Source organism: Salvelinus namaycush, chromosome 2 (assembly GCF_016432855.1).
Source record: "Salvelinus namaycush isolate Seneca chromosome 2, SaNama_1.0, whole genome shotgun sequence".
Taxonomy (NCBI): domain Eukaryota; kingdom Metazoa; phylum Chordata; class Actinopteri; order Salmoniformes; family Salmonidae; genus Salvelinus; species Salvelinus namaycush.
In genome coordinates, this window is record NC_052308.1 from 34,867,221 (window position 1) to 35,011,399 (window position 144,179).

The window sequence follows — 144,179 nt, forward strand, 5'->3', positions numbered from 1 at the left end:
TTGAATTGGTACATGCAAAGATACATTTAGGACCAGGATAGGGAATCAGTCGTAAAAAGTGATATTGTGTATGTATGTATTAGTGCTACTTAAGCCAAAGCCATGTAAAAGTCAATGTGACAGTTTGTTTGATTTTTGTATGAAAGCTTGGATTAAAATGTGTCATTAGTTGAACCATTTCCTGAGTGTCATAATAATTGCATGTAAATGTTGTTTATTTTTCTACCACAAGGTGTAGCTGTTGGATAAGTAATGTTTTTTTTTGTTTTTTTTTGCATTTCTTCATTCTTACTCTGTTAATGAGTGCTACAGTATTATCTTTGATATTATTCATATCTGAAAGATGTAAGCAGTCAATGAATTAAAAAAACATTCTACTCCATAATTTGGCCTATAAGTGTTGACTTGTGGCATCAACAAAACTTAAGTCCCACTAGCTGGTGTAGTGCTTGTCGGACTACAGTACATCACAGCAGCGATATTTTCTTGCAACATTGTGAGAAAGTTGGTTATTAATTGCCTGTATCAGAGACACCAACGTTTTGGTTTAATATGCTGCAAAATCAAAGAAGATCAGATATGCAGATTTTCTGGAAGTGTGAAATATGGTCTATTGAAGATACTATTCTGTTAAAATGCTCATAACGTCTGAGTTGAAACACTTGTTGCAGTTCATAAATTCATAAATCGTTTTACTTTCTGTTAAACTTCAATCAAACACGTTCTGTGTTAGCCTGGGTACCAGTTTGTTTCTGCCTTGCCAATTCCTTGTGGAATTCTCATGCCAAACTAAAATTGTTTGCCAATGAGGGAGTTTGATTATGTACACCTGGCAATTGCCCGTGAAGTGAACGGGCAAAATCGGTGAGGGAGGAGTGCCTTTCTCAAATCGAACAGTAATCTGTGCAGCTTGGTCATGTTTTCAACAAGGCATCATGATGCATCGTTTAGAAACATACATCTCGCCCTTAAAATATGTTTGAATTTTCAAACCAGTTTTCATTGTGAAGGCAGATGAAGCGTTTTTATCAAAATCAATCACTTTTGCATGTGAAAACATAGAATCCTACGTATGTGCCTCTGTAAGGTCCCTCAGTCAAGTACTGAATTTCACACAGATTCAACTACAAAGAACAGGGAGCTTTTTGAAAGCCTCAAAGAAAAGCAGTGATTAGTAGATGGGTAACAACAAATCATGTGCTTAACCTACGTCACTTTTGTGTTGTTGACAGAACGGGGCACCCGGTTCCAAATCGAATGCAACGAACGCTAACCTCGAGTGAATCGGGGCATTCATCGAATTCCCTCTATGACAGTAATGGATTAGGCAAAAGCTCAAACCGTTCTGGGACCAGGCTAGTTCTGTCTTTTGAGAAAATAATTGGCAGTGTTTTGTGTACTTTTATGCCTGTAGGGAAGTGGCCCCCAATACCTACCCCCATGACATGTTACAAACAAGAAAATAACATCTAGGCTTTTGTCATTATTTTGCTGATTATGTTGGTTATTATTGAAACCGAAAGATACCCATTTTACATTTCTATGATATCTGATCAAATTTGGATATTCATAAATTGATCAGCATCACAGGAATTGGATTAACAAAATGCATTCAGTTTGTTAAGTTTACTTACTGCTTGCTTTGCTTTACCATTTAACCAAGGTATTTCTGGGGAGGAGGTACTTGCGCTGAGGTAGTTGACCCTATGTAGCCAATATCTGGAGATGCAGCCAGCCCTGCAGCAGCCTGTGACTAAAACTAGCCTGTCACTAAAACCAATGCTATCGCCATCTACTTTCTAAATTAAAAGCTGAAATGTTTTGAGTTAAAGTATTCAACCCCTTTGTTATGGCAAGCCTAAATCATTTCAGGAGTAAACATTTGCTTAACATATCACAAAGTTATATGGACTCACTGTGTGAAATAATCGAGGTTGACATTTTTAAATGACTACGCCTTCCTCTGTCCTCCATACATACAACCTCTGTAAGGTCCCTTAGTCAAGTATTGAATTTCACACAGATTCAACTACAAAGACCAGGGAGCTTTTTGAAAGCCTCAAAGAAAAGCAGTGATTAGTAGATGGGTAACAACAACAAATCAGACATTGAATATATCTTTAAGCATGGTCAAATTAATAATTATGATGTGGATGATGTATTAAACCACACAGACACATCAAAGATGCAGTCGCCCTGAACTGAGCTGCAGGACAGGAAGGAAACTGCTTATGGATGTCAACATGAGGCCATTGGTGAATTTAAAACAGCTACAGAGTTCAATGGCTGTGAGAGGAGAAAACGGAGGATGGATCAACAACATTGTAGTGACTCTACAATGACCTAAATGACAGAGTGAAAAGAATAGAAATATACAGGAAATATTCCAAAACATGCATATGTATGCAACAAGGCACTAAAGTAAGACTGCAAAGGAATATACTTTTTGGCCTAAATACAAAGCCTTATGTTTGGGGCAAATCCAACACAACGCATCACTAAGTAACTGCCTCCTTATTTTCAAGCATAGTGGTGGCTGCATCATGGTACTGTATGGGTATGCTTGACATCAACAAAGACGGGAGGTTTTAGGATAAAAAAAGAAAACAGGAGGGAGCTAAGCACAGACAAAATCCTAGACGAAAACCTGCTTCAGTCTGCTTTACACCAGACACTGGGAGGGGAAATCACCTTTCAGCAGGATAATAACCTACAACACAAAGCCAAATCTACACCGGAGTTGCTACCAAAAAAATAATTTAAAAAAAATAAAAAATATTCCTCTTTCACAGAGAATTTTGTGTAGATTGTTGACAAAAATGACAAATACATTTTAATCCCAATTTGTAACAATAAAATGTGAAGTAATCAACGGGGGTGTAGACTTTCTATAGCCACTGTATATTATAGGCTACAGTAGGCTACTAAATCAAGAAAAGATTAGTCTCCTCTTTTCAGCAGTAGGTGTTTGCTTTCCAAACTATGTTTTTCTTGCGATTGTATTTTGAAGTCAGTATCATTGTAAAGTTTATTTAGTAGCCTACTATGTACACACACACACACACACACACACACACACACACACACACACACACACACACACACACACACACACACACACACACACACACACACACACACACACACACACACACAAACAATTCGGAAAGTATTCAGACCCCTTGACTTTTTCCACATTTAGTTACGTTACAGGCTTATTCTAAAATGGATTACATTGTTGTTATTCCTCAATCTACACACAATACCCCATAATGACAAAGGAAAAAGTTTTTTTAAACATTTTTGCAAATGTATTACAAATATAAAACTGAAATCACCTTAGTATCACATAAGTATTCAGACCCTTTACTCAGTACTTTGTTGAAGCACCTTTTGCAGCGATTACAGCCTCAAGTCTTCTTGGGTATGACGCTACAAGCTTGGCACACCTGGGCTCCCGAGTGGCGCAGCGGTCTAAGGCACTGCATCTCAGTGCTTGAGGCGTTACTACAGACACCCTGGTTTGATTCCAGGCTGTATCGCAACAGGCTGTGATTGGGAGTCCCATAGGTCGGCGCACAATTGGCCCAGCGTCGTCCGGGTTTGGCCAGTGTAGGCCGTCATTGTAAATAAGAATTTGTTCTTAACTGACTTGCCTAGTTAAATAAAGGTTACATATGCAAAAATAAAACACCTGTATTTGGGGAGTTTCTCCCATTCTTCTCTGCATTCAAGCTCTGTCAGGTTGGATGGGGAGTGTTGCTGCACAGCTATTTTCAGGTCTCTCCAGAGATGTTCGATCAGGTTCAAGTCCGGGACACTCAAGGACATTCAAAGACTTGTACTGAAGCCACTCCTGCATTGTCTTGGCTGTGTGCTTAGGGTTGTTGTCCTGTTGGAAGGTGAACTTCGCCCCAGTCTGAGGTCCTGAGCTCTCTGGAACAGGTTTTCATCAAGGATCTCTATACTTTGCTCCATTCATCTTTGCCTCGGTTCTGACAAGTCTCCCAGTCCCTGCCGTTGAAAACATCCCCACAGCATGATGCTGCCACCACCATGCTTCACTGTAGGGATGGTGCCAGGTTTCCTCCAGATGTGATGCTTGGCATTCAGGCCGCAAAGAGTTGAATCTTGGTTTCATCAGACCACAGAATCTTGTTTCTCATGGTATGAGAGTCTTTAGGTGCCTTTTGGAAAACTCAGAGCGGGCTGTCGTGCCTTTTGCTGAGGAGTGGCTTCCGTCTGGCCACACTACCATAAAGGCCTGATTGGTGGAGTGCTGCAGAGATGGTTGTCCTTCTGAAAGGTTCTCCCAGCTCCACAGAGGAACTCTAGAGCTCTGTCAGAGTGACCATCGGGTTCTTGGTCACCTCCCTGATCAAGGCCCTTCTCCCCTGATTGCTCAGTTTGGCCAGGCGGCCAGCTCTAGCAAGATTCATGGTGGTTCCAAACTTCTTCCATTTAAGGATGATGGAGGCCACTGTGTTCTTGGGGTCCTTCAATGCTGCAGAATTTGTTTTGTACCCTTCCCCAGATCTGTGCCTCGACACAATCCTGTCTCAGAGCTCTATGGACAATTCATTCAACCTCATGGCTTAGTTTTTGCTCTGACATGCACTGTCAACTGTGGAACCTTATATAGACAGGTGTGTGCCTTTCCAAATCCAATCAATTGAATTTACCACAGGTACACTCCAATCAAGTTGAAGAAACATCAAGGATGATCAATGGAAACAGGATGCACCTGAGCTCAAATTCGAGTCTCATAACAAAGGGCCTGAATACTTATGTAAATAAAGTATTTCTGTTTTTATTTTTAATAAATTAGCTAAAAAAAAACAAACATGTTGTGTGAAGATTGATAAGGACATTTTTTTCCAATCCATTTTAGAATAAGGCTGTAACGTAACAAAATGTTTTTAAAAAGTCAAGGGGTTTGAATACTTTCAAAAGACACTGTATGCATGTGTGTGTGTGTGTGTGTGTGTGTGTGTGTGTGTGTGTGTGTGTGTGTGTGTGTGTGTGTGTGTGTGTGTGTGTGTGTGTGTGTGTGTGTGTGTGTGTGTGTGTGTATGTATATATATATATATTTATCGACGTGTCCAAACTTTTGACTGGTACTGTGTATATATACATATGGCATACTTTTCCAACAGTCTTGAAGGAGTTCCCACATATGCTGAGCACTTGTTGGCTGCTATTCCTTCACTCTACGGTCCAACTCATCCCAAACCATCTCAATTGGGTTGAGGTCGGTTGATTGTGGAGGCCAAGTCATCTGATGCAGCATTAAATCACACGCCTTCTTCGTCAAATAGCCCTTACACAGCCTGGAGGTGTGTTGGGTCATTGTCCTTTTGAAAAACAAATGATAGTCCCACTAAGCACCAACCAGATGGGATGGTGTATCGCTGCAGAATGCTGTGGCAGCCATGCTGGTTAAGTGTGCCTTGAATTAATAAATCACTGACAGTGTCACCAGCAAATCACCGTCAGACCTCCTCCTCCATGCTTCACGGTGGGAACTACACATGCGGAGACCATCCATTCACCTACTCTGCGTCTCACAAAGACACAGTGGTTGGAACCAAAAATCTCAAATTCAGACCAAAGGACAGATTTACACCGGTCTAATGTTCATTGCTCGTGTTTCTTGGCCCAAGCAAGTCTCTTCTTCTTATTGGTATCCTTTCGAAGTGGTTTATTTGCAGCGATTCGACCATGAAGGCCTGATTCACAAAGTCTCCTCTGAACAGTTGAGGTTGAGATGTGTCTGTTACTGGAACTCTGTGAAGCATTTATTTGGGCTGCAATTTCTGAGGCTGGTAACCTCTAATGAACATATCATCTGCAGCAGAACTAACTCTAGGTCTTCCTGTGGCGGTCCTCATGAGAGCCAGTTTCATCATAGGGCTTGATGGTTTTTGCGACTGCACTTGAAGAAACTTTCAAAGTTCTTGACATTTTCCGGATTGACTGACCTTCATGTCTTAAAGTAATGATGGACTGTCATTTCTCTTTACTTATTTGAGCTGTTCTTGCCATAATATGGACCTGGTCTTTTACCAAATAGGGCTATATTCTGTATTCCACCCCTACCTTGTCACAACACAACTGATTGCCTCAAAATGCATTAAGAAGGACAGAAATTCACAAATTAACTTTTAACAAGGCCCACCTGTTAATTGAAACGCATTCCAGGTGACTACCTCATGAAGCTGGTTGAGAGAATGCCAAGCATGTGCAATGCTGTCATCAAGGCAAAGGGTGGCTACTTTGAAGAATCTCAAATATAAAATATATTTTGATTTGTTTAAAGCTCTTTTGGTTACTACATGATTCCATATGTGTTATTTCTTAGTTTTGATTTCTTCACTATTATTCTACAATGAAGAAAATAGTAAAACAAAGAAAAATCCTGGAATGAGTAGGTGTGTCCAAACTTTTGACTGGTACTATATATATATATATATATATATATATATATATATATATATATATATATATATATATATATATATTTATGTTATATATATAGGGCACATTTGTAAAAGAGACCTAGGTTTCAGTATGCGTTCCCTGTTAAAATAAAGGTGAAATCAAATAAAATACAATCTTTTTGTACGTGTTGTAACCGATTTGAAACGCTATTAGCGCGCACCACCGCGCACCACATCCGTTACACTCACCCCCCTTTCGACCTCCTCCTTTTCCCGCAGCAACCAGTGATCGGGTCAACAGCATTTAGGATCACCACTTTATTTTAAGAATGTGAAATGTCAGAATAATAGAAGAGAGAATGATTTATTTCAGCTTTTATTTCTTTCATCACATTCCCAGTGGGTCAGAAGTTTACATACACTCAATTAGTATTTGGTAGCATTGCCTTTCAATTGTTTAACTTGGGTCAAACGTTTTGGTAGCCTTCCACAAGCTTCCACAATAAGTTGGGTGAATTTTGGCCCATTCCTCCTGACAGAGCTGGTGTAACTGAATCAGGTTTGTAGGCCTCTTTGCTCGCACATGTTTTTTCAGTTCGGCCCACCAATTTTCCATGGAATTGAGGTCAGGGCTTTGTGATGGCCACTCCAATACCTTGACATTGTTGTTCTTAAGCCATTTTGCCACAACTTTGGAAGTATGCTTGGGGTCATTGTCCATTTGGAAGAGCATTTGCGACAAAGCTTTAACTTCTGACTGATGTCTTGAGATGTTGCTTCAATATAGCCACATCATTTTCCCTTCCTCATGACGGCATTTATTTTGTGAAGTGCACCAGTCCCTCCTGCAGCAAAGCACCCCCACAACATGATGCTGCCACCCCTGTGCTTCACGGTTGGGATGGTGTTCTTCGGCTTGCAAGCATCCCCCTTTTTCCTCCAAACATAACGATGGTCATTATGGACAAACTGTTTTATTTTTGTTTCATCAGACCAGAGGACATTTCTCCAAAAAGTACGATCTTTGTCCCCATGTGCAGTTGCAAACCGTAGTCTGGCTTTTTTATGGCAGTTTTAGAGCAGTTGATTCTTCCTTGCTGAGTGGCCTCTCAGGTTATGTTGATATAGGACTCGTTTTACTGTGGATATAGATACTTTTGTACCTGTTTCCTCCAGCACTTCACAAGGTCCTTTGCTGTGTTCTGAGATTGATTTGCACTTTTCTCACCAAAGTACGTTCATCTCTAGGAGACAGAACACGTCTTCTTCCTGAGCAGTATGACGGCTGCGTGGTCCCATGGTGTTTATACTTGCGTACTATTGTTTGTACAGATGAACGTGGTACCTTCAGGCGTTTGGAAATTGCTCCCAAGAATGAACCAGACTTGTGGAGGTCTACAATTGTTTTTCTGAGGTCTTGGCTGATTTCTTTTGATTTTCCCATGATATCAAGCAGAGGCACTGAGTTTGAAGGATGGCCTTGAAATACATCCACAGGTACACCTCCAATTGACTCAATGATGTCAATTAGCCTATCAGAAGCTTCTAAAGCCATGACATCATTTTCTGGAATTTTCCAAGCTGTTTAAATGCACTGTCAATTTAGTGTATGTAAACTTCTGACCTACTGAAATTGTGATACAGTGAATTATAAGTGAAATAATCTGTCTGTAAACAATTGTTGGAAAAAGTACTTGTGTCATGCACAAAGTAGATGTCCTAACAGACTTGCCAAAACAATAGTTTGTTCAGAAGAAATTTGTGGAGTGTTCAAAAACAAGTTGTAATGACTCCAACCTAAGTGTATGTAAACTTCCGACTTCATCTGTACCAGTTCATTGTCCTTAATGGCATTCACGTACAGTAAATCCACATGCGGTCACCCTTTGGCTGCTCCAATCCTAGTTAAGCCATGTGTCCAACCACACAGGCCTCCTCTCATACTGCCATGACAAGGCAGGCGTTTGATGACTAACAACAATATATAGGTCAAGTCTAAGATCTCAACTAGACCACTGTCTCGCCACCACTGAGATACAACACACAAGTGACTAATAGTTAGTAAGTTGGTTATATGCACATCCCAAACTTTAACAACAGTGCTTTGCCAAAAATGCAGTACAGATTTGTGGTGCAGCTTGAATTAAACAACAGCATATGCTGTGGGTGAGCTTCCTTTCATTATGCAAAATGACTAATAGGAAGAAAACAATGCGACAGAATGAATTATGACTTCCTGTATATGTGTGCTAACAGGGATGACCAAAGCACAGTCAGAGGGAGGACGGAGGCTGTTGCAAGTTTATACGATGACAGTAACTTATTAAACTACACTCCCACACTTACTGGTCAGAGACTGCAGAAGGAAACCAAACTTGAACGTCAACAAGTGACGTTTTATTTGTTTTACAGGTCACTGACTTTTGTAAGCTCACCATATTATCCATTTGTAATGTGTAATCGCTTAACTATGGTTGCAAAATTCCAGGAAGCTTCAATAAATTCCCATATTTTATAATCAGGAGCGAATAAGCATGAAATTCGGTAGCCTCCATCCAGGATTTCTGAAAAACCACAGAACTGATTGAAAGTTCCCGGATATTGCAACCCTACTCTTAACATAATAAGACATATTGTAAGGATAGTCACTGGCCTCTCACAACAAGCAGTAATATATCCATATGTTGTGAAACTATTGAATTGATTAGAGACTATTTGAGCAGTTTGGTTTAAATAGCCTCTTCAAGTATAGAATGAACTCAGCATCATCTATTAACAATTGTTTTGACTTGTTTGTTTTAATTTGTGATGTAAAGAGACACCCAGACGTTTGTTCTGCACACTGAACTCAATGATGCACAGATGTGGTGACGTTGGTTTTACAAGGATGTAAATTGGCCAAGACAGTTTCCTGGAAACAACAAGGTTATTCCAGCTGTCAAAAGAGAGAGGGAGGAAGAAGGAGGCCGAGAGAGAAACAGGGTGGAGAGAGAGCGAATAGAGAGAGAAAGACAGACGTTGTAAGGAATCGAACACGAATGAAGAAAGATAAACGAAGGGATGAAAAGAAAAACGGAGTGAGAGAGGGGGCAGACAGCAGAGAGAAATAAAGTAGGTTTATGATGTTAAAGACAACAAACTCAGCGTGTGACCAGACCATATGTTATATCCCTCCTACTCTATAAAACCAGGGACTCATTCCAACATAAATTAACTTTGGAGAACATCACTTGGGGAATCTGTAGATAATCTCTGAGTTTGCTCTTCTGTTATGAAGTCAGAGCCAAAGTCAACCTCTGTGATAATAAATGGAAACAAAGGATACATCTAGGGATAGTTGGCTGAGAGGAGAGAGATAGGGCACCCAGTCAGACAGAACCATGCAGGTGTCTGAGTGACATGGCGAGATGCCAGACTGACATTTTCTGACAGAGCACATTCTTCCCACCCTCCCGACACAAATAAGATGGTCTTCACACTTACTAGACTTTTCGCAAAATTACCCTCGACTACACATATACTGCACATGTAAACAGAATTGTCTCGTTGAGCCAACACTCTTACAATAAAAAATGTAATAGCAAAGCAATGTGTTTGAAACAGCAGAAATTTACAGACACTTTCCTTATTTTTTAGACTAGTTTTATTGAGTTTTTACAGCCTGTTACAAAAAATGATTGCTGTAGCTTTAAATCTCAAGAGTTTTTTTGCTTGACTGCAATGAGCCACCACTGAGGTACAGGCAAGAAGCAACTCCCTAGGGAATGATCAAACGTTTTCAGTGGCAATTTGTTTAAACGTCATATAATGACTTCCATGATATAGATAAAATGAAGCCTGGTTTGTTCGAAGTTAACTTTTCTACAGTAGCTTGTGTAACTTTAATACCTTTGCTAATCAAGGGCGTAACTTTGTGTTGCATATTGGGCGGATCCGGGTCAATGGGTTCTAGGGTTGTTTCTGGTGAATTTTTAAGGGAAAATACATCCAAAACTTTCCTGATAATTTGGTCAATCACAGGAGGTTGGTGGCACCTTAATTGGGGAGGACGGGCTCGTGGTAATGGCTGGAGCGGAATAGGTGGAATGGTATCAAATACATCAAACACGTGGTTTCCATGTGTTTGATGCCATTCCATTCGCTTCATTCCATGAGCTGTCCTCCCCTCACCAGCCTCCACTGTGGTCAATATATCCCAACCACAACTGAAATACAATAATTTCAGTATTACTTTAAACTGTTGGTCTAACTCTATGAGTTCAGAAAGTAACCATGCTTGGTTAGTCAGTTCTGGGGTGCGTTCAGTTCGATTGCACGTTTGCTACGATGCATAATGGGTTGTACACTGCGTATATTCACTGTCTTTATCATTGGATCAGTACTACTGGAATTTTTGGGGGGAGGAAATAATTTCCTCCTCCAGGCTAGATAGAGGTCATATTGTACAAATTGTGTCTCTCCTTTTCATAGGCCTAGATTAGATGGTTGTATGCAAGACAAGGTCATTTTTACTGATCTGTTTGTCAGTGTCAGCAGAGTAGGCTACTAATTTGTGTTGTATTAAAAAATATGTTGCTTATGTCTCCAGTCATATAAAGTGTAGTAGAATTGCATGACATGTGTTTATAAAAGGCCACATTTTTCCCATGCAAAGAAAGGAGAAGACACGTCTCTGATTAGGCTTACTCTATCTCGCTACACACTCAGGCAAGAATTGTTCAGAACTCTCTGTTTTGCTAACAGTGATTGAGTTATATTATTATCTTAAATTATGACTATGCAATTTACTCATCACATTAGCCTATCTTACATTAGTCTGCAAATGCGATGATAAGTGCATGCAATTTTATGGTGAAAAAAATAGCTTCCCCAAACTTGAAACTAATGCACCGCCTATGGATGTCAGCATTTAAAGTCAGCCTTGTTGTGACTTGATAGTGGGTATTATGCATCTTTTTCACGTTTCTCTGTATGCGCCATTCCACATGTAAATTAGTTAATTTACTATATGGTGAGGTTGAGTAGTGGTTGACATTGTATATGCCATTCTACAGACCTTCAAACCTAATATTGTGGCGATAATTAATGGCTGGGGTCATTTTTGTTTGTTTTTGCTGTTCTCCAAATAGCTGTTTAAAGTTTTTTAATTGTGTAGAAATGCAGTAAATGAGCTTCAACTTCCAAAGAATTCCTTGGAGCAACACACCCCACTTTGCCACACCCTAGGCTTAGCTGAACAGACAGACAGACAGACAGACAGACAGACAGACAGACAGACAGACAGACAGACAGACAGACAGACAGACAGACAGACAGACAGACAGACAGACAGAGAAAGACAGACAGACAGAGAGAGACAGACAGAGAAAGACAGACAGACAGACAGACAGAGAAAGACAGACAGACAGACAGACAGACAGACAGACAGACAGACAGACAGACAGACAGACAGACAGACAGACAGACAGACAGACAGACAGACAGACAGACAGACAGACAGACAGACAGACAGACAGACAGACAGAGAAAGACAAGGGGGGCACCTCAGATACCTTGCTCTTGTATGGTATATAAATCCAAACCAGATTATTGGCCAGTCAATCATGTTACAACCTGATCCACATTCCATCTCACCCTCTGCTTCACAAATTGCTTATCATCAGTTAATAATGCTAAAAGGGTAATACCTTCTTAGTAACACTGTTTTGCGTGTACTCTATATCAAATAGAGGTCCAACATTCTTTCTGGTTCACCTGGATTTTCACTTGATAAGTATCTGTCCTTCTGGAATTCTTTAGAGACTCAAGGAGTATGTTTTGCTGGAAAATCCCATTGGCAGACATCCATATTCCCTTCAAACTGCTATAATATAGGGAAGGGAAGGGAAAGGGGATACCTAGTCAGTTGAATGCATTCAACCAAAATGTGTCTTCCGCCTTTAACCCAACCCCTCTGAATTCTGTTCAATGCAGAATCTTTAGCTGTGACCCTGTGCTCAATCTTTCTCTCCCCCGAAGCTTACTAGACCTGGGATGAGTCAGAGAGAGCAGGGGAATACTACAAACATGACCTTACTAATCGAATGACCTTACTTCATTTACAAGCACTGTAAGTAAACAGAACCTTAAGGTTCTGAGAAAAAGTCATTCGATTTACGTTTTTTTCTCAGGAAGTGTACAGGGATTTCCAGGCTGTGGACGTTTACTCACACGGCATGATACACTTACATTACCACTGGTATGAATCAGTGAGAGAGAACTTATACTTATAAAGATACAGGACTGGAAAGATCAAACTGAGGAAAATATAGCAAAAGAGAGTCTAAGACACCTGAGGAATACCACTGTGACAATATTGCATCTAATTCAAAGTCAAATATTTACTTCATCCAGTGTCTTAGGCTGAGCCCCAGAAATAATAACTGGAAATTGTCAGTCGCCCATGAACAATAAACACTAGCTCAGGCATATGACAGTACAGACTTAAGAAGGAAACCTTTGCAGTATGTGGTTTGAGGTTTTGGCAGAGTCTGTGGTACAGTCTGTGTTGCACTACCCAGAAATTGTGCTGGCAGAACAAAATCATTATTATATTTATCAGATACCAGAACACTTGACCAGAAATCTGCACAATTTTGCACATGCTGTTTTTTATTTTTTATACCTGGATGATTTGGGGCAATATGGTTGTGGACCCATTCCTCTAACTTCTACACTTCAATGGCTGTTGCAAACTAAGCTCCAGACAAAACATTCACCATCAAACACCTTCACCATGAATCTAACTTTGTTGTCAGGCTCAATTGCTTGGGAGAGCCAGATGGTGGATGAGATTACTCCAAATTTTTATGGAAAGGAGTAGCTGTGCTGCTTGCATGACACCACGTATTCACATCACACAAAAAAATATTCCCAGTGAAGACTGGACCATGCCAAAACCACACAAAGCCTCCTCTCCGCCCCCAGAGTGTATACGCTGTCTGCACCTTGAAAGGCTGATGACAGTGATTTAGAAGAGGTATGTGTTAAAGTGGACCTTAATGATGGCTGACAACTGCACAATCCCAGCCAGACCCATTATACCTGTGCCACCCCATAAATCCACTGGCACCATTGGTCTTCTATTACAGCATGGCACATGACAATAAAGCAGACTGGCATGCCACTTCCCATCCCCACAAGCATTGTTTTCACACCTCTGTCTTGTCCTGAGGATGCATTTATTGTAGCTGGGGATTTTAACAAGGCTAATCTGAAAACAAGGCTCCCTAAATTTTATCAGCATATTGAATGCGTGACCCGGGCTGGCAAAATTCTGGATCATTGCTACTCTAACTTCCGCGACGCATACAAAGCCCTCCCTTTCCCTCTTTTCGGCAAATCTGACCACAACTCCATTTTGTCACTCCCAGCCAATAGACAGAAACTAAAACAGGAAACGCCCGTGCTCAGGTCTGTTCAACACTGGCCCGACCAGTCTGATTCTACGCTTCAAGATTTCTTCGATCACGTGGACTGGGATATGTTCCAGATAGCATCGGACAACAACATTGATCTATGCGCTGATTTGGTGAGCGAGTTTATGAGCAAGTGCATCGGTGATGTTGTACCCATGGTGACTATTAAAATCTTCCCCAACCAGAAACCGTGGATTGATGGCAGCATTCACGCAAAACTGAAAGCGCGAACCACTGCTTTTAATCATGGCAAGGTGACCGGAAACATGACTGAAGACAAACAGTGTAGCTATTCCCTCCGCAATAAAACAAGCTAAGCATCAGTAAAGAGACAAAGTAGAATCACAATTCAACGGCTCAGACACGAGACGTATGTGGCAGGGTCTACAGACAATCACGGATTACAAAAAGAGAACCAGCCACGTCGCGGACATCGACATCTTGCTCCCAGACAAACTAAACAACTTCTTTGCTCGCTTTGAGGACAATACAGTGCCACTGACACGGCCCGCTAACAAACACTGCAAACACGGGTGGCCGTATTGTGGGTGTTTCAGGAATAAGGTGTACATTTGACCTCCATTATCTAGGATATGACAATGGTAAATAAATCTCTCAATTTTTGCTAATTTTTTGTGCGGTCTTGCAGGCCTTCTCATGCAGCTGCAACTGCAAGTGCATTTGTAAATCATGACCCATCTTGAGTTGGGCTCTGGGATGGTGCAATTGTTGAGAAAGTGAGCTTATGGCTGTGTGGGGGTAAGGGCTGAGTGTGTGTGGGTGTATGTGTGTATCCCACAACTGTTGCGAAGGAAGAAGTAAAAGATGTTAGGGACAATAGAGGATGATCCACAGATATATATAATACAAATCGAGGTGAGGGCAATGGAAATGCATATGGTAATTGATCTTCTTCAATTCGGTAAATGGCACTGTATGCTCTTTTCAAAGAATGGATCCCAGTCGGTTCAGGGCTATGGGATACAGGGGGTCGAGGGTGGTCTACCGGGCATTGGGATGACAAGCCATCTCGAGATGAGGCCTTTTAGCGGGTGGAATAGTAGGGACCAATTGGAGGTTTACTTAGTAGAAATGCAAATATCATGGTACAACTATATAGACACTCAATCATTATGTTACTTTTTAATAGTACGTTTACAAAAATATATTCTGATTAAAAGAATGAAAGGTGTGTCTCATTATGGTAAGTGGTGAAATAAGTATAGCCAGTTACAATTGTAATGGCTTAGCAGATAATAAGAAAAGACGATCAGTATTTACCTGGCTAAAAGAGAAGGATTATAATATCTACTGTTTACAGGAAACCCATTCGACAGTTTTAGATGAAGTTTTGTGGAAAAAGAACTGGGGGGGCGAAATATATTTCTCCCATGGGCAAAGAAATTCAAAAGGGGTGATGGTTTTAATTAATAATAACTTTGATCCAAATGTGCAACTTGTCCAAACAGATCCTCAAGGTAGATGGATTATTTTAAATATGTTATTGGACAATAAACATATATGGCTTATTAACCTATACGGTCCGAATAATGATGATCCAAGCTTCTTTGACAATATATATAAGAATGTATCAACTCTACAAGCAACACTAGACTCTATTATTATAGTGGGAGATTTTAATACGGTCTTAAATACCTCTATGGACCGGAAAGGAAATCACACTACAAACTATCACCCTCAGGCACTTAAGGAAATCAGGAATGTCATGGATATATTGGAATTAGTGGATATATGGAGACTTAAATACCCTGACCTAGTGAGATATACATGGCGGAGGCTTAATCAAGCTAGTCGCCTTGACTACTTTCTTATATCATTCTCTCTGGCACCAAAAGTTAAAAAGTGTTTGATAGGGGACAGAATGCGGTCGGACCATCACATAATTGGCATATATATTACTCTTACAGAATTTCCACGTGGGCGAGGATATTGGAAATTTAATCAAAGCCTACTAGATGATAAATTGTTTAGAACTAGGACAGAAGAATTTATAACTGACTTTTTTAGACATAACATAGGTACAGCAGATCCCCATATTGTATGGGACACTTTTAAGTGTGGCTTTAGAGGCCATGCAATTCAGTACTCATCTATAAAACAAAAGCAATTCCGATCAAAAGAGTCCATATTAACAAAGGAAATTGAAGGACTAACAGTACAGTTAGATAACAATAAAAACGGTACCATAGAGGCACAGAATAAGTTAGAGGAAAAACAAAAAGAAATGGAGGAACTTATTCAAGAAAGATCCAGTGTAATATATTACAAAAATAAAGCGAACTGGATGGAATATGGGGAAAAATGCACCAAATTCTTTTTCAATCTTCAATATAGAAATGCTACCAAAAAAAACGTATTAAAACTTGTTACAAATGATGGAGTCACGCATGATTCACCAAATGATATTTTGAAAGAGGAAGTAAAGTACTTTAAGAATATATTTTCGTTTCAGGCTCCTCCATCTCCACTAACTGAAACTAATTGTATGGATTTTTTCCCTAATAATAATGTAAAATTAACATCTGTACAGAAAGACTCATGTGAAGGCCTAATTACAGAGGAGGAACTACTTGATGCAATTGGGGCCTTTAAGGATGGGAAAACTCCAGGACTGGATGGCATACCAGTGGAAGTATACAAACATTTTTTGATATACTCAAAGGACCATTATTAGCTTGTTTTAACCACTCCTATATAAATGATAGATTATCAGACACGCAACAAGAAGGTGTGATATCATTATTACTGAAACAGGACCCAAGTGGTATATATAAAGATCCAGTCCATTTAAAAATTGGAGACCTCTTACACTTCAGTGTTGTGATGCAAAAATCCTAGCAAAATGCTTGGCGCATAGAATAAAAAAAAGTTTTGTCAGATATTATTCATCCTAATCAGACAGGTTTTTTACATGGACGATACATTGGAGATAATATAAGGCAAGTACTGGAAACAATAGAACACTATGAAATATCGGGGACACCAGGCCTGGTTTTCATAGCTGATTTTGAAAAGGCTTTGATAAAGTACGACTGGAGTTTATATATAAATGCCTAGAATATTTCAATTTTGGGGAATCTCTTATAAAATGGGTAAAAATTATGTATAGTAACCCTAGGTGTAAAATAGTAAATAATGGCTACATCTCAGAAAGTTTTAAACTATCTAGAGGAGTAAAACAAGGTTGTCCACTATCGGCATATCTATTTATTATTGCCATCGAAATGTTAGCTGTTAAAATTAGATCAAACATTAATATTAAGGGATTAGAAATCCAGGGCCTAAAAACTAAGGTGTCATTGTACGCTGATGATTCATGTTTTCTTTTAAAACCACAACTAGAATCTCTCCACGGCCTCTTAGAGGATCTAGATATATTTGCTATCCTCTCTGGATTAAAACCAAATTATGATAAATGTACCATATTACGTATTGGATCACTAAAAAATACACATTTTACATTGCCATGTAGTTTACCAATTAAATGGTCTGACGGTGATGTGGACATACTCGGTATACAAATCCCAAAAGAAAGAAATGATCTCACTCCAATAAATTTTTATAGAAAGTTAGCAAAAATAGATAAGATCTTGCTACCATGGAAAGGAAAATACCTGTCTATTTGTGGGAAAATCACCCTGATTAACTCTTTAATCATATCACAGTTTACCTATTTGCTTATGGTTTTGCCTACACCTAGTGACCTGCTTTTTAAATTATATGAACAAAAAAATATTCAATTTTATTTGGAACGGCAAGCCAGATAAAATTAAAAGGGCCTATTTATATAACGAATATGAATTCGGAGGGCAGAAATTATTAAATATTAAAGCATTAGACCTCTCACTAAAGGCATCAGTCATACAAAAGTTATACTTAAATCCAAACTGGTTCTCTAGTAGATTGGTACGAATGTCTCATCCTATGTTCAAGAAGGGCCTTTTTCCCTTTATTCAGATTACACCTGCTCACTTTCGGTTGCTTGAAAAGGAAATAATCTCCAAAATATCTTTATTTTTTAAGCAAGCCTTAGAAAGTTGGTTGCAATTTCAGTTTAATCCACCTGAAAGGACGGAACAAATAGTACAACAAATCTTGTGGTTAAATTCAAATATAGTAATTGATAAAAAAACTGTATTTATCGAAGAAATGTTTAAAAAAGGTATAATTTTTGTGAATGATATCATAAATAGGACTGGTGGAGTAATGTCACACATGCAGCTAACGCAGACATATGGAAATGTCTGCTCTACCCAAAATTACAACCAATTAATTGCAGCATTACCACAAAAATGGAAGAGGCAGGTGGAAGGGGATAAAAGTAAGGAACTTGTATGTCGGCCTTATATTAAAGAACATAAATGGTTAAAGAAAAGTGTGATAAATAAAAACATATACCAATTTCATTAAGGACCAAAAAACTTACAGCTGTGCCATATAAATTGCAAAATAGTTGGGAAGAGATTTTCGATGTACCCATTCCATGGCACAATGGTGTATGAATTGATACGCAAAACAACGCCGGATTCAAAACTTCGAATTTTTCAATTTAAATTATTGTACAAAATTCTTGCAACTAATAGAATGTTATATATATGGGGATACAATCTTCCCAGCTCTGTAGATTCTGCTGTGAGGAGGCAGAGTCATTAGACCATTTATTTTGGTATTGTCCGCATGTAGCTCGTTTTTGGTCACAGGTCCAGGAATGGTTGAAGAATTGCAACATTTGCGTAGAACTAACGCTACAGATAGCAATACTGGGGGATTTGAAAAGCCATAGTCAATCAATCAATAATATAATAATTATTTTAGCAAAAATGTTTATTTTTAATTTACAATCCGTGGAAGCTATGAGAATAGGAAGATTCAAATCTTTTGTGAAGCATCACAGCACAGTTGAAAAATATATGGCAAATAAAAATCCGAAATGGATGATGTTGGAAGATAGATGGGAAAGGTTGAGTGGAGCTGAAGGGTGGGACTAATAACAAGATAAACAATGTAGGGCATACGGGATCTGTGAAATGTGTATAGGTGCGGAGCTATTGTGAAATAGCACAGTTACAAGTGGAAATCAAACTGGATGGACAACAGAAATAGAGGAAGGACTAAGAACAAACAAGAGAGAACTATTATAAAGTAGACTGTGTCTGTAAAATGTGTATAAGATGTATAAATTGAAGGTAAAAACAGAAATGTTTATCAGTTTACTCCAATTGGGGGATCGGTGGTAGGGTTTGCGGGGAATAATAATAAAGGTATACTCTTTAAAAAAGTATATGTCTATGTAGGTATGTGTATGTATATATGTGTATATGTATGCATACGTGAATGGATATATATATTTACCCAAAAAAATATGGGGGATTGGAAATGATGCAGACAATTACATTGGAAGCAACATTCTTTCCGCAATATTAAGCTGATCCACCCCCCCAAAAAAAAAAAAAAAAAAAAAAAAAGAAAGTGGTCAGGTGAAGCAGATGCTAAGCTACAGGACTGCACAGACTGGAATATGTTCCGGGATTCTTCTGATGGCATTGAGGCGTACACCACATCAGTCATTGGCTTCATCAATAAGTGCATCGATGACGTTGTCCCCACAGTGACCGTACATACCCCAACCAGAATCCATGGATTACAGGCAACATCCGCACTGAGCTAAAGGGTAGAGCTGCCACTTTCAAGGAGCGGGACTCTAACTTGGAAGCCAGTAAGAACTCCCGCTATGCCCTCCGACGAACCATCAAACAGGCAAAGCGTCAATACATGACTAAGATCGACTCGTACTACACCGGCTCCGACGCTCGTCGGATGTGGCAGGGCTTGCAAACTATTACAGACTACAAAGGGAAGCACAGCCACTCGCTGCCCAGTGACACAAACCTATCAGACGAGCTAAATTACTTCTATGTTCGCTTCGAGACAAGTAACACTGAAACATGCATGAGCGCACCAGCCGTTCCAGGCGATTGTGTGATCATGCTTTCCTTAGCCAATGTGAGTAAGACCTTTAAACAGATCAACATTCACAAGGCAGCAGGGCCAGACGGATTACCAGGACGTGTGCTCCGAGCATGCGCTGACCAACTGGCAAGTGTCTTCACTGACATTTTCAACCTGTCCCTGACTGAGTCTGTAAAACCAACATGTTTCAAGCAGAACACCATAGTCCCTGTGCCCAATAACATTAAGGTAACCTGCCTAAACGACTACCGACCCGTAGCACTCACGTCTGTAGCCATGAAGTGCTTTGAAAGGTTGGTCATGGCTCACATCAACACCATTATCCCAGAACCCCAAGACCCACTCCAATTTGCGTACCGCCCCAACAGATCCACATATGATGCAATCTCTATTGCACTCAACACTGCCTTTTCCCACCGGGACAAAAGGAACACCTATTTGAGAATGCTATTCATTGACTACAGCTCAGCATCCAACACCATAGTGCCCTCAAAGCTCATCACTAAGCTAAGGACCCTGGGACTTAACACCTTCCTCTGCGACTGGATCCTGGACTACCTGATGAGCCGACCACCGGTGATAAGGGTAGGGAACAACACATCTGCCACGCTGATCCTCAACACGGGGGCCCCTCAGGGGTGCGTGCTCAGTCCCCTCCTGTACTCCCTGTTCACTCATGACTGCATGGCCAGGCATGACTCCAACACCATCAAGTTTGCAGACGACACAACAGTGGTAGGCCTGATCACCGATAACGATGAGGCAGCCTATAGGGAGGAGGTCAGAGACCTGGTCGTGTGGTGCCAGGACAACAACCTCTCCCTCAACGTGATCAAGACAAATGAGATTGTGGACTACAGGAAAAGGAGGACCGAGCACGCCCCCATTCTCATCGACGGGGCTGTAGTAGAACAGGTTGAGAGCTTCAAGTTCCTTGGTGTCCACATCACCAACAAACTATCATGGTATAAACACACTAAGACAGTCGTGAAGAGGGCTCGACAAAACCTATTCTCCCTCAGGAGACTGAAAAGATTTGGCATGGGTCCTCAGATCCTCAAAAGGTCCTACAGCTGCACAATCGAGAGCATCCTGACTGGTTGCATCACCTGCCGGGTATGGTAACTGCTCGGCCACCAACCGCAAGGCACTACAGAGGGTAGTGCGAAAGGCCCAGTACATCACTGGGGCCAAGCTTCCTGCCATCCAGGGACTCCATATCAGGCAGTGTCAGAGGAAGGCCCTAAAAAGACTCCAGCCACCCGAGTCATAGACTGTTCTTTCTGCTACCGCATGGCACGCGGTACCGGAGCACCAAGTCTTGGTCCAAAAGGCTTCTTAACAGCTTCTACCCCCAAGCCATAAGACTCCTGAACAGCTAATCAAGGGCTACCCAGACCCCTCTTTTACACTGCTGCTACTCTCTGTTTATAGTCTATGCATAGTCACTTTAACTCTATCTACGTGTACATATAACCTCAATTACCTCAACTAACCGGTGCCCCAGCACATTGACTCTGTACCAGAACCACCTGTATATAGCTTTGCTTGTTCTGTTACTGCTGCTGTTTAATTATTTGTTTATTTCTATTTTTACTTACAGTGAGGGGGGGGAAGTATTTGATCCCCTGCTGATTATGTACGTTTGCCCACTGACAAAGAAATGATCAGTCTATAATTTTAATGATAGGTTTATTTGAACAGTGAGAGACAGAATAACAACAAAAAAATCCAGAAAACGCATGTCAAAAATGTTAAAAATTGATTTTCATTTTAATGAGGGAAATGAGTATTTGACCCCCTTTCAATCAGAAAGATTTCAGGCTCCCAGGTGTCTTTTATACAGGTAACGAGCTGAGATTAGGAGCACACTTGAAGGGAGTGCTCCTAATCTCAGCTTGTTACCTGTATAAAAGACACCTGTCCACAGAAGCAATCAATCAATCAGATTCCAAACTTTCCACCATGGCCAAGACCAAAGAGCTCTCCAAGGATGTCAGGGACAAGATTGTAGACCTACACAAGGCTGGAATGGGCTACAAGACCATCGCCAAGCAGCTTGGTGAGAAGGTGACAACAGTTGGTGCGATTATTCACAAATGGAAGAAACACAAAAGAACTGTCAATCTCCCTCGGCCTGGGGCTCCATGCAAGATCTCACCTCGTGGAGTTGCAATGATCATGAGAACGGTGAGGAATCAGCCCAGAACTACACGGGAGGATCTTGTCAATGATTTCAAGGCAGCTGGGACCATAGTCACCAAGAAAACAATTGGTAACACACTACGCCGTGAAGGACTGAAATCCTGCAGCACCCGCAAGGTCCCCCTGCTCAAGAAAGCACATATACATGCCCGTCTGAAGTTTGCCAATGAACATCTGAATGATTCAGAGGACAACTGGGTGAAAGTGTTGTGGTCAGATGAGACCAAAATGGAGCTCTTTGGCATCAACTCAACTCGCCGTGTTTGGAGGAGGAGGAATGCTGCCTATGACCTCAAGAACACCATCCACACCGTCAAACATGGAGGTGGAAACATTATGCTTTGGGGGTGTTTTTCTGCTAAGGGGACAGGACAACTTCACCGCATCAAAGGACGATGGACGGGGCCATGTACCGTCAAATCTTGGGTGAGAACCTTCTTCCCTCAGCCAGGGCATTGAAAATGGGTCGTGGATGGGTATTCCAGCATGACAATGACCCAAAACACATGGCCAAGGCAACAAAGGAGTGGCTCAAGAAGAAGCACATTATGGTCCTGGAGTGGCCTAGCCAGTCTCCAGCCCTTAATCCCATAGAGAATCTGTGGAGGGAGCTGAAGGTTCGAGTTGCCAAACGTCAGCCTCGAAACCATAATGACTTGGAGAAAATCTGCAAAGAGGAGTGGGACAAAATCCCTCCTGAGATGTGTGCAAACCTGGTGGCCAACTACAAGAAACGTCCGACCTCTGTGATTGCCAACAAGGGTTTTGCCACCAAGTACTAAGTCATGTTTTGCAGAGGGGTCAAATACTTATTTCCCTCATTAAAATACAAATCAATTTATAACATTTTTGACATGCATTTTTCTGGATTTTTTTTGTTATTCTGTCTCTCACTGTTCAAATAAACCTACCATTAAAATTATAGACTGATCATTTCTTTGTCAGTGGGCAAACATACAAAATCAGCAGGGGATCAAATACTTTTTCCCCTCACTAACTTTAAAAAAAAAGCGTTGTTGGTTAAGGGCTCGTATGTAAGCATTTCACTAAGGTCTAGACCTGTTGTATTCGGCACATGTGACAAATTTGATTTGTTCCACTGTTGCAAACTAAAACTAAGTGAGTTGACAGTGCCCATCAGTCCCCCTATATATGATGCCTTATTGTATGGTTTGATTCTCTTTTGCAGTCCAACCTTTCCCTAAAGGTGACCAAGTCCTCAACTTCTCTGATGCTGAGCAGCTGGTGGATGATGCTAAGCTAAAGTAAGAGAACCGGTCAACATTCTGACCACAATTAATTTCCAGTTTCCCTGAGTTAAAATTTAGAGCTCCTCCTCTCCTCGTCATTCTAATCAGTTTCTCTGTTTCGTTACCCAGGGAGAGCAGAGATGAGGTACTGGAGCATGGTGAGTTACTCAAACATAACTTGCACACTACTGACACATAAAAGGAGTCTATCTAAGAAGGTGCTTCATTGATCAAATTCAAAGCACCTGAATGCATGTTCCTTAATGCATGTTGGTTGGCTTAGAAGTCTGTCATCTCTTCTCCTCTTCCTCATTCTCTCTCCTGCTGCCCTTCCTCATTCTGTCCCCACTTTCAGAGCTGATGATATCTGACCGCCATCAGAAGAAGGAGATAAGACAGCTGGAGCAGGAGCTACCACGCTGGCAGGTCCTGGTGGACAGCATCACAGGTGTGAGAGTGTGTGAGAGTGTGTGTGTGTAAGAAGCCAGTCTTGCAGGGGGTTTATGTTGTTGTGTTCTCAGGTATGAACTCTCCAGACTTTGACAACCAGACGCTGGCAGCTCTGAGAGGCCGGATGGTTCGCTACCTTATGAGGTCACGAGAGGTGAGCAGCTAATTTCAGATTGAATTAACTGAATTTACAGTACAGTACCAAATTATATTAGGACCATAGTAAGATGACTGTGGAGCAAGTTCATTATATGGAAATGTATGCTTATGAAATGTGAAAATATGAAAATGTTTTATATATATTTTATGAAGCTAATCTGACTTCCTCTAGATCACCCTGGGCAGAGCCACCAAGGACAAGCAAATAGATGTGGATCTGTCTCTGGAAGGACCTGCCTGGAAGATCTCCAGGAAACAAGGTTTCAGCACCCTTATCAGCACCATGACATGGACCTCATTTAACATATGGACCTCATTTCAGTCACAGCCAATGGTAGTGCACTAAATAGGGAATAGGATGCCATTTTGGATGCAACCCATATCTGCATTACCTGGGTCTGATGCTGAAGAACCTGTATCTGGGCTCTAGAGGGCAGTGCTTGCCCTGTCCTCACTTAACCATAGTGAAATTAGACCCTGTTGAAATGACTGTTTTCTGATAAACGTCTATCATATAGTAATATTATGGCCCCATATCAGGACTTGATCTCGTTTTTCATTGTGTGTTTGTAACTGTTTATAACTGTCTATGTCTAATGTACAGGGATCATTAAACTGAAGAACAACGGGACTTCTTCATAGCCAACGAGGGCCGCAGGCCCATCTACATAGACGGCAGACCAGTCCTGTCGGGCAACAAGTGGAAACTCAACAACAACTCTGTAGTGGAGGTTTGTGGAAATTTCTGTAAGACTTAAATGGCAGGATGTATTATACGGTAGCTGGTGCAAGAAGAGTGACATGGAAGAAACATTTTTAAGGGGCTTAATTTTTTTAATGAACAACAGACTACATAGTTGAGATTGAATTCTGTCTGCCTGTCATGCTTTTTACTTCACAATACCTGATCTATAACAACCACCTCTACTAATACATGAATGTCACAACAAGTCATTTGTCTCTCCAGATTGCAGGTCTTCGTTTGTGTTTCTGATTAACCAGGAGCTGATCTCACTCATCAAGGCAGAAGCAGCTAAGATGAATCAGCAGTGAGAGAGCAAGGCCAAGATAGCTGCTTTTAGCAACACTGGTGTATTGGCACACAAGCATTGCTGGGAATTGGTTTGCAAAAACTGAATAGTCCGCAGGCCAGAAGTTAATAAAATTATATTTCAACTTATTCTGCCGGTGGTCTTGACGGTTGGTCCTTATAGCGAGGGGAATTTGAGACAAAATATCGAAGTATGTGGAAAGTCTGTTAAATAATACCTTTAGATAATTTGTCTCAAGTTCCCCCAGTTAAAAAGACCCACCGGCAGTTAGTTGAAATGGAATTTTATTTAACTTCTTTCTCTGTTGCGGAAAGACTGATACATGTTTGATAGTGTCTTGATGCTGTATTGTTTGTCCTTCATGTTCTAATACTTCAATGTTACCCCTTGTGTTTTTTTGTAATAATAAAAAATAAAAAAATCTTGCTCCCCCCTGCCTGTTCGGTTTTTTAGCAACCCAATTCCCAGCAATGCTAGTGTGTCAGTGCACCAGCGTTGCTAAAAGCAGTTAAGGGTAAGACACATGCCTGTGTCCACTGCCCAGCCAGCTCCTTCATACAGAGCAACGTACGGTGGCCAATGGACACGACCAGGAGACTAATGAACACCACCAAGGAGCCTAGTAGACGAGGACCACATGAAGGACTACAGATTTGAAGGAAAGTAACCCGGAACCCCTTTAGTCATGGTTATACAGTAGAGTAAGAGCACGACACACACACTCTGAGAATGATTGTGGTCTTTGGCTACATCACATACCTTTCCGCTGCTGGACATTTTAGGGTGAATCTCATCTCAAAGAACCTAAATGATACTTTCCTTGTAACTACAGGACCGTAACACCAGTTTAGTCTTGTTTTAAAGTTTAAATTGGGATTCATATCAGGAGGTTCCACAGTGCCTTTTAAGACAATGGATTTGTTTTAAAACTGTGTTTCCTTTTAGTTCATACAGATAGGTTTAGGTTGAATTGGTACATGCAAAGATACATTTAGGACCAGGATAGGGAATCAGTCGTAAAAAGTGATATTGTGTATGTATGTATTAGTGCTACTTAAGCCAAAGCCATGTAAAAGTCAATGTGACAGTTTGTTTGATTTTTGTATGAAAGCTTGGATTAAAATGTGTCATTAGTTGAACCATTTCCTGAGTGTCATAATAATTGCATGTAAATGTTGTTTATTTTTCTACCACAAGGTGTAGCTGTTGGATAAGTAATGTTTTTTTTGTTTTTTTTGCATTTCTTCATTCTTACTCTGTTAATGAGTGCTACAGTATTATCTTTGATATTATTCATATCTGAAAGATGTAAGCAGTCAATGAATTAAAAAAACATTCTACTCCATAATTTGGCCTATAAGTGTTGACTTGTGGCATCAACAAAACTTAAGTCCCACTAGCTGGTGTAGTGCTTGTCGGACTACAGTACATCACAGCAGCGATATTTTCTTGCAACATTGTGAGAAAGTTGGTTATTAATTGCCTGTATCAGAGACACCAACGTTTTGGTTTAATATGCTGCAAAATCAAAGAAGATCAGATATGCAGATTTTCTGGAAGTGTGAAATATGGTCTATTGAAGATACTATTCTGTTAAAATGCTCATAACGTCTGAGTTGAAACACTTGTTGCAGTTCATAAATTCATAAATCGTTTTACTTTCTGTTAAACTTCAATCAAACACGTTCTGTGTTAGCCTGGGTACCAGTTTGTTTCTGCCTTGCCAATTCCTTGTGGAATTCTCATGCCAAACTAAAATTGTTTGCCAATGAGGGAGTTTGATTATGTACACCTGGCAATTGCCCGTGAAGTGAACGGGCAAAATCGGTGAGGGAGGAGTGCCTTTCTCAAATCGAACAGTAATCTGTGCAGCTTGGTCATGTTTTCAACAAGGCATCATGATGCATCGTTTAGAAACATACATCTCGCCCTTAAAATATGTTTGAATTTTCAAACCAGTTTTCATTGTGAAGGCAGATGAAGCGTTTTTATCAAAATCAATCACTTTTGCATGTGAAAACATAGAATCCTACGTATGTGCCTCTGTAAGGTCCCTCAGTCAAGTACTGAATTTCACACAGATTCAACTACAAAGAACAGGGAGCTTTTTGAAAGCCTCAAAGAAAAGCAGTGATTAGTAGATGGGTAACAACAAATCATGTGCTTAACCTACGTCACTTTTGTGTTGTTGACAGAACGGGGCACCCGGTTCCAAATCGAATGCAACGAACGCTAACCTCGAGTGAATCGGGGCATTCATCGAATTCCCTCTATGACAGTAATGGATTAGGCAAAAGCTCAAACCGTTCTGGGACCAGGCTAGTTCTGTCTTTTGAGAAAATAATTGGCAGTGTTTTGTGTACTTTTATGCCTGTAGGGAAGTGGCCCCCAATACCTACCCCCATGACATGTTACAAACAAGAAAATAACATCTAGGCTTTTGTCATTATTTTGCTGATTATGTTGGTTATTATTGAAACCGAAAGATACCCATTTTACATTTCTATGATATCTGATCAAATTTGGATATTCATAAATTGATCAGCATCACAGGAATTGGATTAACAAAATGCATTCAGTTTGTTAAGTTTACTTACTGCTTGCTTTGCTTTACCATTTAACCAAGGTATTTCTGGGGAGGAGGTACTTGCGCTGAGGTAGTTGACCCTATGTAGCCAATATCTGGAGATGCAGCCAGCCCTGCAGCAGCCTGTGACTAAAACTAGCCTGTCACTAAAACCAATGCTATCGCCATCTACTTTCTAAATTAAAAGCTGAAATGTTTTGAGTTAAAGTATTCAACCCCTTTGTTATGGCAAGCCTAAATCATTTCAGGAGTAAACATTTGCTTAACATATCACAAAGTTATATGGACTCACTGTGTGAAATAATCGAGGTTGACATTTTTAAATGACTACGCCTTCCTCTGTCCTCCATACATACAACCTCTGTAAGGTCCCTTAGTCAAGTATTGAATTTCACACAGATTCAACTACAAAGACCAGGGAGCTTTTTGAAAGCCTCAAAGAAAAGCAGTGATTAGTAGATGGGTAACAACAACAAATCAGACATTGAATATATCTTTAAGCATGGTCAAATTAATAATTATGATGTGGATGATGTATTAAACCACACAGACACATCAAAGATGCAGTCGCCCTGAACTGAGCTGCAGGACAGGAAGGAAACTGCTTATGGATGTCAACATGAGGCCATTGGTGAATTTAAAACAGCTACAGAGTTCAATGGCTGTGAGAGGAGAAAACGGAGGATGGATCAACAACATTGTAGTGACTCTACAATGACCTAAATGACAGAGTGAAAAGAATAGAAATATACAGGAAATATTCCAAAACATGCATATGTATGCAACAAGGCACTAAAGTAAGACTGCAAAGGAATATACTTTTTGGCCTAAATACAAAGCCTTATGTTTGGGGCAAATCCAACACAACGCATCACTAAGTAACTGCCTCCTTATTTTCAAGCATAGTGGTGGCTGCATCATGGTACTGTATGGGTATGCTTGACATCAACAAAGACGGGAGGTTTTAGGATAAAAAAAGAAAACAGGAGGGAGCTAAGCACAGACAAAATCCTAGACGAAAACCTGCTTCAGTCTGCTTTACACCAGACACTGGGAGGGGAAATCACCTTTCAGCAGGATAATAACCTACAACACAAAGCCAAATCTACACCGGAGTTGCTACCAAAAAAATAATTTTAAAAAAAATAAAAAATATTCCTCTTTCACAGAGAATTTTGTGTAGATTGTTGACAAAAATGACAAATACATTTTAATCCCAATTTGTAACAATAAAATGTGAAGTAATCAACGGGGGTGTAGACTTTCTATAGCCACTGTATATTATAGGCTACAGTAGGCTACTAAATCAAGAAAAGATTAGTCTCCTCTTTTCAGCAGTAGGTGTTTGCTTTCCAAACTATGTTTTTCTTGCGATTGTATTTTGAAGTCAGTATCATTGTAAAGTTTATTTAGTAGCCTACTATGTACACACACACACACACACACACACACACACACACACACACACACACACACACACACACACACACACACACACACACACACACACACACACACACACACACACACAAACAATTCGGAAAGTATTCAGACCCCTTGACTTTTTCCACATTTAGTTACGTTACAGGCTTATTCTAAAATGGATTACATTGTTGTTATTCCTCAATCTACACACAATACCCCATAATGACAAAGGAAAAAGTTTTTTTAAACATTTTTGCAAATGTATTACAAATATAAAACTGAAATCACCTTAGTATCACATAAGTATTCAGACCCTTTACTCAGTACTTTGTTGAAGCACCTTTTGCAGCGATTACAGCCTCAAGTCTTCTTGGGTATGACGCTACAAGCTTGGCACACCTGGGCTCCCGAGTGGCGCAGCGGTCTAAGGCACTGCATCTCAGTGCTTGAGGCGTTACTACAGACACCCTGGTTTGATTCCAGGCTGTATCGCAACAGGCTGTGATTGGGAGTCCCATAGGTCGGCGCACAATTGGCCCAGCGTCGTCCGGGTTTGGCCAGTGTAGGCCGTCATTGTAAATAAGAATTTGTTCTTAACTGACTTGCCTAGTTAAATAAAGGTTACATATGCAAAAATAAAACACCTGTATTTGGGGAGTTTCTCCCATTCTTCTCTGCATTCAAGCTCTGTCAGGTTGGATGGGGAGTGTTGCTGCACAGCTATTTTCAGGTCTCTCCAGAGATGTTCGATCAGGTTCAAGTCCGGGACACTCAAGGACATTCAAAGACTTGTACTGAAGCCACTCCTGCATTGTCTTGGCTGTGTGCTTAGGGTTGTTGTCCTGTTGGAAGGTGAACTTCGCCCCAGTCTGAGGTCCTGAGCTCTCTGGAACAGGTTTTCATCAAGGATCTCTATACTTTGCTCCATTCATCTTTGCCTCGGTTCTGACAAGTCTCCCAGTCCCTGCCGTTGAAAACATCCCCACAGCATGATGCTGCCACCACCATGCTTCACTGTAGGGATGGTGCCAGGTTTCCTCCAGATGTGATGCTTGGCATTCAGGCCGCAAAGAGTTGAATCTTGGTTTCATCAGACCACAGAATCTTGTTTCTCATGGTATGAGAGTCTTTAGGTGCCTTTTGGAAAACTCAGAGCGGGCTGTCGTGCCTTTTGCTGAGGAGTGGCTTCCGTCTGGCCACACTACCATAAAGGCCTGATTGGTGGAGTGCTGCAGAGATGGTTGTCCTTCTGAAAGGTTCTCCCAGCTCCACAGAGGAACTCTAGAGCTCTGTCAGAGTGACCATCGGGTTCTTGGTCACCTCCCTGATCAAGGCCCTTCTCCCCTGATTGCTCAGTTTGGCCAGGCGGCCAGCTCTAGCAAGATTCATGGTGGTTCCAAACTTCTTCCATTTAAGGATGATGGAGGCCACTGTGTTCTTGGGGTCCTTCAATGCTGCAGAATTTGTTTTGTACCCTTCCCCAGATCTGTGCCTCGACACAATCCTGTCTCAGGTCTCTATGGACAATTCATTCAACCTCATGGCTTAGTTTTTGCTCTGACATGCACTGTCAACTGTGGAACCTTATATAGACAGGTGTGTGCCTTTCCAAATCCAATCAATTGAATTTACCACAGGTACACTCCAATCAAGTTGAAGAAACATCAAGGATGATCAATGGAAACAGGATGCACCTGAGCTCAAATTCGAGTCTCATAACAAAGGGCCTGAATACTTATGTAAATAAAGTATTTCTGTTTTTATTTTTAATAAATTAGCTAAAAAAAACAAACATGTTGTGTGAAGATTGATAAGGACATTTTTTTCCAATCCATTTTAGAATAAGGCTGTAACGTAACAAAATGTTTTTAAAAAGTCAAGGGGTTTGAATACTTTCAAAAGACACTGTATGCATGTGTGTGTGTGTGTGTGTGTGTGTGTGTGTGTGTGTGTGTGTGTGTGTGTGTGTGTGTGTGTGTGTGTGTGTGTGTGTGTGTGTGTGTGTGTGTGTGTGTGTGTGTGTATGTATATATATATATATTTATCGACGTGTCCAAACTTTTGACTGGTACTGTGTATATATACATATGGCATACTTTTCCAACAGTCTTGAAGGAGTTCCCACATATGCTGAGCACTTGTTGGCTGCTATTCCTTCACTCTACGGTCCAACTCATCCCAAACCATCTCAATTGGGTTGAGGTCGGTTGATTGTGGAGGCCAAGTCATCTGATGCAGCATTAAATCACACGCCTTCTTCGTCAAATAGCCCTTACACAGCCTGGAGGTGTGTTGGGTCATTGTCCTTTTGAAAAACAAATGATAGTCCCACTAAGCACCAACCAGATGGGATGGTGTATCGCTGCAGAATGCTGTGGCAGCCATGCTGGTTAAGTGTGCCTTGAATTAATAAATCACTGACAGTGTCACCAGCAAATCACCGTCAGACCTCCTCCTCCATGCTTCACGGTGGGAACTACACATGCGGAGACCATCCATTCACCTACTCTGCGTCTCACAAAGACACAGTGGTTGGAACCAAAAATCTCAAATTCAGACCAAAGGACAGATTTACACCGGTCTAATGTTCATTGCTCGTGTTTCTTGGCCCAAGCAAGTCTCTTCTTCTTATTGGTATCCTTTCGAAGTGGTTTATTTGCAGCGATTCGACCATGAAGGCCTGATTCACAAAGTCTCCTCTGAACAGTTGAGGTTGAGATGTGTCTGTTACTGGAACTCTGTGAAGCATTTATTTGGGCTGCAATTTCTGAGGCTGGTAACTCTAATGAACATATCATCTGCAGCAGAACTAACTCTAGGTCTTCCTGTGGCGGTCCTCATGAGAGCCAGTTTCATCATAGGGCTTGATGGTTTTTGCGACTGCACTTGAAGAAACTTTCAAAGTTCTTGACATTTTCCGGATTGACTGACCTTCATGTCTTAAAGTAATGATGGACTGTCATTTCTCTTTACTTATTTGAGCTGTTCTTGCCATAATATGGACCTGGTCTTTTACCAAATAGGGCTATATTCTGTATTCCACCCCTACCTTGTCACAACACAACTGATTGCCTCAAATGCATTAAGAAGGACAGAAATTCCACAAATTAACTTTTAACAAGGCCCACCTGTTAATTGAAACGCATTCCAGGTGACTACCTCATGAAGCTGGTTGAGAGAATGCCAAGCATGTGCAATGCTGTCATCAAGGCAAAGGGTGGCTACTTTGAAGAATCTCAAATATAAAATATATTTTGATTTGTTTAAAGCTCTTTTGGTTACTACATGATTCCATATGTGTTATTTCTTAGTTTTGATTTCTTCACTATTATTCTACAATGAAGAAAATAGTAAAAACAAAGAAAAATCCTGGAATGAGTAGGTGTGTCCAAACTTTTGACTGGTACTATATATATATATATATATATATATATATATATATATATATATATATATATATATATATATATTTATGTTATATATATAGGGCACATTTGTAAAAGAGACCTAGGTTTCAGTATGCGTTCCCTGTTAAAATAAAGGTGAAATCAAATAAAATACAAATCTTTTTTGTACGTGTTGTAACCGATTGAAACGCTATTAGCGCGCACCACCGCGCACCACATCCGTTACACTCACCCCCCTTTCGACCTCCTCCTTTTCCCGCAGCAACCAGTGATCCGGGTCAACAGCATTTAGGATCACCACTTTATTTTAAGAATGTGAAATGTCAGAATAATAGAAGAGAGAATGATTTATTTCAGCTTTTATTTCTTTCATCACATTCCCAGTGGGTCAGAAGTTTACATACACTCAATTAGTATTTGGTAGCATTGCCTTTCAATTGTTTAACTTGGGTCAAACGTTTTGGGTAGCCTTCCACAAGCTTCCCACAATAAGTTGGGTGAATTTTGGCCCATTCCTCCTGACAGAGCTGGTGTAACTGAATCAGGTTTGTAGGCCTCTTTGCTCGCACATGTTTTTTCAGTTCGGCCCACCAATTTTCCATGGAATTGAGGTCAGGGCTTTGTGATGGCCACTCCAATACCTTGACATTGTTGTTCTTAAGCCATTTTGCCACAACTTTGGAAGTATGCTTGGGGTCATTGTCCATTTGGAAGAGCCATTTGCGACAAAGCTTTAACTTCTGACTGATGTCTTGAGATGTTGCTTCAATATAGCCACATCATTTTCCCTTCCTCATGACGGCATTTATTTTGTGAAGTGCACCAGTCCCTCCTGCAGCAAAGCACCCCCACAACATGATGCTGCCACCCCTGTGCTTCACGGTTGGGATGGTGTTCTTCGGCTTGCAAGCATCCCCCTTTTTCCTCCAAACATAACGATGGTCATTATGGACAAACTGTTTTATTTTTGTTTCATCAGACCAGAGGACATTTCTCCAAAAAGTACGATCTTTGTCCCCATGTGCAGTTGCAAACCGTAGTCTGGCTTTTTTATGGCAGTTTTAGAGCAGTTGATTCTTCCTTGCTGAGTGGCCTCTCAGGTTATGTTGATATAGGACTCGTTTTACTGTGGATATAGATACTTTTGTACCTGTTTCCTCCAGCACTTCACAAGGTCCTTTGCTGTGTTCTGAGATTGATTTGCACTTTTCTCACCAAAGTACGTTCATCTCTAGGAGACAGAACACGTCTTCTTCCTGAGCAGTATGACGGCTGCGTGGTCCCATGGTGTTTATACTTGCGTACTATTGTTTGTACAGATGAACGTGGTACCTTCAGGTTTGGAAATTGCTCCCAAGAATGAACCAGACTTGTGGAGGTCTACAATTGTTTTTCTGAGGTCTTGGCTGATTTCTTTTGATTTTCCCATGATATCAAGCAGAGGCACTGAGTTTGAAGGATGGCCTTGAAATACATCCACAGGTACACCTCCAATTGACTCAATGATGTCAATTAGCCTATCAGAAGCTTCTAAAGCCATGACATCATTTTCTGGAATTTTCCAAGCTGTTTAAATGCACTGTCAATTTAGTGTATGTAAACTTCTGACCTACTGAAATTGTGATACAGTGAATTATAAGTGAAATAATCTGTCTGTAAACAATTGTTGGAAAAAGTACTTGTGTCATGCACAAAGTAGATGTCCTAACAGACTTGCCAAAACAATAGTTTGTTCAGAAGAAATTTGTGGAGTGGTTCAAAAACAAGTTGTAATGACTCCAACCTAAGTGTATGTAAACTTCCGACTTCATCTGTACCAGTTCATTGTCCTTAATGGCATTCACGTACAGTAAATCCACATGCGGTCACCCTTTGGCTGCTCCAATCCTAGTTAAGCCATGTGTCCAACCACACAGGCCTCCTCTCATACTGCCATGACAAGGCAGGCGTTTGATGACTAACAACAATATATAGGTCAAGTCTAAGATCTCAACTAGACCACTGTCTCGCCACCACTGAGATACAAACACACAAGTGACTAATAGTTAGTAAGTTGGTTATATGCACATCCCAAACTTTAACAACAGTGCTTTGCCAAAAATGCAGTACAGATTTGTGGTGCAGCTTGAATTAAACAACAGCATATGCTGTGGGTGAGCTTCCTTTCATTATGCAAAATGACTAATAGGAAGAAAACAATGCGACAGAATGAATTATGACTTCCTGTATATGTGTGCTAACAGGGATGACCAAAGCACAGTCAGAGGGAGGACGGAGGCTGTTGCAAGTTTATACGATGAACAGTAACTTATTAAACTACACTCCCACACTTACTGGTCAGAGACTGCAGAAGGAAACCAAACTTGAACGTCAACAAGTGACGTTTTATTTGTTTTACAGGTCACTGACTTTTGTAAGCTCACCATATTATCCATTTGTAATGTGTAATCGCTTAACTATGGTTGCAAAATTCCAGGAAGCTTCAATAAATTCCCATATTTTATAATCAGGAGCGAATAAGCATGAAATTCGGTAGCCTCCATCCAGGATTTCTGAAAAACCACAGAACTGATTGAAAGTTCCCGGGATATTGCAACCCTACTCTTAACATAATAAGACATATTGTAAGGATAGTCACTGGCCTCTCACAACAAGCAGTAATATATCCATATGTTGTGAAACTATTGAATTGATTAGAGACTATTTGAGCAGTTTGGTTTAAATAGCCTCTTCAAGTATAGAATGAACTCAGCATCATCTATTAACAATTGTTTTGACTTGTTTGTTTTAATTTGTGATGTAAAGAGACACCCCAGACGTTTGTTCTGCACACTGAACTCAATGATGCACAGATGTGGTGACGTTGGTTTTACAAGGATGTAAATTGGCCAAGACAGTTTCCTGGAAACAACAAGGTTATTCCAGCTGTCAAAAGAGAGAGGGAGGAAGAAGGAGGCCGAGAGAGAAACAGGGTGGAGAGAGAGCGAAATAGAGAGAGAAAGACAGACGTTGTAAGGAATCGAACACGAATGAAGAAAGATAAACGAAGGGATGAAAAGAAAAACGGAGTGAGAGAGGGGGCAGACAGCAGAGAGAAATAAAGTAGGTTTATGATGTTAAAGACAACAAACTCAGCGTGTGACCAGACCATATGTTATATCCCTCCTACTCTATAAAACCAGGGACTCATTCCAACATAAATTAACTTTGGAGAACATCACTTGGGGAATCTGTAGATAATCTCTGAGTTTGCTCTTCTGTTATGAAGTCAGAGCCAAAGTCAACCTCTGTGATAATAAATGGAAACAAAGGATACATCTAGGGATAGTTGGCTGAGAGGAGAGAGATAGGGCACCCAGTCAGACAGAACCATGCAGGTGTCTGAGTGACATGGCGAGATGCCAGACTGACATTTTCTGACAGAGCACATTCTTCCCACCCTCCCGACACAAATAAGATGGTCTTCACACTTACTAGACTTTTCGCAAAATTACCCTCGACTACACATATACTGCACATGTAAACAGAATTGTCTCGTTGAGCCAACACTCTTACAATAAAAAATGTAATAGCAAAGCAATGTGTTTGAAACAGCAGAAATTTACAGACACTTTCCTTATTTTTTAGACTAGTTTTATTGAGTTTTTACAGCCTGTTACAAAAAATGATTGCTGTAGCTTTAAATCTCAAGAGTTTTTTTGCTTGACTGCAATGAGCCACCACTGAGGTACAGGCAAGAAGCAACTCCCTAGGGAATGATCAACGTTTTCAGTGGCAATTTGTTTAAACGTCATATAATGACTTCCATGATATAGATAAAATGAAGCCTGGTTTGTTCGAAGTTAACTTTTCTACAGTAGCTTGTGTAACTTTAATACCTTTGCTAATCAAGGGCGTAACTTTGTGTTGCATATTGGGCGGATCCGGGTCAATGGGTTCTAGGGTTGTTTCTGGTGAATTTTTAAGGGAAAATACATCCAAAACTTTCCTGATAATTTGGTCAATCACAGGAGGTTGGTGGCACCTTAATTGGGGAGGACGGGCTCGTGGTAATGGCTGGAGCGGAATAGGTGGAATGGTATCAAATACATCAAACACGTGGTTTCCATGTGTTTGATGCCATTCCATTCGCTTCATTCCATGAGCTGTCCTCCCCTCACCAGCCTCCACTGTGGTCAATATATCCCAACCACAACTGAAATACAATAATTTCAGTATTACTTTAAACTGTTGGTCTAACTCTATGAGTTCAGAAAGTAACCATGCTTGGTTAGTCAGTTCTGGGGTGCGTTCAGTTCGATTGCACGTTTGCTACGATGCATAATGGGTTGTACACTGCGTATATTCACTGTCTTTATCATTGGATCAGTACTACTGGAATTTTTGGGGGGAGGAAATAATTTCCTCCTCCAGGCTAGATAGAGGTCATATTGTACAAATTGTGTCTCTCCTTTTCATAGGCCTAGATTAGATGGTTGTATGCAAGACAAGGTCATTTTTACTGATCTGTTTGTCAGTGTCAGCAGAGTAGGCTACTAATTTGTGTTGTATTAAAAAATATGTTGCTTATGTCTCCAGTCATATAAAGTGTAGTAGAATTGCATGACATGTGTTTATAAAAGGCCACATTTTTCCCATGCAAAGAAAGGAGAAGACACGTCTCTGATTAGGCTTACTCTATCTCGCTACACACTCAGGCAAGAATTGTTCAGAACTCTCTGTTTTGCTAACAGTGATTGAGTTATATTATTATCTTAAATTATGACTATGCAATTTACTCATCACATTAGCCTATCTTACATTAGTCTGCAAATGCGATGATAAGTGCATGCAATTTTATGGTGAAAAAAATAGCTTCCCCAAACTTGAAACTAATGCACCGCCTATGGATGTCAGCATTTAAAGTCAGCCTTGTTGTGACTTGATAGTGGGTATTATGCATCTTTTTCACGTTTCTCTGTATGCGCCATTCCACATGTAAATTAGTTAATTTACTATATGGTGAGGTTGAGTAGTGGTTGACATTGTATATGCCATTCTACAGACCTTCAAACCTAATATTGTGGCGATAATTAATGGCTGGGGTCATTTTTGTTTGTTTTTGCTGTTCTCCAAATAGCTGTTTAAAGTTTTTTAATTGTGTAGAAATGCAGTAAATGAGCTTCAACTTCCAAAGAATTCCTTGGAGCAACACACCCCACTTTGCCACACCCTAGGCTTAGCTGAACAGACAGACAGACAGACAGACAGACAGACAGACAGACAGACAGACAGACAGACAGACAGACAGACAGACAGACAGACAGAGAACGACAGACAGACAGACAGACAGAGAAAGACAGACAGAGAAAGACAGACAGACAGACAGACAGACAGACAGACAGACAGACAGACAGACAGACAGACAGACAGACAGACAGACAGACAGACAGACAGACAGACAGACAGACAGACAGACAGACAGACAGACAGACAGACAGACAGACAGACAGACAGACAGACAGACAGACAGACAGACAGACAGACAGACAGACAGACAGACAGACAGACAGACAGACAGACAGAGAAAGACAAGGGGGGCACCTCAGATACCTTGCTCTTGTATGGTATATAAATCCAAACCAGATTATTGGCCAGTCAATCATGTTACAACCTGATCCACATTCCATCTCACCCTCTGCTTCACAAATTGCTTATCATCAGTTAATAATGCTAAAAGGGTAATACCTTCTTAGTAACACTGTTTTGCGTGTACTCTATATCAAATAGAGGTCCAACATTCTTTCTGGTTCACCTGGATTTTCACTTGATAAGTATCTGTCCTTCTGGAATTCTTTAGAGACTCAAGGAGTATGTTTTGCTGGAAAATCCCATTGGCAGACATCCATATTCCCTTCAAACTGCTATAATATAGGGAAGGGAAGGGAAAGGGGATACCTAGTCAGTTGAATGCATTCAACCAAAATGTGTCTTCCGCCTTTAACCCAACCCCTCTGAATTCTGTTCAATGCAGAATCTTTAGCTGTGACCCTGTGCTCAATCTTTCTCTCCCCCGAAGCTTACTAGACCTGGGATGAGTCAGAGAGAGCAGGGGAATACTACAAACATGACCTTACTAATCGAATGACCTTACTTCATTTACAAGCACTGTAAGTAAACAGAACCTTAAGGTTCTGAGAAAAAGTCATTCGATTTACGTTTTTTTCTCAGGAAGTGTACAGGGATTTCCAGGCTGTGGACGTTTACTCACACGGCATGATACACTTACATTACCACTGGTATGAATCAGTGAGAGAGAACTTATACTTATAAAGATACAGGACTGGAAAGATCAAACTGAGGAAAATATAGCAAAAGAGAGTCTAAGACACCTGAGGAATACCACTGTGACAATATTGCATCTAATTCAAAGTCAAATATTTACTTCATCCAGTGTCTTAGGCTGAGCCCCAGAAATAATAACTGGAAATTGTCAGTCGCCCATGAACAATAAACACTAGCTCAGGCATATGACAGTACAGACTTAAGAAGGAAACCTTTGCAGTATGTGGTTTGAGGTTTTGGCAGAGTCTGTGGTACAGTCTGTGTTGCACTACCCAGAAATTGTGCTGGCAGAACAAAATCATTATTATATTTATCAGATACCAGAACACTTGACCAGAAATCTGCACAATTTTGCACATGCTGTTTTTTATTTTTTATACCTGGATGATTTGGGGCAATATGGTTGTGGACCCATTCCTCTAACTTCTACACTTCAATGGCTGTTGCAAACTAAGCTCCAGACAAAACATTCACCATCAAACACCTTCACCATGAATCTAACTTTGTTGTCAGGCTCAATTGCTTGGGAGAGCCAGATGGTGGATGAGATTACTCCAAATTTTTATGGAAAGGAGTAGCTGTGCTGCTTGCATGACACCACGTATTCACATCACACAAAAAAATATTCCCAGTGAAGACTGGACCATGCCAAAACCACACAAAGCCTCCTCTCCGCCCCCAGAGTGTATACGCTGTCTGCACCTTGAAAGGCTGATGACAGTGATTTAGAAGAGGTATGTGTTAAAGTGGACCTTAATGATGGCTGACAACTGCACAATCCCAGCCAGACCCATTATACCTGTGCCACCCCATAAATCCACTGGCACCATTGGTCTTCTATTACAGCATGGCACATGACAATAAAGCAGACTGGCATGCCACTTCCCATCCCCACAAGCATTGTTTTCACACCTCTGTCTTGTCCTGAGGATGCATTTATTGTAGCTGGGGATTTTAACAAGGCTAATCTGAAAACAAGGCTCCCTAAATTTTATCAGCATATTGAATGCGTGACCCGGGCTGGCAAAATTCTGGATCATTGCTACTCTAACTTCCGCGACGCATACAAAGCCCTCCCTTTCCCTCTTTTCGGCAAATCTGACCACAACTCCATTTTGTCACTCCCAGCCAATAGACAGAAACTAAAACAGGAAACGCCCGTGCTCAGGTCTGTTCAACACTGGCCCGACCAGTCTGATTCTACGCTTCAAGATTTCTTCGATCACGTGGACTGGGATATGTTCCAGATAGCATCGGACAACAACATTGATCTATGCGCTGATTTGGTGAGCGAGTTTATGAGCAAGTGCATCGGTGATGTTGTACCCATGGTGACTATTAAAATCTTCCCCAACCAGAAACCGTGGATTGATGGCAGCATTCACGCAAAACTGAAAGCGCGAACCACTGCTTTTAATCATGGCAAGGTGACCGGAAACATGACTGAAGACAAACAGTGTAGCTATTCCCTCCGCAATAAAACAAGCTAAGCATCAGTAAAGAGACAAAGTAGAATCACAATTCAACGGCTCAGACACGAGACGTATGTGGCAGGGTCTACAGACAATCACGGATTACAAAAAGAGAACCAGCCACGTCGCGGACATCGACATCTTGCTCCCAGACAAACTAAACAACTTCTTTGCTCGCTTTGAGGACAATACAGTGCCACTGACACGGCCCGCTAACAAACACTGTGGGGTCTCCTTCACCGCAGCCAACGTGAGTAAAACATTTAAACGTGTTATCCCTCGCAAGGCTGGGGGCTAAGACGGCATCCCTAGCCGCGTCCTCACAGCATGCGCAGACCAGCTGGCTGGTGTGTTTACGGACATATTCAATCAATCCCTATCCCAGTCTGTTGTTCCCACATGCTTCAAGAGGGCCATCATTGTTCCTGTTCCCAAGAAAGCTAAGGCAACTGAGCTAAACGACTAATCGCCCCGTAGCACTCACTTCCGTCATCATGAAGTGCTTTGAGAGACTAGTCAAGGATCATATCACCTCCACCCTACCTGACACCCTAGACCCACTCCAATTTGCTTACCGCCCCAATAGGTCCACAGACGACGCAATCGCAATCACACTGCACACTGCCCTAACCCATCTGGACAAGAGGAATACCTATGTAAGAATGCTGTTCATCGATTACAGCTCAGCATTTAACACCCTAGTACCCTCCAAACTCGTCATTAAGCTTGAGACCCTGGACTTTCTGACGGACTGCCCCCAGGTGGTGAGGGTAGGAAACAACATCCCCACCCCGCTGATCCCCAACACTGGGGCCCCACAAGGGTGCATTCTCAGCCCTCTCCTGTACTCCCTGTTCACCCATGACTGCGTGGCCATGCACCCCTCCAACTCAATCATCAAGTTTGCAGACAACACTACAGTGGTAGGCTTGATTACCAACAATGACGAGACAGCCTACAGGGAGGAGGTGAGGGCCCTCGGAGTGTGGTGTCAGGAAAATAACCTCACACTCAACGTCAACAAAACAAAGGAGATGATTGTGGACTTCAGGAAACAGCAGAGGGACAGCAGTGGAGAAGGTGGAAAGTTCCTTGGCATACACATCACGGGCAAACTGAAATAGTCCACCCACACAGACAGCGTGGTGAAGAAGGCGCAACAGCGCCTCTTCAACCTCAGGAGGCTGAAGAAATTTGGCTTGTCACCAAAAGCACTATAAACTTTTAAAGATGCACAATCGAGAGCATCCCGTCGGGCTGTATCACCGCCTGGTACTGCAACTGCTCCGCCCACAACCGTAAGGCTCTCCAGAGGGTAGTGAGGTCTGCGCAACGCATCACCGGGGGCAAACTATCTGTCCTCCAGGACACCTACACCACCCGATGTCACAGGTAGGCCAAAAAGATAATCAAGGACAACAACCACCCGAGCCACTGCCTGTTCACCCTGTTATCATCCAGAAGGCGAGCTTAGTACAGGTGCAAAAGACTAAATATAGTTTACATGTTGTCAACAATCTATTCTAAGCCAACCCCGTCTGTTTTTCCCCATAGTTGCGCACAAGTCGGTTTTTTTGCTAAACAACCAACCCGTCTATAGCTTTAATGATCAGAAAAGAGGAAGCAAAGACTAAGATATAAACCACTGAGGTTTCCCTACAAACAGCTGTGGAATGTTATCATGATTTGGTTGCTGAAATTGTACTTACTGTACATGCACACTGCACATACTCAAGAAGAATGAGTTCAAGTTCAAGTTCAGACTCTTTTTCTTGGAAAGCCTGCAGGCTGACCAAACGAATACATTGTGAATGTATCTCTTTGTTAAGCTGCAGAACTGATTTCTGAAATGCCAATCTGAGTACGTCCTTGAAAAGTGTGTGAGGTTTTGAACATTATTGTGGCATGCCCTCATAATGTTGACAAGTTGGAGGAGGATGTAAAGCTACACAAAAAAAGATATCCAAAGCTGTCAATTCAGAATGATAAACTAACTAAGACTATGGTTTTCCACTTATTGTATATCAGCAGCATGTTAATGGTATTCTCACACTCTGGCTTCAAACCAGTGCACTGCATTTCTGTCCCTGAGATAGTTCTGTGGTTTGGTCATTAGTATCTATTGGCACCTTGTTGCATGCTGAGGAATGTGCAGCTGTGCAGTGAAACTATGGTGTGTACTTCACTTCAGCATTTCTCCAGTGTCTCTTTAAGCCCTCAGGACCCCAGGACTGTGTAAAAAATCAATGCAGGAAAACATTGACCATGACCTTACTAACATAAATGTATATATGTAATGTATATACTGTATTTTATACCATCTACTGCATCTTGCCTATGTCACTCTGTCATTGCTCATCCATACATTTATATGTATATATTCTTATTCCATTCCTTTACTTAGATTTGTGTGTATTAGGAAGTTGTTGTGGAATTGTTAGATTACATGTTAGATATTGCTGCACTGTCAGAACTAGAAGCACAACCATTTCGCTACAATGGCAATAACATCTGCTAACCATATGCATGTGACCAATACAATTTGATTTGATAAATGTATCAAACCTTATAACACAAAATATAAGCAGTTATGATGGCTAATGGAAAACGTACTACCCTTGCAGAGGTCAAATGATTAGACTTGAATACGGGCTTGCTTGCACAGCCACTTGAAAGGAGCACTTTAATGTGGTCTAAAAAGGCCATATTATATTACCCCATATAGGCTACTTCTCTTCAAGACATAATATCACATTGAGCCTATATAACATTTAGGGTGAATTCGTAATAAGTGGGCACTTTTTGCATTTTCGTCTTCTGTAACCTCTTTCGACATCTATCCAACATACAGTGCATTTGGAAAGTATTCAGACCCTTTGACTTTTTCCACATTTTGTTACGTTACAGCATTATTCAAAAAATAAAATCCCTCACGAATCTACACATAATACTCCATAATGACAAAGAAAAAACATAAGAATTAACATAAGAAAAACAAATTTTTGCAAATGTATTAAAAATAAAAAACATAAGAATTCAGACCCTTTACTCCCTTTACTTTGTTGAAGCACCTTCGGCAGCGATTACAGCCTTGAGTTTTTTGGGGTATGATGCTACAAGTTTGTCAAAGCTGTATTTGGGGAGTTTCTCCCATTCTTCTCTGCAGATCCTCTCAAACTCTGTCAGGTTGGATGGGTAATGTTGCTGCACAGCTATTTTCAGGTCTCTCCAGAGATGTTCGATCGGGTTCAAGTCCGGGCTCTGGCTGGGCCACTCAAGGACATTCAGAGACTTGTCCCGAAGCCATACCTGCATTGTCTTAGCTGTGTGCTTAGGCTCGTTGTCCTGTTGGAAGGTGAACCTTCCAAAAGGTCCTGAGCACTCTGGACCAGGTTTTCATCAAAGGTCTCTCTGTACTTTGCACCGTTCATCTTTCCCTCAATCCTGACTCCTCTCCCAGTCCCTGCCGCTGAAAAACATCCCCACAGCATGATGCTTCCACCACCATGATTCACCGTAGGGATGGTATTGGCCCGGTGATGAGCGGTGCCTGGTTTCCTCCAGATGTGATGCTTAGCATTCAGGCCACAGAGTGCTTGGTTTAATCAGAACAGAGAATCTTGTTTTCATGATCTGAGAGTCCTATAGGTGTCTTTTGGCAAACTCCAAGCTATTACTCAAACTACCCTGCTGCGCTTTCGGTTAGGCTGAGGGAACATGCTGCCAACACATTAGTGTTGCACTATCCAGAAAATGGCTTAACTTTGTCTTTATCTTCCACACCCTCTCGCTGCCCTGGCCTGTGAAAGGACAGAGAACAGTGTGTGCCAACTCTGACATACCCTTGTGGTGACATAATAATCACAATATTGCTATAACTACCACACATACACAAGGGGAAGAGAAGCAAGGAGATGCATTTCAGGTACCAAGCCTAGATACATTGTGTGAGTTTTGATGTTGTTTTAACCATTGTGGGGTCGAATCTTGTTTCTCATGGTCTGAGAGTCCTATAGGTGTCTTTTGGCAAACTCCAAGAGGGCTGTCATGTGCCTTTTACTGAGGAGTGGGTTCCGTCTGGCCACTCTACCATAAAGGCCTGATTGGTGGAGTGCTGCAGAGATGGTTGTCCTTATGGAAGGTTCTCCCATCTCCACAGTGGAACTTTGGAGCTCTGTCAGAGTGACCTTCAGGTTCTTGGTCACCTCACTGACCAAAGCCCTTCTTCCCCGATTGCTCAGTTTGGCCAGGCGGCCAGATCTAGGAAGAGTCTTGGTGGTTCCAAACTTCTTCCATTTAACAATGATGGAGGCCAATGTGTTCTTGGGGACCTTCAATGCTACAGAAATGTTTTGTTACCCTTCCCCAGATCTGTGCCTCGACACAATCCTGTCTCAGAGCTCTACAGGCAATTCCTTTGACCTCATGGCTTGTTTATGCTCTGTTATGTACTCTCAACTGTGGGACCTTATATAGACAGGTGTGTGCCTTTCCAAATCATGTACAATCAATTGAATTTACCACAGGTGGACTCCAATCAAGTTGTAGAAACATCTGAAGGATGATCAATGGAAACAGGATGCACCTGAGCTAAATTTTGAATCTCATAGCAAAGGGTCTGAATACTTATGTAAATAAGGTATTTCAGTTTTTTTATTTTTTTATATACATTTGCAAAAATGTCTAAAAAACGTTTTTTGCTATGTCCTTATGGGGTATTGTTTGTAGATTAATGATTTAAACATTTTTTTAAATCAATTTTAGAATAAGAATGTAACGTAACAAAATGGGGAAAAGTGAAGGGGTCTGAATACTTTCCGAATGCACTGCCAAAATGATACATTTATGAAATCCTCAAGGTGTTTTCTAATCACACAAAAAAACTTATGTTGATATCATATTCACAGGAGGCTTGACACACCCATTTGTGTACACTAAGTCAAAACCATATCTTCAGTTCGCATTTGGTAGACTGGGACAGCAGGTTAGATAAACTGGGACACCATTATTGTAGTCATAATTGTTTCCCAATGACAATTACATTTTGTGTGATTAAGAAACATCTGAGGATATCAGAAATGTATCATGTGTTGGGCAATTATGTTGGATAGATGTCTGAAGAGGTCACAGAAGAGGGAAATGCAAAAAGTGTCCCAGTACAGGCGTCCCTAATGTAAACTGGATCTCTTCCCTCCATTGGAAAAGCCTATTAGAGTATCCCACTTTAGCTCCATGCTGTCTTACTTTAGCTATGGTTGGTAAAGCAACAACAAAAAAGAAGACAATTACAACACTTAAAGATGCTACACATTCATCTTGTTGTTGTTGAATTTTTACATTGTTATTTCAGATAATGTCCATAATATATCTGCAGTAATAGTGGAATGATAGTGTTTCACAGTATTACTTACCCGCCAGTGTTGTGATTGGCTGTGATATTCGCCTATTAATTTCTCCCACTGGGCCGGCTTCTTTTGTCAAAATAGGAAAGCTATTTGGTTGTATTATCTAGTGGAAACCAGGGATGTAGAAATCGCTCTTTCATTTCTTGGTTGCTAAAATTCTACACTGTTCGATCAATTTCATTTTATGTGAGAAAACAATCACTGAAAAGTGTGTAGGGAATCATTGTACGATCTAAATCACTGTGAAATATATTTTTAATAACAAAAAATATAGTTCTTACAGCTGCTTGAAGCTGGTGGACCAAAACTGAAAGTAAATGGCTCAAGTGTATTTGTTTTGAATGTAGCCTATTGCTGTTGCAATTCACCTAGCTTCCACATAGTGGAGAAATTCTATTTGTAGCACCTTTAAACATAATATTACATCACAATTTGGCACAGTGCACACAATTTTATAACCTTTATATCAAAACAGAAAAAAAGCTATGTCACTGATCTCACCGTGTGCGCTTGCTCTGCCCTCCTCTATGATGTCACACCAATAAAGTGATGGGATTTTGATAATGTGGTTTCTCTGCAAGGGTAATAATAGGTTAGATGTTCTCTTGTCAGACCAATAAATAAACACGTCAGGATTAAGCTGTCACAGTTTATATAATGTCCCACTCTTTCCCGAATTCACCCTATTCATTATTGTATATTCAAAGTCTTGGAATGTGCTTGATAGGCCTAAGCCACCATCATCACATACGGCAAGGTTATATTTTAACCACCACACACTGACACCTGGCTGACACAGTTGGTTGGGCTTGGGAAACTGTATTATGGAAAAGCTTTGCTTAGCGACCAATTGTGCAGTGTTACAACTTCTTTATGCCAATGACGTGGTAAAATGTGCCTGCCTACCTGTGAGCACTGTTGGGAAAAAGGTCCAGTGCTAACAGGAACCCTTGCGATTTCCCTACCCCATTTAAGTAGACATTTAAAATGGCTAAGGCAAGGGTTAAGGTTAGGGTAAGAGTAGGGGTTAAGGTTGGGGTTGTCGGTAGTTACATCCCAATGATTCCGGGTAGCACTGACTGTGTCAGGAATCCATGTGCAACGTTGCGATTTTCTCTCGTGCATTGACGTTTGAAGCGCGTAGTTACGGTGGGAAATAGCCCAGTAGGCTGAAGTCTCCCGCCAATGTGTGTTATTCATGAGACGGAGGAGGCACGTGGTGTGTGGGAGTTGGAGAGCTTCGGAAAATGGTCGACCACTGAATTTTACTGTTTCAAAGTGAAACCATTTCGCCGTTGCTTCAGGCTCATTCCTCAGAGATGGATCATCACAGTGGGTCAGGGCTGACTCACTCCGCACTTGAGTTATAAAGCCTCCAGAACATACGGAAGAAAACCAGTAGAGTAAAGTTTTGGGAGAGTAACAGATAACGATGAACGAGAAACATTTTTTTTCCCCTAAATAATGATTAATAAGTATATATATTTTTACAAGTAATTAAGACAAGAGCGTCCTGCAAAGTGTGTTACGGACTTCATATTTGCTTGATTTTCGTAACGGTTACTGCAGTTTTTCCAGCATAGAAGTTTTGCGAAATGGGTTACCTTCTGCAGCTGACAGTGCTCATGGTGCTAGTGCTGTGCGTAATGACCGGAGTGATGGACAGGAGGATGGAGGCAACTGAAGCAACGGTAGGAATTTTCCAACTTTTTGAACTATTATCTATCTTCATTCTTTGAATTACATTGCAACTTCTGAATACTCAGCATTATTGTGGATGTTCACACTCATAATACAAACTTGATCAGAAATGCCTATGAACTGGACCATCCATATAGGCATATGTGATGAAAAGGGACATATGTGTAACCTATCATATGGCTTTCAGTCTTTCTGGTTGTCTGCAACTTAACCAGCATTGTTTCTCGTGTGGCTGTTGTCCTGCACAATGTAAGAGGTGAAAAGGATCACTTTGAAACTTCTAAAGTAACCCTTGTATCCTTACTGTGGTTATTGTGTTACCAGGCATACCTGAAGAAGTATGGCTATCTGCACACCCCGCTGGATCCTCAGAACAAGGGCATCCAGACAGAAGATATCATTGAGGCCCTCAGGTAAAGTAGATCCTCAGCAACACAACCTTCAGTCTATGAACACAACAACAACTTACATGTGTGATTCCTCTTCCCCAACAAACCTGAACAAGCAAAACATCGGAACATACTTACTCTAAATGTCCCTTTGTGAATACAGATCCAAACACAGCTCTATTCTATAGCTTTTTGTAAGTCACATTGACACATGCACCACAATCAATGCAGTTCTTTAGCATAACATTTCCCATTGGCAGGAACTGTTTCCTTGCCTTACATTTACAGTATGCACATGCTGCATCTGCTATTGGAGATTTCAGTCCTTCCTTTCCCCAGGGTTTTCCAGAGAGTGACAGGCCTGCCTGTCAATGGAGTGATTGACAAGGCCACCCTAGAGATGATGAGACAGCCTCGCTGTGGTATAGAGGACACCTTCAACCAGAAAACCCTAAAATACAGAGTGCTGGGTGAGTGTGGAGAGGATATTGTATGTGGGGGTGGGATGAACCAGTGTTTCCCAGATGGTGGGTTGGGACATAAAACTTAATAAGAATAATCTTCACCTACACAATGTGGTTTCTCGTCTAGACCTGTGTTTATGGTAAATGCATGTTTTTTCTTCTTTAGGTTACTGGCGCAAGAGAAACCTGACCTGGCGAATTTACAACTACACTCCAGACATGCCAAAGAGTGAGACAAAGAGGGCGATCCGCTCTGCCTTTAAGTACTGGAGCAACGTGGCTCCCCTGAGCTTCCGCGAGGTTGAGTATGGACGAGCCGACATCAGGATTTCATTCCATGCGAAAGATGCCACTTGTGCCGTGCCTTTTGATGGACGGGGTGAGTGTGCCTATGGGTCGGATACAGTTGGGTTGGAGTTACTGTAGTTTTAGGACCGGGATTAATGCTGATCTTAGCTAGATCCACATTATAACATGCTTGACATTTTAAAGGTGAATTCTAATTGAGCTGACATCTGCAGTGTTTACCTTAAATGCAATCTCCACGAACGCTGTCACATTGTTGCCTTTAAAAGCTGGGTTGTCTACAAGCGCGATCAGATTGAATCTCGGCCTAACACACACGCACACACACACACACACACACACACCAAACATACAGTAGTTAAGTACCCCAGGTTTCACTGCTGATACTTATTAATTCCCATTGAAATATAGCGTAATTTTAAAAAACAAACATTTATTTCGTAGGTCACGTGCTGGCCCATGCTGAACCCCCAGAGTCAGGCATTGTTCATTTTGACGAGGATGAGTTTTGGACAGAGGGCAAGTTCTATGGCATTAACCTGCGTATCATCGCTGCCCATGAGATAGGCCACGCCTTGGGCTTGGGCCACTCCCAGTACAGAAGTGCTCTCATGGCCCCTCTCTACACCGGTTACCGTAACAACTTCCGTCTGCATTTTGATGACGTGAAAGGCATCCAGGCTATGTATGGTGAGTAGAGCCTGGGTTGGTCTGGTACCAATGTTTTTGGACTTTTTCACTTGCAAAACACAATACACCCTTATCAGAAAGCTATATATTACACGTCACCGGTAATGCTCTCATCCTCCCTCAAATCCTTTGTCCAATAATTTGTTTTAGGTAAACGTGATACAAGTGTTACAATTGAGCCCACGGTGGCACTCCCCACATACAGCCCCCCTGGTGCTGAGGGAGACATCCCAGACCCCTGCACTGCCAAGCTGGATGCCATCATGCTGGGTAAGCTGTCTGCACACAATACTGACCAGCGATATACAGTCAAGTGGTGATGCTCACTGTAGTGTACATGTCTCCCTTGGAAGCTGTTATTTCTGCCTCACAAATTTTAGCCTTACACTATTCAAGATTGTAGCAATATTTTTTACTCTGATAGATTTAACTAACCACATTTTTGCTCTCTGCAATGGAATTGAGGCTACAATGGAATTTGACTTGTTGAGATTGGACCTTCAGTGTTCTATTTCATGCTCTTCCTTATTAGGTCCATGGAGGAAGACATTTGCCTTCAGTGGTGATTATGTGTGGACGGTGTCTGACATGGGACACAATGCACCCATGAAGATTGACCGGCTGTGGACGGGACTGCCTGGGAACCTGAACGCAGCCGTTTACTCTCAGAGAACAAACAAGACATACTTTTTTAAAGGTGTAATATTTTCTCTAACTTTAAAATGTATTGTGTTTTTGACAAACAAATTAGGTAAAGTGAGATGATTTTAAAGATAGACTGATAGTATGAACTGTGTAATACTTGACAAGTGATTGATTGACAGTGATCCGGCCCAGAATGTGTGAATGTGTTACTTTTAATCTCTCCTCATTTCAGCCTACTCACCAAAACTGTTTCTGACCACAGGTGATAAAGTGTGGAGATATACCAGTTTTCTCCTGGACTACGGGTACCCCAAAGAGCTCAAACGCCTCCCACCTAATATTGATGCCGCTTTGTACTTAGAGAAGAATAAGAAGCTGGTCTTTTTCAAGGTAACCGAACACAAGACAGCACAATTATATCAATACTTTTTGACCAGTAAACTAAAAATTGTTACAAATGACATCTGAGCATTATGGATTCAGTAAGTTGTTATAGTAGATTAATGACAACAAAAATTGAAGCAGTAGCATTTTTACCCACTTGAATATGATGAATATGCCAAATACCCAGCATGAAAAACTCTTTGTACTAATCATCTTTGTCCTCTGTTGTTCATCTCCTCAGGGTACAGGGTACTGGCAGTGGGATGAGCTGCGCCACAGTAACCTCAACGTGTACCCTAAACCCCTCTCTAATCTCTTCACTGGGGTGCCCTACAACCCTGATGCTGCCTTTACCTGGACCAACGGAAACATCTTCTTCTTCAAGGGAGACAAGTACTGGCGTGTGAACAGTCTACTGAGTGTAGACAAAGGCTACCCGCTCAGCATGAGTGAACGCTGGATGCGCTGCTAGGAGCTAGACACTAGAGGGCAGCAGACACCATAAACCTCAATACGTTGCTGGTGAGATGTGTTCACAATTAACCATTCAAGGAACCACACAACAACAACAACCACAACCACTCTGTGATAACATTGTGTTCACACTGTGAAACCAATATAATAACACATTTCCATGTACCAGTACATGTTATCAGTCAAGGTACATAAAACTGAAATGTTATGTCAAACGAATTCTTCAAAACGTGAGATAGAATCTTTATCAACGTAAGTAGTGGCAAAGCCATTTGAAGTAAGACATACGTGCTTATATAAGGTTGAGTATTGAGTGTCATATCGTTATGGCCTACTAGTTCTCTGTTTCCATGTAACACAGGCAGGACCTCAGCCCAAACGTGTTAGACTAAGTTCTGAGGGAGTGTGTGGAGAGGCTGTTTGTTATGCTCTCTGGGGGCCTTCCAGGGGGGCCCTTCCTATCCCTCACAACAGATGTGGATGGGATTATTCAGTTGTTGTTTGCCCTCTTTTCAGTATGTGTACTGATTTCAATGGTGTTCACCCAGCACTTTGAAACTTCTTGTTTTCTTTTGACGTTTGGCTTGTGGACGGGTCTGAAAAAGTATTTGAGTTTTTTATCACCATGTTATGCGTTTATAGGGCTAGAGTATGGATATTTGATCACTTCCCACATAAAGAGAAGCCTAATATCATTGGTGTTGCGTCAGACTTCCAAGGTCAACACCAGCTTTCACATCATGTCTACATTTTATAACTGGCTTATAATTGTGTACTGATGTTTCTGTTGAACCTCATGTTTATTGATGTTTTTATAGTCATGTGACTCCTACAAGCTAAAGGGAATTCACATTTCATAGTGTGTAGGCTTACAGTACCATTTGTAAATGTTTATATATGTGTGCAGCGATTTTTATTTTGCTGTTAATTCATCCAAGATGTAGTTGTACAAATGAGTAATGACAGTCAACAATAAAACCATTTCAACAGTCCTTGTTTCCTTTATGATGTGCACGGAGTATAAAAGGCATTAGGAACACCTGCTCTTTCCATGACATAGACTTACCAGGTGAAAGCTATGATCCCTTGATGTCACTTGTTAAATGCCAGACAGCTAAAATAAGGATTTTTAAGCCTTGAGACAAATGAGACATGGATTGTGTATGTGTGCCATTCAAAGGGTGAATGGGCAAGACAAATTATTTAAGTACCTTTAGAAGGGGTACGGTAGTAGGTGCCAGGTGCACCGGTTTGTGTCAAGAACTGCAACGCTTCTGGATTTCCCGTGTGTATCAAGAATGGTCCACCACCCAAAGGACATCCAGCCATCTTGACACAACTGTGGGAATCATTGGGAGTCAACATGGGCCAGCATCCCTGTGGAACGCTTTTGACACCTTGTTGAGTCCATGCCCTGACGAATTGAGGCTGTTCTGAGGGCAAAAGGGGGGGGGGGGGGCAGCTTTCATGCATGATACTTGAGGGCTGATAAAGTTTTGGAGCTGCCACAGCAACACCACTGCTTAAACCCCCCCCCCCCCCTGTTGTTGCCTTTGAGACCCTCTGTGTTTCTGATTCTAAGGGTGAATTTGGCAGCGGATGTTGCTAGGTGACCATGAGGAAAATATACAGAGCCATTTATTATCCTCAGAGGAATGACTCAAACAGCTTTTGTTTTTAAACTAATTTAATGGTTTATCTTTTACATTTCCTATTGACAATTCTGTACAGATTCAGAATAGTTAAGAGTACTGAGTCAGAGTACTATCCCTCTAAAATTCTAAAATAACAGTAAATGACCATTTTCAAAAAACACAGATAATTCTTTAGTAAACTAGAATTTGGCAAATGTGTACTCTAATTTTATCATAGCATAGTCCTTCAACGTTATTAATCATATAAATTACTGAATACAGGTACTGCACAGGTAAAACTGCCCATAAGTTGTCATGAAACAAGCTACTGCTCCAAAATAAATGACATAATGAGTGTGGTTTGAAACATTGTATATATAGTATTGCAGTATTGCTACCTCTGAAAAAGGCACTGTAATTCCTATGAAAAAAAAACTTACATTTCACTTGTAACAGTTGCCAATGTAATAATCTTCAATGTATTTAGGCACAAAATGGCTGCCGTGTATCTCTCTGGACCTGAATCCTCTACACCCAACTATACAGGCAGTTACTTACAAAAAGGGACAAGTAAACATCAACACACACCATAACATTACAAACGCACACACACTCGCACAGACAACAAACACAGATCAGAGAAATGTGTCTTGACTTGTCCTCTTCTTTGTCCAGTCACAGTGCATCCTCAACAACAGCTGCTCTCCTATTCTTTGAGGAAGTCAGGTGACCAGAAGTTACATGCCACTGGTTACTTTCAAGTCATTAAATCACAGATAACTCCAATTGTAAAAGTTGATATTACTCGAGGAGGTAGCTCTCGTGCTATTCATAGCCATTTCCATCCCCATTATTGGTTCCTGAACAGCAAAAATAGTCTGTTTTCATCAGTCAAGTGATTTTTCCCATATATAATCAATCAATCATAATGGCACCAAAAAAAGTATATGACCTAAGAAGTCAGATGAGATTATTTATGCTCCCTCCCTCCCTCCCTCCCTCCCTCCCTCCCTCCCTCTTCAGTGGCCTTCCAACTTTTCACATGGACCTCCCACGCTCAGAGCAGACAACACAGGGAGAGGCCACACAGGCACAGTCTATTGACACAGAGTGGTTACAGCACAAACAGGAGGCCAAACGTCCCTCCCAACAGCTCTCAGGGAACAGCTCACAGACAGAGGAACCATTCCATCACTCTCAAGTCGGCCATTCCAAACGTCCAACAATGATAGGCTGAGTTACACTGGAGTTGTGCTAGGAACTATTAGTGCATTGATCTTCACTTGGACAGCATTCAAGGCCCTATTCCAGCTCAATGGAAGGTAGATTCACTATTCAATAGACTCGAACATTGCCTAAATAAGAGCCGAGGCCCTAAAATAGCAGTCTGTAGGGGAGGAGGACTGTGGAGGAGGGACAAGAAACAAGTGGTTGGTCTCCTGCTTGTCCCTCAGTGCATCAGACCCTGATGACTGGTGTAGTGGCGGTGAGGGGCACGGTGGAGCCAGTCTCGTAGTCAAAGTCAATCATGGTGTGGTTGGCAGTGCCCAGGCTGCTGAGCGAGTTGCCTGTGCCCATCTGTCTGTCCCTCAGACTCTGCAGGTAACTCTGAGAGAAGGAATACAGGAGAGAGGGGGAGGAGAGAGGGAACATAATCAGAATCAACCTAGGAATGGGTTCTACACATTGGAATTAAAATACAATAGTAGTGTGTGTGTGTGTGTGTGTGTGTGTGTGTGTGTGTGTGTGTGTGTGTGTGTGTGTGTGTGTGTGTGTGTGTGTGTGTATCCCACAAGCATAGTAAATCAAGGAACATTTCTCAGGTCCCCACGAAGACAAAGGCTATTTTAGGCTTAGGAGTTAGGGTTAGAATTAGGGTTAGAATAAGGTTTATAATAAGGGTGAGGGGTTAAGGATCATGTTTAGGCTTAGGGTTAAAGTTAGGGCGTTAAGGTTAGGGTTAATTAAGTTTAGGGTTAGGGAAAATAGGACTTTGAATGGAAATACATTTTAGGTCCACACAAGGATAGTAAAACATATGCTGTGTGTTTCTATGTGTGTGTGTGTGTGTTTCTATGTGTGTGTGTGGGACTGACCGGTGCCAGCAGGTCTCCTGCGTAGCGTTTGATGGGGGTAGGCTTGCGACGGTAAGTGCCCTCTTGTCCACCGCTCTGCTGCCGCTTCTTGGCATCTTTCTGCCTGATCCGCATCAACTGGACCCGCTTCTGCCTCCTGCTGATGATGACTGAGAGGAGAAAGAGAGAGGGAAAGGGAGAGGTAGAGAGAGACAGGAGAGAGCAAGAGAGGGAGAAAGAGAGGGACGTGTTAACTCACAGTAATTTCTTAGTAATTTGGCAGAGCACATGAGAAATTCTTATTCACCCAAAATGTAATATAAACCCTGTTTTATTTTAAATGTCATAAGAATGTTCTCTAAAACCATGAAACCCTTGTAGCAGTTAATAGAACCCATACTCCATATTGAGATAAACAGATGCATCATACTCTACAAAAGGTGTCCTCTACCTCTCATTCTTTCCACAGAGATCCTATAAATCAGCTTCTATATGGAATTCTATGATGCTTACCCTCAGTGTGTGAAAAGCCTTCAGCCGTCAGCTTCCACTGCACCAGCACCCCCATAAAGCTGAGTGTCGGCCAGATTCCCAGGATCACCCAGCTGTACCAGCAGAGCGGCGGCGGTGGCGAAAGTCTCAGGCACTCGTACACGTGGCTGGCAAGCGCCAGCATCTCCACAAAGTAGTCGGCGCACACCGTCATGATGGCTGCCCCGAACACGGACGTAGACAATACGGTGAAGAGCTTCTGCCACTGCAGGGTGAGCACGGCGAACAGCATGCCCGTGCCCAGCAGTGCCCCCAGGGGCACCCAGACGGTGGTGGGGGTGTAGAACTGGTGGGTGACCAGAAGGGCGGCGAGGGCGAGCAGCAGGCCCAGAAGGAGGCCTGTCATGAAGAGGCCCACGGAGCGCACCAGCATGGTGACCAGGCCACACAGCAGGCCGATGCCCAGGCCAATACCCGCCGAGGCCTCCACGCTCAGTTGGGTGTCCAGCACCCGCTCCTTGTGGCACAGCAGAAAGATGATGACTGAGCCAAACATCAGGCCCGACAGGAACATGACAGCTTTGAAGCAGCGGTAGCCTGTGAGAGGAAAGGAGAGAGTGGAGAGAGAATAGTGAGGGAGAGAGGAGAAGGGTAGAGAGGTGAATAGAGGTGGAAGAAAAAAACTATTTTTTTTATATTTCAGTCTTCTGTGATGTATATAAAGTGTAATATTGGGATGCAAACTTAAAATGTAATACACTTCAGCTCTATATCTGACATGGTACAGGTTTCTTCTTTTTTAAGCCCATTTTTTAAAACTAGGCAAGTCAGTTAAGAACAAATTCTTATTTACAATGATGGCCTACCGGGGAACAGTGGGTTAACTGCCTTGTTCAGGGGCAGAACGACAGATTTTTACCTTATCAGCTCGAGGAGTCGATGGTTACTGGCTCAACGCTCTAATCACTAGGCTACCTGCCACCCCATAACCATGTGTGTGAGGTGTATACTTTTGTTTCAAAGTAGATTTGTTTAAGACTACCAAGAAACACTCTGTGTGACCAAGAATTAGCCCACTGCAGTTAAAGGTTTTAATTCACTTCAATGGGAAAGATTAAACAGCTTGAGAAATCTAACTAACGGTAAGGAAATATGCAGGTGATAAATTAGGACATTAAGTTAAAGTTCAATTGCTGAGGCTAGGACACAGCAACAACTATCCAACTGTATAAATGAGAGAATATCAACTGTAAGCAATGTAATTCCGTATAAATGACCCTACAATTAAAACTAATAAGAGAGGTGGTGGTGTTGAGGCTAATTGGGGTGATGATGGGGGATTTGGTGAGAAAAATGACGCCCACCCATAGATTGTGGCGGCTGCTTGGCTGAGGGTGGAGCCCTCTCTCTCTGGGTAATGGTTCTCATCTGGGTGTGAGGGATTGCTCAGTGTGATTAACACACACTACACCATCACATTAGTCTGGGAAATGCTGTCATTAGGTACCAAATGGCCAGATGTCTTTCATTTCTCTCTAATCAGTTACGTACCAATTTGAAAGACAAAATGGGGGGTTTTGCCTTGAGGAATGATGACATGTGGAGGTGATGCATGATTAGCAATGTTGTCAGTGCGGGACTGTATTAAAGACTTTACCGAAACATACAGAACAATAGACACATGACACAGTATGTCTGGATAGAAAGTACATGTTCCCTGTATCATGCAGCCCACATCATGTCATTTTCTAGTGTACCTTGGGGAACATTGGTATAAGGTAACCTAGGGACATGATGTTTGGTTGTACATTTTCTATATAACACATTAACAGACATATGATACGTCTGATTACACATTCCCATGCTCTGTCATTTTGGTTCTGTCCCATATGGCACCCTATTCCCTACATAGTGCACTACTTTCGATCAGAGTCCTTTGTCAAAAGTTGTGCAATATATAGGGAATAGTGTGCCATGTGGGATGCAGACCGTGTTATTGAAGTTTAAGTGTACTCGTTGACGTGACGTTATTGAGGTATGCCTTGACGCCGTGGTGACCTTACCGAAGAAGCAGTAGATGATGCCGAACAGGCAGCACATGGAGCAGATGACGGTAGGGATGACCTCATACTGCCTCTCGATCTCCAGGCTGCAGGCATCCACCTCGGCCAAGCCCTCTCCCACAGACCCATTAGGGTCTGTCATCCTGGGGCTCCAACAGACCAACCAGACCACCAAGGAGACAAGGAGGAGGTGGGGGTTAAAGGTTGGGACTGGAGGATGAGGAGTGGTGCTGTTATCTGGAGTCCATCAGAACAGCTTGTGTGCCTGTAAAATGAAAGAGAAAATTCGGATTAAATCATACACTATATATACACAAAAGTATGTGGGCACACCTTCAAATTAGTGGATTCGGCTATTTCAGACACACCCGTTGCTGACAGGTGTATAAAATCAAGCACACAGCCACACAATCTCCATAGACAAACATTAGCAGTAGAATGTCCTTACTGAAGACCTCAGTGACTTTCAACGTGGCAACGTCATAGGATGCCACCTTTCCAACAAGTCAGTTCGTCAAATTTCTGCCCTGATAGAGCTGCCCTGGTCAACTGTAAGTGCTGTTATTGTGAAGTGGAGACATCTAGGAGCAACAACAGCTCAGCTGTGAAGTGGTAGGCCACACAAGCTTACAGAAAAGGACCACCAAGTCCTGAAGAACGTAGCGCGTAAAAATCTTCTGTCCTCGGTTGCAACACTCACTACCGAGTTCCAAACTGCTCCTGGAAGCAAAGTCAGCACAATAACTGTTTGTCGGGAGCTTCATGGAATGGGTTTCCATGGCCAAGCAGCTACACACAAGCCTAAGATCACCATGCGTCTGCTGGAGTGGTGTAAAGCTTTCCGCCATTGGACTCTGGAGCATAGAAATGCGTTTTCTGGAGTGATGAATCACGCTTCACCATCTTGCAATCCGACGGACGAATCTGGGTTTGGTGGATGCCAGGAGAACGCTACCTGTCCCAATGCATAATGCCAACTGTAAAGTTTGGTGGAGGAGGAATAATGGTCTGGGATTGTGGTTCATGGTTCGGGCTAGGCCCCTTAGTTCCAGTGAAGGGAAATCTTAATGCTACAGCATACAATGATATTCAAGATGATTCCGTGCTTCCAAATTTGTGGCAACAGTTTGGGGAAGGCCCTTTCCTGTTTCAGAATGACAATGCCCCTGGGCACAAGGTGATGTCCACACAGGTATCAAGATCAGTGCGGAAGAACACCTTTGGGATGAATTGGAATGCCGGCTGTGAGCCAGGCCTAATCCCCCAACATCAGTGCTCAACCTCACTAATGCTCTTGTGGCTGAATGGAAGCAAGTCCCCGCAGCAGTGTTCCAACATCTAGTGGAAAGCCTTCTCAGAAGAGTGGAGGCTGTTATAGCAGCAAAGGGGGGACCAACTCCATACAAATGGCCATGATTTTGGAATGAGATGTTCGACAAGCAGGTGTCCATATACTTTTGGCCATGTAGTGTAGATCATCACAGAGCATCACAATGCGTTAAAGTGACCGCTACTTCTTTGTTAGGACTAGAGAAAGAGAAACGGCAAAGAGAACAGAGCAGACCTCTCAACGTAACTTTGCAAACCTACAAATACCGCCTTAGAAGACCTTACCCACAAAACAGAGATTATAGTGGTTAGTTGCAGCGGGACTCCATTCATGCTGAACGACTCAAAAGTTTAACATGTTGCATGTGGAGCACTCCAGAACCCCCCTTCTCCTCACCCCCACTTCAGACCGCTGTTCTTCGAGGCTTCAGGAGAAGTGTGAAATCTGCCGGCCAACTGTGACTTCTCCCTGGTGACTATGCATTTGGGGCCTGCCAGACACTCTGCTAGCCTCCCATGATAACACACAGTACTGTATACCACCACACATACACCATGTTGCCATGACTACAGTCTGGTTGAATCACATAAACATGAACAGCCAAATACTCCAGGGACTTCCTTTAGTACCTTGCTGAACCCCCCCCCCCCAAAAGTACCAAATTAAATACATCAGTAATGACTATCGGCACATCTTATAGAATAGCTTTTTGCAGAGTACCGGCATTGCTGTGTGTTTGTCTGATCTACTGCATGTAATTATGACAATTCTAATCTACATAGCAGCAGATGTCCAGTGTCCACTCAAGTTTGGCATCTATTTAACACCATCCAATTTAGCATACACTTGACCCATTTTCTGTGAGCATATTCAGCACTGATATCATATCAGCACCAAATACCCACTCAAGTTTAATGGGGTCGACGTTGTTTACATTGTTTATCTACAACTCTCCTAAATTGGGCTTGAGGTGTCAGTGTCATACATTTAAACTAGGCTATGTAGTAAAAATGTCTGGGTGAAAGTAAATTACTTAATTAAAAGTGGGGCTACAGACATCGAGTGGTGCTAGTGAGGGGTTAATCAGGCAGCCCCAACCCCCCTCTCAGTCTGCCTGTTGCGGGGGATTGGGGAGGAGGTGTAGGGTCTCATGGCTCAGGGTGGGCCGCTCTCTCTGGGGCTGCTGCCTGGCCTTCTTTATGATCTCACCCCAGTTCCGATCCGATTACAGCAAACTCACGTTCTCAGGCTCAGGACAAAAAACAGTCACGCAGCTGGCTGCCTGCTCTCCTCATCTGCTCTCTCTCTTCTCAGTCTCCCCCCTCTTTCCCCTCATCTGTCTTCTGTGTCACCATCTCACTCCCTCTATTCTCCCAAATGTTCCTTCTACTTTTAAACTCCTCCTTCCTTCTCCCTCTGTCTCTGAGACACATGGCTATACATTATGACCTGGCCATGACTTGACATGGAAAGAATGAGGTCCCAGCTCTCTTGTCCCTTCTCTTTTTCCAGAGCTGGAGGGAGTGTTCTTGCTGCATTCACGTGTCTGCCTCTCGGTCTCTGCCAGATAGTCCTATCTGTTCTGTCTCACTTGTTTTCTAAAGGCCAGAGGAAAAGGAAAGACAAATGATCTGGCCAGCTGAGAGTTCCACAGTCCCACTGGTCTGCTGTGTCTGTGGCACTCCTGAGAGGGTGTGGACAGTATTATGAACGCTTTAGAGTGAGACAGAAATATGATACAGAGAATATGTTCAGCAAATAATGTGCTGTGCAGTATCGCCCATATTGTGAAGCATGAGGGCATTTCATCTTGAGGCTATTATGGACTTCTCTTTCATCATGTTCAGTTATGGCGATACGTATAGATTTCGTGGCATTACCTTAAACCTGCCCTAGTCCAGGTTTAAATGCTATACCATGAAATGGTACTATACAGCCGAAACAAACATCCACTGATTGTGCACAAGTCAAAAGATAGAACTTTTGCAAACTATGAAAGATTTTCATCTCCATATCTGATTATAGTCCAAAAATGTCAAAACACCCTCAGGGAGTGGGGTCACGGCAAGGGACCAGCCATTATTGACTGCGACCCTGGAGCAATTAGGGTTAAGTGCCTTGCTCAAGGGCATATTGACAGATGTTTCACCTAGTCGGGTTGTGGATTCAAACTAGCAACCTTTTGGTTACTGGCCCAACGCTCTAACCACTAGACTCCACTCAACTCAAATCAAACACGTGGAAAGCTGTTCTCAGCTGGACCAAAACAAGGAATACAGTAGGAGACGGTTTTAAACGCAAGGGGAGACTGAGATAACTGGTCACAAAAAGTGATTGTTGTGGGTAATCCATCAAGACAAACGACTTGTGCATCTGACCATACACACACTCACACACACAAATTCCCTCACACGTTCGTATTCACACACACACCAACTCTTTCCCACGTCCGTGTGTCTGTCCCCAAATTGTCCCTGTGTGAGTCACAATGGTGGCCAGTGTGAGAGGCCTGGAGTCCATGCCTCTCAGGGATAATGGAGCCATTATGGGGCGGCACAAAGGCTCTAAGACCCCAGCCGTGACCTCTACTGGCACACACAGCAAAGCATGCTGGGAGAGCGGGGCATACAACATAGAGATGGAGGCAACCAAGGGAAAGGAGGCGGTGTGTGTGTGTGTGTGTGTACGTGTGTGTGTGTGTACGTGTGTGTGTACGTACGTGTGTGTGTACGTACATGTGTGTGTGTGTTTGCCATTGAGCATGTGGGTGGTTGAAGGATGAAGGGAGTAGATGGGGTCTAGCTGGTAACTGTCCGGAATGCTGATATTGTCACCCATTCTCACAAAATAAGGAGGAAGTGACGTGGCTCCATGTCTAGTCTTGGAGCTCTTGGGGGCCAAGGCGCAGAAGTAGAAGTTGAGAAATACTCTCTTCGATACATTTTGATGAAGTATATATTGAATGACCTCATTACAATATAACATTTCTCGGTGTTGTCATGACAACGGGCTCCCGAGGCACTGCATCTCAGTGCTAGAGACGTCACTATAGACCCTGGTTTGATTCCAGGCTGTATCACAACCGGCCGTGATTTGGAGTCCCATAGGGCGGTGCACAATTGGCCCAGCGTCGTTAGGGGTTGGCCGGGGTAGGCTGTCATTGTAAATAAGAATTTGTTCTTAACTGACTTGCCTAGTTTTTAAAAAAGTATACAGAGATAAACAAAAAGCAAATGTTTTAGCGGTAAGCCTCACAGTCACACGTATAGATGACTGAGCATGTTGGTATAAAATAACCTTGGAACAAATTACTTTAGAATGTTGTCTGACAAACACCAGGAAGGGAGGGACAGAGGGTGGGACGGGGTTAGCTCAAGCCACAACAGCTGAGAGACAGACAAGACCATGCCCGGGTTCCCCACATAGCTAATTGGGTGTGTTTAATTAACCACTGAGGGCGTTGCTGGGGTGTGAGAAAGGTCAGGGATTCCAAGGTGCTCTGGCTTTAAGGCAGGGGGCAGCTGAGAATTCAACATTAGAGGCCATCTGTTTTGGGGCACAGGTTGGCACAGGGGGGGTATGTGTGACTGTGCCATGTGCCATGGTCTCCCCTTGACTGGGAATGATGCCCGTGGGTTTACAGCTACCCCCCTTTTACAGCTGCAGCTATAAACATAATCCTCCATGACCACTAATGCCAAAAACCGTGCCCACCGTGTCCTGCCCAAAGACTGGCAGTGGAGACTGGAGAACAGTCTGGACATGATGGGAGCAACACACTTCATGGCGTCCATCTTGTACCAACTGTGGTTGCCTAAGAGAAACATGCGTGGAGTCATGCACACTTGTTGACATGGTTGGAATATTGTCCTGACCATGGCTGCCTCCTAAAGCGAACTATAAGAACAAATAACATAGATACATGCATATGTTTCCACACTAGGTTATTGGGTTTCCTGACCCTCCAGCCACAAGGCCGGAAACTTTAACCTCAAACCTCTGACCCCTAACCCCACTTCCCCCTCTGCTCTCTCATTGGCAGGAAGCTGTGGCCCAGAAGAGGAAGTGGAGATCAGTGGCAGGGCTGTTTTGGAGGTGACCCTTCCCTGAGGGAAGGAAGCAGAGCAGGAAGAGCAGAGTTGGATTTGGAGGCTGGAGCATCAACACCAACACTGATTATCTGACTAGTTAAATCTAGTTTCACGTTTCAAAGTTTATTCACCGTAAAACAGTACAGTGAAATGATTACCTTGAGAGCTCTTTCCCAACAATGCAGTGATAATAATAATAATATATAGAATAATAGAAAATAGAATAAAACATTACAATTCAAATAAAAACCACACAAGAACTACAATGTGAGTTAAAGAAACACGAGAATGCAAGTATATACAGGTCAGTGCCAGTACCTTATTCAATGTGCAGGGTTACTGGAGTGGTTGAGGTGGGTTTATACATAAAAAGTGACTGATAGTAGGGCCAAAGACACTTTTAAATGTTTACAATATTTTGACTGAAGCGCACTTATTTCAGTCTTAATTTAATTGAATTTTTCTCTAAATAAGTCTTGTTGTACAATTAAAGGTCAAATTCACTGAATTTCAAACAGTCAGCAATAATCTCATGAATTTAGGGCTTGTGAAATTATACCTAGGCCACAACCAATAATCCCTGATCTGGCTTTCAAGTCTGTCTATGAAAATGTTATTTTTGTTACAAATGTAACCAGACCCACGCACAATGCACATCCACTAATAATGACTAACTTCTGGTAGCAGACACTATAGAAAAATAACACAGGACTCATAAACAATCTCTCAAACACAAGCCCCCTGCTAGTGAGTAGCCAGCTAATCTTTATATTTCACCCTTCTGTGTGTCTCCAACTGTTTGAACAGCATGCCTGTCCACCTTTTTCAGATGCTGAAATCAAGTGGCCTACCTTATTTCTCAGGAGAACGAGTTGACAATTACTTAGATAATTGTGTTTTATGCTTATAGCACATGTATAAAACACAGACTAAAATGCTAGTCTTTGGCTAAAATGCTGCTAGCGCTAGGTGATAAACTGAGCATTCCTTTTCCAGAATCAATGTTCATTGATACTCCTGTTTTAGAAGTCTGCTCGGTGCGTAATTTCAGGAGTTGAGACATAAAAAGGGCATCGTTAGAAAGGTTAACTCCTCCTCTATTACAGTAAAATAATGTTTCAATGTCTTTCAGTGTCCATATGACCGCTTGTCAGAGAGGAAGAAGTGATCGCTCATCTTTGTTGTTGGCAGGGGCTTGGGGTGTGTGTGTGTGTGTGTGTGTGTGTGTGTGTGTGTGTGTGTGTGTGTGTGTGTGTGTGTGTGTGTGTGTGTAAATGGGAAGGTGCACAGTCACAGCAGAAGGGGCGAAGGAAACAAGCCTAAATAGAGAACAAGCGGACATAAACGCTTTTTTACTTATTTAAAAATTATAAATATATATAACTAAATTCTTACCATAAAGGCATTTGGAATACTCCTCTAAAATATTAATTCATTCATTCGATAAATCGCCCAGCCCTAACTGGTAGGAGGATATACATGTAAAAAGGGCTGAAAAGTGACTAGTAGCAGGAATATATAAAAACTTATGATACACTAAGAAAAAAGGGTTCCAAAAGGGTTCTTCGACAAAAGAGATAACTCTTTTGGGTTCGACTTATAACTCTCTGTGGAACGGGTTCTTTAAAGGGTTCTACTACAGGGACAGCCGAAGAACCCTTTTAGGTTCTAGATAGCACCTTTTTTCCTCTATAATATACTAATGGTAATACTGTATATACATGTAAACAGGAGTAATTGTGACCAGTAGCAGGATAAATAATGTTATTGGCAATCAATAATCAATGGGCAGCAAGCAGCGTAATGGAGAAATAAATGTAATCAATAATCACTTTAGCAGCAGCGTAGGTTGTGTCTGAGTGGGTAAAGACCTGTGGATGGACATAAAGTCAAGTGTGGATAGTCTGTGGGAGAGGGAGAGCAGTAGTTGTTGGCCAGGGGATAGAAGCTGTTTAGAAACGTGGATCCAATAGGTTATAGGGTATAGCTCCAATAGTATCACAACATAACAGACTCGTAGTAGTAGTAGTAGACTCATAGTAGTTCTGTGATAGTGTTTTGAATGCCTTGGCTATAACAACACGTTGACCATGGGTTCAGCTGCATTTGTTTTTGTCAGTTATCAGCTCTAAACAATTCAAATAAAACACTCCACATGTTCAAAATGATCTCGGAACTGATAATAATGATTGTGTTTATATGGGCCTTTCATTCATGGATCCAAATGCACTCACTCATGCTCTAATGTCTGAGACACGCTTTGATATCAACATTCACAGCCTAGTGGCAGAAACAATGAGAGAATGCTCTCTGGCTCGCAACTTGAACACAACTTGTGGTCAAATAGGTAAAATACACTCGCTGGGTAGATTAACAAATCCTCCTGAATTTGAATAACCCCTCTCACTGACCTGTCTGAACCTTTACTTTCATGTTGAAACCTGGTCACTAATTATTTATAATCAAATCAAATCCAGTAATGAAAGACATGTTGATCTATGATGCACCAAGACCTCTTCCATTTTGTTCTTATAAAGTCAAATTGCTGCACAAAATAGACCTTGTCGTGGCTAAATTGATCTTGTCGTTCTTGAGGAATGCTAGAGGCAGTCCTGACAAGTGAATGGCTGTTTTGAGCAGAGAAAGAAAACATGAAAATCCCGCTTTTTAATCAGGCTGTTCCAGTCGGGAGCTCATTTGACAGGAAATGAAGGGACAAGACTAGTTCATCATTCCATCTCCAAAACAAGGAGAAAAGGAGATGCACTCCACATGAGATCTGACAGTGTTTGACAGTGGTCTACTGAGAGACAGCCACAAACAGCTTCGCTTTTATCTCTTATAAGGCAAAGAATGGACACTATGTTGTATTGAGGAGAAACATAAATACCAAGGTTACAAGTTATTAAGTGAATTTTCTCCCCCCAAAAATGTATCATGAGTTGACCCCTATGGTAAACCACAGATCTATGATAACCTTTACTCATCCACGCTGACTAAGGAAGGAAATTATTCATCTGAACATGAAACGAGAATGGAATGAATGACCTACTAGTCCTAAAGACCTCCTTTCACATCCTCGCATTCAGACTTGTTTTTTCTGAAGTTGGTGATAAAGCCAGAGCTCGCCATCATTCTCTCTCAGACTGTCTCGGTCTCTCTCTTCTCTCTAAATCTCTGACCAGCCCCTCTCAAACAACACTTTGTTCCTCAAGAGTAAATGAGGCAGAGGGGAGCCTTGCAGTGATTTTGGCACCGTGGCACCCCTTCCTACATGCCTCCATTCAGCCAGGCTTGGCCGAGAGCTCTCCCCATGAATGTCCCCACTGTTTTCTGGACCCTACAGTGCTCTCCAAAGAGCGAGAGCGCGAGAGCGAGAGAGCGAGAGAATGTAGGCTGTAAACCCTTCAGAAAGTAGTAATTACAGAGTGAGAATGTATAGAAAGTGATTTGAGGGGCAGTAAGTTTACAACAAGGCCTAACACTGACATGCACTCTAAGACCATACACACTGACCTTTCAAACATGTGCAGATGTTACAAAATAACAAACCTCTGTAAAGTCATCATAAAATATCATACATCACTATCCAACCCCCCAAACCATTTGGTATTTTATTAGGATCCCCATTAGCTGTTGCGAAAGCAGCAGCTACTCTTCCTGTGGTTCAAACAAAAACATAAAACATGACCTAATACAGAACATGAATAAACAAGAACAGAACTACATATAATTAAAATGTATCTACTTTCAGACTCCTATGTAGCCTATACATTTCTTCACTTGCCAGACAAGCCAGTACCTGTGAAAACTGTCTCCGATGGTGTACACATCTTTTATATTATGTCTGAATGAGTTCCCAGGAAACCCACTGTTTAACACATGGTCTAACACAGTCTAACATACTGTATAGCCCTTTAAATATTCAAATAGTTTAACAGGCTCAGAGAGAGTTCCTATTCTCCATCAAGCCCTTCCACTCCACGCTTGCCTTTGAGAAAAGTCCGGACAATGAAGGCCTTTCAACTCTGATTGTAGAGAGCTCCTTATAAAAAAGGGAAAAAGCGTACAGTAAGTGGAGTAACAGAGAAACAATGAGAGGCCTTTTCGAGAGGCAGAGTCACGTGTGTATGATATAAGCGGACACACAAGTAGGCACACCCCTACTTCCACGCACGTTCCAACACAACTCCCACTAACACCCAGACAGACTTGGAGATTCAAGGCACAGGCACGCGCGCACACACATACACACACACCCACAAAATATACAAGCTCCAATCCACACATTCTAATTATCCCCACCCATGCGCATCAAGAATTCCATGTTTATACAAACTGGGAAGCATTTTTCTACAGACTGGCAATGTGAATGTAGTTCAGAGCCAGATATTCCCTCCACCTCCATTATATTTCCAATCAGTTGTTAAATAGCCTACAAGTGGAATAGGCTATAATAACAATATCTGATTATTTGGATAGTAAATGTAGTGTACTTATCATTAAAGTAAAAGGGTGATGTGGGGTCTTTGTGAGAGCAAACATCCAACATAAGAATTAGGTCTACACGTCACACAGTTTATAGCCACGAGACTAGAAAGGATTTAAGACATAATGATATAGAGAGTCATTACAAGGCCAGATTAGATGGAGTACGAGGGAGTCACTATGAACACAAAAACCACTGAGTGGATGTCTAGCCACAGCAAGTGGAAAATATTCACCTAAATGTTGAGGTCAGTCAGGTTTGAATGTTTTTACGGTAAAAAAAAATGTGCCCCTTTTTCATCGTATCCAATTGGTAGTTACAGTCTTGTCTCGTCGCGGCAACTCCCGTATGGACTCGGGAGAGGTGAAGGTCGAGAGCCGTGCGTCCTCCGAAACACAACCCAACCAAGCCACACTGCTTCTTGACACCATGCCCACTTAACCCGGAAGCCAGCCGTACCAATGCGTCGGAGGAAACACGTGCACCTGGCGACCGTGTCAGCAGGCACTGCGCCCGCCCCGCCACAGGAGTCGCTAGTGCACGATGGGACAAGAACATCCCTACCAGCCAAACCCTCCCTTAACCCGGACGACGCTGGGCCAATTGTGTGTCGCCCCATGGGTCTCCAGGTCACGGCCGGCTGTGACAGAGCCTGGACTCGAACCCAGATTCAGACCACTGTGCCACTCGGGAGACCCAGGTTTGAATGTTAAACTGTAATAGCTCATCTCAAATATTGCATATATTCGTGGAACTCATCTCTTTAGCTGTCAAGGGTCTGGACAAGTCCACAACATTCTGCTGAGGTAATGTTCAAATCTAACGACACTGTAAATGTTAGCCTGCTAAGTTAAGCTACTATCTGTAAGTAACAGTTGAATGGTCCTTGTATAAATGTATCTGAGTTGAGAGTTTAATCAAAATGATACTGAGTTGCAACTCCTTTTGCTCTCAGAACAGCCTCAATTTGTTGGGGCATGGACTCTACAAGGTGTCAAAAGTGTTCCACAGGGATGCTGGCCTATGTTGACTCCAATACCTTCCACAGTTGTGTCAAATTGGCTGGATGTCCTTTGGGTGGTGGACCATTCTTGATTCACATGGGAAACTGTTGAGCATGAAAAAACCAGCAGCGTTTCGGTTCTTGACACACTCAAACCAGTGCGCCTGGCACATACTACCACACCCCGCTCAAAGGCACTTAAATATTTTGTCTTGCCCATTCACCCTCTGAATGACACACATACACAATCCATGTCTCAATTGTCTCAAGGCTTAAAAATCCTTCTTTAACCTGTTTCCTCCCCTTCATCTACACTGATTGAAGTGGATTTGACAGGCAACATCAATAAGGATCATAGCTTTCACCTTGATTCACCTGGACAGTCTATCTCATGAAAAGAGCAGGTGTTCCTTATGTTTTGTACACTCAGTGTACATATTACTTGCGGTAACAGCTAGACTATCTACTGTAGCGTGGAGTGGGGAGGAGTGATGGGCCTTGAAGGGTTCACTATCCCACACAGCGTCTCTGTATCTCTGGTCTCTGCCACTTCCAGGTCAGCTCTGTCATTTACAGCAGTGCAGAACTGCTCTTTTATTCCACCCAACGTCTGTTTGTCTGGTGCCAGGGTATAATTGTACCTCCTTATGGTCTCTCACCGTCCTAAAATATCTCCCATAACCCCTCCTTTGTGTACACTACAAAGTTTCTCTGGCATCCTCTTAGACAAAAGAAAACAACATCACCCAATACTTTGAGTCTATGAATGGGTGTGAGTGGAACTCTAAAAACCAGCGCTACCCCTCTTTTAGGTACACGGCTGGGTTAATGAGACAACAGGTCTCTTCCAAACCCAAATACTTCTCCACCGCATCTCCTAGGCTAACGCTACAGGACGAGACTCTGTCCATCTCCCGGCCTAACCCACAACAAGCATCTCCTCCTGCCAACAAGGTTCAACATAGACTCTATTTCCAGGCTTTCTTAACTGTAGAGGCTCGTTTGTGGGAGATCCTAGTGTGGTCAAGTGTATAAATACACTCTGCCAGTGCAGGACCAACACAGTCAAGTACAGTAGAGTATAGGCTACTCCAGGGCAGTATATTGCCTAAACCAGGCTTTGGCTTGCCTTGGCTGGGGAGGCAGGTAGCCTAGTGGTTAGAGCGTTGGACTAGTAACCGGAAGGTTGCAAGATCGAATCAACGAGCTGTCGTTCTGCCCCTGAACAAGGCAGTTAACCCCCTGTTCCTAGGCCATCATTGAAAATAAGCATTTGTTCTAGTTGCCTAGTTAAGTAAAGGTAAAAAAAAAAAAAAAAAGATTGCCTTGGCTTGTAGAGCCATGCCTCACAACCATGGGATATGATGAAAATCAGGACTGTAACTCATTCAGTATTTGATAAGTACGTTGTATTAGACGACTATGCTGCTGCTAAAATTATTTTCGATTAGGACAAACACATTGTAGGGGAGAGTTGAGCAGCCCTTGTTTCTAGGAAATCATACACAAAATTCATAATTTGACCACATATTTAGGAAGAGGTCATCATTTCATGGAGTCTTTGAAGGAAAAGCCATGAAAAAAGCCATGAAAAAAGTGGAGCAAGTTAGGTCCAAAAAAACAATTTTCACCAACTCAAATTAATTTATAGAGGTTTCATGATGCTTGTATCTAAACCAAAGTGAATCATTTAAAGATTGTTCTATCTATACAGCTTCAATATGAGGTCCTTAATAACCTAGCATGAAAAGGCACCCTTGTAGCTGTGTGGGCTAATATAGTCAAAATGGTTGCCTTGGGGTAAGTTGAGCCAATGGTTGAGCTAATGGCAAATTGAAGCGTTTTCTTCCCAGGCATAATGCAAGGCATTATCGCTGGTATGATGTAACAACAGGGCCTGGGCCTACGTTAAAAGTGTTTTAAAAAGTACTAAGTGTTTGTTAGGTGTTAAGCCTGTGTTAAAAGATGCTTAAAATTATTTAAAGACAAAAAAGCAATTGTGATTTTGTTGAATTGTGTTTGGGAAATAAAGACAGACATGGTTTTAAAAAAGGTAGCGGTAATATTTCATTCAGTAAAGAAATGTGTAGGTGGCTTAACTTACCCCAATCCCGGAGTGAGTTGTGCCAAGAGACAAGCTATGTTTTCAAAACTGTTACGTTTACATGACTTGTGATTATTTCCAGGTATACACAACATCCTGTAATATATGTAGATATCTTTGTTAGAAAGAATACTGGTAACACTTTATTTGGATAGTCCATCTGTAGATACTCTACAGACTATCAGTAACATTTCAACTATCTACTAACCCTAAACCTAGCCCTAACCTGACCCTAAACTTAACCCTTACCCTAGCCCTAACCCTTATTCTAAACCTAACCATAACCTTAGCAATCAGTTTCTTATCAACAGAGAGTTTGTTGATAGAATGACCATCTACAGATAGACAACCCGGACTCTCCAAATAAAGTTTGACCAGAACACTATGTTTCCATTGATTACTATATTGATGACTATATATTTCCATTGATGCTGAATGTAAAAAATTGCTAAAAATACCCCACTCTCCCCTACTGTGACTGGTAGTCAACACTTCATATAGTGTGATAACATACAAGAACACTGCAGCCTCGACTGCTAGCTTAAATACTGTATCACTGAGGCTTTTCTCTATCAGAACTCAAGCCGATAAAGTAGCTGAAATCCACATAACAGTACTACTGTGTCCCCTCTCTGAATTGCAAGGGGTTAAAGTGAAAGGAGCAAGCGGAGGGGTTAAACCAGGAATTAGGGGTAATCCCAGACACTTCTGAGGTACTGAGGTAGAACAGCAGGAGACAGAGACATGTGGCCAGCCAGAGTAGGAATGCTAATCTGGGTTTTAGTCAAGGGTTCAGAGGATGGAAACATGGATCAAGTCATTGCACAGTGACAGGATATTACTGTACTATGAAGGCCTGCGCTTCCAAACAGAGCTAGCCTTGTTTTTCTGAGCTCTTGTCCAGTGACCTAGCTACTTGAAGGTCTGTGACACAAAGAAACTAGACAGTGAGACGGATTGAGGAGTAGAGAGTGTTGGGATTCTTGAGACACAGTTTAGAATGTTACTTGGCATTATAATCAATTAAATGCATCTGGTGGTAAACATTATCATGTGAGAGACTGCCCTTGTCTGCTTATTCAAGGACGTCTGCTCTGTGCAGTCATTACTTCCAGTTTTACCGTAACCAATTTTACAATGCGGATATCCAGACCCAGAACACGTCTATGAAGAGAGGTCCCTGTACATGATAAGAAACAAAAAGTTAGAGGATCTATCAATCACAGGCCTGAAATAGCCTGATGCTGAGAACACCAAACAGGCTTGTCAGACCATGGAAAGTTCAACTTCAACAAACTTTCAGTTCTACATTATCTCAAAACTGCCAACTCAGCAGGTCCTACCGAGTGGAGCAGCGGTTCAAGGCACTGCATCACAGTGCTTGAGGTGTCACTACAGACCCGGGTTCGGGTCTGTAGTGACGCATGGCTCTCGACCTTCGCCTCTCCCAGAGTCCGTAGGGGAGTTGCAGCGATAAGACAAGACTGTAACTACCAATTGGATATTGTGGCGAAAAAGGGGTAAAAGTACAACATATATCTATATAAAAACTGCCAACCATGCAAAAAGGGCCAGGATATCCAACTGCGTTACAGATCAACAGGACAGGGAGCGTGCCTCGGATGCTGCACTCTCCAACCCCCTCACTGATGGTATACCACTTTCCCAGGCTTTGCAACAGCAGTCTTATTTAAACACCACCTCTCCCCGCCCCCTCACTCCTCCTCAATCCTCCTACAGATGAAGAGACGCTAAGCTAACGTTGAGACCTTTCAACTCTCTGACTGTTCATGTTGTTGGCCGGAACAAACGAGCCTCGGCAGGGTTGACCTCTGCTACCACAGCTGATGGTCTATAATGGGGGTGTGGAGTGGACAGTCAGTAAAGACAGTAGAGTAGAGGACTTTTTTACTTCACATGGACACCACCAGTAGAAGAGTTTCCACAATAAGGCCTGACTGACCAATGACTATTATGAATAACATAGCCTTCACTAAGTCAGGGCTACAATAAGGCCAGACAAGTGTGTCTCTCCTCTTACCTCTCCATTCTGACCCTGTTTCAATCCTGGTCCTTAAGCAGGGCTGACGCCATGCAGGTTGAAAATATTGTCAACCTGTTCACCATGGAAATACCCTGGGATAAAAATGCCAGTGTGAAAATGGCTATTGGAGAAAACCATGGATGGATTTCCAGTCGCTATACATCTCACCTATGTACTCTCAAATCAGTGGAGGTGAGTGAAAGTAGACAATCAGGAAATGAAAGTAGTTCAGAACATCTGGGGTCTTCTTTCTAGCCAGACAGAATTGGGGAATTAGGACATCCCTGGTGGCTGAGGCTGAGACAGGCCCCTCCTGAGGTCAAGCCCAAGGCTGCTGGTTGGGGGACCCAGAGAGTGATGATGAGTGCTTCAGCGCTAATTAAAAGGTAAGAGTGGAAAAACAGCTCATCCACAGTACACTACAGGCCTTCAAGGACTAGGAGTTAAGTAACACACCCCAACATTTACCGTCTGCTCTTTCCTCCTCTCTTTGATCTGCCTCTCTCTCTCTCCGGAGCTGGGAAGGGCCCCATCTCTGCATTTTCCCAGAGTGGTTGGCAAAGCCATCTGGCCCTAGCTAGTCGACTGGCTTTTTTTTGTAGAGGGGGGGCAAGCTGGGGGATGTGGGAGAGAGCATTGAGGGGGTGTAACTAGAGACGCTGTGTGACTCCTCTGCCACGGAGGGACCAAGGTGTAACTATAACAAGGAGAAAATACATAACAATGCTTATCTGGTCAATAAGATCAGGAATGCGCATCTGATCATGATAACAGTTGTTAAGATAACAAGCAATCAATTTCAGGCTTTTCTCCATACAAAGGCTAACTGCCCAAGTTGTTTACATTGTTATCTTCTGTCTGATAGCCCAATAGGTTCTACTGAAATTATCTTGAGACAGAGCCCTGACATTAATTTACTGGAGAGTGACATCAAAAGGATATGATAAATTACTGAATGAATAAAACAAAAATGCAAGTTTAGCCTATACCGACTCTATGGAATTAATTATTAAAATCACGTTGTTACCTTAAGAAGGGTGTACAGTCACTAAAACAAGTTTATGAGCATCCCACAGCAGACTTATTCAAACAGCAGGGGAAATATACAATGTAACAGAAGAAGCTCTTCTACAGGAACCAACTACACTGTTATATTTCACAGGAGAATTCTGTTACATTGGATATTCCTCCTGCTGTTTGAAGGAGCCTAAAGTTGATACATTGAATTGTCTGCGGTGGAAGGATAATGGGCTGTAATTTACAATAATTAATTTATGCTGTACAAAAGAACACTTACCGACTGCGAGCGACTATGTTTCCGTGAGAATTGTCAGTCACGAAAACAACGGAAAACAAAAGAACATCGAAGCAGCAGTGGAAAAACAGGTTCCTATGCACATACAGTGAGCACAAAAAAAGTCCCTCTTCACTGTTTTTACAACAAAAGTCGGCTATTCAAAAGGAATCAGCCATGTTCTCGTCTTCTTCAAAAACTGTGTCCAAAATTAAATCGGTCGGGCGTTATTTACACTCTCAACGGATGAGCTTGCGTGAACTTCAGCTCTTGGTTGATCATGTTAATTCATAAATCCCATGGCATTGTATTAACAATCTGTTTGTCAGTTGGCGAGCTAGTCACGTCTGTAAAAAGTTAGCTACAGCGAGCCAAATGTCTCTCCCTTTACCCCTTTTCCATTACACACCACCGCTTCCCTCTCCCTGACGTGGACTGTATATCGATACCCAAGGGGATCTAGTTCTCTCGAGCTCTAAACGACTTTATTTTAAAATAGTATTTTTCTCCACGAGAGAGTCGCTCTCTCTTCCCTCCAACGTCCAGCCAACAGCTGAAAACGCTTGACATCATAGTCAACGCCAACAGACCATCTGGTATTGCCTGTTGCATTCAAATTTGGGACTCGAAGGGGGAGGTGGAGGCAGGCTAGGCTTAGATGGGATTGAGTTTGTCTTCAACAATAATAATAATTGAGAATAGATTATAGAAAATATAGAAACAATTATAGATAATAGATAGGCTATAATATATAATAAATGTGTAATAATTTACAGTAGGCCTACTGCACTTGTGTGTGTGTGTGTAAGAGAGACGTTTTCAATAGAGCCGATTTTCTAATTGGGTGATTTGAACACAAACAATGTAAGCGACAAGACAATAAATTAGGAACAGGCAGGGGATCCTGCTTGCACATGGGGGGGATGGAGGGAGATATTGGCAAAATACCCCACCTCCCAACCATCAAAAATCAACAGATAATGTAACACTTTTCATGACAAACCTCAACCCTGTTCCAAACTATACCACCACCACCCTCCTACTACACCTGGCCATAGCAGCCTTATCACCAGTACCTTTATTACATTGAGGACTCTAACCCTTAACCCCTTTCTCGTGACCTGGGGTTAATCTGTCTGAAAACCAACTGATTATAAATCAGTCACCCCACTGAAACAAAGCCTTACAACTTTTGCTTTCCAAAATGTCCTCTGGTTGTATATATTCATCTTGTTTTTAGGGGAGCAGTGTTCAAGGACGCAATATAATTTAAACTGAATTGTCTTTATTCACAACCAATTTTAAGACAAATATAAGTAAACCTAGAACATCGCATTTCCGTGAGTCATTTCTACATTTTCCTAAATAAAACATCAAACTCAAGACATCTGCAGACAATGACGTACTGTATTGTTCAAGAAGCTGAAGTACAGTATCATTCTGTGATCAGTATTTGATTGTAGTGTAGGTGTCGTCATTGTAATATTAAACCCTCATCTCTCTGTTCTGCAATGTTTATAAAGGTCTGTGGCTGGATTTACTTCACCTGGGTTTGACTTGAAGCTATGTCATTCTGCATTCTTCTCTCTCAGCTCTGTACAGTCCTGGGGTTCCAGTGCCATTACAGACAGGCAGCATGGCCAGACGTAGAGTCTATAGTGGGTCGACACGTTGGAGCAGTAGGTTGGTGTTCTGTACTGTAGCCTATACACATGGCACACATATGGGTACATAAGAAGGGGGATTTGATGTTCATATTTACAAGGCATTCTGTTTGACTGGAGGTGCAAAGGCTTTGAACTGCCTATAAAACAGCTTTTCTGTACTGCACGGGGAGGTGGGAAGTTCAGTAAACTTGAAGAGTAAATGAGTTCATGAGGGAACAGAACACTTCTAGAAAGAAAACAGCTAGATAACATCCCCACTTCTTGAAAATATCCTCTTTTATACCTTTACACATTCTTATTGACACCAGTTGACTTTCACACTTTTTAAAAAACGTTTATTTAACTAGGCAAGTCAATTAAGAACACATTTGTATTTACAATGACAGCCTGCCAAGAGGCAAAAGGCCTCCTGCGGGGACGGGGGCTGGGATTAAAAATAAAAATGTATGACAAAACACACATCATGACAAGAGAGACACCACAACACTACATAGAGACCTAAGACAACACTGCCGCATGGGAGCAACACATAACACAGCATGGTAGCAACACAACATGACAACAACACGGTAGAAACAACATGGCAGCAGCACATGGTAGCAGCACAAACATGGTACAAACATTGTGTTGTCTGTGCCTAACAAAGTGCAAATAGGTAGAGACAACACATCACGCGAAGCAGCAACAAGTGTAATTAAGAGTGTCCATGATTGAGTCTGAATGTAGAGATGGATATAAAACTGTCCAGTTTGAGTGTTTTTTTGCAGCTCGTCCCAGTCGCTAGCTGCAGCGAACTGAAAAGAGGAGCGGCCCAGGAATGTATGTGCTTTGGGGATCTTTAACAGAATGTAACTGGCAGAACGGGTGTTGTATGTGGAGGATGAAGGTTTCTTGCAGTAGGTATCACAGATATAGGGGAGTGAAGCTTAAGAGGGTTTTATAAGTAAGTAGTAACTAGAGGGTATTGCGTCAGGTATAGAGATGGACAGTTTACAGAGTACAAAGATGTGTCCTATAAGGAGCATTGGTGGCAAATCTGATGGCCGAATGGTAAAGAATATCTGGCCGCTCGAGAACACCCTTATCTGCCGATCTATAAATTTGGTCTCTGTAATCTAGCATGGTCATCTGAATCAGGGCTAGTTTGGCAGCCAGGGTGAAAGAGGAGCGAGCGATTATATATTTTTTAATGTATTATTTAACCAGGCAAGTCAGTTAAGAAACAAATATTATTTACACTGACAGCCTACCCTGGGCAAACCCGACGCTGGGCCAATTGTGCGCCGCCAAATGTGACTCCCAATCATGGCCGGATGTGATACAGCCTGGATTCGAACCAGGGACTGTAGTGACACAGATGCAGTGCCTTAGACCGCTACGCCACTCAGGAGTGATAGAGGAAACCAAGTCTAGATTTAACTTTAGCCTGCAGTTTGGATATGTGCTGAGAGAAGGACAGTGCACCGTCTAGCCATACTCCCAAGTACTTGTATGAAGTGACTACCTCAAGCTCTAAACCCTAAGAGGTAGTAATCACACTGATGGGGAGGGTGTCATTCTTCTTACTGAACCACAAAACCTTGTTTTGAACACCTCCAAAACAAAGGTCAAGTGCAGAGAAAGCTTGATGGACACAAAGAACGCTTCATTGTAGAGCGTTTAACACAAAATTCAGGGAGGGGCCAGCTGAGTACAAGACTATCATCTACATATAAATGGATGAGAGCTTCCTACTGCCTGAGCTATGTTGTTGATGTAAATTGAGAGGAGCATGGGGCCTAGGCTCAAGCCTTGGTGTACTCCCTTGGTGACAGGCAGTGGCTGAGAAAGCAGATGTCCTGACTTTACACACTGCACTCTTTGAGAGAGGTAGTTCGCAAACCAGGCCAATGACCCCTCAGAGACATAAATACTCCTTAGCTGACCCACAAGAATGGAATGGTCTACTGTATCAAACTTTCAGCCAAGTCAATAAAAATAGCGGCACAACATTGCTTAGACTCAAGGGCAATGGTGACATAATTTAGGACCTTTAAGGTTGCAGTGACACAGCCATAACCTGAGCAGAAACCCGATTGCATACCAGAGAGAATACTATAGACATCCCTAAAGTGTAACACATCAAAATAAACAATTCATTTGATCTAGTATGCTACTCTATGGGTTCTTTACATCCCTCATTGGCCCCCCCCAAAAAACAGTCAATATTTAATATCTGGGTCCTCATTCTTATAAACAGGACACACAATCATCGTGTTTGTACAGACCCAGAACACTCCTGTGCCTCTCCCATCCCGGTTCTGGATCTGTGGGATAGGGGCTTGACCGGATGCTAGCGACAGGAAGTGGCTAACATGCTCCAGATGTAAGGACCAGAGGGACAACCCCCACCACAGCTGAGAAAGGTGGGAGACCACAGACCCTGACGGTAAAGACTGGGATCCCTCTGAACCCACCCACTTTCTTCCCTTCCTAACAGCAACATGGTCTATGGAAATAGATAGGCAAGTAAGACCCAGTAAAAAGACAGACAAATTAAGCCTACAGAATAGTTATTTTGCTCATTTGAGATAATGAACAAGGAGATAGTCAGTAAAGATTTAGGAAGTTGAAATGTTGAAGGATTATGAAGAAAAAGGCATAAAATCTATTCAGTAGGAGAGAAATACTTTTAACATTGGTTCTTTCATCCGCTGAAATATTTCCTGCTTTGTCCCTGATTAAATCCACAAGGAAATTGAGTTGGTGGTTGACAGAATCTACTCTACACAGTAAAACAATGAAATGTGCCTCCTAGTGGTGAAAAGGACACGGTGCTGGTGTGTGAAATCAGCATGAGTGGATGAGCGTATGCCACCGACGCAACAAACGTTTCACTCAGATTTCATAACTTTTTGGTTTGTTTAATCATCAACGTATGCAGGTGTTACCCTGAACTCTAACATGAGAAACTACTTTCTGAAAACAGCTTTTAAAAAACAGAGCAGATATATTTCCCAGGTGTTCAGTAATCTGCTGATTACTTTACACCTGCAGTTGAAACAATCTTGAGTTTATATAATTTGAGTCCCAAATGGCACTATTCCTATATAGTGCACTACTTTTGACCAAAACCCTATGGGCCTTGATCAAAAGTAGTGCACTATAAATGGAATAGGGTGCCATGTGGGACACATCCATGGATAGAACAACCTAGTTTGAGGTAACACATTCTAAAACCTGGGCATTGACAGTATAATCCCTATATTGGCTTGGCTGGTCCTGTGAAATTAATACAAAATATTGAAGGTTACTCAAAAAAGAGACTGAAGAATATAAACGACAAACGCATCAAAAAAACATCCTTGAACGAACATCCTACACTTCCTCATACTGCAAGACATCATTACTGCCAAAAAGAAAATAAACACACCATGGTGTGTGTGTTCTTATAAGGATGTGAAAACAGTGGATACAATAAGCGACCAGACCACACAACCAACCAGTCGTTTTAACCACCTTAATTATACAATAGCCTTACCATCTGCTCCTTACAACAATGATTAAACAAAAGCAAGAATGAGTTAACAGTGAGCTGTCAATCTGGACTAGAATCTTTTCCAAAATATTTAGTACAGGCAAAGGGGGAGGAGTCATCAACGCACCATTTCACCTAAAAACTGGGGGTTCTCTCCCTCTCTGGTCTTTTGTCTGAGAAGACTTGTATACCACTTGTATACCGCCTTCTCTGAGAAATATTTGGTAAGTGAGGGTCCATGTTTCCCCATCCTCAGTCCACACACAACCCCATAGAGGCATGGTGTATGATGATGCTTCAATCAAATTGGGTCCAAATGGATGCCTCACATTGTTGGTGGATGAGGTGAGCTTTTCCCTTTCTCTGTAAAGCACAAAGTTGAAAAAGCACTATACAGTATACATCAAATAAATCAAACTGAAGACTTCTCCTCTAATCATCTTCATCATCGTCAATCAGGACCCTCTGTCGTTTGCGCTTGGCAGGGGCGGAGTGAGCCTCCCTGTCTGAGTCAGCGTCCCCGTCTGCCCCCAGGTCCATAGTGAGGGGAGAGTCCTCTGTCAGGAGAGGAGACGGCAGTGTTGGCAAAACAGCCCCATGTTTAAATGTCGTACTAATCATTTTTTTAGCCTGGATGCCAGTCCATTTCTTCTTTAACAAACAGCCGTCATTGCCTAAACAGACTGGCACCCAGGCTATCATTTCTAGTTTGTGGGTAAAAAACGAACATGACTAGATTATTATTAGACGACAGCACAGTACCTTCATCCTCATCACTGTCCAACACCACTCGCCTTCTCTTGGTGGAGGTCTTCTTCTCTGAAGATCTGTGATGGTAAAGGAGAAGAGAAAATTCAGAACAGAACATGCAGAGATATGCTATTACATAATAGAATGGAGAAGTGTCTCACCTCTGAGGTGCACTGTCTGAATCTATATCCTCAACAGGTGTGAAATCTGTGAAAAGAAAGACAGAAATATCATGGTAGATATAAGTGGGTGTTTCCGATTATAAAGTAGTTATTCATATTCCCATTTTTAGTAAGACAAAATAGCAGCAGTATTAAACTTAGAAATGTGTAAAGAGTTTGATGGAAATATTACCTCGTCTCTTAATAAAGTCACGGTTAACAAAGCAACAATGTCAGATCAATCCTACAAGACCTCCACCATTAATCAGTTACAAGAGGTATAAACTGAGTATGAGATAACGGCTAATATATAGTGCACTTCTTTGAACCAGGGCACATAGGGTTCTGGTCAAAACTAGTGCACTATATAGTGAACAGGGAGCCATTTCAGACAACCAATGTCTAATCTGCTGACCTGTGTGTTCTGCTGAGGCAGAGGGCTGTTTCATCTTGCGGGCCAGCAGCAGGGCTCGGAGGGCCTGGGCTCTCTGCTCGTGGGAGTCTGCCTCCCCCTGCTGCTGTTCCTGGATGGGGCTCCCTGGGGTTGGCTGTTCCGACTCCTCTGCCCCCGCTGCTAGGGCATCCTGACTGGGGCTAAGGACCTCCGCCGCTCCCCTCAGCTGGGATGGTCTCATCTGGGCTGGGATCCTCCAGAATGACTCCTAATCGATCACCAGACACACAGAGGAAACGTATTACCTATACAGTAGTCTATGGGAAAGCATGTTGAAAAACATCACTTCGCTGCCTTTTATAAATGTAACTTTTTCAAAGTTTCAGTGCCTCATATCAGCCCGAATCTTGCATATAAGTAATTAAATTGAGGATTATTCCTATAATTTTAATCATGTGGGTCAGACAAAAAATATAGAAATAACAGAGTTCTCTCCAAAAACCCACCTGCTCATCAGCTGGTGCTCGGACCCCTATTTTCTGTAGTAACCTCTGGAAGCTCTTTTTCTCCATGGCATCCTCGTTCTCCTCAGTCAGAGGGACAATTGGCACGGGCTGAAACAAGCCTGATGGCGAAAATAGAACGTTAACTACCACAATAAATCACAAATGTCCTCAACCACACTTCAAGGATGCAGCAATTCACATTGATAAAGAAATATAAATGCTCAATGCTGCATTGTTTCCCCCAATATTTTTTAGGTCACTTTTTTTAAAGTGGATTATCACTCACCTTCTTCCTCGCGGTCATCTGCCGTTCTGTTCAGGCAGTTCTGTAGCCACAACAGGGGTCCTGACATACCTGTTACGAATTACAGCTTTAGGGACCATTTATCAACTGTTGACCAACACCAACTGTTATGTAACCTCCTTGCCCATATTAAATCTTCTTTGATTGGCTTGTGTGATGTTAAAATGAAAATAACATACTACTATACTGACACACAGAAGGGGTAGGCTGTATTGAAAACGTACTGTAAACATGAATGTTCTGCTCTCACCTTCATGCCGTAGAGTGTACACCATGGTCCTCAGACTGGCATTCTTCTCAACCATGCTCTCCCTCTCTGCCATCCAGCTTTTCCTCCCTCTGGCTGCCGGAGCCCGTCTCTCCCGCTCCTCCCCCTCGCTCTCCTCTTCGTCTTCTTCCTCGTCCTCGTCTCCGTCCATGGGCTCTTCGGTTAGACCTCCAGTGAGGTCAGCCAGGAACTCTTCTTCAGTCTAACAGATTACACACAAATACTTTAATAATAGTGGTGCTAGTTTTATAACACTTCTAGATCGCCAACCTATTCTATAATACTGGATTACAATAAGAGACATTTTTTTGTATTTTTTAAAAATAAATTCCCGTCACCATTCTCATCGCGGCGCTCTTCCCTGGAGCGTTAGGGTTGCGCCGTCTCTTCTTGTGGAGTTCCCGTCGGTCGGAGACCAGGCCCATGCTGAGCAACTTCTCCACCAGGCGGGCCCGGGAACGTTTAGCCGTCACCTTTTTCAGGATGTTCCCCAGCACATCTGCGGAAATTTAACAACCACTCAGAACTGGGTTCAAATGATATCTGAATTCAAAATACTTCAGCTGGGCTTTATTGAACTTGTCTGGCACAATGGAATCAATAGAACGGTCACAAAACAGCAAACTCTGAAAGCTTTCCAACACAGGTCTGCAACCATTATCACCATGGAGCCCAAAAAATATGGCAACCGTTATCACCATGGTAACATGGTATAGCATGGGAATCAAGGGCGCCTTCAGAACGTACCATCGGAGTCTCTGAACTCCTCAAACAGCATCTGTAGCTCTTCTTCCTGCTCCTCTGTCCACAGAACAATACGAGTGCCTTTCCTTCAGGGATGTCAAATCAGAAGCTATAGGTCAGGCTGTGTCCTTTCCATAATCTAACTAGCACTGACATGTAAACAGTACGTTACATCTATGGACATTAATATGGAATAGGTTCTCTATGGTAAAAGCTATCAGGTGACAGGATGTAGCCTAGACATGAAGCCCCCTTGAATGACACTGACTAACCTCTGTTTCTTCAGGTCTTTTACACTGTCCACCAGTCCCATCGCCACCAACTGGGCCACCACCTGCCGACGCGTAAGGGTGGTGTTGCTAAGCAACGGCAGCAGAGTCTCAACAATGTCTGGCACTGTGATAGAGCGAGAGTCAAAGGTTCAGAGACAATACGGGACAAGCATTCATGAACATACAGTACCAGTCAAAAGTTTAGACAATCATTCCAGGGTTTTTCTTTATTTTTACTATTTTCTACATCATAGAATAATAGTGAAAACATCAAAACTATGAAATAACACATGGAATCACGTAGTAACCAAAAAAAGTGTTAATCAAAATATATTTTATATTTGAGATTCTTCAAAGTAGCCACCCTTTAACTTGATGACAGCTTTGCACACTCTTGGCATTCTCTCAACCAGCTTCAATTAACAGGTGTGCCTTGTTAAAAGTTAATTTATGGAATTTCTTTTAATGCGTTTGAGCCAATCAGTTGGGTTGTGACAAGGTAGCGGTGGAATACAGAAGATGGCCCTATTTAGTAAAAGACCAAGTCCATATTATGGCAAGAACAGCTCAAATAAGCAAAGAGAAACGACAGTCCATCATTACTTTTGGACATAAAGGTCAGTCAATGTGGAAAATATCAAGAACTTTGAACGTTTCTTCAAGTGCAGTCGCAAAAACCATCAAGCACTATGATGAAACTGGCTCTCATGAGGACTGCCACAGGAAAGGAAGACCCAGAGTTACCTTTGCTGCAGAGGATAAGCTCATTAGGAGTTACCAGATTCAGAAATTGCAGCGCAAATATAATCTTCAGATTTCAAGTAACAGACACATCTCAACATCAACTGTTCAGAGGAGACTGCAAGAAATGAGGCCTTCATGGTCGAATTGCTGCAAAAAAACACTGCCAACCACCAATAAGAAGAGACCTGCTTGGGCCAAGAAACACGAGCAATGGACCTTAAACCGGTGGAAATCTGTCCTTTAGTCTGATGAGTCCAAATTTGAGATTTTTGGTTCCAACCGTCATGTCTTTTTGAGACGCAGAGTAGGTGAACGGATGATCTCCACATGTGTGGTTCCCACCGTGAAGCATGGAGGAGGAGGTGTGATGGTGCTTTGCTGGTGACACTGATTTATTTAGAATTCAAAACACACTTAACCAGCATGGCTACCACAGCATTCTGCAGCGATAAGACATACGACATCTGGTTTGCGCTTAGTGGGACTATCATTTGTTTTTCAACAGGACAATGACCCAAAACACACCTCCAGGCTGTGTAAGGGCTATTTTATTTGACCAAGAATGAGAGTGATGGAGTGCTGCATCAGATGACCTGGCCTCCACAAATCACCCGACCTCAACCCAATTGAGATGGTTTGGGATGAGTTGGACCGCAGAGTGAAGGAAAAGCAGCCAACAAGTGCTCAGCGTAAGTTCAACACCAACACTGTTGAAAAAGCATTCCAGGTGACTACCTCATGAAGCTGGTTGAGAGAATGCAAAGTGTGTTCAAAGCTGTCATCAAGGCAAAGTACTTTGAATCTCAAATATATTTTGGTTTGTTTAACACTTTTTTGGTTACTACATGATTCCATATGCGTTATTTCATTGTAGAATAAAAACTATGTAGAAAATAGTAAAAATAAAGAAAAACCCTTGAATGTGTAAGTGTGTCCAAACTTTTGACTGGTACTGTATGTATGGGATGGCTATGCCATAAAACACCTGATAGATGAAAGGATTGGTGATAAAAGTACAGGAAATTCAGAGGGGTGATGTCCTTTGTTTACCTTCAGAGTCGCGGTGCTCCTCGTAGAGTGTTCGCAGCTCATCCTCTTCCTCTGGCGTCCATTTTGCTTTCTTCTTAGACCCCTCTCTGAGACAAGCATGAGAACAATAAATGACTTTTAAAAATGGACACCTTGAAAAGCATTAAGTGTAGGAGCACACACACTTATTTAATTGACACCCAGGCGCGCACACACACCCTTCTCCAGGCTTGCTGTAGCCCTCTGTCATCTCGCGTACAGCTCCCACACTCTTCCAGAAGAGCAGCTCTACAAAAGCCTTGTTGTTTTTAGCCGCCAGGGCAAAGAAACGGTTCAGCACAAACTTAGCAAAGGTCACCAGCTCCTATAGGAGGAAGAGAAAAATATTGGAACATGTAAGTGTATTAGATTCCATGTGCCTTGGTTACAGGATTTTATATCCGAAGGGACTTGACATCAATTAATGTAATTTGAGTTACATCTCCGGTAAAGATTCAGACATTCATTAGCCCGAAGATGGTCCGCTCGCTTACAAATGCACTCGTCTTTTCAGTTCATCGGTTCATTAATTCAACTTCAAAACGGCATCACAATCATTCCTCCACTACGTGTGAGATTACACTAGAGAACTCCCAAGGTGGCACACATCTACCCCAGTGTTTTGGTGATTCAGGTTAATTCATTAAGCACAAAACAGGCCGAAACAGAGAGGGACTAGCTGAACTTGTCTAATAAACACTATTTTTAATTTTCCGTTGCAACATTTTGCTACGGTGTTCCCTAACGAACGGGACCCTGGTGTACCTTATAGGCAGCGGCGGCAGGGTCTCCGAGGATCTTGTTGAAGAGGCAGAAGACAGAAAGCTGGAAGAGCAGGGCATCCATCTTAAGGTCGACAGCCAGGCGGTGCAGCATGCGCGTGATGCAGTGGTTGGTGTGGGGGGAGTTCTGGGAGTAGGACCGGAGCAGGAGCAGGTAGGGACGTACGATGTTGGGGTTGGCAAACCTGGTAGGCAGGGCACATTGGGCAGTGAAGAGTTAAAACGGTCCGTGTTATCACAGGGCAAATGGAGTGTCTGTGGCTTATTCATTACAGTTTTACCATGGTCTGTTTTATAAAAATAAAAAAATCACTAGTTCTTCGCATTCAGGAGACTGACACGGAGGCCCCGGTGATGCAAATCTGAGATCACGTGTACTGTAAACACTGAATTTGTGTCCCTCACCTCTTGATGAAGTCCAGGAAGTTGAACTCTGTCTCAGACACACGTACAGACTCCAGCTCTTCCTCCTCCAACTCTCCATCCTCCTCCTCCTCCATCCCAGGTTCAGGGGGAGGTGGCCCTCAAAATAAAACAAAAACAGTGTTTCTTAATCTACTTTATTTTTGTAGATATTAATGCATCTGCTACTATACACGTCAGATTAAATCATATTGATCCCATATTTGATCAATTACCACCACAGACCAGTGATGTAGTCAAGTCACCAAACCTCGAGTCTAAGTCGAGTCCCAAGTACCTAGTGTTCGAGTCCGAGTCCTTTATACTCAAGTCACTTGGTAGTACTAAAAGCTGCAGTCCAACCATTTTAAAGGTAGATTTTGTTACATTGTTGCACATTTGTAAGGCTAACCACATAATACAGCTATATAACATTTGCTGTTGTAGCTAGTATGTTTAATTATACAAAAGAGAGATTTTCTGACAAAGTCACCACTGGTCGAGTCCTAGTCGAGTTACTTGTCATGAAAATTGTGAATCAAGTCAGAGTCAAGTCGAGTCCTGGACTCGAGTACTACAACAGTGCCACAGAGACACTCACTGGGCAGGTTGGCAATGAGGATCTGTTTGAGGAGCTCCAGTTCCTCCTCTGGCTCCACATCAGCTGAACCAAACACATCCCCCTCTGGCCACACCTCCCTATGATAGAAATATAGAAAGAGAATTATGACAACCATCATTTTTTGTTATTGCAAAGTGAATGGCCCAAAAGTAGTCTCAGATCAAGATGCTGTTTTGAGTATTGGTGGATCGACCCACGTGGATGTAGGGCACTTTGAGTTTAAGAAAAGCACTACCATATGTACATGTAAAATTTAAAAAAATAAATAATAATATTGTAGTGTTCAATGGCAGATGCATCTATAACCAACTTCCCCAAAAGAAGTCTATGGAAGCAGAGTCAGATTGAGTGTGTGACTGACCTCGCGGCTCGTAGCAGGCCCAGAGCCTCAGGGCCCCATCTGTTGAGCAGGGCATCCTGGACACGCACCATGGCCTCAGTCCTCTGCTCCTCCAGGGGAATCTCAGACGCAGCGTCAAATGGCACAGCGCCCTCTGTCAGAGCCTCCGACAACTGCAGCCATACAGACAGACCCAGATTTAGCACTCACACATACTAACAGCAACACACTAGGGTTGCATCTCAATAGATTAAACAGTCTTCCTCTACTTGTCTCCTGTCCTCCATCTGCACTGATCTACACATACAATAGGGGAAAGCCATATGGCATTTGCTTTCACCAGTGAATATTATGAAGGAAACGAGACAAGGAGAGGAAGCCACTTTAGACGACTGAGATGCAGCCATGAACTCTTCCCTAGCTGCTTGTTAACAGTGTAATGCTACAACATGAAGCCATGAAAGCACCAAGCAACAATCTGCCTCAGTAAATGGAATGGAGTCTGGTGGTGAGTAGACGAGACAAGCTAGCTGCTCCATGTGTTAACTGTCCCCTGGCTGATCCCTAAGGCTGATCCCCAACAGTGACCTGAAAGCTAATGGCCCTCAGCTCCTCTGCCACGGCCCCCCACGTCTCCTCCAGTGCCTCAGGGGTGGTCTCTGCTGCAGTCGGATTCTTCCGGCCCTTAGACTTCTTACTCTTCACACGCTTCTTCTGCAGGAGGAGGGAAGCAGAGTTGGATAACAGAAAATAAATCATATGAAGTGGAACTGAATCGACATATAGCCAAGATACCCATGTGTAACTTTGTTGGTCATTTATTTTGTAAATAACGAACTGTAGGGCTGTCATTTGATGCATGTTCAAGTCAACAATAATCCATTTTCAGAAACATATTTGACGAAAGAAAGTTCAGCAACTTCACTATTTGACAAAATATCACCTTGCACTTATATCTGTTTAATGGTAGAGAGTGAGGCTCACCTGCACCACCAGGTTGTTGCGTCCCTTGCAGAAGCGCTCCAGCATGCGCAAGAAGAGGTGGGTGGACTCCAACAGGTCCCTGAGGAATGTGCGCGGCTGCTTGGTCTCATCAAACTTCCTCAGCAGGGTCAAGAAGATCTCTCTGTACTCCATCAGGTAGAAAATGTTACCTGGAGGGGAAACGGAGGATTTAGATGTTTCGTTTAGAAAAATCTATGAAAGAGGAAACAAAGAAGAGAAGAGGAAACGACAAGAGGTGGAGAGAAGAGCGGAAGACCAGAGAAGCGTCTCACTCTTGATGACGTTCGCGCTCTGTCTGATGTTCTCGTCTCGGGAGCGGTCCATCTCGTTCACCGTCAGCAGCAGCTCCTGGTACGCCTTCAGAGCCAGGTGCATCCTGGAAGAAACATGCAAAAATGTATTTCTTACACGTTCAAAGCCAGAGATACACAGAAATGTACAAGCCATCCATGTGGGCTCCATACGGTACACGATGATAACATTTTAATTAGACTTCCAAAACTTTTAGTGCCAACATGGCTCCCTTAAAACAATAACCCTGTTTGCCACACCCACCTACGGGACCAGGACGTGGCCTCCTTGCGGTCGGTGAGCATCATCTCGTAGTAATTGGTGATGTTACGCTCAATGAAGTGGAAGGCACGGATGGACATTGTCTCGGAGACCAGGTCGGCACGGAAACCGTTGCCGCGGTTAAAGGCCATGAAGAAGCTGAGAGACCATAGGTAGTAGGTCTCGTCGTGCTGCTGCGCCTGTTCCCTGATCAGTCCCTCCTGTGGAAGCAGACAGAGAGACCAGCTGTGAGTGATGTAGCAAACTGCACTGAGCTCAGATCTGTTTGCATAGATAGGACTGAGAGTCTGTAATGTGACCGCTGTGGCTAAACAGGCCTCAAACCACAAGTGTGAAGAATGTTATCTTGTGCAACAAGATAGGGCTTTATTCAATCAAAATGTGGTAACTGAGTTTCTGAGACAAATTTCTTTTCCCCCCGACACTATTTCACCATCCAAACACACCTTCTCGCTGTGCAGGTCGAATGTTGCTTTTGACTGGGCCAGGAACCCAGTTACTCAATTTGGATTTAACTGGATTCACAATGTTACACAGCAACTTCCAGGAAAATATGGTTATTTTCAATCTTTCAGAATTACAGTCAGAGTCCCTGTCTACCAATAATCTCTCCTTCCCAAAGTTTGCACTTGTTCACTTCCTTTCAAGGATAAAAAAAGAAAGACAGACAGACTGGTATATGGGAACTCCCTCTAGGCCAGTCTTATTCAAACTTTTTACAGCAGTCTTATTCAAACTTTTTAAGCGGGGACGGAATTTAACAAGAATTTCTCGCCCCACCAAAAAAAGTATAACATTTCTTTAATAAAAAAATAAAAAAAATTAAAATAAATTTTTCCATTGACAAATAACATTCAATTAACTTTTATCTAAAAGAAACCAATAAATACATTTACTCAATAAAATTGTATTTATTTTCTTTAAAAGGTGCAATATGCAGAAATCGCTCCTCAATATCTTTCAATAACCCCAATGATTTTATTTTCAGCTGTTTGAAGCTGGTGTACAAAACAGAAAGCAAGATGCAAAAACATTTACGAATGGGAAGCATAGAAGCAGAGCACATTAAACAGATCTACCGCGTCAAACTTGCTTTCAACAAGAATGACAGATCTAGAACTCACATTTATATGTGAATTTAGTCCCGTCGCCCAAAAAGTTACATACTGCAGCTTTAAATCTTGGCGACCCCACTGACCCAGACTTTGAGTACAACTGCTCTGGGCCAGGCCAACATGCTTTTAAATATGATGAGGAGTAATGAACGAGTACACACTTCAGGAGGCAGGACAGATTATTGTGACGCACACCCTATATTGGGCAGTATACCCCCTCCAGTGTGATAGTAATTTTTTTGGCCACCATGCAGTGTTGTGACCCCTTCTCCTCACCATGACCAGGTACATGAGGCGATTATAGCAGTTCTCCAGGAAGTCCAAGCAGAACTCGCGCAGGAAGAGGCGCACGTTGAGGGCCGAGCGGCGTTTGCCCTCTGAGTCTCGAGCGTGCAGCTTCCGCTTGGGCACACGTCTCACCGCCTTGCCTTCATCGTGGGTGTAGTTCTTGAACTAGGACCAAAGACATGTAAGAAGGGACCGGTAGGATAACGAGTAAGGACAGATTTAACTACTTGACATTTCAGCTTGGAAATGCAAATGTTGGTTTTTCCATTCGTTAAAATATCTTTGACCTTTATCTAGGAAACCTGCTTCAAATGCCAACTCCCCGGTAATACAATTTTGGGGCACTGCTCTAGGTTTTCACACTCACGTTGTGAAGGCCTCGGTGGTAGATCACATCTTTCTCGCCAATGGACTTGAGTCCCTGAACCACATACGAGCCTCCAAAGCGAGAGTGTCTGAAGGAGAGGGAAAGGCATCAGACAATTATGAAAGTATTTTTTACCTGGCATCTCTCCAGAGCAGTGGAGGCTGCTGAGGGTAGGAAGGCTCATAATAATGGCTGGAATGGGGGAAATGGAATGGCTTCAAACACATAGAAACCATGTATTTTGATTCCATTCCACTTATCCCGATTCAGCCATTATCACAAGCCTGTCCTCCCCAATTAAGGTGCCACCAACCTCCTGTGCTCTAGAGCATATCACACTCTCTTCAACTGCTCTGAGGTCAGTTTGTATCTAATCTACCTCTAAAGAGCATGTCTCGCTGAGAAAAACTGCCGAGATCAGTGTAGTTACCGGGTTCCTCTCTGGAGGGTGCGGCTGCGTTTCTCCGCTTGCTCTTTTTGTCGTAGTGCCTCCAGCTCCTGGGCATCTCTCTGTTTCTCCTGAGATGAACGAGCCTGACCCGCACTCACCAGGAGTTCCGGCGTCTGCAGGGAGGGATAACATAGAATCAGAATCAATAGAATGGACCCTTTCATTAAAATTAATATTCTGTGGGCTGTGTATCAGCAGCCATATTGGGTGTAGCAGAAGCTGGAATGTTTGATTAATTCTAAGCCTTTTAGATCATAATGCATAAGATTACACAGACAGGTACCTAGTCCTAGATCAGCAATCCTACTCTGCGACACGTTATGGATATGGGCCCAGGTGTCTCCCTCTCTGGTCTCACCTGGTCTCTGAACATGAGGGAGATGACCTCCAGCACATGCATGCTCCACTGCTGCTCGCTCTGTGCAGAGGCCAGGAACTTGATCAGGTCGTCCAGACCACTCATGTGGATGGCCCACAGCAACTTGTCATGCACACTGGCATCATCATCCACGTTCTACAGCCATACCAGAGGAGAAAGGAGGGAGGAAGCAGAAAAGGATAGGAGATGGGGAGGAGATAGGGAGAGGGAAAAAGGGAAGAGGTAGGTAGAGAGAGAGAAGAGATGCAAGAGAAAGAAATAAAGGATGGGGAGTAGTGAAAGGTAGGAAAACAGAAAAGACAGTGAGAAAAAGAGAGAGTTCAATACGATGAGAGATTGACAGATGAACCAAGGAAAAACAGCAGGGTCTGCTGCCTGGGAATGTACTGAACTGGGTCACAGCACCACCTGACACAGTGAACTCTGACCTTCTCCTCGTAGGGGTCAGCGGGGACATGCAGTACATTCCTGACCAGCAGCAGAATCCTCTCAATCAGCAGGTTGTCCTCCTCCTGCCTCTGCTCCCAGTCCTGACCGACAGAGACAGATAAAGGGAGAGAGAATAATTTAACACAGGGCCACTGCTTCTCACTCGTATTTTTGGAAAAGACCAGGATTATTTGTGGAGGACTCCATTCTGTGGTGTTGTAGTCTGAAAGTGCAACACTCACCAGTTGCAACAGGTTGTACAGGGTCTCACTCAGAACTCCAAATACCTTTTCATTGGCAAAAGCCTGAGGAAAGGGAGAGACAAGGAGACGAGTCAACCATACACATCATACTGCTACATACAATCATACCGTATTCCTCCCTCTTCCCCCTTAGTGGGCTCAAATAGATAATCACAGAGGATGTGTTCCAAATGGCCCCAATAGAGCTCTGGTAAAAGGTAGTGCACTATAAAAGGGAATACGTTGTAGGTCTGGGCGATATATATATACACTGCTCAAAAAAATAAAGGGAACACTTAAACAACACAATGTAACTCCAAGTCAATCACACTTCTGTGAAATCAAACTGTCCACTTAGGAAGCAACACTGATTGACAATACATTTCACATGCTGTTGTGCAAATGGAATAGACAAAAGGTGGAAATTATAGGCAATTAGTAAGACACCCCCAAAAAAGGAATGGTTCTGCAGGTGGTGACCACAGACCACTTCTCAGTTCCTATGCTTCCTGGCTGATGTTTTGGTCACTTTTGAATGCTGGCGGTGCTTTCACTCTAGTGGTAGCATGAGACGGAGTCTACAACCCACACAAGTGGCTCAGGTAGTGCAGTTCATCCAGGATGGCACATCAATGCGAGCTGTGGCAAAAAGGTTTGCTGTGTCTGTCAGCGTAGTGTCCAGAGCATGGAGGCGCTACCAGGAGACAGGCCAGTACATCAGGAGACGTGGAGGAGGCCGTAGGAGGGCAACAACCCAGCAGCAGGACCGCTACCTCCGCCTTTGTGCAAGGAGGTGCACTGCCAGAGCCCTGCAAAATGACCTCCAGCAGGCCACAAATGTGCATGTGTCTGCTCAAACGGTCAGAAACAGACTCCATGAGGGTGGTATGAGGGCCCGACGTCCACAGGTGGGGGTTGTGCTTACAGCCCAACACCGTGCAGGACATTTGGCATTTGCCAGAGAACACCAAGATTGGCAAATTCGCCACTGGCGCCCTGTGCTCTTCACAGATGAAAGCAGGTTCACACTGAGCACATGAGTACATGTGACAGACGTGACAGAGTCTGGAGACGCCGTGGAGAACGTTCTGCTGCCTGCAACATCCTCCAGCATGACCGGTTTGGCGGTGGGTCAGTCATGGTGTGGGGTGGCATTTCTTTGTGGGGCCGCACAGCCCTCCATGTGCTCGCCAGAGGTAGCCTGACTGCCATTAGGTACCGAGATGAGATCCTCAGACCCCTTGTGAGACCATATGCTGACACATGCACATTTGTGGCCTGCTGGAGGTCATTTTGCAGGGCTCTGGCAGTGCACCTCCTTGCACAAAGGCGGAGGTAGCGGTCCTGCTGCTGGGTTGTTGCCCTCCTACGGCCTCCTCCACGTCTCCTGATGTACTGGCCTGTCTCCTGGTAGCGCCTCCATGCTCTGGACACTACGCTGACAGACACAGCAAACCTTTTTGCCACAGCTCGCATTGATGTGCCATCCTGGATGAACTGCACTACCTGAGCCACTTGTGTGGGTTGTAGACTCCGTCTCATGCTACCACTAGAGTGAAAGCACCGCCAGCATTCAAAAGTGACCAAAACATCAGCCAGGAAGCATAGGAACTGAGAAGTGGTCTGTGGTCACCACCTGCAGAACCATTCCTTTTTTGGGGGTGTCTTACTAATTGCCTATAATTTCCACCTTTTGTCTATTCCATTTGCACAACAGCATGTGAAATTTATTGTCAATCAGTGTTGCTTCCTAAGTGGACAGTTTGATTTCACAGAAGTGTGATTGACTTGGAGTTACATTGTGTTGTTTAAGTGTTCCCTTCATTTTTTTGAGCAGTGTATATACACACAATTATACTGAACAAAAACAAATGCAATTTTTTTTTAGATTTTACTGAGTTACAGTTCATATAAGGAAATAAATCAATTGAAATAAATTCATCAGGCCCTAATCTAGGAATTTCACATGACGGTGCAGGGGTGCAGCACCTGGGCCTGGGGAGCCAGGCCCAGCCAACCACAAAAGGGCTTTATTACAGACATAATCCTCAGCAGCTCCCCAACCCCCCTCAGACGATCCCACAGGTGAAGAAGCTGGATGTGGAGTTCCCGGGCAGGCGTGATTACACGTGGTCTGCGGTTGTGAGGCCGGTTGGAAGTACTGCCAAATTCTCTAAAACGATGTTGGAGGCAGCTCATGTTTCATGAGTTGAAATAAAAATAATACCAGTAACTTTCCATGCAAACAAAATTACTATTATTTTCAAATTTTGTGCACAAATGTGTTTATATACCTATTTGTAAGCATTTCTCCTTTGCCAAGATAATCCATCTAACTGACAGGTGTGGCATATCAAGAAGCTGATTAAACAGCATGATCATTACACCGGTGCACCTTGTGCTGGGGACAATGAAAGGCCACTTTAAAATGTGCAGTTTTGTCACACAACACAATGCCACAGATGTCTCAAGTTTTGAGGGAGCATGCAATTGGTATGCTCACCTCAGGAATGTCCAGCAGAGCTGTTGCCAAGGATTTGAATGTTCATTTCCCAACCAACAAGCCACCTTGAACTTAGTTTTAGAGAATTTGTCAGTACGTCCAACCGGCCTCACAACCACAATGTATGGTGTTTTGTGGGCGAGCAGTGTGCTGATGTCAACGTTGTGAACAGAGATGGTGGTGGTGGGGTTATGGGCAGGCATAAACTACGGACAATGAACACAATTGCATTTTATCGATGGCAATTTGAACGCATCACCTCATGTTTCAGCATGATAATGCACGACCCCATGTCGCAAGGATCTGTACACAATTCCTGAAAGCTGAAAATGTCCCTGTTCTTTCATGGCCTGCACACTCACCAGACATGTCACCCATTGAGCATGTTTAGGATGCTCTGGATTGAAGTGTACAACAACGTGTTCTAGTTCCCGCTAATATTTTATTTTACCTTGATTTAACTAGGCAAGTCAGTTAAGAACAAATTCTTATTTATAATGACGGCCTAGGAACTGCCTTGTTCAGGGGCAGAACGACAGATTTTTACCTCGTCAGCTCGGGGATTCGATCTAGCAACCTTTCGGTTACTGGCCCAACGCTCTAACTGCCGCCCCAATCTCCAGCAACTTCGCACAGCCATTGAAGAGGAGTGGGACAACCTTCCACAGGCCACAATCAACAGCCTGATCAGCTCTATGCGAAGGAGATGTCGCGTCAGCAGATACTGACTGCTTTTCTGATCCACACCCCTACTTTAAAAAAAAGATATCTGTGACCAACAGATGCATATCTGTATTCCCAGCCATGTGAAATCCATAGAATAGGGCCTAATACATTTATTTCAATGGACTGATTTCCTTATATTGGGGCGCCAGGTAGCCTAGTGGTTAGAGCGTAGGCCGTCATTGTAAATAATAATTTGTTCTTATCCGACTTGCCTAGTTAAATAAAGGTGAAATAAAAAAATAAAAACACGCCTACCTCCTTATAGGCCTGTAAATAGGATACTACTTCCAGGAAGTGATGTCTGACAGTGGGGTCATCTGGGACTTTCCCGAAGCAGAGCAGTGCAGGTTGGGTAAGGTTGACCATAAGCCTGTGAGGGAACAGAGACAGCATCAGAACCGCACTCCGACCAAAACACAACATGATCCAATATCCAACATTAATCCAGGCTTCTAACAACCTGTTCAGGGATGAACTACATTACACATTTTCTAGCCATTTAACTTCATGTACCTGATGCAGGCCTGTACTGAGCTGTGTAGTGTACCTGATGCAGGCCTGTACTGAGCTGTGTAGTGTACCTGATGCAGGCTTGTACTGAGCCGTGTAGTGTACCTGATGCAGGCCTGTACTGAGGGTGTGTAGTGCACCTGATGCAGTATTGAGGGTGTGTGCTGTGTAGTGTACCTGATGCAGTATTGAGGGTGTGTGTTGTGTAGTGTACCTGATGCAGTATTGAGGGTGTGTGCTGTGTAGTGTACCTGATGCAGGCCTATATTGAGGGTGTGTGTTGTGTAGTGTACCTGATGCAGTATTGAGGGTGTGTGTTGTGTAGTGTACCTGATGCAGTATTGAGGGTGTGTGTTGTGTAGTGTACCTGATGCAGTATTGAGGGTGTGTGTTGTGTAGTGTACCTGATGCAGGCCTATATTGAGGGTGTGTGTTGTGTAGTGTACCTGATGCAGGCCTGTATTGAGGGTGTGTGTTGTGTAGTGTACCTGATGCAGTACTGAGGGTGTGTGCTGTGTAGTGCACCTGATGCAGTATTGAGGGTGTGTGTTGTGTAGTGTACCTGATGTGGTATTGAGGGTGTGTGCTGTGTAGTGTACCTGATGCAGTATTGAGGGTGTGTGCTGTGTAGTGTACCTGATGCAGGCGTCAAACAAGGCCTTGTCCTGGCTGTACTGGGTGATAATGGGCAGCAGGTCGTTCTGGAGGATTTGGCCCGCCCCCAGCTGCTGACGGGTGTCCCGCGTGTCATCCTCATGCCGCAGGTACCGGATCAGGTCCTTCACACTCTCTACAGGACACACACACACAGGGTCAGAGGTTAGAGTGCGTCTAAAAGCCCTATACATTAATTATTGAGTGCAGTTCGACCTAGGTCAGATTATCACAAGTCATTTAAGTTGCTTTGACAGTAAATATACTGTAAATCCTCCCTAAACACAGTAATCCATGTCAAGACTGGGTCCTAGTACACAGTACTACCTTAGGCACTGTGTTTATAGCCCAGCAAGTGTTGTTAGCCAGTGTGTGTAGCAGTTCACCTAGACAGTCAGGTTCTTTGTGGTAGGTGTCTCCTTCCAGGTACCCGAGGGCACTGCACGTTGCTAAAAGCTCACAGTTCATCACGTACAAGTCCATACATCACCTGCCTGGCAGGGGAGGAAGAGGTGATGCTCAACCTGACACGCAGCAATCAGGAAATAGAGAGAGAGAGATTTATAATGAGGTGGGCAAGGAAGAAGTCTTAATATATATATATATATAGTTTTGGGAAGACTAAAAAAGTGTACACAACACGAAACAAAAATAACTAGTGAATATAGTATGCCAAAAAAAGAAAAAGACTGAATAATACACCTGTAGGCAAAAAATCACCTGGATTTCAACAGCAGAACCGAGGTGTTTAGACGTCAGTTCATAGGTCGTTCAAACCTGTAGGAGACCGAGACAGTCAGACATTGTTATATGACCTTTACCAGTCTACGCACTAGAAACAATTCAGTTCAAACGGTATTAGAAAGTCACAGCCGCAAGGAATGATCAACATAACTAACTACTAGTGCTTTTCTTGGTATATTATTAACCAATAATTGAGCAACAACAAGTCTGGAATTGCAATCTGCAATTTTTTCAGTGTGAGAGACTAAGAGCAGATTGAATGCCAAGAGGACATCTTTGCTGCTTGGCTGTGTGTCTCAATTGCTCCCTCTCAAACACACACCTTTACTGTGACAAGATCCAAGCGGACAGTCTTGAGTTGAAAGGCATACTCTAAAAATCACACTTACGGACAATTCCAGCAGAGCTATTAGCCCAGAGTACAGGACCTAGAGACATTAACCATCTGACCTCATCTGGTCAGCGACTTCAGGTAAACAGAACAGTAACATCCTTAGGAAATGGTGTGGATGAGAAGCAGCCTTTTGTTTTGTACACGGAACAGCTCATGCATCCCTGCTCTCCTCTGAATTGTGAGATGGGCTATGGCTAACCTGGTTATGTAGGCAAACTGAAAATGGAAATGAACCATGAACAGGGTTACAAGTTCTCACAGTTCCACCTTTTTACCGCTACACGGGCATACAAAGGACTACTCCACTTGAAATTAGATTCCCATCAGTTCCTCTAGGCTTCTTCACACACCTAGTACTGCTACAGGCCATAGTAAACCCACATGCACCCGATTGACCCGCTCTTATGAGACTGCCAGTGAGAACCTCTATTCCTCTAAGCACTAACAAAGCACAGTGAGACGAGGGTCAACCCAGGGGAGAACGACTGACGCCTCTCATTGAAGCTACGGGAAGTTTAAACAGGATCCCCCATTATAATGAATGGAAAAATTGCAATATTTGTGGTCAATCTTCGTGTAAATAAAATCGAAGACAATCGTGGTACCAATTATTGCTTCTTACACCAGACGTGTGTCCTTGAACCTATTATTTTTTATTCACACACAGAAGTGGTTAAGGATAATTTAGTTGCTAATGGCAGTCAGAAGTAGCCGGGTCGGCCTTCACCTTCAGTTACTCAATGAGAGGGGGCAGCACTGAGCTAGCCTGCAACGTCACTTACTGGGCATGTTATGTCTCCGTGAGACGCCATCTTAACGTATTTAATTTGGCTTCAATGCGCAATTGAGTCTTTACATAGGAATGAATGGTGTCACGTGATCGGTGGCTTTGTCCATTCATACAGCACACCGAGTATACAAAACATTGAGAACACCTGCTTTTTCCATGGCATAGACTGACCAGGTTAAACCAGGTGAAAGCTTAGATCCCTTATTGATGTCACTTGTTAAATCCACTTTAAAAATCAGTGTAGATGAAGGGGAGGAGACCAGTTAAAGAACGATAATCAAGCCTTGAGACATGGACTGTGTCTGTGTGTCATTCAGAGGGTGAATGGGCAAGACAAAATTTAAGTGCCTTTGAACGGTATGGTAGTAGGTACCAGGCGCACCGGTTTGTGTCAAGAACAGCAACGCTACTGGGGTTTTTCACACTCAACAGTTTCCTGTGTGTATCAAGAATGGTCCACTACCCAAAGGACATCCAGCCTACTTGACACTGTGGGAAGTATTGGAGTCAATATGGGCCAGCATCCTGGGGGGTTCCATGCAATATTAGGAAGGTGTTATGTTTAGTATACTCAGTGTATACAGTCACCATGTCACCCATCTACGATGTAATAACTAATAACTGCAATCTTAAAACCCCGTAATAGGCTATATTTGGGGGGGGGGGGGGTACACATACACAACAATAGAAGATCTAGCCCACAATTTCCATATAAATCAATATGGGAAAATGAATCTGGCTCTAACTCAAACCTGTAAACAAAAGCCTCTGAAAGCCATCATCTCCAAGAAGCAGTAACGGTTTACTTCACATAGCCTAGACGTTCTCAGGTGTGGGTGAACCTATAATTCCACACTTCAAGTCATTCTAGCAAAGCAAGTTCCTTCTTCCATACATTGAGTACCAATGCATATTTAAATGTTTCCATTTGCCTACAATCTCACTTCTAGGAAAATAAATAGAGTGGACTTAGGCTAAATTGTTTTGGTTAAATGAAGGATACATGTCCACGCTGTCTAAAGCTGTAATAACCTATCCCAAAAAGTGAACTTAGGATTTTAAAAACACAACATTACCGAAATGTACAGTGCATTCGGAAAGTATTACGTTACAGCCTTGTTCTAAAATTGATTAAAATTACCTTTTTTCCTCATCAAGGCAAAGATCTGGGTCTTAGTGCTAGAGGTGTCAATACAGACCCTGGTTCGATCTCGGGCTGTATCACAACCGGACGTGATCGGGAGTCCCATAGGGCGGCGCACAATTGGCCCAGCATCGTCCGGGTTAAGGGGAGGGTTTGGCCGGGGTAGGCCTTCATTGTAAATAAGAATTTGTTCTTAAACTGACTTGCCTAGTAAAACATAAATTAAATAAATATAAACTACAGCAGCCCCTCCACACAGATCAGAAAGCAGACAAACGTCCTTCTCAATGAGTAGCAAGACATTTAAGCAGCCTATGAAAGCCCCCCCGTTTTTAAACTCTTCAGAAATATGAGCTGTAGTTCTAGTCTAGCTACAAGAATGTGGGCATTCAACATTTTCCTCAGTGCAGAAGAAAGCAAATGCTAACACTAGCCTTTAGCCCAACATAGACCTCTAGTCACTCTACCACCATCTTATCAAACCCTTATATCTGCAGCAATCTTACTGATGTACAAGGAACTAGATGTTAACATGACATGAAGAAAAATTGGTGGGACTTGCTTTTAACTCTTTACAAGTATTTTTATGGCAGTGGAAGAAGTTTAAAAATGTTTTACTTAAGCAAAGAATTTAAATATAGTCAAATAATTAGTCTGATTACTTTGGATAGTGGGGCAATTAGATCACATATTTCATCACAAATAACTACTCACTACTACACTTTTATACACTCCTAATAGAATACCACAGTATATGCAAACTGTAATAATAGAGTGCAGTAGACGAGGCATTGTTGAAGTTTAAAATACATTTAAAAACTTCTATCTCAAGCATTTATCCCTTACCATACATTCATTTATTAATCAAAATGATAAAGCTGTTAAAAGAAAATTACGACTTGAATAGATAAATAGCACAGATAAATAAATAGATAAATAAAGTAAGGACATAGGGATGGAAGACCTAATGGATGGAGAGATGAAGGGATAAAAAGAGGTTAAATTAGGCTGGACACATGACATTTTTAACAATGCTTTTTTTCTGATAAAACTAGTTCATTGCATCTGCCGTAGAGCCCAGTTTCATAATATTACCATATGTCCCAGCTGCTTGCCGTAGTTTAAGTAATCCCGAAAAAACAGGCCTTATTTTAGGGCATTTTTCACCCTGCCAGCTCCTATTAGTTCTATTGAGCACCGTAGCACCAACTCGCCTTCCGAACATCCAATTCCCAGATTATTGTTCTACGTCACAATGCCTGCTTTGCTATTGTTGGAAATGAGACCTGCCCACCTTGTGGGTAGTTAAAATGTAAACAACAACAAAAAATTACCCATGGAACTCTGAGGTCGTCCCATTGTTTACTATAGGGAAATATAGGTATGTCTGTCTATTTTGCCAAATATCTCACAATGTGTACATTTAGATTTTTTCAAGGCAGACATCATTTCAATCAGGAGAAACTCCTCTTTCTAATGACATACGGTTGGGCAGCGTATTCCGCTGTCATCGATCGCTAGATCAAAAACAGTCAAAACTTGCAATTTCCCCCCTTAATTATGCAGACATAAGCACACTTGGCACCATCGAGGTGTGGATGTTTCGTCCTAAGAACAGATTGTAGTGGTAAAATAAAAAAGGGGACATGTTTTGGTGCCTTTTAGGCGAAATGGAATTCTAAGCGTCACTCCAGTCAAAACAGGCTCTGCGAACGTTCGATTCCATTCATTTGCTATGGGCTCCAGTTACTGTTCCAGCTCAGCCAAAGCTCTTTTGCCAGTTTTCAACCCTGGGTGAATTTTGACTCGTTCTATTGTCCAGCCTAGTTAAGTTGGAGTGATTGGTTTGATAAAGGAATTAATGTTTGGTTGAAGGTGTGGATGGTGTATGTGTGTGTGTGTGTGTGTGGGGGGGGTAGTAGTTATTGCTGTTCTGATTTCAGTTTTGAATATTAGAGGAGTAGACAAAGGTGCCATACACTTTTTGTATTTTATTTCACCTTTATTTAACCAGGTAGGCTAGTTGAGAACAAGTTCTCATTTACAACTGCGACCTGGCCAAGATAAAGCAAAGCAGTGCGACACAAACAACAGTTACACATAAACAAAACGTACAGTCAATAACACAATAGAAAAATCTATATACAGTGTGTGCAAATGTAGTACAATTAGGGAGGTTATGGAATAAATAGGCCATAGTGGTGAAATAATTACAGTTTAGCAATTAAACACTGGAGTGATAGATATGCAGAAGATGAATGAGCAAGTAGAGATACTGGGGTGCAAAGGAGCAAAAAAAGAAATATGGGGATGTTGTAGTTGGGTGGGCAATTTACAGATGGGCTGTGTACAGTTGCAAAGATCGGTAAGCTGCTCTGACAGCTGATGCTTAAAGTTAGTGAGGGAGATATAAGACTCCAGCGATTTTTGCAAATTGTTCCAGTCATTGGCAGCAGAGAACTGGAAAGAAAGGCGGCCAAAGGAGGAGTTGGCTTTGAGGATGACTAGTGAAATATACCTGCTGCAGCGCGTGCTGCTATGGTGATCAGTGAGCTGAGATAAGGCGGGGCTTTACCTAGCAAAGACTTATAGATGACATGAAGCCAGTGAGTTTGGCGACGAATATGAAGCAAGGGCCAGCCAACGACAGCATACAGGTCGCAGTGGTGGGTAGTATATGGGGCTTTGGTGACAAAACGGATGGCACTGTAATAGACTGCATCCAATTTGCTGAGTAGAGTGTTGGAGGCTATTTTGTAAATGACATCGCGGAAGTCAAGGATCGGTAGGATAGTTAGTTTTACGAGGGTGTTTGGCAGCATGAGTGAAGGATGCTCTGTTGCGAAATAGGAAGCCGATTCTAGATTTAATTTTGGATTAGAGATGCTTAATGCGAGTCTGGAAGGAGAGTTTACAGTCTAACCAGACACCTAGGTATTTGTGGCTGTCCACATATTCTACGTCAGAACCGTAGTGATGCTAGACGGGCGGGTGCGGGCAGCGATTGGATGAAGAGCATGCATTTAGTTTTACATGCATTTAAGAGCAGTTGGAGGCCACGGAAAGAGTGTTGTATGGCATTGAACCTCGTCTGGAGGTTTGTTAACACAGTGTCCAAAGAAGGGCCAGAAGTATACAGAATGGTGTCGTCTGCGTAGAGGTGGATCAGAGAACCCCCAGCAGCAAGAGCGACATCATTGATGTATACAGAGAAAAGAGTCGGCCCGTGAATTGAACCCTGTGGCACCCCCATAGAGACTGCCAGAGGTCCGGACAATAAGCCCTCCGATTTGACACACTGAACTCTATCTGAGAAGTAGTTGGTGAACCAGACAAGGCAGTCATTTGAGAAACCAAGGCTGTTGAGTCTGCCGATAAGAATGCGGTGATTGACAGAGTAGAAAGCCTTGGCAAAGGTCGATGAGGATGGCTGCACAGTATTGTCTTTTATCGATGGCGGCTATGATATCGTTTAGGACCTTGAGCGTGGCTGAGGTGCACTCATGACCAGCTCGGAAACCAGATTGCATAGTGGAGAAGGTACAGTAGGATTTAAAATGGTCGGTGATCTGTTTGTTAACTTGGCTTTCGAAGACTTTAGAAAGGCAGGGCAGGATGGATATAGGTCTGTAACAGTTTGGGTCTAAAGTGTCTCCCCCTTTGAAGAGAGGGATGACCGCGGCAGCTTTCCAATCTTTAGGGATCTCAGATGATACGAAAGAGGTTGAACAGGCTAGTAATAGCGGTTGCAACAATTGCGGCGGATAATTTTAGAAAGAGAGGGTCCAGATTGTCTAGCCCAGCTGATTTGTAGGTTCCAGATTTTGCAGCTCTTTCAGAACATCAGCTATCTGGATTTGGGTGAAGGAGAAATGGGGGAGGCTTGGGCAAGTTGCTGTGAGGGGTGCGGAGCTGTTGACCGGGGTAGGGACAGCCAGGTGGAAAGCATGGCCGTAGAAAAATTATTGACAAATCAGAGGAAAAAATGTAACGAGACCCTGGTCATATAACTATGACTGGCCAGAAACAAGTGCTGTGCGACAGGCAAATACGAAACAGAACCAAGCTGTGAGAAGTTACACAAGGGAGACTTGACTTCGATTGAGCAAGGGCGTAACAGACCACTCAACTTGGGCACAAAAGGCAATTTATTGGTGCATTAACGGTTTGAAAACACAGTGAGAAAAAAGAAAAGAGTTGCTTATTTTCTGACCCAAGACTATTCTGTCTTGGGCCAGAAAGTCATTAACTTTAAATGGAGATGACTGGCTATGTAACAGCCTAAGTATTTACGACAAGGCTTTGATGTACACACCCTGATGGGACCTAACACTTGAGGCAAATGACTAGGCAGCCTAAATTATTTTTGATTTGATGTTATCCTTTTGATAGCATTATTCAGTGAAGACATAAGTGCTCCAACCCAAATGCATATATTTTGCCAACCAGCTGACAATGTGTCAGTCTGTTTTTCAAACAACATATTTACTTTTGGGACTTGGCAGTATGAGTCTAAAGATTGGCAGGCCCATGGATAGTGATAAACCCCTGCTAAAATGATAATCATCTCAGACACTTAATAATATTATAATAACGCTGCAATGTATTAAAGTACTATTTCCGCTGACAGCAAAGTCGTTACTAGCTAGTTAAGACAGCCACAAAGTGATAAACCCCGCCTATTTATTTTGCATCTGATTTTAAACCTTAACCACACTTCCCACCTGGATATTTCTACAACTCAGCTAGTCATATTAAATCAAATAATTGTGTATTAGTCAGACTACAAGTCAGCATGTAATGCTGTCAAAAAAATGTATTAGTAAAAAAAAAATGCAAAAACAGTGACAGCATTTAGTCACCCAATACAATTCCAATCAGGCAATATAATCGACAACTGTCATCAGAAATCAAGCGATATGAACCAGACAATGGGGCGCCGCCTGACCCACTTGTTGGTCAGAAGGTTCAAATCAACGTTTCATATCGAGGTGTAGATGTACTCTAGATCGAATTGCACTCAAGAAATGTTCTTCCCTACTATGGGTCATTTTAACGGGCTATCCTGGAGTAAAAACACCAGGATATCCATTACGTACCTTTGACGATGGGAAAGGACATCAGAAGATAGTCTAGTTTTTAGTTACAGCACAATAAAAACAAATCATCATTACAGCCTACTCGGAAATTACGATATGAAACGTTGTTTTGAACCTTCTGACCAACTAGTGGGTCAGGCAGCGCCACACTGTCTGATTCATATCGCGTCGATTATAACGACTGATTGGTTCTGTATGTTGTGATTTAGCTTCTGAATGTAGGATGATCACAGAATAGCAGTTGTACTTGTAACTGGATGCAACACACATTCAGTGTTTAGTAAACGACTCCTGGCGGGAAGATACAAGCACACAAGTTTGTATAAACTGGACAGGTATGACTTGAACAGCGTGGCTGCCAGGGAACTTTAGCTAAATTAAGCAAATGTTAACAACGCATTTCACTCCACTGTTAGGAAAAATTAAACAGGTATGACACGCACGCATTATAACATGATTTATACGTGGTTATTATAAGTGGTTATTACAAAACAAGCAATTCCATCGTTTACCGATGCGGTGTTTGCTAAGTTAGCTAAGCTAGCAAAAAAAATACTAACGTTCGTTTACACAATCATTCAACCACACAAAGTTGGCAACTATACATACCAGACCGTGGTGATGGTAAAATTGACCTTTGTGTTCTGACTACAGTTATTAATATATTTCTATAGATATTAGCTAAGTAATGAAAATGCCATTTTCACAATAAGAGAAGTCCATGCACTGTTCAGTTTAGCGCCTAAACGATTCGTGACGATTCTAGACGGATGTTCTTCTTCTTCTATGAGGTTTAACGGCGGTTGGCATCCCATTTGCTGCATTACCGCCACCTACTAGACTGGAGCACAACTCCCTTATACTTTGCTTGAAAATAAAAATGTAATAAATAAATACGCTGCCATTTAACAATTTCAAAATGATATAAAATAAAATTAATACCACCCTACTCCTCTAATTAAATGTATTTATTCCTACCTCATGCCATCATCCTGAAAGAATGGGACATCACCACTTAACACACCACTGTAACTCTTCTGATGTCAAGTCTTGCACACCAAAATACCTCTCTGCTGCCACCATAACCTACATTTTCTGCGACTTCCATTCCATCCCTGCAGTACAGTTGATAACCATTGCTATAAATGCCAAAAATCCAATCTTACTGAAACATAGAACTTTTTGGCCTATTCCCCTGTACTGGTATATCTCTACCACTCTCACCACTCCCCCCCAACCCATCCTTCCTCTACTTTCTTCACTGCCTATGACAACTTCTGCACTACTCTAACCCTGGAAACCTCAATCTGCCTCTCTCGCACAGGACATTTCTGATCCCCAGCTTCATGGGCACCCCTACAATTAACACATTCCACTACTTTCCCCAATACTACACATTCCTTTGTCTCATGCCCTTCTGCACACTCCTCATCCCTTGGACCCTCCCTCCTACACCCTGCTGCCACATGCCCATAAGCTTGACGCCTGTAACATCGTAATGTATTCAGCACATACACTCGTACAGTATAACTTATATATCCTAACTTCACTTTGTCGGGCAAAGACTTAACTTCAAAACCCAAAAGAACAAACAATGACTCTTCTGTTTCCTCACTCTCCCCACCCTGTCTGTGTTGCATCAAACGACGAGCATCACATACACCGGGAATCTTTCCCCTCAACTGGTCAACTTTTATATTTACTGCTACCCAGTTATCCCTCCTTTCATTGGTGCCCTTTCCTTGAGAGCGAAACAATTCACTTTTCTTGCCCCCATTTGTTTTACTCCGAGCGCCTTCTCCCTCTGACCAACAGAAATACAAACAATATCACCAGACCACTTCTGGTTACCAACACCGATTCCACATTACCCAACTATTTTTCAATTTCTCCTCCTGTCTTCAGCTCCCTCTGCTTACACTTTCTAACATTCTTCTTTAACGAACCAGCTCACTTTTTTCCACAATTTTTATCTGACTCAAGCTCACCCTCTTCTTCCCTCTCTCCCTTAGACCTTCTCTCCCTCTCTTTTTCCCTCCATTCCTCCTCCATTTTCCAAGTATACGTCTCCTTATGATAATACTGCACTACTCCTGACAACCATCTTGTTCTTGCTTTCTCTAGGGACTCCATTTCCGGTGAGCGGCCACGCTCTCACACCGTTCTCCTAAGCGCCAACGGCTTGTCCTGTCCCGTTTCGCATTCACGAAAAACTGGATTCCTATTTCCTAAGGACTGTCTAGACGGATGTTCATGCTATTGGTTAGTTCTTAAAGGGACCAACACACACAATGATCAAAAACTGGTAGCTTGCTACGTGTTATAACTATTGTCTACTCAGGGTGTCCACACTTGACACTTACATGAAACTTCTGCTATCAGAATACGAAGATTCCGCCTCTTCTCATAGACTAGACATAACATAGTAAACATAAATTCATAAACTCAAATTCAGTGGCGATTTTAGCATGTCAATCTCAGTGGCCATCAGTGCCGTTTAAGATGAGAGAGGACGATTTTGAGCATGGCCTTATTTCTATTACAGAATATTGGAGGACTCTCATTCATATTCTATTCACCCAGTTCAATGTAACAGCAATAGGTTTAGGCTCTACATGATACTCAAATTTTCCCTATACCCATCATGAGGTTGCTACAACCTAGCCTATGAAAGTTAACAACTTTGTCACGCCCTGATCTGTTTCACCTGTCCTTGTGCTTGTCTCCACCCCCTCCAGGCGTGGCCCATCTTCTTCACTTATCCTCTGGGTATGTATACCTGGGTTTTCTGTCTGTCTGCGCCAGTTCAAGTCAACCAGTGGTTTGTTTCTGCGCCTGGGTTTCCCCAGTTGTGCTTTTTCTTGGGCGCCTGGTTTTTGACCCTTGCCTGTCCTGACCCTGTACCCGCCTGCACCTTTGCTCCACCTCTCGATTACCGACCTCTGCCTGACCTGAGCCTGCCTGCCATCCTGTACCTTGGCCTCTCCTCTGGATTATCGACCCCTGCCTGCCTTGACCTGTTGTTTGCCTGCCTCTGTTGTTACAATAAACATTGTTACTTCACAGTCTGCACTTGGGTCTTACCTTGATTCCTGATTAACTTAGGTGCACACACAGGTCGAGAGACACATTTGAGGTGAAAGACCCTGACATTCAATACCGCCTTGCACACTCTTGCCTGCATCTAGCTGATATAGGGTGTAACCATTAGTTCAACAGTTGCAAAACGAAGAGTTTCAATAAAGGTATGTTTATCCCCGTTTTGTTCCGTTTAAGAAAAGTTTTAACAGAATCGGTGGAATGAATACACCCCTGATCACGAGTAAACACAGTTCACTCTCATAACAGCCACCAATTACTCTCTAGCTCTATTTCTTTCTTGCTTCTTCATTTTGGAAGAAATTAATTTGTTCAAAACTGTTCAACTATTGTCTTTCTCTTTGAGTCAACTACTCATCACATTTATTCACTGTAGTGCTAGCTAGCTGTAGCTTGTGCTTTCAGTACTAGATTATTTCTCTTATCCCTTGATTGGGTGGACTACATCTCAGTTCATGCTGCAAGAGCTCTGATAGGCTGGAGGATGTCCTCCGGAAGTTTATTTTTATTTTTTATTTAACCTTTATTTAACTAGGCAAGTCAGTAAAGAACAAATTATTATTTATAATGACGCCCTACCCCGGCAAAACCCTAACGACGCTGGGCCAATTGTACACCGCCCTATGGGACTCCCAATCATGACCGGTTGTGATACAGCCTGGATTCGAACCACATTGTATTATTCTACAATGTGGAAAATAGTAAAATAAAGAAAAACCCTTGAATGAGTAGGTGTGTCCAAACATTTGACTGGTACTGTATATTTTTTAGTTGTTGCCTGTTTTGCGTGTTATTTTGGCATTCATTCATGTCACATACCAGTTTGAAAACAATGTAAAAAAAATTGACTTAATAATGCCGCATACAAAAATAGTCTCTTTCTTGAGTAAGGCAGCTCCAAAATGCAGGTGTTTCAGCCTAGCTCAGTTCTTTCTGTGGTTAGAAGGGCAGCCAGCAGAATATACCGAGCGTAGGCGTTGGTAATCTTCTATAGTTGCGCCGTGATTGGTTCAGTGTTTTGTCACTCATGGGGACACTAGGTCACCGCATAATCTAAACAGTTCTGCAAGATGAACAGATACTACACAGAAAATAAACACCCACAACCAAAATGGGGAAAACAGGCTACCTAAGTATGATTCTCAATCAGAGACAATGATCGACAGCTGCCTCTGATTGAGAACCATACCAGGCCAAACACAGAAATACAATAACATAGAAAAAAGAACATAGACTACCCACCCCAACTCACGCCCTGACCAACCTAACACAAAGACATAAAAAAGGAACTAAGGTCAGAACGTGACAGTCTTAAAGAACATTTGTAATGCTGTTTTATTCATGACCAAGTCTAAAAATTCTTTTTTTGATTGAGAACCATACTTAGGTAGCCTTTTCCCACCTGTGTTTTGTGGGTAGTTGTTTTCTGTTTTGTGTCTGCACCAGACAGAACTGTTTCGCTTTCGTTCTCATATTTGTTGTTTTTGTTTGATTTTTAAAAATTTTTATTAAATCATTAACACTTTAAATGCTGCACCTTGGTCCCTCTTCCTTCAGCCCATGGGAACCGTTACAGCCAATTTCTACATATCGAGCAATAACTGGCCATATACTGAATTATCAATAGCCTACATAATCATTATCATCAACATACCTGTCAAAAACCAGGTGTAGCCTAATTGAAATGTTGTGATCACCACTTGTCCCAGCAAAACATTTTCTTCCTGTAAAATCATACGGACGGTAAGATTTTTTTGTGTAAAATAGCTCTACATAATACTGTACTGCACAGCTGTTGGTTTCTTCCAAGAATCACATTCAAATTCAGCGTGACCACCGCCGATGCAGCGCTCGTGAATCGTAGCCTTCACTGCTGTTAAATGATAGGTCATGCACTTTAGTGTCATCAGTGGCTGCTAAGAAATAGTTGTCTAGTCCCTCACACGAATTAGCCTACACCTATTATTGACATTTCTGGACCAATTAGCATAACATCAAAACAAACATTAGGGAATGATTTGTTACATAGACATGTTATTATAGGGTGGTATACCTACATTGTAAAATAGATCATCCACACTTGCATTGCATGTCAACAGGTCAGCCTACAGGTATAATATGCTCTTGTTTTGCAGAAAATAATGTATATTGTCAACGTGTGAGATTAGATTTTTTTTAAATAATTTGCATAAACATGATATCAGATTACATATGTCAAGCCTTAAAAGTGACAACAACCAGGTGCACCTGTTTAGAGTATGTAATGAACGAAACAGTGACTATTTCAGTCTCTAGTTGTATTTTGGTCCCAGTTGCCCTGTTTAAAAGATAAGTACATTAAGAGATTTCCATTGGGACCAATGACCAGCCTCTGCATTACTCACCGGAAGTTGCTTGGCTGCATTTTGTCCCACAAGGTGCCAGTCTCCATGGTGATTAACTAGTAACTGAAATATATTTTCTATTTTAAAATAGTACAGTTCACACAAAAGAGCACTGGAAATCAGATTTCTTAGTTATTATGAAGTATTACTGTGTAATAAATCAAGTTAACTCATTTCTGCTGTATAATAGTTGTTGATTGATATGTTTCACTTATGCAAATACACATTCATTGCAATTGTCAACCTTATCTCCATTTTATACAGGATTATGTAGTAGTATGAGAGTATACAATACAAATGAATAAAGATAAACTCCATAGCTCTGTTCCAGATTACTTTATTAGCATTTTCATTTTCTTTTTTATTCTCTATTGCTGTCAGAAACACACATTCTCATATAATCGCATAGCACATTTCCCTTCTATTTTGAGGTGAGTGGAATGTGAGCAGAGTATGTGGTGCTGCTACTGTGGCCTTTGACCGTTCTGTATGTATCTATAATCAATCCCATTGGTGGTCCCTCTCTGGCAGGATATTTTACATTGAGAGTTCCATGACACTATACAAAGACCCTCTCCTTTTTAAATTGCACTGATTGTTGTCCACTGTCTCTCAAAGCTAAATCAAATCATGTCCTTCGACTGGAGAGAGTACCATGTCAGATATTTTTTTTTGTGTGTGGAGGGATCACAAAAAACCTTTTGCTTTGTTTTTGCCACTTTCCATTTACCCATTTTATTTAATGAAAAGTTCAGCTACAATTTTTTTAAAATATAATTTAACTGTAAATCAAGGCCTCAATTGGTGTATCGATAAAAAGGTTAAATTTGCCCCAGGAGCTACTCAAGTCTGTGTTCATTCACTGCATCGTGTCTGTGTATGCTCATGTATGGCTGTCTTTGTTTTGTATTTTTTCTTCAATGAGGAATGATCGGTTATTTAAACTAGCACCGCGATCACATCCTGTGACTAAGTTTGCTATCTAAAAGAGATTTTGTCAACTTTTAACATTGCACAAATATATACTACAGGCTCTCTGCTCTACAGAAAAATGGAATCTTAAAGGGTGAAAGGTGAGCAGCAATTATGGAGTATGTAGCTTTTAACAATTTTTTTTTGTTCTTTTGTGTTGTATTGCTACATCTGAATCTGGAACAAGTGATTGGTACCTAACTATTCTAGTCATCGTGGTCATCCCTGCCATGATCCCTGTCATTAGTATCATGGTTGCCATCCCTCTCACTCCTCTCCTTTTCCTTCTTTGATTCCTTCACCACCTTAAGGAAGAGAAGAAGATAAACAGACCTCAGTCAAATTCCACCACTTCCTGCAAATGCTTTCTCGTGAAATTACACTGTATAATGAATATCAAGGTGGACATGGAAAGTATGGAACACATTTTCTTGATACCAGGAAATATTTGGAATGTTTACCTCTCCATCACGAGTCTCCACTGTCTTAATCAACACAGGCTTCCTGCTAGGGGTGTCTGGGGTATGGTCATAGCCTATAAGGGGATAAGCCAGATTTAGTGACATAGATACTGATATGTTAAATATAAAGATAATACTGGCAAGTATATGTGTATTTGCATGGAGAGGGAAATAAATTGAGAGATAAAGACTAGTATTATTGGCAATATGATGGAACTCACCCCTATCCCCACTACGGCCATACTGGGAGGGATGCATGGGAACAGTAATCCTAAAGAGAAATTAAGCAATAGGTTAGCTCAGGAATGTGTTCATAATCAGATGCGAGTAAGGATGTCCTAACCCTTATCCTCCTCACCTGCTCTCCTCTCCCTCCAGCAGCTTGCGGTAAGTGGCGATTTCTATGTCCAGGGCCATCTTGACGTTGAGCAGGTCCTGGTACTCCCTCAGGTGTCGGGCCATCTCGTCCTTCAGGTGGTGGATCTCGTCCTCGTGCCGGACCACGTTGTCCTGGTAGTTATTGGCCTCCACGCCAAACTGGTCCTCCATCTCACGCATCTGCCTCAGCAGAGCCTCGTTCTGAAAAATACACACATACATACAGTGAGGGCAGGAGGAAATGGGGGATTTTATTAATAGAGTATCTTGCATCTTCAGGATGCCCAGCCCACATGGGCTTATAAAACACTGTATTCCATCACTGGGGGAAGATTGGGGGAGATTTTGGGGGGAGGAAATTATAAGGGATTTTGCTCACTCGCATCATCCTCTACTTACATGCCTGACCCACTTGGCTGATTCATGGCTGGCAGTCATTTTGGGTTAAGCCTGAGATCATTGTACTGTTGTTGCTCACTCAGCCAGTGTAAATTGTGGTTGATTACAGACAAATAGGCAAGTTCTGTGAGGCCTCACCGTGCTCTTCAGTGCATCAATCTCACAGCTGAGGGACTGCATCTGCCTCCTGTGCTCGTTTTGCTCTTGCTTGGCCTGCCTCATAGCATCAGTGTTACGCTTGGCAGAGTCTGTCAGGTCAGCAAACTGCAAGAGCACAGAACAAACACATAAATAAGAACAGGTGTTACTCTGTGTGTGTGTGTGTGTGTGTGTGTGTGTGTGTGTGTGTGTGTGTGTGTGTGTGTGTGTGTGTGTGTGTGTGTGTGTGTGTGTGTGTGTGTGTGTGTGTGTGTGTGTGTGTGTGTGTGTGTGTGAGACTAGGTAGTTCAATTTTGTGTGTGTGTCCATTGTTCCCCCCTCACCTTGGACTTGTACAACTCCTCAGACTCATACATGTTCTTGGAGGCGATGTTCTCGTACTGGGCCCTAATGTCCTTGAGGGCAGCGGTCAGGTCAGGCCTGGCGGTCTGGTCCACCTCCATCTTCATCTGCTGGGTCTGGAAACTCACCTGCACCTCCTGGATCTCCTGAGAAGACCGCAGAGCAAGTGAGAGGTTACTTTTTTTTAAAGACCTCTAAATAGCAGGTTGAATCCAAAAAGATATGATGATGCATGGATCATCATGAAGGCCATGATTTGTGGTCGACCATCTCAGCAGCTGCATCTACCTCATCATGTAGCTTCTTGAGGAACTCAATCTCATCCATCAGAGACTCGATCTTCCTCTCCAGCTCCAGGCGAGACAGAGTGGCATCATCCACATCCTGGTTTCAGATCAAACCGTTATTAGTAAGTATTTCATCAACCCCCAAACAGGTTAAACAAATCTTATTGGCTTGATCAGATAACTCTAACAGTGAGTGGGATGCATACAGTATTATATCAGCAATGCAATGCCATCAATATTGTGTTTTGTCATACGTATCTTAGTTTGTATTCATTAGCGCACACTGTTAAAACCGTACCTTTTTTTTGAATGAAAACAAGCATTTCTTATTAGAGTAGTTCAGATTAGTCCCTCGCCGTTTCGGTCTGTTTGTTTCCATTTGGTTCCTACAGATGTAGGATCTTAATTTGATCACCCTGTTGCAGGGGAACTTGCCTGCAATGCAGGACATTTAAAACTTGTAGTGTATTTGAGATTTAAAAGGCTTCTGAAGTTTGTAATTTCCACTTTGAAATTTTAGACTTGAAAAATGCATCGACCCCTACAAAAATGTCCATTAATTAGAATTCACATAATAATTCACATTTCCTGTTTCTGCAGGATTATTTTCCTGCTGTAGCAATCTGGCTCAAATTAAGATCCTACATTCTGTAGTGAAAACCCATGATTTCACGATTCTCAGAGTTGTAATGTAATCATAATAATCAGCTCTATCTCAGCCAAACAGAAGATGTCACTGTTATGCAGGGCTATGAGGAAAGGGAAGCTTTGGGTTGGGCTCTGACATCACAACCGGCGAGCCAAATGTGATTATCCAGGCTGAGTATTTCAATCAGACTTTTACCGTCAACTATTGACTCGCTGCCCAATATATTGATTTGGTGTACATTGTGATGGTTTGAGTCTAGGGTGTGTTTACCTTGCGGAAGACAAGCAGGTTGCTCTCAGCCTCAGATCTCTTCTGATTCTCCTCATCCAGTCTGTAAGAAGAAAATACATACAAGGAGAAAATATTTTTTACAATCATGCATAGGCCTATGGAAATTCATGTTGTAGATTCATATTATCTATTTATGGAACCTCTGTCACACCCTGGCCTTAGTTATCTTTGTTTTCATTTATTATTTTAGTTAGGTCAGGGTGTGACATGGTGTATGTATGTGTTTTTGTAGTGTCTAGGGTGGTTGTAAGGTTAGGGGGTTTATTAGAGTAGTTGGGTTTATGTTTAGTATAGAAGTCTAGCTGTGTCTATGGTTGCCTGAAGGGTTCTCAATCAGAGACAGATGTCATTCATTGTCTCTGATTGGGAGCCATATTTAAGGCAGCCATAGGCACTAGGTTTTTGTGGGTAATTGTCTGTGTCTATGTGTAGTGTTTGTGTCAGCACTATCTAGATTTATAGCTTCACGGTCGTCTGTTTGTTGTTTTGTTTCATTTTTCTTCTTAAAATAAAGAGAAGATGTATTTTTCACGCGCTGCGCCTTGGTCCAATCTCTCACCCAAAGACGATCGTGACAACCTCAGATCTCCACCTTAGAATACATAAATTAATGGAAATTCCCTATGTAACTCTTTATGGCACTTCAGAACTAATTTGATATCGTTCACAATACTTGGGTTATAGTCTAGGTTTCGTCCAGCTCTGGACAAAGGAAGCTGAAGCCTTGGGACAGGATGGAACACAGTGCTAATTGCATAAGTGCTATCTGAGGGTTTGTCCCAAATCGTAAGCTATTCCCTACATAGGGCTCTGGTCAAAAGTTGTGCACTTTATAGGGAATAGGGTGCCATTTGGGATGCAGACCTAGTATGTCTGGCTGGGTGTCATAGGTCTCCTCCTCAGAAAGAAGCATCAACTGGCAAAAAGCCTCTGGATCAATTTGGTAATTCACTGTCCTGTAAAAGGATTTGGGAGCGTATCGAATGGGGTCAGCAGCTGCTACATCAAACAAATTTGGCTAATTACCACTTCTTGGAGGTCATCTGGACACACCCTGTCTTAAGCCTGACAGCTCTGGGCATTCTGCCACCAAAGTCTATACTACGTAAGCCTAATAGTATACTGACAGGTCTGACTAAGCCTTCCCTTTCCTAAATGTCAAATATACTTAACGTTTTATAAGCAAATTTAAAGCGTAAAAATATAAAGCCTGGTTGAATTGATATTCGAATAGGTTTTTTAACCTAGTTTTTTAACCCAGTTTGATAAATCTTTTGGTTTTGTATTAGTCATCATAGGACAGGGTCATAGAACACAGAGTGTCTCTTCCACTGTTGTGATGAGTCATCAAAAATGATATCATACGTCCAATGATATCATTCAGTGCACACCATATCCACTCTCTATCTAACATGGAATCACAGCAGGCTCGCTGGGGATTGGCTGTCCCTGTGGTCAGTCACTTGATTGCTTGGCGTGTGTGGGGGAGGGTTACTGCATGTGTGGGGCTTGCTGCCTCACCTCATCTTTAATTCATGCCATGTCGCAGGGGTCCTTTTTTCCTAATGGGGTCCCAGGCACCGTCCCATCATCACAGGGGGACACTGAACATCCCCTAATGGAGCCACTCTCATTGAGTCACATTGATTTTTCCAGATGCTATTTTTCTCCCCACCTACAACTCCCCCTCTTCCTCCTCTACTGCCTCTTCCCTCTCTCATCCCCCTCCCTACATCTTTCCTGGCTCCATAGTGTGCAGTCTATCCATCCTCCTCTTCTGTCATCTCTCTCCCCCTCTCTGGGGCAGGGAAGGGACATGGGGAGTGTTTGTGCGTTTACATGTAGTTAGTGGGTGTCTACAGAAATTGTAACTCAAATGGGGAAAAATACTGTTTCCCATAACTGGTTGTCTGGTTCTTCTCAAGTTTGAGTTTGAAAGAAAAATATTGTGGTTCGGTTTGAAAGGGCTGATGGAACTGCAGTGTTTAAATGTGTTATTGTCTATATTTACATTCCATGAATGCAGGAAGTTTCATCTTCCGTTTAATGGCATTTGTTTGATTTAATAAAACATATTTTATTAAATAATCTGCCTCAACAGTTGCTGAGATGTCCATTGAAAGTTTGTAAATACTGTATAAATGGTCAAGTAGAAATGCTCTAATACTGTAGTGCCTTGTTTTCCTTGGTATCCCATTAATTGCTTGGTTATGATATGCTGAGGCACTTCATCTTGTTTTATGTTGGATCCTTCCTGTCCAATGCCATGACATTTAGCGTGTTTGCGCCCACACACACACACACACACACTGCAGTAAAGCACAGAGTGCGGTAGTATGCTGCGGTGCTTTTGTGTTCATCCTTCCAAAGTGCCACACCCCAGCCAGCCCACCACTGCTGGTATGGAGTTTTTGGTTGGAGCCGAAAGACCCCCGGTCCTGTATCAGTGTTTAAAATACAGCCTATATATATTGTGGTGTAAGGGTATGTTTAAAGATTAGGGGGGGTGATAGGAGGGTGGTGGTGGTGTGTAAGTCACAGACTGTACACAGTCACACACCCTGTCCCCTCCCCGACAGGCTCTGCCCAGAACGTATCTATCAACATCAGAGTCTAAAAAACTGCTAGTCTGCCAACTTCCTGAAATACACTCTCAATCGTTACACCCCCCTTTTCAAACACCACTACCTCCCAAAATCTCTCTACATCACTCATGAACTTCCCAAACAACCGCCCCCCCCCCTACTTCTTGCTCACAAAATCTTTCTACGGTACGTCACCCATGCACCCATGCACTACCCAAGCATCATACAACCCTCCCTTACCTTAACCCTCACTCCCCAAACATCCTTCATACCCCACCCCTCCCTCCCACTCTCTCCTCCATGTCACCCACCTCTGTTTGATAAGGTTCATGTCTTCGGCCAGGTTGTCCCTCTCCACCTGGTACTGGTCCCTCTCCTTTCCCACGTGGTCCAGCTGGCGCCTCAGCTCCCTCAGCTCCTCCTGGAAGAGCTCGGTGGCCCGGTTGGGCTGTCCCTCCTGCTGCTGACCCTTGAACTGGCTCAGCTCCTGCTGCAACCCACTGTTCTGCTGCTCCAGGTAGTGCACCTTGTCGATGAAGCTGGCAAAGCGGTCGTTGAGGTCCTGCAGCTCCACCTTCTCATTGCTGCGGGTGGCCAGGAACTCGGCATTGACTGCGTCGGCCAGCTGGAAGTCCACCTTTTCGTAGGTGAGACGGGGCGGCTGGGTGCTGGAGCGCTGGCGCTGCTGGTGGTGGTAGTTGGAGGAGCGAGAGGGCACCACGGGCGATATAGAGCGCATGTAGTGCCCGCTGGACATTGGCATGCGGGAGTATGAAGGCGAATAGGAGGACATCGAGATGGGGTTGGGGCCCCCGAATGTGCGACGGTAGGAGGTGGAGGCGCGTCCTGAAGGGTGGTTCATTGAAGGGTGGCTCATGGTTGATATTTGGTGCCCTGTAATTTTGCTAACTATCTATTTCGAACTATCTATCTCTCCTTACTGTCTCTGTCTGGTGGAGCCGAAGGTGCCTGGGAGCAGGGAGTGAAGCAACAGGATGTCCGACTGAGGAGTGCTGTGGCTTTTATACACACGAGCTGTACATCCCATCTGCCTTACCCCCATCCCCCGCTGCCTCCCTGCAAACACCCCCTCCTCAGCCACACCCTACTTCCCTCCCTCCTAGTCTCCAGAGCCCCTGCCTCCTTCCTCTATCCATCACTCCTCAACATACATGCAGTCTTAGGCCACTCCCTGGCCCACAGTAGCAGGCCCTCTTCCCCCTATGTTTTCTCTCTCTCTCTCTTCCATCTGCCCCTCCCTTTTGTCCATAGCAGGAGGCCTAACTGTTTCCCACGTTAATGCCTTTATCTCTAAAGATGTCCCCATCGCCAAGCCCACCTCCCCCTCCTCACCTTGACAGCTGATATATCCTTTGTAGGATGCTGTGTCTGCTCCCTGCTTTTTTTTTCTCAAATCATCTCCTCCTGTTGCTTTGTCCCACTCCTTGTCACTCTATCATCTGTCTTCTCTTTCACTGTTAATATCCTTCATTTATCTGTAATGGTCCAGTAGATGTGCAGAAGTGATATCATCAGCATCAATTATGTAAGACATTGGAAAGTTGTTCAACAAAGTACTTTGTCCAAATAAATCCAGAAACAGACATTTGTTTTATTAATCATGTTCTTATATCACAAAGCTCATTTGGTTAAGACTGCAGAGCTGAATTTATTTCCTATTTCTCTCTCTTCCCTTTATTTCCACGGTAATGGAATACTATATTGATATTCTGGCAGGCAAGGGCTATGACTGTGCAATTTAATCCTGCATGACCGACTGGTTTAGAGTGATCTCTGTTTGAATCCTGAGGGGTGAGATCTACTCAACAGCTCAGCAGATTTCAGAACAACACTTTATTGTTCTTATATTTAAAATCCGGTCATGTCCTCTGAGCTCAGACACAATGACAATGTAAATGTAGTATTTTCATCTTTTTGTGGGTATTGTAGTGAGGTGCGTACTGGCGGCAGAGAAGTCAGGCGCAGGAGAGCGAAAACTGATTTACAACGGTTTCGTTTAATATCCATAAACCACCGTCAACAGAACAATACAATAAATGGGTCAAACAAAACCCGGTAAATACCAGCATACCGTGCATAAGCACTACAAGAAAACAATTACCGACAAGGACATGAGGGGGAACAGAGGGTTAAATACACAACATGGAATTGATGGAATAGGAACCAGGTGTGATGGAAGACAAGACAAAACCAATGGAAAATGAAAAGTGGATCAGCGATGACTAGAAGGTTGGTGACTTCGAATGCCGCCCGAACAAGGAGAGGGACCAACTTCGGCGGAAGTCGTGACAGGTATTTTGTTCAAACTGAGACAAAGGGTTTTAGAAAAAATGTATATTGGTTGACCAGTCTAACTTTTATTGTAACAAAATTAATGAAATACCTAATGCTTACTTTGCAGTACATGGGTAGGCTCTGGACTGAGTAAGCCTTGAGAATCTGAGGGAGAAGCAGCAGGTTTCCAAGGCGATAGACTTCTTCATGTGTTCCTCATGAGTCCAAGGTGTGCTGCTGCAGGACAGAGAATTAGTGGTCTGGTGACAAAGAATTTGGAAAGTGACTAGGAGGAATGCTAGCTGTCCGATAAGGTGTCATTAGCAAAAACCACCCCCCACTAGTGACAAGGAATCTAAGAAAATAAGTCAAAATTGACATTCCAAACAATTGAGTCATATTCAAAATATACAGAAGCATTATATGTTGATAATGAGTGAAATAATAACTTCTTACTCTATTGAAAATGGTATACTACAGTGCCTATTGCTCAGTTGTTGCTCAGTGTTATTGTACTGCAGTGCATAGCCTCAAAGCAACATGTCAAAAAGTACACTGTGAAGTTCCAGGAAGCCTAAATGCATTCTACTGCAGAGGCAAATTAGTTGCCAGCTCTGTATGTTGGGTTGTGTGGGTTAGTGTGCATGTACTAATTAGCGATTTGCATCTCTGAACACCTGTGTGTTAAGGGAACACGGACGCCACAAATGGTGCACTGAAAAATACTGTCAGGTGCAACTGTGTTAAAAACGGTTAAAAGGGTATATTTTTCATTTGTGAAATTATTTTTATGTGATGTGAAAGTAGAAGGCTTTATGTTTCTAGAACCGTACCGCAATTGAGAGTCGATTCACGTTTAGATGGACTATTTGGCTGTTTTGACTGCCAGAGCCAATTCGCCTCTAAACAGAACATGTAAGGTCCTGGTCTATAAGAAGTAAGGTTAGGCTCCTTTAGTCCATAGGTGGGCAAGCGAAAGACATTCTACCAATCCATTTTAATGTTGAAGCAATGCAGAGCATGCACCTTGTCTACTGTGGGAGGTTTTCCCTCTCTTTACAGTACATCCCTACCTCCAGGTACCTCTCTCCCTCCCCCTCTCCTTCTCCCTCCCCCTCTCCTTCTCCCTCCTGCTCTGTGATTTGCTCCCTCCCATTCCTCTTCCATTAATTTTGAGATCCAAAGACACAACTACATTTTTGCTCCCAATTATTCAACAATCTCTTTAAAACATTTCATCCATCAAAGTCTCTCTCTCTACGTATGGCTGCATGAGTGCAGCAGTACAGCACTTGGCCAGCTGCTACCCGTGTCTGGCTTTCTTGGTAATTCATTTCCTGTGTGATGGGCCTTGCACCATGATCTAATCAACCTGCCTTATAGTAAAGAACCTAGTCTTTCGCTCCATCTCTCTTTCTCCCTGCTTCTGTCTTTCCTTAATGGAAGATTACATACTGCAATTTTTCACTGTTCCTTTTTTCCCGATAAAGACCAATATTCTCAAATGGCAACTGATCAGATTTCCCATGACCTGAGTCTCTATCCCCTCCCTTCACACACACACACACACACACACACACACACACACACACACACACACACACACACACACACACACACACACGCACACGCACACGCACACGCACACACACACACACACACCTCAAAGCTATCTTATCTCACTGTAAAATCTAGGACACAATCACCTTCTGATGTACAGATATCATATTTCCTGTATTAGTGCTTCCACCCAGCAGACATACCAAGCAGCATCCATTTCAAAGACATGAGTGAGTCCAGCAGCTCGTAATTAGAGCAACCATGACATGCTTCATTTTTCACTTGGCTAAATCTGCAGTTAACCATCTATCAGCACTGACTACACAGGTCAGACCAGGTAGGTAATGACCGTGTGAAATGTGCATGAAACACATCGTGCCGACAGAGAGGGTCACCTCGCTTCTAGTCCTTAGGAAACTTTTGCAGTATTTTGGTTTTTATGCATTATTTCTTACATTGTCAGCCCAGAAAATCTTAAGTGTTATTACATACAGCCGGGAAGAACTATAGGATATCAGAGCGACGTCAACTTACCAGCACTACGACCGGGAATACCACTTTCCCGAAGCGGATCCTTTGTTCGAACCACCCAAGGTATTCTAACTGATTCCAGAGGCTGACCCAACACAATGTCGCCGCAGAAGAGGTAGACGGAGCGGCCTTCTGGTCAGACTTCGGAGGCGCGCACACCACCCATGGCTTCCGAGTATATTACTCACTAATGTCCAGATTCTAGACAACAAGGGAAATGAAATTAGGGCAAGTGTTGCTTTCCAGAGAGAAAGTAGGGATTGTAACATAATCTGTTTCACGGAAACATGGCTCTCTGGGGACATGCTGTTGGAGTCGATACAGCCACCGGGATTCTTTGTGCGTCGCACCGACAGGAATAAACATCTCTCAGGGAAGAAGGGTGGAGGTCTATGTTTCATAATTAACAACTCATGGTGTAATTGTAAAAACATACAGGAACTCAAGTCCTTTTATTCACCTGACCTAGAATTCATCACAATTAAATGCCGACCATATTATCTCCCAAGAGAATTCTCGGCGGTTATTGTCACAGTTGTGTATATCCAAAATTCCAAATTTCTTCAGCCTTCTTCACCAGACTGTCTGTGTGGGTGGACCATTTCAGTTTGTCCGTGATGTGTATGCAGAGGAACTTAAAACTTTCCACCTTCTCCACTGCTGTCCCATCGATGTGGATAGGGGGGTGCTCCCTCTGCTGTTTCCTGAAGTCCACGATCATCTCCTTTGTTTTGTTGACGCTGAGTCAGAGGTTGTTTTCCTGACACCACACTCCGAATGCCCTCACCTCCTCCCTATAGGCTGTCTCGTCGTTGTTGGTGATCAAGCCTACTACTGTTGTGTCATCTACAAACTTGATGATCGAGTTGGAGGCGTGCATGGCCACGCAGTCATGGGTGAACAGGGAGTACAGGAGGGGGCTACCCACACAGTCTACCCACACAGACAGTGTGGTGAAGAAGGCTGAAGAAATTTGGCAAAAACCCTCACAAACTTTTACAGATGTACAATTGAGAGCATCCTGTCTGGCTGTATCGCCGCATGGTACGGCAACTGCACCGCTCACAACCGCACGTCTCTCTAGATGGTGGTGTGGTCTGCACAACGCATCACAGGTGGCAAACTACCTGCCCTCCAGGACACCAACAGCACCTGATGTCACAAGAAGGCCAAAAAGATCAAGGACAACAACCACCTGAGCCACTGCCTGTTCACCCCGCTACCATCCAGAAGGCGAGGTCAGTATAGGTGCATCAAAGCTGGGACCGAGGACTGAAAAATAGCTTCTATCTCAAGGCCATCAGACTGTTAACAGCCATCACTAACACAGAGAGGCTGCTGCTGACATACAGACTCAAATCATTGGCCACTTTAATCAATGGAACACTAGTCACTTTATTAATGCCACTTTAATAATGATGTTTACATATCTTGCATTACTCATCCCATATGTATATACTGTATTTTATACCATCTATTGCATCTTGCCTATGCCACTCGGTCATTGCTCATCCATATATTTATATGTACATATTCTTATTCCATCCCTTTACTTAGATTTGTGTGTATTATGTAGCTGTTGTGGAATTGTTAGATTACTTGTTGATATTGCTGCAGTCGGAACTAAAAGCACAAGCATTTCGCTACACTCGTCATAACATCTGCTAACCATGTGTATGTGACCAATACCATTTGTTTTGATTTGATTTGGCATGAGGCAACATGCTCTGTATGTTATCATTCTCCTCCTGCTTATCTAACCTCAACAGTCAAGCTCTAAGTTAATGATCTGCAAGTAAGAACAAAAATTATAAATAAAAGTATAATTCATAAAGTAATTGTGTTATAACAGTACCGTAAACCATTCATAAGAAAATGCCATGCTAGGGAGACGCCATTGTATTCTATTATTTTGTCATACACAGATTACTCAATATTTGTACATAATGGAGCTGCTGTCTGGAATGTTAAAAGAATGTGGTCTCAGACTTTGGACGCATAGCCGCAGGAAGTTGTTTTGGGGGTAGGTGTACACTCTGTCCTCATCTCTGGCATTATAGCCGAGCCAAACAAAGGCCAGGAAAATATCAGCCCATACCTCATTTCAATGCATGATACTTAGAGGATTATTTAATCAGACCCAGACCACTTCCACAAAAGACAATTCAAATATTCCAAATCTCAAGAGGTTTCCAAAATAATTTTGCATACAGTAGACACTGCAACCTTTACTCTCCACCGAAGATCTTATATTCAAAGTTCAGGCCTACTTCATTTCACCTCAGCAGTCAATTGCCTGTAAAGGAAGAGAATAGGAAATGCTGTTGTAGCTTGTTATAAACATGTTCACGTCACTCACACAGGGAGTTGATGACACCGGTATAATGTAATAAGATGCTCTTTTATAGCTCTGAAGTACAGGTCAGAGGTCTTTAATATTAACACCGCTAACAGTAATTCCGAGGACGACTATTTGTAATTGAAGGGTATGTGGATACCATCCAAAAGGCTATAGCAAAGTGCCCCTTACTGACATCAAATTACTGAGGAAAGGTAGCTAATATATATATATATATACAGCCTAAGCGCACAATTATCGATGACATACACAAACTTCCTCTAAATTAAACCAGAATGCTTCAAATGCTCAATCAAGAACAAAGGAGTAGTTTTGCTGAAGAGGGATCAAATTTCACATTTCTATGCACCAGTATCTTTGGTTCTCCTATTCCGACTATATTTGCATAGATTTTATGAAACAGTCCCAACATTCAGCCTCATTCAGAGAAAGCTGTGATATCCAACACAGCAGAGCAATCATAATGAGTGCTGTATTATGAGACATTACTTTATCTAATGTGGATGCCAAGTTATCATTTGATTTTGTATGCAGGGTAATGAACCACAAACAAGTTTACAAACATTGAAATTGACTTTTATTGCAATAAAGAAGAGCAAGATTTAAAAGTCAAGGTTACAAAGGGACAGAAAAACATTGTTCCATGAGGAATGGTTGAATGTGTTGAGACAGGCTGAAGTTTCCTGATACTTCTTAGTACTCTTCTCCCTCATCCTCTCCTTCCACGCTATCTGCTCCCACCTCCTCATAATCTTTCTCCAGGGCAGCCATGTCTTCCCTGGCCTCAGAGAACTCTCCCTCCTCCATACCCTCACCTACGTACCAGTGCACGAATGCACGCTTGGCATACATCAGGTCAAACTTGTGGTCAAGGCGGGCCCAAGCCTCAGCCACTGCAGTGGTGTTGCTAAGCATGCACACTGCCCTCTGAACCTTGGCCAGATCTCCACCAGGTACCACAGTTGGGGGCTGGTAGTTGATACCAACCTTGAAACCAGTTGGGCACCAGTCTACAAACTGGATGGAGCGTTTTGTTTTGATGGTGGCAATGGCAGCGTTAACATCTTTGGGCACAACGTCGCCACGGTACAGCAGACAGCAGGCCATGTATTTGCCGTGACGTGGGTCACATTTCACCATCTGATTACATGGCTCAAAACAGGCATTTGTGATCTCTGAAACAGTCAGCTGCTCATGGTAAGCCTTCTCTGCTGAGATCACTGGGGCATAGGTGGCCAGGGGGAAGTGGATACGGGGATAGGGTACCAAGTTGGTCTGGAACTCTGTCAGATCAACATTGAGGGCACCATCGAATCGGAGGGAAGCAGTGATGGAGGACACAATCTGGCTGATCAACCTGTTAAGATTGGTGTAGGAGGGACGCTCGATATCGAGGTTCCTACGGCAGATGTCATAGATAGCCTCATTGTCTACCATGAAAGCACAGTCTGAATGTTCCAGGGTGGTGTGGGTGGTCAGGATGGCGTTGTAGGGCTCAACAACAGCTGTGGACACCTGGGGAGCTGGGTAGATGGAGAACTCAAGCTTGGACTTCTTGCCATAGTCAACAGACAGGCGTTCCATCAACAGGGAAGTGAAACCAGAACCGGTGCCACCTCCAAAGCTGTGGAAGACCAGGAAGCCCTGGAGGCCAGTGCACTGGTCAGCCTGGAGAGAGGGAGGAGAGATGTTTCACATTTATTGTTAATTGAGTAAAGTAGGCAGGCTGTACCATGTACAATAAGACATCACTAAAGGTTCTTTGAGATTCTCACCAGTTTGCGGATCCTGTCCAGAACCAAGTCGATGATCTCTTTGCCGATGGTGTAATGCCCACGGGCGTAGTTGTTGGCTGCATCCTCCTTCCCAGTGATCAGCTGCTCAGGGTGGAAGAGCTGGCGGTAAGTTCCAGATCGCACCTCATCTGGAGAAAGATCAATTAGCTTTTCTCAAGACTAAGGAGATATACCAATGTTAGCAGAACCTCATTGTTTCAAGACAGTGATCTTACCAATGACAGTGGGCTCCAGATCCACAAACACAGCCCTGGGGACGTGCTTGCCAGCTCCAGTCTCACTGAAGAAGGTGTTAAAGGAGTCGTCACCTCCGCCAATGGTCTTGTCACTGGGCATCTTGCCATCTGGTTGGATCCCATGCTCAAGACAGTACAGCTCCCAGCATGCATTGCCGATCTGGACGCCAGCCTGGCCCACATGGACCGAGATACACTCACGCTGTGGGAAAATGAACAATCACGTAAAATTGAGCGCTCAGATATTAGTAGTCTTTCCTACAGATGAGTTCCAGTTATTTAAAAAAGCCTTTTCACGAGGAAGCCATTTTGTCTGTATGGGCTTGTGTACCTGTATGTTTTCAAGTTATGCATAGCTTTGAATCTAATACAAGCACACCCTGGTCACCTGACTTAGTGTGTAAGTGATTATATGCAGCTATGAGGGAGACAGACCTGCTCTGTGTTGGTGCTGCAGAGGAAGCACATGACTACAGGCAACAGCTTTTGGAGTAGAGTAAGTCTATTCATGGCCCTAAATTATTGAGGGGTTTAGCCTCTTCCAAATTTAATCAAGATTTAGACAGAAATGTAAGGATACACTTCCAGACCATTATTAAAATAGGTTTTGGTGATTATTAGTGTATAACTTAGGTTACTACATGTCAATGACTCATTTTAAAGATGTATATTTAAATCAATGTGGCCTAATCAAACCCATGAGAAAGAATTGACAGGATTTACGTTTTACATCCGTGTTATTGGCTATGGCACTGTCATTCGGTGCTCATGACAATGGGAATGATTATAGCTGTCGACTGTGGTAATCCTCGATGTAACGTTACTGAAAATCAGCATGGCAAGGATTAGCCATGTATGGGGCTGCAGAAAAGCCCTGATATGGCACAATTGACACTAGCCTACTCTGAAGAGTGGAGTTGTTTTTTTCAGCAACCCGATTTTTTGTTTGTTTATCTAAATTGATTCAGATTGAGCCAAATAGGCTATGCCATTGCATGGGCAACTCCCCTTTCCAACGAAACGAAATGGCGTCGTCTAAAATAAAGTGTACAGGTCTATGCCTCTGGAGTGTAAGGGACTACAATATAATCGGGTTATAATGATTGATATAGGCTGGAGCAGCCAGTCTTGTTTCCTTTATTTGCACAAGATGAGAAAGCACTACGTGGTCTGACTCTCGGTTTATTCAGGTATTGACAAGAATGTAACGACATCTGCCTACCCAGACATTATTATTCTATAAAAGGTCCTGCACCTCGAACTTCCACCGGCGACAGGCTATAAAAACATATCTGCTATAAATCACGATTAAGTCATCTCGACGGTGTGTCAGATCATTTCCGATTTTACTGCTTTTGCATTGTAGACTAGTAATGAATATGACCACGACACATGTTCACTACAAACGCGTGTCACTTTCCGCAATGCAACAAAGCTAGAATAGCCTACTATGGTCAATGAGCGAGGGGGAGAGGAGGAAAGGACTAAGTGCCGTCCTACATAAGGAATCAAAGACCTCAATCTGTGGCGCAATCCTAGAATTGACAGTCACCGTACGTGTTAAAAGGGTCACATTTGAAGCCTAACAAATTAAATCATATGGCATTTTCAAATGTAGACTATTTGTGTCACATCGAGTAATGTCTGTCACTGTGGGAGAAAAAAAAATCATACAAAATATAAATGTGTTAGACAATAGAAGATATAGGCAACAGGTATTAATTATGGTGTCATGTTTTATTGATAATCCATAATCAAATTTTATTACACGATCATGACACCATATTTAAAGAAGTCTACATTACAATTCTCGTCATTTTCATATTCAAACTTACCATGTCTAAGATGAGGAGTTTTATAAGCGCAGTAAAGATAAAATAAGAACCCGTAGATTAAAGACCAACTCTCACCGTCGGACCTTTAGGAGTCTAATGTGAGAAGTTTCAGTAATGTGTCAGGGTGGGGCTTTATATAGGCTCCTGATTATGACGGTCCGCCACATGTGGGCGGGCTTTAGACTGAAATTTACCGCCCACCTGGGAAAAAAAGAGGCGTATTTACTCGTTTTATTGGACCATTTGAACATGTAGGCCTACGTGAATGATGAGGACCACGAAAGAAGGAAATGGCGTGAAAGAGTGTTACCTACGACCAACCGTATCATGTCTAAATGGATCCATCTTTTGTCAAATTTACTTCAAAAGTTTTTCTGCTTTTTTTGCATTTTAGCTAACCCTAACCTTTTTCCTAACCTTAACCTAATTGTCCTAACATGCCATGTTAATTCACCTAACCTACTGCTTAAGCTCTTCTAAACCTGCTACGAAAAGTAAATTCTGACAAAAGCTGGATATGCTCCAGCCATGATCCTACAACCAAAGTACAATGCCGTGAAGATAAGCAAATTCCCACAGCAAGGTTTTACAACTATTTTGATAGCCGATTACTTTGAAAATGATAACAATGTAGAACTAACCTTTGACACCATCTTTTTCTGTCATCTTTAGGTTTTTTATTTGCCCTAGGCTATATGATTTTGCTTTAGATGTAATCATAATTCTTGATTTATTTTTTGGATCTGCTTGATATAAGCCTATTGCAGCTGAGAATCTTTCTACATTGACTTTGTAACTGTAATTCGGAGGACACAGCTGTCATTTTACTGATCTCAAGGAAGCACTTCTCCCTCTTCTTAAAAACTTTGCTGAGTCTGTTGGGTCATTAAAGAGGGCTACTGCACAAGGTTATTATAGTTTGGGTTTTACATATTAGTTTGAATTTATATTCGTTTTTCGATTTTAATTTGGAGTTTAGTATCAGTTAGTTTTCAGACCTGATTTGCTATTTTGATTTAGTTTCAGTTATATACAAATATTTATATTTCGTTTTTGTATTATTTAGTTTTACTGTTATGGACAGGAAGCATGCATGGGCCAGGCTAGGAGCCATTTGTGTTATATAGTTTGTTGTGTGTTTTTTGGGATGTCACTTCTTGCAGCCTGGGGCCAGTAATACATAACGTGAAGGGTTATAGGTTTTGTTAGGTTTAAAGGTGCAATCAGCAGTTGCTTCATCCATTTTTGGACTTATAAATTAATGATATGTACCCATTGATTCTTGAAGAATATAACTTATAAATGCCTCATGAGCTTTAGTTCAACTGTCAATACCCATCAGAACTGTCCCGCCCTGACCGTAGATTTCTTTGTATGTTTCTATTTTTAGTTTGGTCAGGGTGTGATGTGGGTGGGTATTCTATGTTGTAGGTCTATGTTTTCTGTTTAGTGTATGTCACCTTGCAGAACTGTTTCGCTTTCGTTTTTTCCTCGTTGTTATTTTGTTTAGTGTTCAGTTTTGATTAAATTATTAATATGGACACTTACCACGCTGCACCTTGGTCCTCTTCTATTTCTCCCGACGACAATCGTTACAGAACCACCCACCAACAAAGGACCAAGCAACGTGGTGAGAGGGACTCCTAGACAGGTGAGCAGCACTATGTGGACTATGAGACAACCTGGGAGGAGATAGAAAGGTGGTCGGTTGACCCAGGGAGAGTGCCGGAGCCTGTCTGGGATTCTCTGGAACAGTGCGAGGAGGGATATCGGAGAATGGAGTTGGCGACACGAACACGGCTGGCAAGGAAGCCCGAGAGGCAGCCCCAGAATTTCTTTGGGGGGAGGCACACGGGGAGATTGGCGGAGTCAGGTAGGAGACCTGAGCCAACTCACCGTGCTTACCGTGGCGAGCGTCGTACTGGTCAGGCACCGTGTTATGCGGTGGAGCGCACGGTGTCTCCAGTACGTGTTCATAGCCCGGTACGTTACATTGCAGCTCCTCGCATCTGCCGGGCGAGAGTGGGCATCGAGCCAGGAAGGAGTTTGCCAGCCCTGCTCTCCAGGCCTCTAGTGCGTCTCCTCGGCCCGGGTTATCCTGCGCCAGCTCTGCACACTGTGTCTCCAGTGATGATCCATGGCACGAAGCCTCCTGTGATGATCCATGGCACGAAGCCTCCAGTGATGATCCATGGCACGAAGCCTCCAGTGATGATCCATGGCACGAAGCCTCCAGTGAGGATCCATGGCACGAAGCCTCCAGTGAGGAGTTATGGCACGAGGCCTCCAGCGTCGCTCTCTAGTCCGGAGCCTCCAGCGACGCCCTCTAGTCCGGAGCCTCCAGCGACGCCCTCTAGTCCGGAGCCTCCAGCGACGCCCTCTAGTCCGGAGCCTCCAGCGACGCCCTCTAGTCCGGAGCCGCCAGCGACGCCCTCCAGTCTGGAGCCTCCAGCGTCGCCCTCCTGTCCGGAGCAGCCAGAGTCTCCCTCCTGTCCGGAGCAGCCAGAGTCTCCCTCCTGTCCGGAGCAGCCAGTCTCCCTCCTGTCCGGAGCAGCCAGAGTCTCCCTCCTGTCCGGAGCAGCCAGAGTCTCCCTCCTGTCCGGAGCAGCCAGAGTCTCCCTCCTGTCCGGAGCAGCCAGAGTCTCCCTCCTGTCCGGCGCAGCCAGAGTCTCCCTCCTGTCCGGCGCAGCCAGAGTCTCCCTCCTGTCCGGCGCAGCCAGAGCCTCCCGCCTGTCCGCCGCTGCCAGAGCCTCCCGCCTGTCCGGCGCTGCCAGAGCCTCCCGCCTGTCCGGCGCTGCCAGAGCCTCCCGCCTGTCCGGCGCTGCCAGAGCCTCCCGCCTGTCCGGCGCTGCCAGAGTTTCCCTCCTATTCGGGGTCCGTTGTAAGGGTCCCCAGTCCGGGGTCGGCGGTGAGGGTCGCCACTCCAGAGGTGCTACATAATGGGGCCAAGACTAAGGTGGAGTGGGGTCTACGTCCCGCACCAGAGCCGCCACCGCGGTGAAATGCCCACCCAGACCCTCCCCTATTGGTTCAGGTTTTGCGGTCCGCACCTTTGGGGGGGGGGGGGGGCGGGGGGGTACTGTCACGCCCTGACCATAGATTTCTTTGTATGTTTCTATTTTTAGTTTGGTCAGGGTGTGATGTGGGTGGGTATTCTATGTTGTAGGTCTATGTTTTCTGTTTAGTGTATGTCACCTTGCAGAACTGTTTCGTTTTTGGTTTTTCCTCGTTGTTATTTTGTTTAGTGTTCAGTTTTAATTAAATTATTAATATGGACACTTACCACGCTGCACCTTGGTCCTCTTCTCTTTCTCCCGACGAAAATCGTTACAAGAACCCAACATATAAGCTTTTTTACTCCAACGTTTATAAACAAAGTAAATATAAACAAATATTGTAAAGCCTCAAAACATGGGTGAAACTATAATTTTGGATATCATGGATGGTCAGTCTTTGTATCCATAGCTCTGTCTATGAATTTTAGAGCAGTTACATTTCCCCAGCTCCATCCCTCAGCTTTTTACCAAAACTGCTGATTGGCCCTTTGCATTATAAAGTCAATCTCAATATGACTTGGATTTAAAAGGAATAGCGATGAAACTGGTAAAAAAAATATGGTGAAAGGTAACTCACCCATGTTCACACCAATCCAATGCTTTTTCACCTCAGTAGGACATGTAAGAATAATCAAGTTATCTACTAGCCGATTCTTTCACTGTTAGCTAGTGATGGCTGATAGTGATGTAGTCTCGGATATCCTAGACCTTGGAGCATCGTAAGCTAGGCAAGCAACCTGTCTGTCTAGACAGCATAGACTGTAAAAAGAATAGACGGAGCCATCGATGACGTCACCTCATATTTTCCTATATGAAGTCTTAGTGGCGCATTTGAAGATCAGTGTCGCCATCTTGCTTCATGGAGGCGTTTTTGGAAACATTGCATGCACAGTTTGAGCTACTCTAGGACGTGACGTTGCAGGCTAGCTTATTGCTGCTCCCTCTCATTGAGTATCTCAAGTTGAAGGCCGACCGGGGTACTGCAGGCTGCAAATGATCCTTATAACTTCAAGGACATACTTCTGGTGAAATAGAAGCAAGTATTGATACCATGATTGTGTTCAGATAATTTTTTTTATACCCATTAATATTGACCACGATCTTGCTTTTGGAAAACATTGCCTGCAGTACCCCAGTAGGCCCTGAACTTGAAGTCCTCACTTAGAGTGGGCAGTTCTCCCCTGGTGAAGAGATACTAATAGTGATGCACAAACTAGGCCTATTTCAAACATCACCATCTCCTGGCAGCATTTACCCACCAGATTCATTAGCTTGAAAACACCATTTGAAAACCCCATTCGATTTTTGAACATAATTCATGATGTTTTACATTTTATTAGAGTTAGTTTTAAAGTCAAGGATAATAGTTTCAGTATAGTTTTAGTTTTTCAAACGTGTTTGTGAATTATTGTATTTCAGTTAATTAAATAGATTTTTTCATGATTAGTTTCAGTTTACTATAATAACCTTGCTATTGCATGGACAGTGATCTGTCAGTGGAGTATTTCTGGTACAGTGCAGGCTTACTCAGGAAACAGCAGACACTAGAACCATACCAAACCACAGGATGGAGCCAGAGTTTTTAAATATGAATCTCATCATATATATTTTTTATAAAGTCTTGTAGCAGTCCATAGAGAATAATAGAGGCCTTTATTGGCCAAATATTAGCATGGGCAGGGCCATTGAGGGCTTCCAACATTTTAATGTAGTCAACTGGGTGGGACTTCCAACTTCATTGGCTAATCCCACCTGGTGACCATTGGCTGATCCCACCATGACATGTTGGAGTCATGGGGCTGCAGGTAGCCTAGTGTTTTTTTTAATTTAATCTTTATTTAACTAGGCAAGTCAGTTAAGAACAAATTCTTATTTTCAATGACAGCCTAGGAACAGTGGGTTAACTGCCTTGTTCAGGGGCAGAACAACAGACCTTGTCAGCTCGGGAATTCGATCTTTCAACCTTTCAGCTACTAGTCCAATGCTCTAACCACTAGGTTACCTGCCACCCCTTAAGAGTGTTAAGCCCAGTAACCAAAAGGTTGATGTGCCCTTGAGTAAGACACTTAACCCTAATTGCTCCTGTAAGTTGCTCTGGGTAAGAGCATCTACTAAATGACAAAACAAATGTTGTTGTCCTGTTGGAAAGTTAACCTTCGCCCCAGTCTGAGGTCCTGAGAGCTCTGGAGCAGGTTTTCATCAAGGATCTTTGTACTTTGCTCCGTTCGTCTTTGCCTCAATCCTCATTAGTCTCCCAGTCCCTGCTACTGAAAAACATTCCCACAGCATAATTCTGCCACCACCATGCTTCACCATAGGGATGGTGCCATGTTTCCTCCAGACGTGACGCTTGGCATTCAAGCCAAAAAGTTCAATCTTGGTTTCATCAGACCAGAGAATCTTGTTTCTCTAAGAGTCTTTAGGTGCCTTTTGGCAAACTCCAAGCGGGATGTCGGGTGCCTTTTACTGATGAGTGGCTTCCGTCTGGCCACTACCATAAAGGCCTGATTGGTGGAGTGCTAAAGAGATGGTTGTCCTTCTGGAATGTTCTCCCATCTCCACAGAGGAACTCAAGCGCCCTGTCAGAGTGACCATCGAGTTCTTGGTCACCTCCCTGACCAAGGCCCTTCTCCCCCAATTGCTCAGTTTGACCAGGCGGCCAGCTCTAGGAAGAGTCTGCAGAAATGCTGCAGAAAACCACTTTATTTTAAGAATGTGAAATGTCAGAATAATAGTAGAGAGAATTATTTATTTCAGCTTTTATTTCTTTCATCACATTCCCAGTGTGTCAGAAGTTTACATACACTCAATTAGTATTTGGTAGCATTGCCTTTAAATTGTTTCACTTGGGTCAAACGTTACGGGTAGCCTTCCACAAGCTTCCCAGTCAGGAAGTTAAAGCTTGGTCACAAATGGGTCTTCTAAATGGACAATAACCCCAAGCATACTTCCAAAGTTGTGGCAAAATGGACAACAAAGTCAAGGTATTGGAGTGGCCATCACAAAGCCTTGACCTCAATCCTGTAGAAAATGTGTGGGCAGAACTGAAAAAGCACGTGCGAGCAGGGAGGCCTACAAACCTGACTCAGTGACACCAGCTCTGTCAGGAGGAATGGGCCAAAATTCCGGACTGATGTCTTGAGATGTTGCTTCAATATATCCACATAATTTTCCTGCCTCATGATGCCATCTATTTTGTGTAGTGCACCAGTCCCTCCTGCAGCAAAGCACCCCCACAACATGATTCTGCCACCCCCGTGCTTCATGGATGGGATGGTGTTCTTCGGCTTGCAAGCCTCCCCCTTTTTCTTCCAAACATAATGATGGTCATTATGGCCAAACAGTTCTATTTTTGTTTCATCAGACCAGAGGACATTTCTCCAAAAAGTACGATCTTTGTCCCAATGTGCAGTTGCAAACCGTAGTCTGTCTTTTTTATGGTAGTTTAGGAGCAGTGGCTTCTTCCTTGCTGAGCAGCCTTTCAGGTTATGTCGATATAGGACTCGTTTTACTGTGGATATAGATACTTTTGTACCTGTTTCCTCCAGCATCTTCACAAGGTCCTTTGTTGTTGTTCTGGGACTGATTTACACTTTTCGCACCAAAGTACGTTCATCTCTAGGAGACAGCATGTCACCTTCCTGAGCGGTATGATGGCTGCGTGGTCCCATGGTGTTTATACTTGCGTACTATTGTTTGTACAGATGAACGTGGTACCTTCAGGCATTTGGAAATTGCTCCCAAGGATGAACCAGACTTGTGGAGGTCTACAATTGTTTTTCTGAGGTCTTGGCTGATTTCTTTTGATTTTCCCATGATGTCAAGCAAAGAGGCACTGAGTTTGAAGGTAGGCCTTGAAATACATCCACAGGTACACCTCCAATTGACTCAAATGATGTCAATTAGCCTATCAGGAGCTTCTAAAGCCAACTTCTAAAGCTGTTTAAAGGCACAGTCAACTTAGTGTATGTAAACTTCTGACCCACTGGAATTGTGATACAGTGAATTATAAGTAAAATAATCTTGTCTGTAAACAATTGTTGGAAAAATGACTTGTGTCGTGCACAAAGTAGATGTCCTAACCGACTTGCCAAAACTATAGTTTGTTAACAAGAAATTTGTGGAGTGGTTGAAAAACGAATTTTAATGACTCCAACCTAAGCGTATGTAAACTTCCGACTTTAACTGTATGTAAATAAGGTATGTCTGTTTTTACATTTGTAATACATTTGCAACAATTTCTAAAAACCAGATTTTGATTTGTCATTATGGGGTATTGTGATGTCATTATGGGGTATTGTGATGTCATTATGGGGTATTGTGATGTCATTATGGGGTATTGTGTGTAGATTACTGAGATGTTTTATTTTTTAAATCCATTTCAGAACAGCTGTAACGTAACAAAATGTGGAAAAAGTCAAGCGGTTTGAATCCTTTCTGAAGGCACTGTACAAATATTTGTAGTCTATCTATCTCTATCAACCAGTCCAACTACATTAGCAAACTGCTGAGGATAACAATATGTAAAATTGCCTGCTGAAGAATATAACATTACAAACGTTTCATCAGTATGACAACTGAGCTTTGCCACATACTGCATAGACAGGGACAGACATGCTTAGTCTAGATAAAAGTAATGTTTGCAAAATAAGTATTTTACTTTGGTATATAAACCTACTGATATCAATTTACTCTGTGGTCACTTATCTGTATGTGACTTATAACATTGTTACAGGATGTCATAACAAAGACAGAGAACAACCTTCTTTATTGATGATAATTTTATTAGGATCTCGCTACAAAAGCATAGATTAAGCAAGGACATCAGCCTTTGTGAGTGAGCATATTTTAAGACTTGTAGACTACACCTAACCATCCTGCTACTTCATTATATTGGTTGTTCAAGGCAGAATCATACACTCTTAGAAAAAAAGGTGCTATCTAGAACCTAAAAGGGTTCTTTGGCTGTCCCTGTAGGAGAACCCTTTGAAGAACCCTTTTTGGTTCACGGTTGAACCCTTTTGGAACTCAAAAGGATTTTACCTGGAACCAAAAATGATTCACCTGGAAGCAAGAAGGGTTATCCTATGGGGACGGTCGAAGAACCCTTTTGGAACCCTTTTTCTAAGAGTGTAGTGGAAACAATTCAGTCATTCTCAGCTCTGGGTCACATAGGAATGTGTGAATTTGGCAGGGTATTTAATACTCCTCTCCCTCCTCCTCTCCCTCTCCCTCAATGGAGTCGACACCCACCTCCTCATAATCTTTCTCCAGGGCAGCCATGTCTTCCCTGGCTTCAGAGAACTCTCCCTCCTCCATACCCTCACCTACGTACCAGTGCACGAAAGCACGCTTGGCATACATCAGGTCAAACTTGTGGTCAAGGCGGGCCCAGGCCTCTGCAATAGCAGTGGTGTTGCTAAGCATGCACACTGCCCTCTGGACCTTGGCCAGATCTCCACCAGGTACCACAGTTGGGGGCTGGTAGTTGATACCAACCTTGAAACCAGTTGGGCACCAGTCTACAAACTGGATGGAGCGTTTTGTTTTGATGGTGGCAATGGCAGCGTTAACGTCTTTGGGCACAACGTCACCACGGTACAGCAGACAGCAGGCCATGTACTTGCCGTGACGTGGGTCACATTTCACCATCTGATTACATGGCTCAAAGCAAGCGTTGGTGATCTCAGACACAGAGAGCTGCTCATGGTAAGCCCTCTCTGCTGAGATCACTGGGGCATAGGTGGCCAGGGGGAAGTGGATACGGGGATAGGGCACCAAGTTGGTCTGGAACTCTGTCAGATCCACATTGAGGGCACCATCGAATCGGAGGGAAGCAGTGATGGAAGACACAATCTGGCCAATCAACCTGTTAAGATTGGTGTAGGAGGGACGCTCAATATCGAGGTTCCTACGGCAGATGTCATAGATAGCCTCATTGTCTACCATGAAAGCACAATCTGAATGTTCCAGGGTGGTGTGGGTGGTCAGGATGGCGTTGTAGGGCTCAACAACAGCTGTGGACACCTGAGGAGCTGGGTAGATGGAGAACTCAAGCTTGGACTTCTTGCCATAGTCAACAGACAGGCGTTCCATCAACAGGGAGGTGAAACCGGAACCGGTGCCACCTCCAAAGCTGTGGAAGACCAGGAAGCCCTGGAGGCCAGTGCACTGGTCAGCCTGGAGAGGAGGAGAGATGTTTCAGATCATTATGGTTGGACAACGACAAGAAATATAAAGGATGTACAATAAGGCATCGCTAGAGGTTGTTGGAGATTCTCACCAGTTTGCGAGTCCTGTCCAGAACCATGTCTATGATCTCTTTGCCGATGGTGTAATGCCCACGGGCGTAGTTGTTGGCTGCATCCTCCTTCCCAGTGATCAGCTGCTCAGGATGGAAGAGTTGGCGGTAAGTTCCTGTGCGCACCTCATCTGGAACAAAGAAAGCGCTTTTATCTGAAGAAGTCACGAATGATACACACAAAAAAATGAAGGTTCCTTAAGGGTTCTTTGGGAAGGGTGATGGTTCTATGTGATAATTAAAATGTAGGGGTGGCAGCTGATTATAATATTAGTTATTTTTGTGCAGCCGTGAGTGAGAGTGTCATTCCAGTTTATCTAATCTGTTGTGTTGTGTTATGCTATTATGTATTTTGCACTATATAGAACCATTTGTTTTTAGTGTGTTGCACAGTGTCATCATCATTGTTTCAAGACAAAGTGATCTTACCAATGACAGTGGGCTCCAGATCCACAAACACAGCCCTGGGAACGTGCTTGCCAGCTCCAGTCTCACTGAAGAAGGTGTTGAAGGAGTCATCTCCTCCTCCAATGGTCTTGTCACTGGGCATCTGACCATCAGGCTGGATCCCATGCTCCAGACAGTAGAGTTCCCAGCATGCATTGCCCATCTGGACACCAGCCTGACCCACGTGTACTGAGATACATTCACGCTGGTTCAAAAAATGTAAAAGTATATAATTAATTTAAAAAATAAATGTATTTGAGGCAAGTGTCCTAATTTCTCATAATCACATTCCAAGAAATGTATAGTAAATTACAACCAGACCATTTAAAAAAAAGTCATAATGAGACCTTTGTAGTCTAGATGTGTGCTTTTGCGCCGGTTTCCCAGACACAGATTAATCTTAGTCCTGGACTAAAAAGGTATTTCAATGGAGATTCTCCATTGACCATGCTTTGTAATCCAGCACTAGGTTTATCTGAGTCCGGGAAACCTGCCCTTGATGTCTGAATGAGCCACTCTCAATATGCTAGCCTAGCACCTGCTACAAGGGTCATAAATGCTGATATCATTTAAAAAAATACATTTTTTAATTTGGTCCCATTCTGCACAGACAAAAACATGCTGATAGACTAAAAATAAATGTACAGCGTGCTAAATGTGGTGGCAGATGCTAGCCTACCTCACTGAGTGAAATATGAATAATTAACGTGAACATTCTGAATTTCAGTAAAGGCTACACCATAAAACATATTTACCTTACATGTATTTCATTTTTTAACAGGCTATTTATCTGATAAATTACACATAACAGTCTATTATAATTACATTGCACATAGGCATAATCAAACTGTTTGGATTTGGCCAACACATGCTTCGGCTTTTGTATGACTGAATTCACACCATTTCCAAATGTCCTTAGCTTGCTTTGTATGGCAGAGCAGTCTATTACAATTTGCGTGTCTGTATCTAAATTAGCCTACACTGGTTTTAATATAGATGCCATTTAGGATGTTCCTATAAAAAAACGTGGGTTTGAACACTACAAACCATTTTTCAACTAAACTGAACAACAACACCAACTCTCTAGGCTACTACTAAACGCGCGTTTAAGAATAATAGAACATTCTCGACCTACAAGACCCGTGCATCCTTTCTAGCAGACCCACCCATAAACAACATGTAATGTACCCTAACCACTGTCTCATTACGGAACATCTCAGAAATTGTATACCCAATTGTAAAATAAATAAATAATAATGATACAATACAAATGTTTTTTTAGAATGAAATGAACGGCTCACCATTTTGATTGCTTTATGAGGAAAGGTATGATAGAGGCGCCGGAAAGACGAACAGTGCACGCTTCTCTAGACAGCCTCAGAGTGCGCTGGCCACTGCAGGAGGAGGCGGAGGCGGTGCTTTCTCATTCAATGAACAGACAGCGACACACAGCCACAGCCCAGATTCGATGAGAAAAGACAAAGCATGTTTGCAGATAATTACGTTGTTTTAGTTTTATTACTATATTATTATAATTTTGAAGTCGAAATGAAATATGTAGGCTTAATAAACGCTGTAGATCGAATTTAGCTCAATGAGACTGAGAAAGTGACAATTGGCGTTGACCAGTCTATGGTGACTGAAAATGATTTATTTATGTGAATATCATTATTTTTGTTATAATGAAAAACATTATGAGGGTTATAAAATGGTATGTAAAATATGTTTTGTAGTCTCTTAAGCCATTACAAAGGTCTAAATAGCAGTAATGGACACACCGTTCATAGAGTGCCTTTTGCTGGATGACATTGCACATAGGCCTACGTGAGATACTGTAAATCCCATGTAAAAAATAAAGAAATGAAGACAGGCTTGAGTAAGGTGCTGAATGGTCAAATCTAAACCCTTCAAAACAAACACACACACGCACACATTGCGCCACATGCACTCTGTTTTGTAAGTCAATTAATTATTCAGTCCCAAAGCTCTTTGAGCTTCGGTTGCTGAACTAAATTCTGTGCCAACAATACAGCCCTGTTATAAAATGTGGAGCAGAATATCTAGCACCACATTAGACATATCGCCTCTGTCATTCGATGCCTTTCAAATACAATTGAAATGGAATTGAGATGGAGAGGATGCAAACCAGTATAAAATCTCACAAAAGACAGCATGTTCATTCAAGTGCATGAAAAGACTTTCATGCCAATTTAACATAAAATGGAAAAAATATGATTCCATCAAAATAAAATAAAACAATTTAAAAGATGAGAAGTTGTAGATGCTTGACAGAAATGTTCAGAGGCCAGACTCTAAAAAGGAGTTAATTAATGTATTAAATTAGAGTATGACTTTTGCTGCACCAACCTCCTCCTTCTAACCCCTGCTTCCCCCCTAGTCTGCCTGGCCAGACCTCCGCCCCTCTTTGTTCAAGATTTTGCTGCAGTGACGTCACTCCTCTGCAGTGAATCATGTGACTGATGTGTCACTGTGGTTAGTTACCAGCAAACACATGGCCCCTCAGCTCTGCCCTCTCCTCTCCCTGGCCCAGCTGTCTGTCACCTCTCTTCCTCTCCCTATGAATACCCCTCAACACACACACACACACACACACACACACACACACACACACACACACACAAACACACACACACACACACACACACACACACACACACACACTGTGAATACCCCTCGACACACACACACACACACACACACACACACACACACACAGTCATCATTTCAATAATAACTGAGGGCGAGGGGATAAAGTAAGAGATGAGGGCTGTGTTTGAAAGAGACAGCTGCATCAGATTCTCCTGACTGCCCCTTCCTGCCCGTCTGCCTGACTTGCATCCCAACTCAACAATCACAGACAGATGGACCACTTATACATTCCTTCCCTTTAGGATTGGCCGAAACATGGATGAAACCCTGTAAAACACATCAAGATGATGAGCATGAATGAGTAAATAGTCTAACTGTGTTCTTAGTGTATGTTAGCAGGTGCATACCCATCTTATTTATGGTCAGGAAGAATGCTGTTATGAAGAAACAAATGACAAATATTTTATTTTACTCCTGAAACACAAGTAGACCTATGCCATGAAACTATAGCCGCTACAAGCCTTTAATGATAATCCATGGAAGAATATGACAGGAAAAGTTTCATTTGAATCAATATCCCCATTATGTGTATGAATGCTGAACAAATAAAAAATGCATTTAGGCCTAAATAGAAAAGCAGTCAAACCACATGGCTATATAAAAAAACAAACCAAATGATGATGATGATGAATGTGTGTTAGTGATTGTTATACATGGATTTGTGTGTGGGGCTCTGCAGGGTGTGTGGCAGACAATTGGGCTATTGGTAACATGTGCTAGTAGAACCTGAATGTTGAATGTGATTCTCTCTAATAGATCAGCAGGGATCCAGCAGCTGTGTTTCCCTTGAATGCGTTTACTCATGTACTTATCGCTGCAGCAAGATGCTTTAATACTCTACAAAATGAGTCATGCAAGTCTCTAATGGAAGATATTTGAACATCTCAAGTACATGGGATTAGGTCCCATAATCAGTTGCTTAAATAGGCCTACAATACTTATCTGATGTTTGATTGCCGCCATCGATAAAAGACAGTACTGTGCAGTTGTCTTCATCGACCTGGCCAAGGCTTTCGACGCTGTCAATCACCGTATTCTTATCGGCAGACTCAACAGCCTTGGCTTCCAAAGTAACTGCCTCGCCTGGTTCACCAACTACTTCTCAGACAGTTCAGAGTTCAGTGTGTCAAATCGGAGGGCCTGTTGTCCGGACCTCTGGCAGTCTCTGTGGGGGTACCACAGGGTTCAATTCTCGGGCCGACTCTTTTCTCTGTATATATCAACGATGTCACTCTTGCTGCGGGTGATTCCCTGATCCACCGCTATGCAGACGACACCATTCTGTATACATCTGGCCCTTCTTTGGACACTGTGTTAACTAACCTCCAAATGAGCTTCAATGCCATAAAACCCTCCTTCCGTGGCCTCCAACTGCTCTTAAACGCTAGTAAAACCAAATGCATGCTTTTCAACCGTTGGCTGCCCGCACCCGCCGCCCGACTAGCATCACTACTCTGGACGGTTCTGACATAGAATATGTGGACAACTACAAATACCTAGGTGTTTGGCTAGACTGTAAACTCTCCTTCCAGACTCATATTAAACATCTCCAATCCAAAATGAAATCTAGAATCGGCTTCCTATTTCTCAACAAAGCCTCCTTCACTCACGCCACCAAACATACCCTCGTAAAACTGACTGTCCTACCGATCCTCGACTTTGGCGATGTCATTTACAAAATAGCTTCCAATACTCTACTCAGCAAACTGGATGCAGTCTATCACAGTGCCATCCGTTTTGTCACCAAAGCCCCTTATTCCACCCACCACTGCGACCTGTATGCTCTAGTCGGCTGGCCCTCGCTACATATTCGTCGCCAGACCCACTGGCTCCAGGTCATCTATAAGTCTATGCTAGGTAAAGCTCCGCCTTATCTCAGCTCACTGGTCACGATAACAACACCAACCCGTAGCACGCACTCCAGCAGGTAGATCTCACTGGTCATCCTCAAAGCCAACACCTGCTTTGGCCGCCTTTCCTTCCAGTTCTCTGCTGCCAATGACTGGAACGAATTGCAAAATCGCTGCAGCTGTACATAGATCATCTGTAAATAGCCCACCCAATGTACCTACCTCATCCCCATATTGTTTTTATTTACTTTTCTGCTCTTTTGCACACCAGTATTTCTACTTGTACATCATCATCTGCTCATCTATCACTCCAGTGTTAATTTGCTAAATTGTAATTACTCCGCTACTATGGCCTATTTATTGCCTTACCTCCTCACGCCATTTGCACACACTGTATATAGACTTTCTTTTTTTTCTATTGTGTTATTGACTGTACGCTTGTTAATTCCATGTGTAAATCTGTGTTGTTGTTTGTGTCGCACTGCTTTGCTTTACCTTGGCCAGGTTGCAGTTGTAAATGAGAACTTGTTCTCAACTAGCCTTCCTGGTTAAATAAAGGTGGGGGAAAAAATGCGTGGCAGATTGGGATGAGTCTTGTCCTGGAGGCAGAACTGAATGATATCCGCTAGATGGGCAAGATGGGCAAGCAGCAAAGTCAAAATTGGCTATATTGTAATGTAATGTAGGAAAACAAAAATGTGCTTTTTGTTCTTAATTTAAGATTAGGGTTAGAAGTGTGGTTAAGGTTAGGGATAGGTTTAAAACAACGGAGGCTGCTGAGGGGAGGACGGCTCATAATAATGTCTGGAACGGAGTCAACGGAATGACATCATACACATGGAACCATTCCATCTATTCCGCTCCAGCTATTACCACGAGCCCGTCCTCCCCAATTAAGGCCCCACCAAGCTCCTGTGGTTTAAAATCAGATTTTATGACTATGTGGCTGTGCCAGCTAGTGACCATTCTTCAGAGCTGCCTCCAGAACAAGATTCATGATGAAAAACGCTAACCTGCCTTCATGGTGCTGAAAGGGGTTGATGCCAGGTTAGGTCTTTGTGAACAGGACCTCTGTATATAGCCTATATATTTGAATGTTTTTTGCCTGGTATTGACTACAGTGGGGTTCTAAATTTGCAGATGCTGTTGTTCAAATTTGACTGACTCTAACAAACTAACAAAGAACTCTGTCATATCACAATAGGACTACATTTATATGCTGACCATACTCCAAATGGCACTCGACGGCGAGTGGGTAATCCGCCTCTATCAGTCCAATTAGCCAACGTGCAATCATTGGATAACAAAATGGATGAGATCCGATCGAGACTATCCTACCAACGGGACATTAAAAACTGTAATATCTTTGTAACGGTCGTCTTTCGGTGAGAGAGTAGACCAAGGCGCAGCGGGTGATGAATACATAATGCTTTATTAACACGACGAACACTGACACGAACTATACTTGAATATTTACAAAATAACAAACAAACAACGTAGACTGACCTGAACATGCAAACTACATATAACGAAGCACACATGAACAGGAACGAACGAACGAGACGAGACAGTACCGTGTGGTGCAATAAACACAGACACAGCGACAATCACCCACAAACAAACAGTGAGAACAACCTACCTTAATATGACTCTCAATCAGAGGAAACGTCAAACACCTGCCTCTAATTGAGAGCCATACCAGGCAACCCAAAACCAACATAGAAACAGAAAACATAGACTGCCCACCCAAAACTCACACCCTGACCATCAAACACATACAAAACAACAGAAAACAGGTCAGGAACGTGACAGAACCCCCCCCTCAAGGTGCGAACTCCGGGCGCACCCCTAAAACTCAAGGGGAGGGTCTGGGTGGGCATCTGTCCGCGGTGGCGGCTCCGGCGGTGGACGAGGACACCACTCCACCACTGTCTTTGTCCCCCTCCTTAGCGTCCTTTGAGTGGCGACCCTCGCCCCCGACCATGGTCCAGGAACCTTCACTAAGGCCCCTCCTACATAGAGGAGACAGCTCAGGACAGAGAGGTAGCTCAGGACAGAGAGGTAGCTCCGGACAGAGAGGTAGCTCCGGACAGAGAGGTAGCTCCGGACAGAGAGGTAGCTCCGGACAGAGAGGTAGCTCCGGACAGAGAGGTAGCTCCGGACAGAGGGACAACTCTGTACTAATGGCAGCTCCGGACTGGGTGGCAGCTCCGGACTGGGTGGCAGCTCCGGACTGGGTGGCAGCTCCGGACTGGGTGGCAGCTCCGGACTGGGTGGCAGCTCATGACTGAGTGGCAGCTCATGACTGGAGGGCAGCTCATGACTGGAGGGCAGCTCATGACTGGAGGGCAGCTCATGACTGTAGGGCAGCTCATGACTGTAGGGCAGCTCATGACTGTAGGGCAGCTCATGACTGTAGGGCAGCTCATGACTGTAGGGCAGCTCATGACTGTAGGGCAGCTCATGACCGTAGGGCAGCTCATGACTGTAAGGCAGCTCATGCAGCTCCTGACTGGCTGGCGGCTCTGGCAGCTCCTGACTGGCTGGCGGCTCTGGCAGCTCCTGACTGGCTGGCGGCTCTGGCAGCTCCTGACTGGCTGGCGGCTCTGGCAGCTCCTGACTGGCTGGCGGCTCTGGCAGCTCCTGACTGGCTGGCGGCTCTGGCAGCTCCTGACTGGCTGGCGGCTCTGGCAGCTCCTGACTGACGGACGGCTCTAGCGGCTCCTGACTGACGGACGGCTCTAATGGCTCGGGACAGACGGGCGGCTCTAATGGCTCGTGGCAGACGGATGGCTCAGAAGGCGCTGGGCAGACGGATGGCTCAGAAGGCGCTGGGCAGACGGATGGCTCAGAAGGCGCTGGGCAGACGGATGGCTCAGACGGCGCTGGGCAGACAGATGGCTCAGACGGCGCTGGGCAGACAGATGGCTCAGACGGCGCTGGGCAGACAGATGGCTCAGACGGAGCTGGGCAGACAGATGGCTCAGACGGAGCTGGGCAGACAGGCAGTGCAGAAGGCGTTGGGCAGACGGCCGACTCTGCCCTGCTGAGGCGCACAGTAGGCCTGGTGCGTGGTGCCGGAACTGGAGGTACCGGGATGACGGCACGCACTTCAAGGCTAGTGCGGGGAGCAGGGACAGGGCACACTGACCTCTCGAAGCGCACTATAGGCCTGGTGCGTGGTACCGGAACTGGAGGTACCGGGCTGAGGGCACGCACCTCAGGGCGAGTGCGGGGAGAAGGAACAGTGCGTACAGGGCTCTGGAGACGCACAGGTGGCTTAGTGCGTGGTGCCGGAACTGGAGGCACTGGGCTGGAGACAGCACCATAGGGAGAGTGCGTGGAGGAGGAACAGGGCTCTGGAGACGCACTGGAAGCCTGGTGCGTGGTGTAGGCACTGGTGGTACTGAGCTGGGGCGGGAAGGTGGCGCCGGATATACCGGACCGTGTAGGCGTACTGGCTCCCTTGAGCACTGAACCTGCCCAACCTTACCTGGTTGTATGCTCCCCGTCGCCTGACCAATGCGGGGAGGTGGAATAACCCGCAACGGGCTATGTAGGCGAACCGGGGACACCATGCGTAAGGCTGGTGCCATGTAAGCCGGCCCAAGGAGACGTACTGGTGGCCAGATATGTAGGGCCGGCTTCATGACATCCGGCTCAACACTCAATCTAGCCCTACCAGTGCGGGGAGGTGGAATAACCCGCACCGGGCTATGCACACGTACAGGAGACACCGTGCGCTCTACTGCGTAACACGGTGTCTGCCCGTACTCTCGCTCTCCACGGTAAGCCCGGGAAGTGGGCGCAGGTCTCCTACCTGCCCTCGGCCCACTACCTCTTAGCCCCCCCCCCCAAGAAATTTTTGGGTAGTACTCACGGGCTTTTCGGGCTTCCGTGCTAGACGCGTCCCCTCATACCGCCGGTTCCTCTCTCCGGTTTCCTCCGCTCTCCGAGCTGCCTCCAGCTGTTCCCATGGGAGGCGAT

At 43.0% G+C, this 144,179-nt stretch overlaps 6 protein-coding genes and 2 pseudogenes across 8 annotated transcripts; 3 read left to right on the plus strand and 5 right to left on the minus strand.

Moving 5' to 3' along the window:
• The window catches only part of LOC120021330, a 3,080-nt pseudogene extending 2,695 nt beyond the window's left edge, over positions 1 to 385 (plus strand).
• Positions 386 to 23,275: 22,890 nt separating this feature from the next.
• Positions 23,276 to 26,352, plus strand: LOC120021339 (annotated as a pseudogene).
• Positions 26,353 to 46,638: 20,286 nt separating this feature from the next.
• mmp19 (matrix metallopeptidase 19) lies at positions 46,639 to 51,669 on the plus strand. The gene is made up of 9 exons (XM_038970154.1): positions 46,639 to 47,315; positions 47,650 to 47,738; positions 48,054 to 48,184; positions 48,345 to 48,557; positions 48,929 to 49,174; positions 49,325 to 49,444; positions 49,707 to 49,871; positions 50,082 to 50,209; positions 50,445 to 51,669. Exons 1-9 carry the CDS (start codon positions 47,220 to 47,222, stop codon positions 50,673 to 50,675), a joined length of 1,419 nt encoding a protein of 472 aa, XP_038826082.1. The 5' UTR covers positions 46,639 to 47,219; the 3' UTR covers positions 50,676 to 51,669.
• Positions 51,670 to 53,330: 1,661 nt separating this feature from the next.
• Positions 53,331 to 73,826, minus strand: LOC120025612 (transmembrane protein 198-like). Its single transcript, XM_038970163.1, has 5 exons — positions 73,300 to 73,826; positions 56,942 to 57,206; positions 54,900 to 55,475; positions 54,408 to 54,556; positions 53,331 to 53,919 (listed from the first exon to the last, which is right to left on the minus strand). The coding sequence occupies exons 2-5, from the start codon at positions 57,081 to 57,083 to the stop codon at positions 53,770 to 53,772; spliced, it is 1,017 nt and encodes a 338-aa protein (XP_038826091.1). The 5' UTR covers positions 57,084 to 57,206; positions 73,300 to 73,826; the 3' UTR covers positions 53,331 to 53,769.
• A 4,024-nt stretch (positions 73,827 to 77,850) lies between these two features.
• timeless (timeless circadian clock) lies at positions 77,851 to 104,000 on the minus strand. Its single transcript, XM_039011844.1, has 31 exons — positions 103,860 to 104,000; positions 95,800 to 95,856; positions 95,466 to 95,603; positions 95,062 to 95,215; positions 94,171 to 94,285; positions 90,687 to 90,749; positions 90,444 to 90,545; positions 89,995 to 90,150; positions 89,616 to 89,749; positions 89,186 to 89,273; positions 88,807 to 88,983; positions 87,398 to 87,615; positions 87,115 to 87,218; positions 86,822 to 86,991; positions 86,426 to 86,551; positions 85,859 to 86,010; positions 85,477 to 85,574; positions 84,879 to 84,996; positions 84,457 to 84,658; positions 83,871 to 84,016; positions 83,674 to 83,759; positions 81,880 to 82,003; positions 81,611 to 81,693; positions 81,202 to 81,362; positions 80,846 to 81,065; positions 80,578 to 80,646; positions 80,292 to 80,410; positions 79,807 to 80,053; positions 79,392 to 79,437; positions 79,243 to 79,307; positions 77,851 to 79,037 (listed from the first exon to the last, which is right to left on the minus strand). Exons 3-31 carry the CDS (start codon positions 95,560 to 95,562, stop codon positions 78,913 to 78,915), a joined length of 3,765 nt encoding a protein of 1,254 aa, XP_038867772.1. The 5' UTR covers positions 95,563 to 95,603; positions 95,800 to 95,856; positions 103,860 to 104,000; the 3' UTR covers positions 77,851 to 78,912.
• Positions 104,001 to 109,690: 5,690 nt separating this feature from the next.
• On the minus strand, positions 109,691 to 116,133 carry LOC120025622 (plasticin-like). 3 transcript variants are annotated; one of them, XM_038970177.1, is made up of 9 exons: positions 115,568 to 116,133; positions 112,651 to 112,711; positions 111,733 to 111,828; positions 111,426 to 111,590; positions 111,082 to 111,207; positions 110,525 to 110,745; positions 110,388 to 110,437; positions 110,167 to 110,240; positions 109,691 to 110,010 (listed from the first exon to the last, which is right to left on the minus strand). In XM_038970177.1, exons 1-9 carry the CDS (start codon positions 116,131 to 116,133, stop codon positions 109,912 to 109,914), a joined length of 1,458 nt encoding a protein of 485 aa, XP_038826105.1. In that variant the 3' UTR covers positions 109,691 to 109,911. The 3 variants fall into 3 exon arrangements, with proteins under 3 accessions (XP_038826105.1, XP_038826100.1, XP_038826113.1); XM_038970172.1 differs by having other exon boundaries at positions 110,167 to 110,276; positions 110,403 to 110,437; positions 115,568 to 116,118; XM_038970185.1 differs by having other exon boundaries at positions 110,167 to 110,220; positions 110,374 to 110,437; positions 115,568 to 116,118.
• A 6,422-nt stretch (positions 116,134 to 122,555) lies between these two features.
• On the minus strand, positions 122,556 to 125,988 carry LOC120062046 (tubulin alpha-1C chain). Its single transcript, XM_039011855.1, has 4 exons — positions 125,869 to 125,988; positions 124,013 to 124,235; positions 123,777 to 123,925; positions 122,556 to 123,669 (listed from the first exon to the last, which is right to left on the minus strand). Exons 1-4 carry the CDS (start codon positions 125,869 to 125,871, stop codon positions 122,695 to 122,697), a joined length of 1,350 nt encoding a protein of 449 aa, XP_038867783.1. The 5' UTR covers positions 125,872 to 125,988; the 3' UTR covers positions 122,556 to 122,694.
• Positions 125,989 to 134,000: 8,012 nt separating this feature from the next.
• On the minus strand, positions 134,001 to 137,022 carry LOC120062056 (tubulin alpha chain-like). The gene is made up of 4 exons (XM_039011865.1): positions 136,974 to 137,022; positions 135,655 to 135,877; positions 135,208 to 135,356; positions 134,001 to 135,104 (listed from the first exon to the last, which is right to left on the minus strand). The coding sequence occupies exons 1-4, from the start codon at positions 136,974 to 136,976 to the stop codon at positions 134,124 to 134,126; spliced, it is 1,356 nt and encodes a 451-aa protein (XP_038867793.1). The 5' UTR covers positions 136,977 to 137,022; the 3' UTR covers positions 134,001 to 134,123.
• Between the last annotated feature and the right edge of the window lie 7,157 nt (positions 137,023 to 144,179).

Coding starts and splice junctions, on each gene's coding strand:
- mmp19 (XM_038970154.1), top strand. CDS start 47,220: ATGGGTTACCTTCTGCAGCTGACAGTGCTCATGGTGCTAGTGCTGTGC. Junction 47,316..47,649: donor TGGAGGCAACTGAAGCAACG/GTAGGAATTTTC, acceptor TTGTGTTACCAG/GCATACCTGAAGAAGTATGG. Junction 49,175..49,324: donor AGGCATCCAGGCTATGTATG/GTGAGTAGAGCC, acceptor AATTTGTTTTAG/GTAAACGTGATACAAGTGTT.
- LOC120025612 (XM_038970163.1), bottom strand. CDS start 57,083: ATGACAGACCCTAATGGGTCTGTGGGAGAGGGCTTGGCCGAGGTGGAT. Junction 55,476..56,941: donor CATCATCTACTGCTTCTTCG/GTAAGGTCACCA, acceptor TTCCTCTCACAG/GCTACCGCTGCTTCAAAGCT. Junction 54,557..54,899: donor AGGCTTTTCACACACTGAGG/GTAAGCATCATA, acceptor TTCTCCTCTCAG/TCATCATCAGCAGGAGGCAG.
- LOC120062056 (XM_039011865.1), bottom strand. Junction 135,357..135,654: donor TCTGGAGCCCACTGTCATTG/GTAAGATCACTT, acceptor TCTTTGTTCCAG/ATGAGGTGCGCACAGGAACT. Junction 135,105..135,207: donor TGGACAGGACTCGCAAACTG/GTGAGAATCTCC, acceptor CCTCCTCTCCAG/GCTGACCAGTGCACTGGCCT.
- LOC120025622 (XM_038970172.1), bottom strand. CDS start 116,118: ATGAACCACCCTTCAGGACGCGCCTCCACCTCCTACCGTCGCACATTC. Junction 112,712..115,567: donor ATGAACCTTATCAAACAGAG/GTGGGTGACATG, acceptor TTCTTCTTACAG/ACTGGATGAGGAGAATCAGA. Junction 110,746..111,081: donor TTGATGCACTGAAGAGCACG/GTGAGGCCTCAC, acceptor TGTATTTTTCAG/AACGAGGCTCTGCTGAGGCA.
- LOC120062046 (XM_039011855.1), bottom strand. Junction 123,926..124,012: donor TCTGGAGCCCACTGTCATTG/GTAAGATCACTG, acceptor ATCTTTCTCCAG/ATGAGGTGCGATCTGGAACT. Junction 123,670..123,776: donor TGGACAGGATCCGCAAACTG/GTGAGAATCTCA, acceptor CCCTCTCTCCAG/GCTGACCAGTGCACTGGCCT.
- timeless (XM_039011844.1), bottom strand. CDS start 95,562: ATGGACTTGTACGTGATGAACTGTGAGCTTTTAGCAACGTGCAGTGCC. Junction 87,219..87,397: donor GCCACGTCCTGGTCCCGTAG/GTGGGTGTGGCA, acceptor TGTTTCTTCCAG/GATGCACCTGGCTCTGAAGG. Junction 81,694..81,879: donor AAAGACCTGAAGAAACAGAG/GTTAGTCAGTGT, acceptor ACATCCCTGAAG/GAAAGGCACTCGTATTGTTC.